Source organism: Xenopus laevis, chromosome 9_10S, assembly GCF_017654675.1.
Source record: "Xenopus laevis strain J_2021 chromosome 9_10S, Xenopus_laevis_v10.1, whole genome shotgun sequence".
NCBI lineage: Eukaryota > Metazoa > Chordata > Amphibia > Anura > Pipidae > Xenopus > Xenopus laevis.
Window position 1 is genome coordinate 35,168,840 of NC_054388.1, and position 111,103 is coordinate 35,279,942.

At 42.5% G+C, this 111,103-nt stretch overlaps 3 long non-coding RNA genes across 5 annotated transcripts; all 3 read right to left on the reverse strand.

Annotated features, from left to right (window-relative positions):
- Positions 1-20,069: 20,069 nt before the first annotated feature.
- Positions 20,070-41,515, reverse strand: LOC108705339. 2 transcript variants are annotated; one of them, XR_005964720.1, is made up of 6 exons: positions 41,395-41,515; positions 41,052-41,162; positions 38,561-38,688; positions 31,387-31,505; positions 29,583-29,696; positions 20,070-20,308 (listed from the first exon to the last, which is right to left on the reverse strand). It is a non-coding gene; the product is annotated as an uncharacterized LOC108705339 (long non-coding RNA). The 2 variants fall into 2 exon arrangements; XR_005964719.1 differs by having other exon boundaries at positions 38,444-38,688.
- A 5-nt stretch (positions 41,516-41,520) lies between these two features.
- LOC121399061 lies at positions 41,521-46,201 on the reverse strand. Its single transcript, XR_005964721.1, has 4 exons — positions 46,092-46,201; positions 44,424-44,566; positions 41,646-41,822; positions 41,521-41,552 (listed from the first exon to the last, which is right to left on the reverse strand). It is a non-coding gene; the product is annotated as an uncharacterized LOC121399061 (long non-coding RNA).
- A 16,023-nt stretch (positions 46,202-62,224) lies between these two features.
- On the reverse strand, positions 62,225-90,571 carry LOC121398914. Of its 2 annotated transcripts, XR_005964614.1 has the most exons (9): positions 90,189-90,571; positions 74,309-74,537; positions 69,743-69,913; positions 68,068-68,210; positions 66,806-66,955; positions 65,301-65,477; positions 65,053-65,209; positions 64,709-64,819; positions 62,225-62,349 (listed from the first exon to the last, which is right to left on the reverse strand). It is a non-coding gene; the product is annotated as an uncharacterized LOC121398914 (long non-coding RNA). The 2 variants fall into 2 exon arrangements; XR_005964615.1 differs by lacking the exon at positions 66,806-66,955 and having other exon boundaries at positions 62,228-62,349.
- Positions 90,572-111,103: the final 20,532 nt, after the last annotated feature.

Here is a 111,103-nt window from a genome sequence, read left to right on the forward strand (position 1 = left end):
GCTGGGTTGATTTATATTTGTTCATGGGTACATTGCTAAATGTGAGGCATCTGTGTATATCCCCCCTCTAAACATGACAGTGATTCAACTAGCAGAGTTCCAAGGGTCCCACCCCAGAGCATACTTGCTAGCAATGGGGGATTCTAACACTGTGCTGGATCCAGAGATGGACAGATGGCACAAAGCAGGGAAAACAACTACGGAAACCCCCACAAACTTTCATAACCTGGTGAGCTCCCTGGGGATGGTGGAGGCATATGCACCCTGCAACCCAACAGTTCTCCTGTTTCTCAGCCTCCCACTTAACCATGTCCAGAATAGACATGGCCCTAGTGACTCACAAAACTTTACCCCTACTAAGTCATATTGCCTATGGAGCAAGAGGGGTATCTGATCATTCGCCACTAGTATTTAAATTAGACTTAGCCAGAACCCCACAACCAACAAGATGGTCACTTAAACCTATATGGCTATATCTGTTGGATAACCAAACACAGCTAGAACAGACAATACCAGAATTCTTCCAGCTGAACCAACGGAGTGCAGATCAGCTCACTATTTGGGATACCTTCAAAGCTTATATAAGAGGTATCCTAAATGCAGAGGTTGTGGCTCTCAAAACACAAACTAAAAGGGCGCAAATCCAAATGGAGCAAAAGATGTTATGGAGAGAGAGAAGTGGTGGAGCATTCCACAGATGTATCGATAGAACAACTGAAAATTACACAAGAGCAGTACTCTAAGTTAATGCATGACAGAGCTCAGCATAAGCATTTGTTTTCCAAAGCTAGGGCATTTGAGCAAGGGGAAAGGGCAGGAAAACTACTTGCCTATGTGATCTCTGCGCAAAACCCACCTACTGCAATTACGGCCTTAAAGGCTGCACATGGGGCAATAACCACAGACAGATGAGATCAGGCAGACACTTGTGCAATTTTATTCCTCATTATACTCCTCCCAACTGCCTGAGGCACTAAGTTTTATAGACACCTTCTTAGATAGTATTACACTTCCAGCACTTCTGCTGGAATATAGCCAATTCCTGCGGACATAATGGTGGAGGAAATTACGGAAGCAATTAATTCTTTCCCCAGTAAAGCCGCAGGTGCAGATGGGCTACCCATAGAACTCTACAAGAGAAATTTTAAGGTAATAGCCCCTGAATGCTTATCGGTGTATCAGGCTGCTATGACACAGCAACGGTTGCCAGCTTCGATGTATGAGGCCACTATAGTCCTGATAGGGAAACCAGGGAAACACCCCACACTCCCAGAGTCATACCGACCCATCTCCCTATTGAACGCAGATGTGAAAATACTAGCGACTCCCAGAGTCATAACGACCCATCTCCCTATTGAACGCAGACGTGAAAATACTAGCGAAAGTTCTAGCCCGCAGATTTGGGAAGGTCATTTCCATGTTGGTTAAGCCTGATCAAACAGGGTTCATACCCAACAAAACAACAGCCCACAATATCAGACGGCTATTTATTAATCTGACCAGCAACCAAGGTGGTGGCAGCACTCGACATAACCAAGGCCTTCGATACGGTCGAATGGCCTTACCTATGGAAGATCCTGCAGAGGTTCAACATAGGCCCCCACTTCACTACGTTGGTTGCCTGTTATATGCTGCTCCCTCCGCCTCCATTAGAGTAAATGACAAAGCTTCCAGGTGGGCAGAGTACACGAAAAGATACAACTATATGCTGAGGATATCTTAATATACCTAGGGGACAGGGGGAACTCTCTACAGCAATTGGTTGCAGTCACTCAGAAATTAAGGGAGGTTGCAGGATTAAAGACTAGATTAACTAAATCAGTGCTGTTTCTGGTAGACCCTTTACTCCCGGGGGAAAATCTCGCAGACTGCCCATTCGTAGTGGTAGATAGGTTTACATATCTTGGTGTTACGGTAGCACTGCCCCTGCAGAGATGGGACCTAAATGTCACTACTCTGCTTCAGGTTGTCAGAGAGAAGTGCAGAGCATGGGACAATCTAAGGTAGGACCAGTCGGAAAGATCCAATTGATCAAAATGGTACTAGCCCCAAAAATACTTTACATCCTTTCACAGTCCCCAGTGTGGATTGAAGGCACCTTCTTCACTAAACTACAATCCATTTTCAAAACCTTCATTTGGGGGTAAGGGGAGACCCATACTATCCCTGTCAACGCTGACGAGAAAGGTGGAAAAAGGGGGGGATGGCTCTCCCAGACAGGCAAACATACTACTTGGCTGCCCAAATGGCCCAAACTACCACAATGTTGCAAGACCAAGCCGATAAACCACCATATAAACTGTGGCGAGCCATCACCCCAAAAAGGCCGAACTAATGTCATCAGAGGGGGCAGTGGGAGATTGAGTATAAAAATGAGACCTGACAATCACTAGTAGGGCTGTGACAGTGTAAAGAGTTTGTGAACATGTGAATATGGATCGTCACCTGTCTTTAAAGGCAATTGGTCATGCCAAAAACATCACCCCAAAAAGGCCGAACTAATGTCATCAGAGGGGGCAGTGGGAGATTGAGTATAAAAATGAGACCTGACAATCACTAGTAGGGCTGTGACAGTGTAAAGAGTTTGTGAACATGTGAATATGGATCGTCACCTGTCTTTGAAGGCAATTGGTCATGCCAAAAACATCCAATCCACAGGTCCCAGGGGTTCTGGGCAGACCTGAACAATCACTAGTCCAGAGTTTTACCTTTCACATATGTATTCTGTCTGCCAAACACTAATTGTTGCGATTGCCATTACACTACTCAGGGCTGTCTTTAATTGCGATGGGGACCCTGGGCCAAACAGACTCTGCAGGGCATTCATTTCTTTTAAGTAAAGCTGTCCAAACCATCAGCTGTTGAACTACAATTCTCACAGCCTTGGTAACACGGATATAAATATCACTGTTGGGTGAACTTGCCTTTTAAACCACCAAATAATATGTCTGTCCTGTATGTATTACTCTTTAGTGAAAGGCAAATATTCCCAGAGTGACACTACAGGAAAGTAGCGCAAGATATTTAATGTAAGTCATAGCTGCAGTGATTAAAACCCCACCTGAATAAGTATATATCACAATTTAAATCTATTTATATATTTTTCAGTAATAAAAGAAATTACCTTCCCCCCCCCTGTGACCCCTATTTCAGCTATGGAGGGCAGTCAAGACACTGCACTGTAATGAATCCCATACTTGAAATAATATCTGCGCCGGGGATCATGGGATATAAAACCCTTTAAATGTCTTTTATTGATCTTTGGGGTTTATGGGGGGGGGTGCACAGAACACTTGTCTCAGTGATATCAGATTTAATGAGGAGCTGGGAAGTCCAATTCTATCTATTTTTTTCCCTCTCTTTTACCTGTTGTGATAATTTGCAGGGGTGACAGCACGGAACAGGCATATCCAGTAAATGCAAAGTATCACCAAGAGAGAGAAGGGGGGTATAAATGAACAGCCTTTTCTGTACTGGACAATAGATCCGATGCACAGAAATATCAAACTGTGACAGAAGTTGCAGTTAATTATAAGTGATTCTGATTTAAGACCTGTGTCTCCATCTAGAGGCCGAGTGTGGAATATTCTAAAGATTCTACAGATTTCCCCAGCTGTGTGAGGGTTACATGTCCCTTACTGGAAAGGAATTCAGTTTAGACATTTTGACCACCGTGAAGAATGCTAAAGCTTATTGGTAATTACAGCAAATATCTGTTTAGAACCAGCCAGGGTAAACCGGAAGTCATTTCAAGTCATTTATTTTTTTAAACGCACAGCAAAGGACAATATCCCACATATGCCAAATAATAAGGTTACAACAATTCATGAAGAATTAAATCAAATCACAGAAGAATATGCAGCGGATGTCAGTAATAGTGATGGGCGTATTTGTCACGTTTCGCTTTGACGAAAAATTCTTTGGTGAAAAATTTGTGAAAAATGAATTTAGACGCCCGTGTCAATTTTGATGCTGGTGTTAAAGTCAACGGTTTTGACGCAATCGACTTTTCCGACTGAACTTATTGCACCAGCCTAATGTTTCAGCTTGTCAATGGCAGCAATGATCCAGGACGTTAAACTTGTCACAGGGGGTCACCATCTTGGAAAGTGTCTGTGACACTCACATGCTCAGTGGGCTCTGAGCAGCTGTTGAGAAGCTAAGCTTAGGAGTCGTCAATAATTATCAAGCAAAAAATGAGGTTGACCGGTAATATAAGCTAATGCTAGAAAGCAGATTATTAAATTCTGATGTTATTTGTACTGGTTTCTGTGTTGCCATGTAGTAATTATCTGTATTAATTTCTAACCAGCCTTATATTGAGACATTTATATTCTATATGTACTGTATATTGTGAGTCAGTCACTAAGCTCAGTAAGTGACAGCAGCAAAGAGCATGTGCAGTGAATCAGCAGAAAAGAAGATGGGGAGCTACTGGGGCATCTTTAAAGACACAGATCTTTACTGCTAAAGGGCTGTGGTTGCCTTGGGCTGGTACAGAAGCCCAAAACGTAATGTGCAACGATTCTAGCCTACTTATTTAGTTAAGCTTTAGTTCTCCTTTAATGGCAATGCTGCCCAAAGTGAACAATGCAACCACTAGACATGTCCTGAGTAACAGGCGAGTGCAGCCCAGTGACTGTTTCAGCTGACACTCACTCATGGAGCTGAAGCCACTTTGGACCCCTAAAGACACACTTCAAGGCTTTTTATGTTAAGGAATAAAGCTGCATGTCTGGCACTAGCAGCAGTGGCGTAACTAGATCCCTAAGGGTCCTGGTATGTAAATTTACAACTGGGCACCCCTACCACCCCCGTGCATTGGGCTAGAACACAGCATTACTGACCTAATGTCATAGTAGCAGTTACATTTGGAAACCCCCAGGCCCTGAACATTCTCAATAACAGCTCCCATTCCTGTACTCAAAGGATATAAGCACAGGAGACTGAAATACATTTTTTACTGTGTTAATGGCAAGGGTTTATCAGTGCAGCATTAAAGTGGTGGTTCACCTTTACATTAACTTTAATATGGCGCAGACAGAGATTTTCTGAGAAACTTTGCAATTGTTTTTTATTTCTTTTTTTTTTCAATTGCAGTTTGCGTTATTAGCATTATTATTGTATTCAGCAGCTCTCCAGTTTGCGATTTCAGCAGTCTGGTTGCTATGGTCCAAATTACCCTAGCAACTATGAATTCATATGAATGAAAGACTGGAATATAAATTGCACTGAGCCTGAATGAAAAAGTAGCAATACCAATAAATGTTTAGCCTTACAAGGCATTGTTGTTTAGAGGGGGTCTGTGACCGCCATTTAAAAGCTGTAAAAACTCAGAAGGAGAGAAATAACTCAAAAAATATTAAAAGAAAAAAATGAAGACCAATTGAAAAGTTGGTTAGAATTTACCATTCTATAACATACTAAAAGTGAACCTGAAGGTGAACCACCCATTTAATGTTACACTATGGGGGGCATGTGCAAGGCCTCTCTGCCAGTTACATTACATACACAACCTAAAGCAATAGGTGAATTGGTGCATGACTGGAGGTGCTCACGTTATCTTATTTAAATCCTCATGACTCAACTCTGCATTTAGAAAAGCCTAAGATCCGACCTGCAGTCAAATGCTTTCTATTACCGCAGATTTAGCAGGCAGACAGGGAGACACAACACAGATAAGCACCCATTGCAACAGCACTAAAACAATTCTATTACGGGCAGGTTTATTTAGGGCCCGATTGGCGCAATCAGTCCAATTGGCCTAAGGCCTGCAGAACTGTGATATATTGGGCAACGCTCAATTGAACGGCGCATGTGGAATACATGCAATTACTCTTAAGGGATGTGGGCCCCATTGGGGGTGCAGGGGCACTGACACTGGTGCTGCTGCACCCTGGTAGTTCCGCCACTGCCTAGCAGAGAAGTTAAAGGATCATTGGCACCTGAAACATGCAGAGCATTTATATATAGAATATATATATTTATATCCTTTGCTGGCCAGAAGAATCTCAGTGCAGCAAGCTGGGTATTTGGTTGCTTATAATCGATGAATGCTTAACATGGATTCTGAGAGAGTTCTGTATTTCTAAATTGACATCTAGGGACAGAGGGACACTATTTTTACTATATTATACAAATACACATGGCTGTGTTTACAAGTAGCTCTATATAAATGTATATGCACCTTTCAACGTTCTCTGCTGGGAAATAGCAAAGTGAAATGATTATACAGTGCTGCAGTACCCCCTGCTGCCTGCTTCAGATATGAGGCATTAAGCGTTCAAAAAAAAGGGATTTATACTTACGATAAATTCTTTTCTAGTAGGCCTGAACTGTCAGTGCAGACGTATGGGTTATGTCCAGGTTCACCTCTGGAGGCAGGACAGAAGAATTGGTCTCTTGGCCCCTCCCTCAGAATATATAGGCTGGCTCCACCTCTGTTCCCCAGTTCTGTTGAAAAGCTCGGTGAGGTAATGAGGAGACAGCAAGATATGAAGGAAGGTCAAGAGACAATAGTAGGAATTTTAGGGATAGAGAGACAGAGTAGCAAGTCCTTGCACCCATACTAAAATCAGCCTGGGAGGGACTTACTGCACTGACAGTTCGGGGCTACTAGAAAAGAATTTATCGTAAGTATAAATCCCTTTTTCTCTTGTCGGCCCTCCTGTCAGTGCAGACGTATAGGACGTTCCAAAGCTGTCCCTTATAATTTGGGTGGGTACGACAAGGCCTGATTTTAACCCACAATTTGAATTAAGTAAGCCGCTCTGCTACTGCAGCTTGTAAAACTTTACGGGCAAACACGGCCGGTGTAGAAGCGAAAACATGTAACCGGTAAAACTTAATAAAAGTATTGGGTGAAACCCACGTGGCTGCTCTGCATATTTGCTCTGGAATAGCCAAATTTTGGAGAGCCCAGGAGGTACTCTGTGCCCTAGTCGAGTGAGCAACCACTCAGAATGGTCTTTGTTTTTTGCTGAGAATATAGGCTTGGCTGATTGTCTCTACTAGCCATCTGGCAATAGTTTGTTTGGACATGGCTAAGCCTTTGTGTGTTGGGGAGTAGGAAACCAAAAGAGCATCTGATCGTCTGAAGTGAGACGTTCTTTTCTTGTAGGCCTTAATAGCTCGTACAACATCCAGCTTGTTTAGTTGTTTCTCTTTGGCATTAGCAGGATTAGGACAAAGGGATGGAAGAACAATGTCTTGATTGATATGGAAGGCCGAAACCACTTTTGGAAGAAAACCAGGCACGGTCCTAAGGACTACTTTGTCTGCATGAATGACTAGCCACGGTTCGGTATGTGATAATGCCGCTGTCGCTGACACTCTTTTGGCTGAAGTAATTGCAATCAGGAAAGCGACCTTGAGGGTCAACCACTTTAGGTCACAAGAATGAAGGGGTTCAAAGGGCTGATTGTGAGATCCCATGAAGGTCTAGGACTCCTAAAAGGAGGTCTGAATCTCAAGACCCCTCGAAAAATTGTTGAATATCAGGCTGTTCTGACCATTTAAACTGGAATTGTACTGACAAGGCTGAAATTTGTGCTTTTAATGTGCTTAGAGCCAAACCCTATTCGAAAACCTAAGGCAAGGAAATCCATAATAACCGGTGGCGTGCTATCCTCCCAGTGATGTGAATCTGAACAGCAGGTTATAAAAGTTCTCCAAACTTTGTAGTAGGCCTTGGCTGTGGTCTCCTTATGCGCTCGTAGAAGAATGGCTATTGCCTTTGGGGAGAATCTCCTCTGGGACCACAACTGGGTCTCAAGTGCCAGGCCGTCAAACGCAACATAGGCAGGTTGGAGTAACATAGTAAGTAAGGCTGAAAAAAGACATGTCCATCGAGTTCAACCTTTTTTTTTTGGAATTAACTACCTATCTGCCAGTTTATCCAGAGGAAGGCAAAAAAACAATTTGCCTCAAAGGGGGAAAAATTCCTTCCTGACTCCAAAATGGCAATCGGACTAGTCCCTGGATCAACTTGTACCATGAGCTATTTCCCATAACCCTGTATTCCCTCACTTGCTAAAAAGATATCCAACCCCTTCTTAAAGCTATCTAATTTATCAGCCTGTACAACTGATTCAGGGAGAGAATTCCACATCTTCACTGTAAAAAAATCCTTCCGAATATTTAGGCGGAACCTCTTTTCTTCTAATCGGAATGGGTGACCTTGTGTCAGCTGGAAAGACCTACTGGTAAATAAAGCATTAGAGAGATTCTTATATGATCCCCTATATATTTATACATAGTTATCACATCACCCCTTAAGCACCTCTTCTCCAGAGTGAACATCCCCAATTTGGCCAGTCTTTCCTCATAGCTAAGATTTTCAATACCTTTTACCAGCTTAGTTGCCCTTCTCTGTACCCTCTCTAATACAATAATGTCCTGTTTGAGTGATGGAGACCAAAACTGTACGGCATATTCTAGATGGGGCCTTACAAGTGCTCTATACAGTGGAAGAATGACCCCCTCCTCCCTTGACTCTATGCCCCTTTTAATACAGCTCAAGACCTTATTTGACTTGATGCTGCCGATCCGTATACCAAAGTCTGTTGGCCCAATCTGAGGCAATGAGTATCGTGGTTACTGCTTCCTGTTTGATCTTGGCAATGATCCTGGGAAGGATTGGTAGTGGTGGAAAAGCGTACACCTTTTAAAAAGTCCAAGGGTATCACCAATGCGTCAGTGAACGCTGCTCCCGGGTCTCTGGTTCTGCAGCAGTAGCAGAGAAACCATTCTGTTTCAATGGTTTGAGTAATTGATTTGATTACAGGAAATGACCTAGATTTCTTTTGGTGGACACTCAGGACTCTATCAGCCTTTGAGACTGTCAGAGTCTCATCTTTTATCTCCAAGGTCTCCACCATATACCTAAGGAGTTTTTTGCAAATATCTGGTATGGCAAATGTAGGTTGCTCTGAATCTGATTTACTGTGTGAATCTGAAGTCACTTCACCTGATTCTTGAAGCTTTGAATCATGAAAAGAAATAGCCTCAACATTAGAGGAGGGACCTTCCTCACTGTCCGACAAGGTGTGGGGGGGGGGGTAGTCTAGTGCCTTACGTTTGGTGCTTTGTTGAAGAGGAGTAGTATATGGGAAGGCAGTTTTTATCCACTCTAAAAAGTCTCCAACTTGAGGAGGTAGTTGAGGGGATGCAGTAGACACTGTAGGTATAGCCAGTGGTTCCTGAGACAGGAATTGTTCATTCACTTGTAGTTCCCTTACGGGTGAATTAGCCTCTATATCTAGAGCTTGTGATGACAGTACTGGTGGCTCACAAGGTTTACAGTCGGAGCAATAGGTGGATTCCGACCTTCTAAGAGTATGCCTAAATTTCTTGCACTTCAAAACCTTTGCAGGTCTTTTTACAGACTTTTTTACAGACTTAGCTGTCTGAATATCTCAACTCTCTGAGAGAATCTGATCTTTCCATCCTGAATATTATGGTATCCGTGTACTCACAGTTCAGCTATGTGTGCTTGGCTGTTGTGCGCTTATTAGAACCAGGCTGCAGCTCCGTGGTGCTCCCTGCAGGCAATGATTGAGAACGGAATTAAAATGGCACCGCGTCATCACGTTGCGCTCCGTTTTTTGTGCCAAATACAGGGGACGCACTCATAGGCTGCATTAAAGAAAATGGTGGATTGCGCTCCGCAGCTCTCACTAAGACGAGCGCTGAATAGGCGCTCATTCTCAGCCCTTGCCCTCTGGTATGCGGATGTGGTCGCATAATGTGGGAACCACCGTGCCTTGGTAGACTGTTACTTACATGAAGTGCTACAGGAGTGGATGCCTGTCTCTAGCACTGTAATTGGAGGGCTACGCACATACCTTGGCCTTTAAGGTAGCTATGCATACCTTTCTAAAAAGTAGGAATCTACTTTTAGCTACTCCGCTTGCTGCAAAATGCGGAGAAGCTGGCGTTCTGCATCCTTGGCTCTTCCCAACAGTAGGAGACTACTGAAAGTTACCCCCTCTGCTGCAAAATGCCAGCAAGGAGGGGTTGATGGCAGAAAGCTCTGTGTGTCTGCATGACATCTGAATGAAGCTGACCACTTGCTGCAACTTGCCAGCAAGGAGGGTACAGCTGAGATCAGTGGGAGACAGCTCTGCATGCCTCCATTAGACTTTTGATAAAGAAAAAAAAAAAAAAAAAAGTATAATATATATCTCTGTCCTTCACCTCCAAGGCAGGACAAAAGAACTGGGGAACAGAGGTGGAGCCAGCCTATATATTCTGAGGGAGGGGCCAAGAGACCAATTCTTCTGTCCTGCCTCCAGAGGTGAAACTGGACATAACCCATACGTCTGCACTGACAGGAGGGCCGGCTAGAGAAATCTTAGCCCAACAAACAAATTTAATTTGCTCTCCATTGTAATAACCAATACATGTGCATTCATCTTTATTGCAATTCTCGTAATGAAAGCAAATGTGTGAGTTATTAGTCTGGTAAGAACTTCAACTACATGGGGTGACGGCTCACGTGAACCGATAGCTGATTTTTGAACCAAAAAAAATGCAATTTCCAGCACTGACATGGAGAAGTAAGCGCTGGACTTCACAAGGGTTTTTGGTTGGATTGAAGCTTGCCGACAAAACGCTGGCAAGTCAGATGGAGTTGCATGTGTGAAGATAAAATTAGACTGAATGAAAAGTCGGAGGTAACATTACATACGACGTGACTGTCAGATGTGGACGTAGAAAGCAGCGTCTTTATCCGACATGGACCGTGTAGTTGTTAACTCTGACTTTTCATTCAGTCCAATTATAGCTTTACATGTGTGACTCCATCTGGAGTCCAGCCCTAAAGGGACTGATAGGTAGAAGGAGTGGGACTAAGAGATTAAGTGCAGCCAGAGATTCTCAAACACATTAGCAGATCAGACATAAAGAGCAGACATAATGAATGGGGTTTGCGGCCTCTTTGGCCGCAGCATGTTAAATTTTGGCACGGGGTAGGTGCCATGATTGGGTGGTATCAGAACAAAGGCACATTTATCTCTAACCAGAAAAAAAGGTCATAGGGAAACGAAAGAAAACTGCCTCTGGAGGTAAAGGTGGAGGTAAAGGTTAATTCAGAGGCCAAGTAGATCTTGCATATATAGAAAACAGGCAAGGAAGGGGTAAATACTATGGCATGTAGAGCCCTAATAAGACAATGGAGACTCCAAGTACATGCATGGCCAGTCCAACCCAGTACCCCTCTACCTACACATTGTAACAGAACTGTAAAGTTACATTAACCACGTCTGAATTGCAGCAATAGCCCCTATCCAGGGAATGAAGCCCTGTGCCCCCCAAGCGACTGAAGAGAAAGAGATTTAACGGTGAGTACACAAAATCTCCTTTTCTGTATTGTCTGCTTGGGGGACACAGGGACAATAGGGACATACCAAAGCTGTCCCTTGAGATAGGGTAGGAAGGATAGGCCTATGTGGAAAATACCACCGCCGCTTGAAGTATGACTCACAAGAGTATCAAAATTAAAATTTAAAATAAATGGCTGACACACACACCCCCGAGGCTTTGGTTTTGGAATGCACATGAGGTGCGCATTCCCTTGGTGGAACGCTCCTTGAGTGTAGACAGAGGGGTCCCCTTGCAATGTAAGCCCCTTTTGTACGGCTTGTTTGATCCATCGTGATACAGTAGCTTTGGAAGCTGGTGTGCCTCGATGCCCCCCCCCCCCCCCGTAACCCGAACAGGGTATACAACCTGCTTATGACTTGGATCCTGTGTAGCTAACCTTGAGAGCCCTGACTGGGTCTAGTGAATGCAGTGCCACCTTCTTAGCATTGGAAGGCGATAGACAGAAGGTTGGAATGGTGATGTCCTGATTTAGGTGGAAGGCCGAGAACACCTTGGGGAGAGTGACGGTACTGTTTGCAGTACTACTCTGTCAGAAAGGAATATGAAAAATTGAGAGTCTTCTACGATAAGGTAGTGAGTTCAGGAACTCTCTTTGCTGATTAGATGTCTGTCAGGAAGACAGTTTTTAAAGTGAGAAAACTGCAGCGAGATGAAAATCATGAGTTGAAATGGTGTCTCTTGTTCGCAGCACACAGGAGAGATCCCATGTAGGAGCGGGTGCTCGAATGTGGTGAAGCTATATGAGTTAGTCCCTGAAGGAATGCTCTTACATCTGGTAGATGAACCAGCCGCTTCTGGAAGAAAACTGACAAGGTAGATCCTGTGACTTAAGAAGTCCTAAGGATAACCCCATGGATAGTACTTCCTGTAAGGAGTCTAGAAAGTTGGTAATGCATGGCTTTTCAGAACCCTGGTTCTTCTGAGCACACCACTGTCGGTATGTGTGCCAAACCCTGTAGTAAGCCCTCGCAGAGACAGGTTTGCGGGCTGCTTGCGTACGTCTTAGGATCTGGGTTGAAAGAGCCATGTCGTCAACCTGAGGCTTGATGATTTTGGATGATGGACGGAACCTAGTGAGGGGAGGTCCAGTAGTGGAGGAAGGATCCAGGGATCCTCTACTGAAAGGTTGAGGAGGTCAGAGAACCAAGACTGACGTGGCTTCCTGGGAACTATGAAAATAAGTGTTGTTCTCTTTGTAGCCTTCTGATCGTTCTTGATATAAGAGTAAGAGGAGGGAAGGCGTAGGTGGGCTGAAAGTTCCATTATGGCGTTAGAGCATCTCTGCCTAGGAGTAGGGGATCCAAGTACCTTGCAAAGAAGTTCTGTACTTTCCTATCCTGTCTGGTGGTCATGAGATCCACCTCCCATACTCTCCACATCCTTGATAATTTGATGAAGATGTCTTCCGTCAGTGACCATTCGCCTGAAGTGTAACGACTGTCCGCTTAGGAATTCTGCTTTCCAGTTTTGAAGTCCTGGAATGTATAGACAGACAGTAGGTTTTGATGGTTTTCCGCCCACTGAAAGAAGAAATTGACTTTGTGGAGAGTCGCTCTGCTCCTCCTTGGTGTTTTATGTAGGCTACAGCCGTGGAGCTGTCGGACTGACCTCTTAGTTCCCTTTGCCAGGGCCTTACGCCAAAAATGGATTGCCTCAATTTCTAGCAGGTTGATGGATGTTTGCTCTGTTCCAGGTCCCACCGATCCTGCTGTGCGTCCCTGCAGTACTGCACCCCAACTGGATAGGCTTGCATTTGTTGTCAGTAGGTGCCATTGGGAGCTTCCAAGAGGTTTTCCAAAGGACATGTTGGTTAATCTGGGCCACCGGAGGAGAATACTATATCTAGATGGGAAGTCGAATCATATGAAGAAGCGACTTCAGGCAGATAGGATGTTTCATTGCGGATCATCAAGCTGGTACTGAACAAAAAGAAAAAACTGCTTCAACTGTGGAGATCATGCTCACCAGGACATTCATGCATAACCAGGTGTGTGTTCTGGCTTCTGAAGCAGGGACTTAAGAATTGCAGGCAGTATATCTTATTGTGAGGGAGAAATACCAATATAGTTATTGTGCTGAAGTGCATCCCAAGAGAATTCTTCGATTGACTGGGGATCAAAGAGGACCTGTCCAGGCTGAGGCACTATCCCAGATCTTGTAGAATGGTGACTGTGACCTGAAGGGCCTGTTGAATCTCTGAGGGTGCCTAAATTAACAGGTCGTCCCAGTACAGAGTGATTGAAATGTCTGGGTTTCGAATTACTTCAGTGGCTGCTCCCTTTACATTCTGATGGGAAGGAAGAATAGGTACATGTAGGTACGCAACCTTTATGTCGTGGAAGACCGGGAATTCGCCAGAGGACCTCGTTGCGATGACTGAGTGGACTGACTCCCTCTTGAATTTTCGTGGTCGGATGAACCTTTTCTGTTTCTTGAGGTCTAGGACCGGTCAAAGTGTTCCTCCCTTTTATGGGACTAGAACAGGGTTGAGTACTAGCCCTTGAAGCTTTTTCGAGATGGGACTGGAGCGAGTGGTCAGATTGTGTGGGTAGACAATCCTGCTGAGTAGGGCTTGTCTGTGGTCTTGGGGAAGGGGTTGCGACCTTGCCATGCCAACCTGGTCTTACCTGCCTGTCGGCCTCTTCCTGAGGATGAGTGGGGTGGAGATGGAGCTCTTTTGGTCTTGTTTGTGAGCCCCAAAAAGCTTTCCTCTGCGAAAGGAAGGGCACATATTTGTTTGCTGAAGTAAAGAGCCTTCTCCTCCTGTAGCTTGACTGATAATCTAGTCAAGGTCAATGCCAAACAGTGGTTTTCCCTTAAGTAAGGGCGTAAGTGGATTTCTGCAGACCGAAGTTTGAGTCAGAGAGACCTGCGATCCGTCACCATCCTTGCCAATGCTCGGTATCCAGTGATGCTTCGCAAAAGCCATTGTTTGCCTCCATAATATCTGATGCTCAATGTTATAATTACTGAATCACATCAGGTAGCAACTCTGAGCAGGATCTACTGAACCATGCTGTGTCCAGGCTGGGCGAATTGAGATGCCTGAGACTGAACAACTGGAACGTAGTAACCCGTCCAGCTTCTAGGGATGAGGCATCTGGAACAGGTGCAGATGTGTTCTTAGGAAGGCAAGATACCAGGTAGCCACTGAGGGTGGATTAAATTTTTTTTTTTAGTCTCGAAACGCCCTCGGGCATATCTCATTCTAACTGACAACCCTTAATGTCCGGGAATCTGGGAGCTGAACTCTGAATTCCATGGGCAAACACCCAGCGCTTTAGAGCAAGGCTTGTTTCCTGTGTCTCTTAATTAGACAACTAGATTATGCGGCAAAGTTCTCAGACTCCTGAGGGTAGAACCATAGTAGTTGGCTTACAATTGGCGCAATGGTATCATTATGCCCATAGGGCAAATGTTTTTGGGCTTGTGGCAAACGACAATTTTATTTAGTTAAGATGGCTCCCCTGGGGAAAAGGCCATCACTAGGGGCCATGGCATGGCAATGTTTGTAGGTCAGTGGGACATGCGTGAAAAAAACCTGGTTTGCATTTACCGCATAAAAAATATTGGCGGTAGGTACCTGTGCCCACCGAAAAGCTAGTGACCTCTGCAAGTAGCAGTAACCAAGAAGGCCTGCTCTAGCTGAGCACTGCAGTGGCTATGCACCAGTGGAAGGAAGGGAGCAGGTCCTGTAGTGTCTGTTGCTGATAGCAGCACAAACTATCCTTCTGTCCGCCCGTGTGTGCTCGATTTGATGAACGCTGGCTCTGACTGCACTATGTGTGCATTAGTCAGTGTCCCAGAGGCTTCAGACCTATTTCCAAAATGGCTGCGGTGTGCAGGGGGCGCGCCGCTGTTCGTGTGAGAACAGGGTGCGTGACAGTAGAGAATGGCACTGCTAGGTGAGACTGAGTTGCGCAAGTAACAAACCTTCTCCCCTTGTGTCTAAGCCGTTGTGTTGTTTCCTACACCTTCCAGCTGTACTTGCTGTTCCCACCGGCTTCCAGTGCAAGACACGAGAGGCTTCACTGGTTCACTGAAGCGGAGCAGTGGGAGGAAAAATGGCACCACATGAGAGGAGTCACTAGTTCACTGAGGGGAAAAGAGCAGTGAGAGGAATATGTCGCCAATTTTGAATGACCCGACTCGGAAAGGAGGAGAAGGGTATTAACACAAAATCAGGTGGTGAAATCCCATCTGCTTTTAAACACCTGATATAAATCTCTAATTAAACAGACATCTGTGTGGCCGCCCCAGCTGGAACTAATATAAAGGCCAGTATATGGGGTATATGAGAGGGAGTCTTTTAGGCTCAAAATGTGATTGCTGCCAAGAAAATGGGACATTTGGGGAGCTATCTGGGGCCCCAGGCTGGGCACTTAAAAGCAGGAATGACCTTGGGTATGGGCTCAGATAAAGGAACCCTGCAGCCAAACAAGACATTAGAATCTTTGTGATTGCATGTTTAAAGGGAATATAAACCCAAATATAAACTTGTAAAATGTACCCAGAGTGCTCATCTGGAAAGTTTTGACAAAGCTTTGATGTAAGATATAATTATGTTTGTCTTTGATTCTTGAACCAAAAGACTTCTGATTATACAAAAGGCTTTAAAGGCACCATAGATTATATTCATTTATATTTAAAGGTCCTTATATTTGCAAACAAATCCTACATCATACAGCACGTGCTCCCTTGCTCTAAGGTGCACTGTATGTATAATGAGAGTTTTAATACAGCCACAAGATAAAATGCAGCACATGCGAATGTAAACAACTCTGTGGTCTTTACAAAAAGAAAATCCAATGTGCAACTATATTTGGTGCAATGTGTCATGTTCTTTTATCCACACAATGCAACCGTTTCCCCAAAATAGCAGTATAATTGTGCTCACTGACTTTATCTTTTTGGAAAAGGCCATGGGCTGTTGGGGGTGGTGGAGGTTTAATTCATAAGAAAAAGAGTTGATTATTAATAAGGTTGGATTTTAAATAATGGAGCTCCTTAGTCCCTAAGGACAGGCCTCTATACATGTAGAGGTAATAACATTGGAAAGGGGAAATCTAAATGTTCATGCTGTACATAGGATATTGAACATTGAAATTAAGGGGACTAATGATAAAGCACAATTTGTTTTTATAGCTCCTCCTTAAAGGGGTTTATTAGAGGCTAATATAAAGGAAAACATCAGGATGCCTGTGTTAAGAATCACCAAGGAGTTTGCTGACCATATCAAGGCCATTATTAACCTTATCTTTCCTACAAGGGGCACATTATTTTCATATTATATGAGACACGTAGCACAACTGAGATCACTTTAATTGATAGCATCACTAATCAACATTTATAGATACATGTTACAGGTCATTTTGGAGTACAGGTATGGGACCCGTTATCCAGGAACCTGTTATGCAGAAAACTTTGAATTATGTAAAGGCCTTCTCCCATAGACTCAAAGTTATCCAAATAATCCAAATTTTTAAAAATGATTTCCTTTTTTCTCTATAATAAAAAAACAGTACCTTGTACTTGATCACAGTTAAGATATTAGTCCTTATTGGAAGCAAAGTCAGCTTATTGGGTTTATGTAATGTTTACATGATTTTCTAGTAGACTTGAGGTATGAAGATCCAAATAATGGAAAGATCTGTTAGCTGGAACACCCCAGGTCCCTAGCATTCTGGATAACAGGTCCCATACCTATAGTAAAAAGAAATATTTATTGTCAGAATTCAAAATTAGCCAGACACTTATTTGAAGAATTGGATCCCTTTGCCCCTTGCTGGTATGGCTATATATTTTAGTATGTAGAAGAGTTTATTCCTTAGTGTGATGATGCCAAATAGAGCTTTGCTACTGTTTTTGAACTACATATCCCAGAATTCTGTTCCAACCATCACATTTGAATTAATTTTTCAGGATGAACAAAATGGCCATACCCTTCGTTTAACAATTCTAACCATAATACCATCAGTATTAGTTTATCTAGTTAATTATTTATCCATATTATCAATTACATTTATTCTTACCATAGACACTTATTATTACAACTCATTTTATCCTAATCAGGGCCTGAACTAGGGGTAGGCAGAGTAAGCACGTGCCTAGGGCGCAAAGCTGGAGGGGTGCCAGGCACGCACCTTCTCTGCCTCTGCTATCCCCTAGTTCGGTCCCTGCTCTGGCCGATGTGCACGTTTGCGCGAAAAACGTATGTATGTATTTTTTCGCGCATGTGCACTTGTATCTCTTCGCGCATGCGCACTCGCGTATTGGGCGCTTTGCGGGCCAGGCTGCCTAGGGCGCCTGCCCGCGTTGGCCCGGCACGGTTCCTTATTGTCTATACTTTACTTTTAAAGTACATTTTTATTACTAGCCTGTTTATCTAATGCTACTACTATCATATCAACTATGCCATCCTTATTAACTTTAATCTTATTGACCTATTCCATTTATGAATATATTCTATGGTCCTATCTATTTATTCTCTTGCTAGTGACAATTTTATTTATTATCCTATCTATTATTCTCATTTTATTTTATGTTATCTTATTTTGGCTGTCATTTTTGTATTATTATCTTATATTTAAATATTTATAGTTACATATTTATTCTACTGTACAATTTTTTTAAAATAATGTTATGTTTTAACATATCTAGTGTCTTTGTTATCTTTAATTAATCCAGAGGTGCTATAGATAACATACATTGTCGCTTGTAGCTCCATTTCTTCAGCAAATGGTAGGGACATAAATGAAAGCTTCACAGGACTGAAGATGGAGGTACTGATCACACTGCAGATGGAGATAATGGTTGAGCTGCTGATGATATGGTCTGATATAGATCTGGTAGGAAGTGCTGGAATTTGAGCTGAAGGTAGTGCCAGGTGTTTGAAGCACATGGTGGTAAGGTTTCATGTATAATGTTATGACATAGTTAAAAAGGGTTAAAAAAGAACAAAGTCCATCAAGTTCAACCCCTCCAAATGAAAACCCAGCATCCATACACACACCCCTCCCTACTTCCACATAAATTATATATACCTATACCTATACTAACTATAGAGTTTTGTATCACAATAGCCTTTGAATTATATTATGCCTGTACAAGAAATCATCCAAGCCACCGTAAAGGCATTAACTGAATCAGCCAACACAACATCACCCGGCAGTGCATTCCACAACCTCACTGTCCTCACTGTAAAGAACCACCTACGTTGCCTCAAATAAAAGATCTTTTCTTCTAGTCGGAAGGGGAGGCCTCTGGTACGGTGATCCTCTTTATGGGTAAAAAGGTCCCCTGCTATTTGTCTATAATATCCTCTAATGTACTTGTAAAGTGTAATCATGTCCCCCTCACAAGCACCCTTTTTCCAGAGAAAACCTTGACAGTCTACCCAATGGTCTTCCAACCCTCTAACCAGTTTAGTTGCACTTAGTCTCTGCACTCTCTCCAGCTCATTTATATCCCCCTTAAGGACTGGAGTCCAAAACTGCACTGCATACTCCAGATGAGCCCTCACCAGGGACCTATAAAGAAGCAAAATTATGTTTTCATCCCTTGAGTTAATGCCCTTTTTTATGCAAGACAGAACTTTATTTGCTTAAGTGGCCACAGAATGACACTGCCCAGAATTAGACAACTTAACTACAAAAAACCCCTAGATCCTTCTTATTTAAGGAAACTCCCAACACTCTGCCGTTTAGTGTATAACTTGTATTTATATTATTTTTGCCAAAGTGCATAACCTTGCATTGATCAACATTGAACCTCATTTTCCAGTTTGCTGCCCAGTTTCCCAACATAGACAAATCACTCTGCAAACTGGCAGCATCCTGCATGGAACCTATAGTTCTGCACAGTTTAGTATCATCTGCAAAAATAGAAACAGTATTTTTAATGCCCACCTCCAGGTCATGATGACGAAGGATGGTCCTGCTTGCTGTTGCTCATACAGGAAAATTCCTGAAGACTTTCGATGACATCTGAATCAATGTTGAGATTCAGTTCTTTTAATATTGAGTGACTGTCATGGATTCTAGTGCTGATACCAAAAGAACAACATTCCTTTTTGTTGGATTGTAACGTTTTAATCAGAATGCTGTGCGCCCAATTCCACATGTTAAGGCCCAGGTTGCACCTGAGCAGAGTAGGTCTTGATTCAAAGCCACAGGTGACAATGGGGGGGGTAGTAATAACACATAATGTAATCTGAGGAAGAAAAGGGGAAGAGTGCTGAACCAAAAGGTTAAATGGAGCTACATTGAGGGGCAGATTTATCAAGGGTCGAATTTCAAAGTGGTAAATACTTCAAAATTCAACTGTCGAATTGAAATACTTTGACTTCGAATATTGAAGTCGAAGGATTTTTCATTGAATTTCACAATCCTGCAATCGAAGTAAAATCATTTGAACCAAAGATTGAATCCTTTGAATCAAATGATTTTACTTCGACTTTAAAAAACGTAGAAGAATGCTCTAGAAGGTCCCCATAGGCTAACATAGCACTTCGGCAGCTTTCATTTGGCGAAGTAATGAAGAGACAGTACTTCAATTATCGAATGGTCGAAAATTTTACTTCGATTCGAAGTATCCAAAAAATTACTTTGAAATTCAAACTTTTTGAACTTCAAAAATTCCCTCGAATCCACTTCGACCCTTGATAAATCTGCCCCTAAATAACTTTAAAAAAGGGTTGGATACCTTTTTAGCAAGGGAGAAAATAACTCTAAATAAAAAATCAATTCAGAGAATGGTCACATTGCCACCTTTAATGTCAGGAAGGGATTTATCTCCTCCTCTAAGGTGAATTGGAGAGGCTTCAGGTGGGCTCATCGTCTTCATCACCAAGCAGTTAGGCAGGTTTTAGTTAGTAGAAAAGGGACACGTCAAGTTTTCAGCCTCTCTTATTTGACAGAAGAACCTATACAAAGAAAAAAAAAAAGAAAACCGTAAACACCGACAACTAAGTATTGCTGTTTACATGAAGGAACTGTGCCAAGCCAACCATTTAGCCTGTTTAGCAACTGTTCTACCAATGTCATTACTGTAGGTATGTTACTGTGATTCTTATGGCATATGACTACATGATTTACATGTAAATACACTTAGCCCTGCTGTCTGGTGAAGGCCATTTATTTGAGAGGCCCAGTTCGGAGGAACCAAATTAATGTCTTAATGTCTTTCTGTTGCAGGAGATACAACCCTTGGGATCACTGTTCGCTATCCTTACAGGAGTACAGGGGGGTGGGTTTCCCCTATATTTAAACAACGAATACACCAATTGGACTGCTCCCAGTTTACCCCTCCTGCACTGCTCCGTGTATTCCTTGCTTGGTGCTCTGGCTGCAGCGTCCCCACCGCTTGTCACACACCAAACCAAAGGAAAGACGACACTCTATTCAAGGATAAGACAGGTTTATTACAGACCCCACAGGGATCTCAAGCCCTACGCGTTTCGAGACTCAATCCCTTAATCATAGGCATCATATTTCCCCTATATTTGCCTTCTGGGCACTGGAGTTAGGGCAGACTTCCTACTAAATGTACAGTTTCTTTTGCGCTCTCTTTTTAATTTGTATGAAGAAGAAGAAAAGCAAGCAATAAATTACATCTGCTTTGTTGTGTGTACTTGTGTAATTACCTGCATAGACACAGTATTAGAGAACATTGGGGGTGAACATCAAGCAAAGTCCGGGGGGCAAAAGGCACCTTGATGCAGGCGTCAAATGCACAAACGTCCTAAGAGTCCCCTGGAATCCCTTATCATGTGAAAAGTGAAGGAAAATGATTATGCAGAGGTGCCCGATCAGTACACCCCCACCCACTGTTGATAGGGCAGGGTCCAAAGAAAATAAATAGGATTTTGGTCTCTTGGGAAATACCTCACCCTGTTTATGAAGGAGTTTTCACCCTGGCCTTGGGTCAGTAATGGGGATTAGTAATGGGGATTAGTGCTTGGGATAAAGCACACAAGAGAGGGGAATATGGCACTTTATTAGTACATGTATGAGCCCTCTTATCCAGTATGCTTGGAACCTGGGGTTTTCTGGAAAATGGGTCTTTCCATAATTTGGATCTTCAGATCTTTAGTCTACTACAAAATCATGTAAACACTAAGGGGCACATTTTCTAAGGGTCGAATATTGAGGGTTAATAAACCCTCGAATTTGAATTCGTAGGATTTACCGCAAATCCTACGATCAAACGATCTAAGGAAAAAACGTTCAATCGAACGATTCAAAGGATTTTAATTGATTGAAGGATATTCCTTCGATCAAAAAAACCTTAGAAAACTGATGGGGAAGGTCCCAAATAGGCTAACATTGTAGCTCGGTAGGTTTAAAGAGGCGAAATATGTAGTCAAAGTTTTTTTTAAAGAGACAGTACTTCGACTATCAAATGGTCAAATAGTCGAACGATTTTTAGTTTGAATCGTTCGAGTCGAAGTCATAGTCGAAGGTTGTAGTAGCCTATTCGATGGTCGAAGTATCCAAAAAAAAACTTTGAAATTCAACATTTTTTTACTTTGAATCCTTCACTCGAGCTTAGTAAATGTGCCCCCAAATAAACCCAATAGGCTGGTTCTGCTTCCAATAATGATTAATTATATCTTAGTTTGGCTCAAGTACAAGGTACTGTTTTAATACAGAGAAAAAGGAATTAATTTTAAAATTTGGATTAATTGATTCCAATGGAGTCTATAGGAGACGGCATTTCTGTAATCCGGAGCTTTATGGATCTGGAAACCGGATCATGGGGGCAACCATTCAAAGGAGAAAAGGCTCAAGTTACACAGCAGATAAGCTCTGTAGAACTTAATGGTATCTGTTATCCATTATTTATCCTGTGCCATATAGCCTTTTTTTTCAATTTCCGCCATTGCTACACAGCAGCTTGTTTATATGAACTATAGTAGCGTTTCTAGAGCAAACACAGCAGTTTTACCAGTGCAGGGCAACAGTATATGATATTTTCATTAAAACCCTTTCATTTTATGGTGTTACTGTTCCTTTAAGGACACTTTTGGTGTAGTACAACTCTCAAGCACTTTTTCCATTGAAAGGGAACACAAAGTCCCTACAAGGTAATCCCCTGTGGGCTCCCCCTGGGCCACTAATAGCCAAACTACTGAATATGTGAGACCAGAATAAGAACTTGAAGTTGTAAGTTTTGGTATGATGTAGAGTGTGATATTCAGAGACAATTTGCATTGGTTTTCATTTTTTATTATTTGTGGTTTTAAGTTAGTTTTTTATTAAGCAGCTCTTCAGTTTGTAATTTCAGCAATCTGATTGCCAGGATCCACATTACCCTAGCAACCATGCAGTGATTTGTAAAAGAACCTGGAATATGAATAGAAGAAGCCTGATTAGAAAGATGAGTAATAAAAAGTAGCAAAAACAATACATTTGTCACCTTACAGAGCATTTGTTTTATATGGCATCAGTGATCCCGATTTGAAAGCTGAAATTATCAAAATAATGAAGAAATGATCAAATGCTCAATGTGACCAGACGCATGGAGTAGAGCTCCTCTCTCAGGGCCGCTATAATTCTGTTTTTACAGGGCACTTAACATTGCTACAACGGCTGCAGCTGCACCTGCAGCAGCAACCTCAGAAAATCCTTATGGGGCAGAATAAAAGCCCAGAAACGGGCCTCCTCTGCAGCAGGGCGGCTGGATAAATTTGCACGTGAGGAAAATAAAGATGGCGACCGCAACTCTGCTAGCAGGCCTCCCTCTCCTCCCTCCCCACAACAGGCATCTGAACCCACGTTGCAGGAGATACTGCAGGAGATCAGAGAGTCAAAGGAAACATGCACTAGCTTAATAAGTGCTAAGACCGATGAAATAAAAACTCGACCTGTCTATAATTAAACAGGATCTACAAAACCTCAGGGAGCGTATTGCCGCAGCTGAGCAGCGCATAGGAGACCTGGAGGATACATGCGGCCCACTACCTCAGCACATCCAGGAACTACAACGTATGTCAGCAACAACATGTGGATTGTGGGATTTCCGAAGAGAACTAAAGGGACAAGCCGGAGCACTTCATAGAGGACTGGCTGGCTGCAACCTTTGACCGGGTGAACCTTTCCTCCACCTTTGCTGTAGAAAGAGCACACCTGATCCCAACAAGACCTGGGCCACCGGGGGCACCCCCTCGGTCGTTCATTGCCAGGCTCCTAATCGCCATATACAGAGACACCATCCTCTCCTTGGCATATAACCTGGCGGCCTTAAAGCATCAAGGAGCAACCAGCTCAATCTATGCTGATTATTCTGCAGAGGTACAGAAGCAGAGGGCCAAATTTCTGGAGGTGAAGAAGAGGCTACGGTCCGCAAAGATGATCTATGCTATGTTGTATCCAGCGAGATTGAGAATCACTCTGAATGGAGCAGCACCTTTTTTGTGTCCCCGCAGGAGGCGAGCAACTGGATGGAGGCGCATAACATTCCGGCACTACAGTAATATCCTACCATGGCATCCTTGGGGCCATGAGGTAACTATGTTTTCAATACAGTATCCCCAGCCTGTACTTTATCCTAACCCAATGGTGCTCTGAACAGTTGTATCCAATTGCCCCACAGTTTTTTCTTCATGGAGATGCCAACTAATAGCTGTCCATATGTCTTGTCCCAAGCAGGCCAATCACGACGAGGCCACCTTTCCCCTATTTGGGCCCTGCACACTTCCCACAACTGGCCCTGAAGAGAGGAGTCTTACCCCACCGAGACTACCTGTTCACAGTCCACAGATGGGACCTGGTATTAGCGCCACACCTACACAATTGTTGGTTAATTCTGGGATTAATTCTACCCCCAGGTGGGACTGGCTATGGGACACTGAAAAAGCCAATGCAGTGTTACGTTTTGTGGGAAGTTCAATGGTTTAAGTTACTGCTCGAGATCTGATTTTTCTTCCTTGAATTATACTTGTCATACGTTGCAATAAGTTGAAATGTGAGGGGTCTCAACTACCCCATTAAAAGGAGGCTGGTCCTGGACTATCTGAAGCAAAAGAATGTTAAGATAGCTTTCCTGCAAGAAACCCACTTGATTGGAGGAAAAACCTTAGCATTAAAAAAGCCGTGGGTGGGTTTACCACTCTACCCACTCCTGTTATTTCTCAGGTGTTTCCACTCTAATCCAGTCAGTGCCAGGGCCTGCCCCCCTCTAGTTACGGTACTTCTCTAATCCAAGACAGTCCCTTTTGTGATGGAAAGTATTGAGACGGATATTAAGGGAAGGTATATTTTCATACATTGATTCATCAATAATGTGGAACTAATCCGTGCGAATATATATGTCCCTCCCCCATTTAAGGAGGATTGCCTAATTAAGCTAACGCAGAGTATGGCCAGATATCCACATGCGAAGGTAATTGCAATGGGAAAACAAAATGGTAAAGCCAGATCAAACGGTGCACAGGGGTGACAAAGGCCTTCAGCGAATCCTAGAAGGGATGGAACTGGTAGAAGCTTGGAGGCATCTTCACCTTAAAACTAAACAGTACTCCTGTTTTTCACAATCGCATACGTCTTTGTCTAGAATCGACTAAGCCCTGGTGGACAGCCCAACCTTGCCATTAATTACAAAAGCACAGTATCTCTCCAGGGGGATTTCTGACCATGCACCCTTAGAAATAGTCCTCCAACTGGAGTGTGTGGTTCGAAAACCAAGATGGTCTTTGAACCTGGTCTGGCTAAAAATATTAGACAATGAAACCACACTAGATGCTACTATACACGACTTCTTTAACATTAACTTTGGGACCGCAGAAACCCTCACAGTCTGGGATGCCTTTATAAGAGGCCATCTAGGGGCAGAGATATCTGCATTTAAAAAGCAAGGCAAGTTGCCCTCCACCCTACAGGGAATAACCTTAATACTCTTAATATTAAAACAGCAAGAGTACAATCAGTATATGACCCAAAAGGCTCAAAGGCACCAGTTGTTTACTAAGGCCCAAATATATGAACAAGGGGAAAGAGCTGGAAAAATGTTGGCTCACTTAGCAAAACAGAATTCATCCCCATCTGCAATTTCGGCACTGCAGGACATGTCAGGCAATACCATCACTCATGTTGAGGGCATTAAACAAACACTGGTGCAATTTTATACAGACCTTTACTCCTCGAAGCTGCAAAAACCGCTTTCTGAGATTGACAACTTTCTAGACAGTATGAACACCCCTAAACTGACTCCCCAATATAGGGTTTTTCTGGATGAAACATCACAGTAGCTGAAATTGTAATGGCAATTGAGTCCTTCCCTAATGGTAAGGCTCCAGGGGCAGATGAGATTCCCATAGATGTATACAAAAGGCATGTAAAAACCCTGTCACCGCATCTCCTGGAAACCTTTAACGCAGCACTGGAAGGTGAGGCTGCCGGGCTCAATGTATGAAACAGCGATAGCCTTGCTGCCAAAGTCAGGAAAGGACCAGAAGCTGTGTGAGTCATATAGACCCATCTCCCTCCTCACAGCAGATGTCAAAATTCTGGCCAAAATACCTGCCAAGTGACTTAGTAAAGTAATCACCATGCTAATGAACCCTGACCAAACTGGATTTATTCCAGGCAAAACAGTAGCACTCAATATTAGACGGCTATTCCTGAATCTCACAGCCAACCATGATAACCGGGTTCAAAGGGCTATAGCATCCCTGGATAAAGCTAAAGCCTTTGACACCGTCGAGTGGCCATATTTATGGAAAACTCTCACTCATTTTGGCATAGGCCCAATCTATCAAAAAACTGGTTCAACTACTTTACCACTCCCCCAAGCCTCGTTGAGAATGAACCTTAACTTGACAACCCCTTTTAAGCTTGCGAGGGGGACCAGACAGGGCTCTCCTCTGTCCCCCCCCCATTCACCCAAGCAGTTAGGCAAGCAACTAGCATAGTGGGTTTCAATATCCGAGGCTTAGAGGAAAGATCCAACTCTATGCGGACGATACTCTTGTGTACGAAGGAGATAGGGGGCCATCTCTAACAGCACTGCTGGATATAACCCAAAACTTTGGGGAAATATCTGGCCTGAAAGTTAGCCCTTCCAAATCGGTGTTGTTCCTACTAGACCCCCCTGGACATGACTGGGTACCAGCTATCTGTAGGCTGCAGGTTGTGGACAAATTCACCTACCTAGGGGTGAGGTAACAAAGGACCATAGCCAATACCTCAAACACAATGTAGACAATCAAATCAGCTGTTTAAGAGAAAAAAAATTTAATTTGGAAAAGCTTACCAATGGTGCCGGTAGGAAAGATACAGCTGAAAAAATGTTTGTCATGCCTAAACTGCTTTATCCGTTGTGGAATTCCCTGGTATGGGTCTCAGCTAAAACTTTTGTGATAATTGACACAACACTGAGAAGCTTTATATGGGACAGTCCAGGTCTAGGCTAAGTCTCCAGACGCTTATGAGACTTAAAAATAAAGGAGGATTAGCCCTGCCTAATATGTTATACTATTTCTTAGCAGCGCAATTTACACATGTTGCTGTAACACTACAACCAACCCCCTACCCCCACTATATAAATTATGGGCTGTAGTGGCAAATACCCCAAACCTCCCGTGGGTTGCAGTTATTGGAACTAAGACAAAAGATGCAAACCTAATCCTCACCACTCAACTGAGAGCGCTGCGAAAGGCTCATTCACTAATGAACTTCTCCCACATGGTCCCACAAACTCCTCTATGGCACAATGCCCAATTCCCCCAAATCGGAAAAATTCAACCACCAAACTGTTGGATTACCCTAGGGATTACACCTATATCGGATATATGGGTGGACAACTCCCCAAAAACATATACTGAGCTCAAGGCACAATATAACTTGCCGAGATCACAATGGCTGGTGTATATGCAAGTCAGGAGTGCAATAAAACAACGGGACAGAAGCAAACCTATCAGGTTAGCTCCATCAATACTACTGGAGAATCTAGTGAAACCTAAGGCAGAAAGGTGTGTTGTCCAACCTGTATAGGAGGCTAGTAAAATCCAATACAGCCAGCAACATCAAGAGTAGAGAGGACTGGGAAAATGACCTGGGGTATATAACGGACACCCAATGGGCTGAGGCAATACAGGCTCCTACACATATATCCATTAGTTATAGAGACAGAATACTACAATTATATATGGTTCACAGGGCATATCTCACCAGAGAGAAGTTAAATAAGATGTACCCCAGTGTATCACCAACATGTCTTAGATGTGGGGCTCTAAAAGCCGATCTGTTGCACATAGGGTTGCCACCTTTTCTAGGAAAAAAATACCGGCCTTCATATATATTAGGGACAGCACCCTACAGGAGGCTTGTGGCTAAAGCTCTATTTCATGCCAGGCGCCTAATAACTAGCAATTGGAAAAACGGCTCAACCACAGCTGTCACAGAGTGGCATTGGGCAGTTACAGACTCCATTAACAAAGAGAGAATTGTCCTAGTTAGGAAAGGGTTAATTGATGAAGGGTGGGAGAGCTGGCAAACCTGGCAGGACACGGCTCTATATAATGCACAATCCAGCTCTGTCTGTAGGCAGCACCCCAATACACAACACCTGGCACCCCCCCCATTTCCTTGTATTGTTACATTTTCATATTATGGGGGGAGCAGAATGCCGCTGTATATATACTGTGTGCCCCCATAGGGAATGGTGTAAGGATATCCAAGGGAAATACATTCTTTGACCCCCCCAGGGTTCCATCAGATTGCCCAGAAAAAGGTGTCCTACGTCTGTGGGTGACGTACCCCATTGTCGGCTTGCCCAGTGCTAAAACCCTGTACCAGATGCAGGCAGAGTGGATCCCCTGGGTGCAGCTGGTCAATGAGTAGCATGGCGTCACCTGCACCGTGCCTTGGTAAGCTGGGTGGGATTCTGTCAGCTCTGCAGCGCAGAAAGCTGCTCATGGCCTCTGGGCTAGAGTGAAAGCCAGCAGGGCCTTAGTGGGTTTGCTCTCAGTTCTATGAAGGGATGAGACCTCTTCTCCCCCTAGGTATATCACAAAGACCAAGTTCACTTTGGGTCCCACAGAAGTTCTTTGAGGAACACAACTACTTTGGGCTGGAGAGGTCGGACGTGATCATGTTTGAGCAGAGGATGCTGCCGAGCTCCCTCCCAGTGCGGGTTGACTAGCGCTAACTGGGGTATTTTTTTTTAAACAAAAATTACTGTTATCCCCAACCGGAATGCAGGCTCTATTAGCTCGCACCTTTTGTAGGAGATAACATTTTTACCTAACAGGTGCCCTTTAACTCCAGCACTGTAATATCCCTCAGGCAGTGACCTTGGGTGATTATCACAAGAAACTGTAGTTAAGAAACAGTTGTGGGACTATAAAATGGGCATCTCTGATAGATATATAAATATATATATCCATATAGAAAGCTGAAGCACACTGGGATGTCAAAATAAAACTTACTTTATTGGATCGACGTTTTGGTCCGCACAGGGACCTTTATCAAGACTCTATCTTGATAAAGGTCCCTGTGCGGACCAAAACATCGATACAATCAATTAAGTTTTATTTTGACAAATCCCAGTGTGCTTCAGCTTTCTATATGGATATACATTTTTTTCTCTGAATAGCACCTGGGCCCTTCCTCTAGTAAGTGTGTGCCACAGCCTTTATATATAATATATCTATATATATATCTATATATCTATATCTATATCTATATATATATATATCTATATATATATATATATATATATATATATCTATATATATATATACTGTTTCTCATAGTTACCAAATAACTATATAAGCTCTGCATTCTACCCAAAGCTATGGAATGGGGGTGCCTTAAGGCTTTGGGTATGTTGGTGTGATTAAGGTTTTGGTTCTTATTCATCCAGCAACCTCAATGGGAGGCAGAAACATACAACTGGGTGAAAACAGCATGAAGCTTTATTCACCAGTAGATCCTTCCAGAAGATTTAAGGGATCCATTCAGATTAGAAAGGGAGTTCCATCTTAAAGTAAAAAAAAAATAGCTTATTAAAGTGTGAAGTTATGGGATTCTCTCTCCCTGAAGCAGCTGTTCTGGCACATATTAGGCAGCTTCAAGAAAGGGTTGATTGACTTTTAGCAATGGGAGAAATACAAGGTTCAGATGGGGGTTTCACCTTCCTCTAGATCAGCCAGCAGGTAGGTAGGTATCATTTAGACAAAGAGACTGAATACTTACCTGCATCAAGAAACCGAAAAATGAAATTGGATGGTTGCTGTTTATTTCTAGACGTCAGTCTCAGTTCTTGATTAATCGTCTTCTTTGTCGCCGAGGATTATTGGGAAAATATGACTTTTTATGGAGACAATAAAACAGAGAAAAGACACTCATGAGCTGGACCCTGAATAGAATATAAAGCAGTTCCCTTTTTGCATCTCTCCCAAATTGTACTGCGCAACTGAACATGTTTGCTTCCATATAAATAACCAGAAATAACCAGTAACAGGTTTAATAGAATGAAGAAGCAGATTGGCAGAGTCCCTGCCACCTCAAGAGGCCCAGGAGAATAGCGGGCCAAAGGGAGTGAACCTCTAACAAAATAAGCTTAAGTATAGAACTGAATCATAATCCTTGCTCTGTGGATCATTTTAGTGGAAAAAATCCTTCCTATAGACATTGCCTTTTCTATTAATAACATTGGCATCAAATACCAACTTTATACTCCATAGCATTCCTCCAATAAACCCAACATACTGGCTCAAAAATACAAACTCTCATGAGAGCATGGGTTGGCTGGGCCCATAACGCTCTCACTCTTCAGGGGCATCACTATCCCCCAACCATATGAGGAAAAGGTTTTACAAATCCTGTCAGACCAACTGACACATTACACATTGTCCCTGGATCAACTTGTACTATGAGCTATCTTCCATAACCCTGTATTCCCTCACTTGCTAAAAAGCCATCCAACCCCTTCTTAAAGCTATCTAATGTATCAGCCTGTACCACTGATTCAGGGAGAGAATTCCACATCTTCACAGCTCTAACTGTAAAAACCCCTTCCGAATATTAAGGCGGAAACTCCTCTCTTCTAATCTGAATGGGTGACCTTGCACCACCTACTGGTATATAAAGCATTATAGTCATTATTATATGATCCCCTATATATATATATATATATATATATATATATATATATATATATATATATATATATATATATATATATATATATATATATACATAGTTATATCACCCCTTAAGTGAAGATCCCCAATTTGGCCATTCTCTCCTCATAGCTACGATTTTACATACCAGCTTAGTTGCCCTTCTGTACCCTCTCTAATTCAATAATATCCCGTTTGAGAACTGCAGATAAAAACTATACGGCAAATTCTAGATAGGACCTCACCAGTGCTCTATACAGTGGAAGAATAACTCCCTCCTCCTCCTGCAAAGCTATGCCCTTGCGTGCTCATAAGCAAGACAAGACTCTAGAGGAGAATGTGATATGGTGGCATTTACCTGCATATGTGGTTATAAAACAAAATGAGCAGGTAAATGAAAGACAGTGAGAGATTTATGTTTGTGGCATGCAGCTGGTATGTTCCCATGAGGACAACAGCTCCTTATATATATTCTAGCTCAAGGATATAGGATATACATGGAGCCATAAGGCTAAATCAGACATAAGCAACATGTGACCCACTTGGATATCCGTGAATTCCCAATATGTCCCCAAATGCCTATTACAAATAGTAAGATACAGAAAGCTGTAGTTCCCCATCTGGTCAGCCATAGGTTGCCCATCCCTACTTTACTCCAGCACAGCTCTAATAGAAGGTAACAGCTCCGTAATTTCACTACTCGCAAATCACATTTTTCCTCTTGGGGGTGCCCTCTGCCATACCTGCAACCAGAGTGAACTCTCATTTAATGGGCCAGTGTGTTTTTCCACCATCAACTGCCAACCATTAGCAATGGGAGAAATACAAGGTTCAGGTAGGTAGGTATGATTTAGGCAAAGAGGCTGAATACTTACCTGCATCAAGATACCCAAAAAATGAAATTGGACGGTTGCTGTTTATTTCTAGACGTCAGTCTCAGTTCTTGATTAATCGTCTTCTTTATCGCCGAGGATTATGGGGAATATTTGACTTTCTTTGGAGACAATAAACATAGAAAAGACACTCATGAGCTGGACGCTGAATAGAATATAAAGCAGTTCCCTTTCTGTATCGCTCCCACATTGTACTGCGCTACTGAACATGTTTGCTTCCTTATAAATAACCAGAAATAATCAGTAACAGGTTTAATAGAATAAAAAAGTCGATTGGCAGAGACCCTGCCACCTCAAGAGGCCCAGGAGAATAGCGGGCCAAAGGGAGTGAACCTCTAACAAAATAAGATTAAGTATAAAACTGAATCATAATCCTTGCTCTGTGGATCATTTTGGTGGAAAAAATCCTTCCTATAGACATTGCCTTTTCTATTAATAACATTGGCATCAAATACCAACTTTACAGGCCAGGTGGCAGCACCAGATACAGAACTGCCAATTGGCTGCAAGCTTCCAGGGACACTGCACCATGCAAAGCCTATTAAAGCCACTGCCTGGTTGCTAGGGAGAGAGACCTTAGAAACCAGAGAACTATTAAAGTGAAATGAAGATCTGTAGTCAACTAAAAAATTATTTTCCCAATAGAATACTTCTATCTGCCTCAGTGATCTTATAGCTGTGTCTCACTGACCATTGCTAAACTACAATTCCCAGAATTCTTTATAATAACCAGTAGCTGAGGTGTAGCTCATTTCACGACTGGCAGGCCACCAGAGGAGATCTCAGCAAGGCCATCATGAGTAGGAATGGGGGAAGTCCAATCAGGGACCCCATGAGATATGATGGTGGCCTTGGTTCTGTGTCACATGTAGCTCACTTGTTATTGGCTGATACAGAACCACCCTCTTTGCCATTACCCCAAAGCTGTATGCTACTGGCAGGGGGGTTAATAGGGGAAACAGACCCTCGGGAGTCCCAGGAGAAAAGAGGGCCCAGTGTACATCCCATCAGGCCCGGTCTTAGGCCGATTGAGCGCAATTGGGCCCCGTGAGACCCATCATGAGACCGTTGCCACCATCTGTAATACTACATTACAGCTCCGACTCTGAGTGAGTCTCTGAACAGGCGTCAGACTCGGCTCCTCCTGGAGCTGAATATTAACTCCCTCCAATCCAATTTGAAAGGCAAGCCAACAATTTAAAGGTATATGGCACTGGGATAAAAAGCCTCTAATCTCCCAGACATCACTGTTTCTCCTTTGCACTAATTCTGTGTGATATCTCACCCTGGGGTCACATGCACAGATTGCCTACTACTGCCCTGTAGCCTATATATGTGTGTGTATATGTGTGTGTGTATATGTGTGTGTGTGTGTATATATGTGTGTGTATGTGTGTGTGTGTGTGTATATGTGTGTGTGTATAAATGTGTGTGTGTGTGTTTATATATATATGTGTGTGTGTGTGTTTATATATATGTGTGTGTATATATATATATGTGTGTGTGTGTATATGTGTTTGTGTGTGTGTATATATATATGTGTATAAATGTGTGTGTGTGTGTGTGTGTGTGTGTGTGTGTGTGTATGTATATATATATATATGTGTGTATATATATATATATATATATATATATATATATATATATATATATATATATGCAACGGAAGGCTAGGGCACACACATAAGGAGTTACATACCTGGGTGCAATACAGAGATGCAATATTCACTCAAGAAAGATGCTGCTGCACACCAGGGTTTATTGTGAAAAAGTTAGTCCTTTATTTGATCGACGTTTCGGTCCTCACCTTGGACCTTTATCAAGATACATCAACAGACAAGTGAAAATAATTTATAGACTCACCCACCATACACCCACCACCAAGCCACGCCCCTGTTGCAGGTGTGTGTGATAATCATTAAGTGAACCTTCAATCAACTGACATGTGATTTCCAAAAAGTTTTTTTTAGGGCTGTAAGAAAATACAAAATACACATTATTATATAAATATTTTAAAGTGCTACCTATAAAACCAATAAAATGTTAAAAAACATTTAAAGCATGTCATATAAATGTTAAAACCAAACGCGGTGGCAAAAAATATATCCTATTAAAAAAGGCTAAGACACAAGACTTAAGTTACATAATAATTTAGAAGCCTGTTGCTACTATCTATTATCAAGAAAGGGAGAAAAAGAGCAGTATTCATTTAATCCTCTTGGGGCCACAGTATCCAATGTTTTTATCCAATAAACTTCTTTTTGTAGTAACATACGGTCCCAGTCACCACCCCTACTTGGTTCAGGCACTAAATCAATGCCCATAAATCTCAAAGTGGGCAAATCTATGGCCTTTCAACAAAAAGTGTTTAGATAGGGGAAGGTCTGAGTTACCCAACTCAAATGCTCTTTTGATAGAGGACCTGTGATTTCCCATTCTTTCTCTTAAAGTGTTCTGGGTTTTACCAACATAGGTCAAACCGCAGGGGCAAGATATAATATAAATGACATGTGTGGTGAATACTGCTCTTTTTCTCCCTTTCTTGATAATAGATAGTAGCAACAGGCTTCTAAATTATTATGTAACTTAAGTCTTGTGTCTTAGCCTTTTTTAATAGGTAGCACTTTAAAATATTTATATAATAATGTGTATTTTGTATTTTCTTACAGCCCTAAAAAAAAACTTTTTGGAAATCACATGTCAGTTGATTGAAGGTTCACTTAATGATTATCACACACACCTGCAACAGGGGCGTGGCTTGGTGGTGGGTGTATGGTGGGTGAGTCTATAAATTATTTTCACTTGTCTGTTGATGTATCTTGATAAAGGTCCAAGGTGAGGACCGAAACGTCGATCAAATAAAGGACTAACTTTTTCACAATAAACCCTGGTGTGCAGCAGCATCTTTCTTGAGTATATATATATATATATATATATATATATATACACACACATATATATATATATATATATATATATATATATATATATATATATATATATATATATATATTATACACATATACATATATATATAATGAATATTTAAATATTTACAGCCAATGTGGAAAAGCAAACCATTCCCTAAGCCACTCATACCTCACTTCTCCATAGAAAACCCCAAAATAAGCACCAGGAAAGGCTGTGGGCATTAAGGGCCACATAAAGTACACTATAAAGCAGAGATTTTTTTAAACTTAAATGCACACAACATTAGATATGCAAAAGAAAAAATGGCAGTAAATTGCCCTCATATAGTTCCAGAGCCATTATCCCACTGCTACTATAGGCACCATCTCTCCCTACTATACCTGCTATCCCACAGTCACACTCCCTTCCCAGAGACTATTATCCCACTGTTACTATAGGCACCATCTCTCCCTACTATACCTGATATCCCACAGTCACACTCCCTTCCCAGAGACTATTATCCCACTGTTACTATAGGCACCATCTCTCCCTACTATACCTGCTATCCCACAGTCACACTTCCTTCCCAGAGACTATTATCCCACTGTTACTATAGGCACCATCTCTCCCTACTAAAATTTTCAAAAGGCTCGGGACCTGTGGTTTTCTAGATAACAGATCTTTCTGTAATTTGGATCATCATACATAAAGTCTACTAGAAAATGTTACTGGCTCTGCCAAAGTTGCCCCAATTGCGCCCCGCATTTGTTAAGATCGGCCCTACATCCCATCAAATACCAACAGCCCTAAATATAGACATGAGAGTGCACTGAGGGAAACTGGGGGCCAGTGACTCTGAGAATCAAAATGCAAAAATGCAGTGGCTGCAAATCTAATCCCAGTCTCTAGCCATGTGATCACAGCTGCATATAAACTGGAAACCTGCAAACTTCCAAGGATACTATGTCTAGCTATGACTATTAAAGCCATTCCCTGGTTGCTATGAGGTGAGAGCCTTAGCAACATGAAGCCTATTACAAGTAAAACATACAGAGCTGTCAAATAAAAAATCTAATCCCTAATAGAATACTTCTGACTAACTTGGTGATGATACTTGTAGTTGTCCAGCCATTGCCAGACTACAAGTCCCAGCATTCCCTGTGACAAGCAGTAGCTGAGTTGTAGTTCAGTTAACATCTGGTGGGTCACCAGACAGAGGAGATCTAAGCAGGACAACCATCAGTGGAGATTGGGGAGTCTAGTCAGGGGCCCCATGAGTTTTCATGATGGCCCTGCTTCTAAAGCTGCTTAGGTTTGGGGTTGATTCTGTTTCATTAAGCACAAGTTTGACTGGTCACATGTCACATATGTACCTGAGCAAGTGATTGGCTGCCAGTGACTGGGGTGCCATGACTTAGCTCAGTATGACATCACTCTCAGGGAAGCTCTGATTGGATGAAAGTTGCCAGGGAAGTTAACTTGAGGGCTCAGGTATGGATGGCAGTTATTTCCGTTCAGGATTCAGAGGTAAGTGGAACTACTACAGAATCTGGGGGGGGGAGATGACATATTACAAAAGGAGAATTAGGGATGGTTTGCCCCAAATGATTTATGGAAGCTTAGGGGAGTGAGGACAAACCACCCAAAACTACCCCTGGTACCAAAGCTCTCAAATTGACCCCCATTGCCTGCTATTGTATGTATGCCTGCCTGTGTATGGCCAACATAAGAATCCCAATCACAACAATTCATTGCTATGTCAATCACCCACACCCAAAAAGGGTTTTTAGCTATTACTCTGTAAAGTCCCCCCTACATGTCCATTTGGTAACCAGGATCACCCACACTTGGGTGGCAGGGGTGTCCAGGGTCCTTGATTGCACCAACCTTTTGTATCTCTCCTAATCAGCTTCATTCTATTAAATCTGCTACTGATTTGTGTGACTGGTTATTTATAGAGGGGCAAGCATATTCAGTAGTGCAGTACAATTGGGAAAAATAGTGAAAGGGAAAACCCAGTATATACAGATATATATGGCAGAGAGGGCTCAGCTCACAACTTCTCCTCTCTATTTTTCTCTCCCCATAAAGCGATTTGCGATTTTTCGAGATTTTTTAGAGTTTTTCATTGAATTGTCAACGACTTGAAGACCATTTTTTTAATTTTACATCAAAGGCAGAAGGATAACTACAACTTGCCCAACCCATTGAGGATCATCTGGAGGAAGGTAAAGATCCTGCATTTCCCTTCTGTAAAATGTTTTACAAAGTAGATGAGGCTGAAAAAAGACACACGTCCATCAAGCTTAACCTTTTTGTGTAACTGCTAGCAAAACCTCACTGACCCTAAAGCTAAACCTGTGCTTCTCTAGATACAGCTGAACTACAATTCCCAGCATCCCCTATGAGTTGTAACTCTAAGGCAATGTGTATTTCATGTTCCTTGTATATTTATTGATACTTTTGAACTTTTATTAAGCCTCTCTTTAGTTATAAATGTCAACTGTGACTTGACGTCTAGGGTCCCACTCATCCTACCAACTGTCAAAAGCAACTGTTAAAAGCAACTGTCACTAGCATCAGCACTAGTGTGGATGATACAGTAGAACCCCCACTTTAAATGCTCTGATTTCAAGTTTTCCCTTATTTTACATTGTTATTTTGTGGTCCCACCTGTATTTTATGCCTAATACATTTCCCTGATTTTACATACTTTTTTTCTGGTCCCCTGAAAAATGTAAAAGGGGGTTCTACTGTATATTAGAAAGGGCTGCAATAGAAACAAAAGTAGCAAATGTCAGAAGAAACAAATGCCTAGCATTAGGAATTATTGTGTTATGGTGCAGGAGCACGAATCATAGCACAGCTGGTTATGGGAAGCAGGCACATTGGGTACATGCAGCGATCTCTACATTAATAGGACAAATGAATCTCAATGCATGATGGGATCTGTAGTCTTATCACAAGCCAGCCCAGATCATGACATTATACAATACAATTCTAACTACCTTTTCTTGGCAGCATTATTCCCCCCTATAATATGTGTAAGGTATCACTCTTGGCTGTAGACATTGCCATGTTGCTCAATATAGTTTTAGATCCAGACATTATTCAATATTCCCAAACATTTGTGAGCCAGGGGCTTAGAGACCCCAGGGCAGGACTTAGCTTTCTACAATTCCAGGGGTAAACCTGCAGCAAATAAGCACATACCCCAAATAACACTAGCTGGCCATGTTACATAGTTAGTTAGGTGTACATAGTTAAATCGGGTTGAAAAAAGACAAAATCCATCAAGTTCAACCCCTCCAAATGAAAACCCAGCATCCATACATTCACCCCTCCCTACTTTTAATTAAATTCTATATACCCATACCTATACTAACTATAGAGTTTAGTATCACAATAGCCTTTGATATTATGTCTGTCCAAAAAATCATCCAAGCCATTCTTAAAGGCATTAACTGAATCAGCCATCACAACATCACCCGGCAGTGCATTCCACAACCTCACTATCCTGACTGTAAAGAACCCCCTACGTTGCTTCAAATGAAAGTTCTTTTCTTCTAGTCTAAAGGGGTGGCCTCTGGTAAAGTGATCCACTTTATGGGTAAAAAGGTCCCCTGCTATTTGTCTATAATGTCCTCTAATGTACTTGTAAAGTGTAATCATGTCCCCTCGCAAGCGCCTTTTTTCCAGAGAAAACAACCCCAACCTTGACAGTCTACCCTCATAATTTAAGTCTTCCGTCCCTCTAACCAATTTAGTTGCACTTAGTCTCTGCACTCTCTCCAGCTCATTTATATCCCTCTTAAGGGATATAAATGTATCTAATGTAGGTGGCATTATTACAATGTGTAATTATAAATGAGAATAAGGAAAAATTTAAACAGGAAAAAGGAAGAGTTGAAATGTTTTGTTTGGCCACTCAAAGACTTTTGCAGCTGCTGTTTAGTTGCTATAGTTTAATTACCATAACAACCACACACCAGTTTGGAAATAAAATTAGTACATGAATAGAAAATAATGGGCTGAAAATAAATAATACTAGTACTTGGTTTAAACCAATGGGGATAAGAAGTGTGAAGATGTCATAAAATGACTACTTTGCCCATATCAACTTCCCTACCTGCTCAGATGTGTAGCAGTGAGGTTACAGAGAGGTGCTTGTCTTGAGCTTGTAGTTTACCAGCAGCTACAAACAGTTGTATTCTTTATCTCCACTGAAGCAGCCACTTACACCAACCTTTTTTTTCTCATACAGGAGCGTCAAGATGGGTGCCGGACATTCTAACATCTTGCGTCGGCACCGGCATTCTGAGGTAAGGCAGATGGAAATATCAAGCTGACGCTTCATGCCTGACGATTAGAGACCTTACCAACAGATAGAAAAGAAAATTCCTCAGATTATAAGAAATATTTCATAAACCCATTTGACAAACAGTTTTCTGATGTTCATGACAAATATCATGTTTCATAGTAAGTTAGGTTGAAAAAAGACACACATCCATCAAGTTCAACCTTTTGACTTTTTTCGCCAGTTGATCCAGAGGAAGGCAAAAAACCCCATTTGAAGCCTCTTCAATTTGCCTCAGAGGGGGAAAAACATTCCTTCCTGACACCAAAATGGCGATTGGTCTAGTTCCTGGAACTATGGCTATCTTCCATAACCCTGTATTCATTCACTTGCTAAAAAGCCATCCAACTCCTTCTTAAAGAAGGAAAGTCTAAAATAAAATAAAGCTTTAATTACTGGCCATAAAATATAAATATTATTACCAGCAAGCATTTCTTCATTCCGTTTTTCATTCATTCTTGCGCTGTAATCGTTTTTCAAATAAGTGGCGAGCTGCACAGAAACGGATGTCTTTGCTCCAGTCCATAAATCCTTCTAATCAGGGCACACGCATGCGCAATCCGTCTAAGAGTGGCCCTGCGCAATCGCACTATGATCTCCTGTCTTCCCGAGAAGAGATGACGTTTAGGTCACGTGATCTGCCCATTCGTCATCCCTAAACTCTCTCTACCTGCATTTACTCCACCTTGATTGATGTTCCCCTTTGCCTGGTAACAAAGGGAAGCTTTGAAGCGAGCACAGGAACAGAGGACACGCAAATATACCCAGCGTTCGGGTCTGTAAAACATATTGTGGCACTTACAGGCTTATTCAAAGAATGTGCACTATAGATGCGACACCAATGCTTATCACTGTGTAGCGACATATGCGTGCTTGTTTGGTTACACCACAGGGTCACGGAAGAAGTGCATCCGCACTAGAGACAAAGCGCAGGGAGGCAATTTGACAATGGAAGTTTACACTATAGAAAAATTTTGGAATGGAAGTGCACAAAACTGTAAAGCCATTGCAATTCTCAATGCGGCGTTTCAGGAGGGGGGATAATGGCAAAGAGAAAGAGGGAGGTTATTTTTTTTAACTTTCCTTCTCCTTTAAAGCTATCTAATGTCAGCCTGTACCACTGATTCAGGGAGAGAATTCAACTGTAAAAAAAAAACATTCCAAACCAATAGGAGGAAACTTTTTTCTTCTAATTGGAATGGGTGACAGGCACTTAACCATTGTTTATTAATTGTTTCCCATTCTCTATAGACTGTCAACATCAAACAGTCTCTTGATGCTTGTGAGCCCCAGGTAGGTGTCTCTCTTTCAGAAATGAAGGAGGAGTTGGTGAGAGTCATCCAGAAGGAGATGAAGATGGCAGCAGGGGCCGAAAATCTGTACCATGCCACCAAGGACAGAAAGACCAGAGCCCTGATGAAGGAGCTGAGGAAGAGCAGTGAGAAGAGGCTGAAAGCCCTTTACTCCTCTCTCCTCAAGCTCAATGAGGAGATAGTTCGGAGGGAAGCAGAGCATGTTCCAGGTGAGTCACAACAGGCTCTAGCCTCTTTTCTATTGGCATTATATGGGGTAACGTGTGTCATCCCATCCACTACCCCTTCATGGGAAATTAAAGTAAGCCCCACAGAACTATAGATGAATTGTATGGCTTTTGCATGTACTTTTCAAACAACTGATTATTAATAGCATCTTACCAAATCAAGAAACATCCTTAAGCCTTAGGTTCAAGAAAGTTTTTATATTTGAAAATTCATTCACTATGTTTATTTACTGTCTCTTTAGATGCAGCAGTGGAGACTGCTAGTGACACTGGTGTTAAACCTCCTAGCAGAAGAGGTCAGCGCAGAAGAGGTCAGCGCAGAAGAGGTTCAGGTCGTTTCAGAACCTGCCAGTGATTCTTTCCAAGTGAGTATTTTATACTGATGCCATTCATTTCTTGGCCAGAACATAAACATTGCTTTTATCATATCCATGTGATTGCCACATTCATTCATTGCACAATTGTCCTTGGTTTGCAGCATCATCATGACGAATCCACTGAAGAACCAGTGCCAGAGGTAGACGAGGTACCCGAAGAGCCATCGGAGAGGTGAGGATATTGTGGAGTTTATTAGAGACCAGATTAAATCCCTACCCTATACTATCATCAAATAAAATCTTCACAATAACAGGATTATTCTTCTGATTAAAGTAAAGTATTAGATTGGCACAGAAGAGGATAGATGGTAATATGCACCTGCACTTTGGCTGGGAGATTACACAATACATAATTCAATAGCACAAAGCACCTATGAATTATGGCTATGGGGTGCTGTGCTATTGAGGATTATGGAGAATGAATCGGCTAAGGGTAAATAGAAACGCAAAATAACAAACTTACTTTTCCTTATAGTGAGATATCTGTGGATGAAGAAAACATCAGCCCAACTCCACCTGATGCAGCAGAAGGATGTCCACTGGCAGTGACAAAGGACCCACAGTAAGATGCAACCTGCACATGATGATTATTATGACTATTAACATTTCATTTGAAATAAAAATGAGTTTCATGTTGGGTATTTCTTTTTCAGAGCTTTGCAGTTGACCAACTACAGACTGCAAGACTTCAACCAACGTGGTTTCCTAGGCGAGGGCGGATTTGCCAAGGTAATATTAAACTTAATCCATATTAGGATGACTATTGGCACATGCAAGAACAGTGGCTAAACAGTTAGTTCTGTTACCTTGCAATGCTGGGGCAAGTATGGATCGATTCTTGCAGCTCTCTGAAAGGGGTATGGATGTTCTGCATGTATCTTCCTGCATTTCCTGAGATTCTCTCTTATTCCAGGTTCTCCTTGTTGAACACGGCGGCAACCAAAAGATCCTATGCCCTGAAAATCTTGAAAAAGGGAGAGCATCACCTCCTCAAGGGGCATTGAAAGGTCAGTTTATGGAAATGATCATTTTAGCATGGTTGGCTTTTGTTACTTACCCATGTCCCTTGTTCTGACAATGAATGCTTTTAATATTCAGGATCTTGCTAGAGAAACGGGTTGCTTTCGCCGTTGCTGACCACCCTTTCGTTGTGGATATCCACGCCACGTTCCAGTCAGAATACCATCTATTCTTTCTGATGGAGTACGTTGCTGGCGGCTGCTTAAAGAGCTACCTGCAGAGGGAAGGTGCATTTGAACAACCAAGAGCTATGTAAGTACAAATTAAACCTTTACCTAGAGTCATGCGGGTGCCATTCATACAGTAAGTAAGTAGTATACAGGGTCTGGCTCCTTGTTATCTGACAAAGGCAAGAGGATGTAAGAAAACATCATTATTTGGAAATATATAACATATTGTATTTAAGCGGAGCTGCATGCAAGAACATACCATGATAGTAAGTGGGTCTCTTGACTTACAGCGAGCCAGTAATATTTAGACAGGAGATACACTACACTAACAAATATATGACTATGTATTCAATAAACCTAATGATGGGATTCTCCTTTGCAGGTTCTATGCTGCTTGCACGCTGATGGCCATTTCATATTTACATGAAAATGACATCATACACCGGTAAGTATATTTATTATTTTCATGTACATGAAACATTTTGCAATATAAAATGTAAGGGAGCATTACTGCTAAACATATCAGACAAAGAACAGAAGCCAATATTAATATCCCCTGTAGGAGCATGACCACAAGAGCAGAGAACTTCAGCCTTGTGCTTTTAAAAAGGCCATGATCTACTTAGTGACTTATAATATCCTTATATTTTACATAATTAATTGTTATTATTCACGTTACATCACTAATATTTCCCCTTTTGTCACAGTGTCCCAGATATGTTGTACTTTGCTAACTTTTGCTGTTGTTTTACCACAGAGATCTCAAGCCAGGAAAACCTACTTTTAGACAGCAGCGGATATGTTAAACTGGCTGATTTTGGGCTGAGCAAAGACGGGTAAGGATTCTCATAAACTAACAAATCAAAAGGTTCAGTTTCACATAATGTTATTGAGGTTCATGAAGTGACTGACATTTGTAGTTTCATATTATGAGAAAGTGAGAGTGAACTTTTTCCTACTAAGTTATACTTTAGCAGAGCAGATTAAAGGAGGAAAGAAAAGGTGGAAATCACTGAGGGTGCCAAACTGTTAGGCATATCCCCCATTGATTAGTATCACTTAATGTTCAGTTTGTTTGCTGAGCATGCAGGTCAGGATGAAAAGAAAGCTGAACAGTTACTGTATGTGTCTAATATGGCCCAGCAACTAGTGGCCAACTGGCTAAAAGTTAGAGAGAGACGCAACATAGTGATTTGTGTTCTGGCTGTGTACCTTAGACATCGGTTTACTCAGCTATTATGGATTACATTTTTTGGCTGACTATATTGAAAACTTTTTTTCACAGACAATATTTTACCCAGTTTCATTATCAAACTAAACATTATTAAACTGAGTCGATACAGATAAATAAGCCCCAATGTCATCCGTTTACTTACAATAACTGTTTTTTTTCAGAATTGGCTATGAAGGGGCGGAAACAAGTAGCCTGAAAGGATCTTTTGGCTAGCATGGCACCAGAAGTCCTCGCCAGGGAGCCATACTCAAGATCTGTCGACTGGTGGTCTCTGGGGCATGTAATATACGAAATGCTAGTTGGGGAGGTAAGTAGAAACCTTAATAACTGGACGGAATAGGCAACTGTTTATTAACTTAATAACATCAAGAATTAGCTATATTAGTCACATATGGCACAGAGCAATAAGTTGTTTGTGTGGCAGCATTTTTGCATTGATTGCATTTGTAGGGAATATAAATGGTATGCTAAAATATGCCCACTACAATCTAACCTTACAAACCCCTTTAATGTATGTAGCAAACAGGTTTTGAAGCCTTCTTAGCCACTTACAACTGATTAGTTTCTATAAACTATTGTAACAGTAGAACTTTCTTATGTTCCACATTGTAGAAACCAATGCTGAGACCATCTACTGGTTTAGTCGTCCCGAAGTTCCTGGCAGCGGATGCCGTCAACTTAATATCAGGGGTAAGTTACTCAGTAAGTTAAGGGCGCAAGCTGTGGTCCAACCAGTAATTCATGAACAGGTAGCACTATCCTTGCATCCCTTAAATCATTTCCTTTCAATTTGTGCAGTCTAACTGTGTATTAGCCTTTTATAGCCATTAACTGTCACACAGCGCTGCAACAGAGATTATCTGCTAATGTTTCTAAGGTCATTCTCTTCTTTGTAGCTCTTACAGCGGGACCCACTGAAGCGGCTGGGCTCAAGTGAAAGAAGATGCATGTGATGTTATGCATCATTATTTCTTTCGAGTAAGTTCATCTTTCAGTCAACTTTTGGTAGCTACAGAAATGAACTAAGGGTAAGGCCACACGTGGAGATTCGGCACTGAGGCAACTTTTGGGCGACTATTGAAAACGCAATCGCCGTGTGGCATTTAGCGCAGGCGACTTTTCATTGTAGCCTATAGGGAAACCCGCTGAGGCAGTTCGGGGAGATAGTCGCTCAAAAGACGAGGGAATTAGTAGCCAGGAGAAAAAATCTCGCGGAATCTCCTCGTGTGGACTAGCCCTAAAGGTACAGATGAACTCCCAATGTTTATATGCTAATCAAACATATTTTAAATAAAATAAAAGTTTAAGTATGCTAAGTAACAATTAATAATAAATGTTTTTATATTGTCTATTAACCAGAGCATTGACTGGATGGCTTTGCTAGAGAGAAGAATGCAGCCCCCGTTCATACCTGAGGATGTTAGACTTTCCGAGGATAAAGATCAACATCTAGTTCTAACTCCTCCCTCCGAGGGTTCCTTGGCCATGGAAAAGGAGATTGCGGAAGCCTTTAGGGACTTCGATTATACCGCAATGTAGAGCTCCAGGATCAACCTGCAATGCCAAAATCACCAGCGTGAGATCTTGATTATTTTTCCTTCCTTCCTCTGCAGTAGGACCGGCGGTGCCCCCCACTTGCACCACAGCTCAACCAGCAGTGCCCCTCCTCCTTCCACCTCCACCAGCGGTGCCCCTCCTCCTTCCACCACAGCTCCACCAGAGTTGAACCTCCTTTTACCACCATAGCTCCCCCAGCGGTGCTCCCCTACTTCAAACTAAAATATGGTATCATAAACAGGAGCGCACTTAAGCCACTCGGTAGACACAGCATTCCTTTTCACTCCATCCCTCAGTGTGCAGACGCCGGGGTCTGTGGGCTGCCTGGGGTTTAATGGAATGGAATAGAATGCAGCATTCACCAAGCAGCTTAATGATGCTCATGTGTATGCTACCATATTGCTTTCTATATCTTATCCTTCCTCCATAATACCACCAGCGGTGACCATCCCCTTTCAATAATAGTTAGACCAGAGTTGCCTTCCCTTTCCATATAAAATATGGTATCATGAACTGGAACACCATTAAGCCACTCGGTAGACACTACATTACTTTTCACTCCATCCCTCAGTGTGCAGACGCCGGGGTCTGTGGGCTGCCTGGGTGAAATGGAATGGAATAGAATGCAGCATTCACCAAGCAGCTTAATGATGCTCATGTGTATGCTGCCATATTGCTTTGTATTTTTTTTCCTTCCACCCTAATACCACCACCGGTGACCTCCCCCCTTAAATCAGTTACACCAGCTTTGCCTACCCTTTCCATATAAAATATGGTTTCATAGACAGAAGCCCCCTTAAGCCACTCGGTAGACCCTGCATTCTTTTTCACTCCATCCCTTGTGCAGACGCCGGGGTCTGTGAGCGCCTGAGGTTTAATGGAATGGAATAGAATGCAGCATTCACCAAGCAGCTTAATGACGCTCATGTGTATGCTGCCATATTGCTTTCTATTCTTATCCTTCCACCATACCACCAGCGGTGACCCCCCCCTTTAAATCAGTTACACCAGCGGTGCCTTCCCTTTCCATATAAAATATGGTTTCATAGACAGAAGTCCCCTTAAGCCACTCGGTAGACCCTGCATTCTTTTTCACTCCATCACTCAGACTGTAGAAGCCGGGTCTGCAGGCTGTGTGATTTCCAAAGGAATGGAACAGAATGCAGAGTTCACCAGCAGCCTAAAAGGTGCTCATGTGTATGTTGCCATATTCCTTTCTGTTTCCCTTACCCTTATTTTCCTTAATTATATATGACGCGTTGATCCTGGGAGCAAATCCGATTGCCCTTAAGGAGTCAGGAAGGAATTTTTCCTCTAGTTTCTCAGAGGTTTTTTGCCTTCCTCAGGATCAAAAAGCGTAGTTTTTCATTTTTATCAATAATAAATAAATTATTACATATTTAATTAACTTCCATGTCGCTGTGTGTATCTTTATTCCTGGTATTGGTCTGTCTATTTTACTAGAGAGGGGGAGGGAGTAAAAAAATGGCTTGCAATAAAGAAACACTGAAAGGTTCAGTACCTGTGAGTGACACCAGTCCTACTGCAGGTACGGCTGCTCCACCAAGCATTATCACACTGGGCCGGAGAGTTTGTTTATAATATGTATTCTTTGCATTCTCCCACCATTCATCATCATGGTATGAGGCTGAATGCTCAGTGCACCTGCTGGTACATCCACGCATCAAAAAGCTGGAGAAGAGAAGAAAAATAATTAATAAAATAAACTCAGGGTTTAGTAACACTTGAATGTATCACAGTAAGAGTAAAACCTATAAAAGCACAAGACAAAATTATGAATGTATTTAAGGCCCTAAGATATCTAATTGTGAAATGTTGCAGCCGTATTCAGAATAAAGAATGGATCCCACTCTCCCTTTCATAGCTGGTCAGGTATTCATATTGTGGGGTTCACAGCGACCAGGCAGAGAAACATTTACTGATTTGTTCTTAGGATTTGTGTAATGCTTCAATGTCTGATAGGGGATGCTCAGGTTTTTGGCAGGCGTCTACTCTACCACCAGCCCCTTCTCCCATAACCTACCTTTTTTGGCCAGCTCACCATGTCACATGCAGGGTTTGAAAGTCGTGGTTGGAAAGAATGGGTAGAGTTCAAAACAAATAGCTGTCATAGGAGACTTTGTAAACACGAAAGGTGTGCAGTATGTGTTTTACGTTAAACTGCTTCTACTTGTTGGTATTGAGTCTGTGTTTGCACCTTGGCTGGCCTGTGCCCGACGAGAGTGAAGTAGGCACTAGGTTTAAGGAAAGAGGAAAGCCCGTATCCTCAGCTCTCTTTACCCAAAGAAGGTCCTGAGCCAATTTTCCTTCACTTCAGTAGGCATACAGTACTTTGAATGAGCTCTAGCAGAGCTTGAGTGATACACTGTTTCTGTACCTTTAAGAGGTGGTTCCTGAGGTACACAGGGTATAGATAGCTACATTGACCAATCACCTTTAATAGCAGGGAGAAGCGGGCTAGACCAGGTGAGCATACCCTGAACTATATAGCGTGTAATCCAAATGGAAGAGTGCGCTGGGATGAGCGCCCCTGTGAAGTGAACTGGTAGCTGAAGCAGAAGTTCCCAGCTGGCCCCAAGTGAGGCAGCCCCAGGATGAAAGTGAAGAAGCACTACTTCAATGAGTGGCCTCTGAAAAATGCGCTTGTTGCAGCTGGCACTGTATAAAGTGGTTATAGACTGCATTATTACATTGATCTACAACTATATAACACACACGTTTTGAAGCCTGGGCTAGTTAGTGACCATAAAAGCACCCAGTGGTCTCTAATTACCCTTTAATGTTTGGGAGGATGTTCATACAATATAATGTAGATTTTGGAAGCAGTCACAACAGCAGGATAACTGCAATTAAGCTTTTACTGTGCATCCACAGGACATGTTTCGGGCTCACAGGCCCTTTTTCAAGCTTAATAACAGTCATCCTGCTGTTGTCAGTGCTTCCCAAATCTACATTATAGTTACTAGTTCTGTGCCCCTATAGCTACATCTCTGATTAAGACCATAAAAAGAAACACAGAGGTGTTTGAAACACTGATCTTTCTGCACACAAGTAATACAGCGTGAAGGAGAAAACACATGAAAATATGGGTGGATACTAAGTTTGGGGTAAGAAATTGAGGCTTTTGAAACACCCTTCCTAAACTGCCCCAAAATCCTATTTTTATCTACAATAGTTTTGATACATACAATCTGTTTTGCATATGTGATCTATGAAAGCATTAATTTTGTGCTTATTTGAATTTGTACTTATCGGTTGGGGCTGCCACGTGGCTTCCCTTAGGCAATACTTTAGAGCAGTGCTGTCCAACTGATATGGTACAGAGGGCCGGAATTTTTCTAATCTACATAGTGGAGGGCCGATAATGGAAGCCAATGTTAGCCACTCCCTGTTTTTAGACCATACCTACTTTAAACCACACTCATTTTACTGCAAGACCATGTCCACATTAATAGCACACCAAAAAAAGCAGATGGTTAGTGCTCACTGCAGGGATCAGGGCCAGAACTAGGGGTAGGCAGCTCTCTAGGACAGGTACATAATACTTGCTGCTTGCTGGCACAGGAACAGATTGGGGGCAATATGATGGCTGCTGAAGGGCTGTATGATGGATGGCTGCTTAGCTTGAGGCTACAAGTATGGGGGGCAGTATAATGGATGGCTACTAGCACAGGTATGGGGGGCAGTATGATGGATGGCTACTGGCACAGGTACAGGGGGGCTTTATTATGGATGGCTGCTGGGCTTGCTGGTACAGGTACAAGGCACAGTAATATAACTGAAAAAGTATTGCACATTTTCTTGCTTTCTTTATTTAAAAACCATCATTGTAAGGAGGTAAATGGTAATGCAGGACAGGGGTGGGCACTGATTGAAGCTCTTGCCTAGGGTGCCAAACTACCTGGCCCGGCACCAGCAGGGATGCCACTCATATGGGAACAAAGTTAAGTCCTATTAAGACCTACCCTTAAATCCATATGCTCCCCTTCCCCTGTGTATAATACAGTTCTCCAGCATATGATTAAACACCTTAGGGGCCCCTAACAATAATTTTCAAATGCTAACAAACCCCCAGAACAAATACCAGGCTTATGTTCCATTGGGATCATAGGTCAGGCAGAGTATGGCAAACACAGGGTGCAAAGAGCCGGCAAGTATGACACACACAGGGAGCATAGGGAAGCAGAACAGAGCAGGAGACAGGAAAATCAAGACCACTCAAGATGTACTACATACAGTGACAGTGCTGGCTGCACCATTGCATTCTGAATAAAGTGTAAACAGTGAACAATGTGGGCAGTTTTCAGTCTGGGTCTCAGGTGTGAATAGTACAGGTCTACAGAGGGTTTACACTGATTAGTGATTATGCCACTTCTGTGATGGTTCCTGGATGGTCTCTGGCACCCTGTATATATCCAATGTATTGTAAGTATGGAATCATTCACGACAGCAGGTTAACTGCAATTAGGCTGTTTATTATGTCACCACCATGTGGTGACATAATAAACAGCCTAATGCAGTAACCTGCTGTCGTGAATGGTACTCAACAATACATTGAATAGTACAGTTTTAGGGGAGTGAACACTAGAGGTGTCACAATTTGTGAACAATAAAAGGGGATCACAGGTGTGAACAATACAGGGGATTAGTCTGAATTTGATGTTTAAACAATGCAGGGCCAGTTAATCTCTGTAGTGATACCTTTTAAATCTTGCAATGGTAAACAGACACAGCAGGCAGACTTTGATGTGGAGGGCCATTTAAATGGGGGTCGCAGGCCGCCAGTTGGACAGCCCTGCTATAGAGGGATATGACTTATGCTGGGCGTATATATGGGAAGTTAAAGGAGACATATAACATAACTGAAAATCACATCCCCCAAATCTTGTAGGTAATAGTGAATACTATATTCAGTGGCGTAACTAGATATTACTGGGCCCACAGCAAATTATTTTAAGGCCCCCAAAATGTTTAGAGGTTGACTTGTTTTACCATCATTTATTGAAACTGTATATGAATTAGGGCCTTACGGTGCCGCTGTATCTCCAGGGTCTGCTCCTCTGTAGTGAGGCCTCTTTATCGGAGCTTCCTATAGATCATCACTGTTAGTGAAGTCCGGGTCGACAAAAAAGCAGACCCACATCCGTCCACTCATAACCCGCACCTGTCCTCTCACAACCGCGCATCCGATCCGAACCTTCTGGCACTTTAATTTAAAGTTATACAGGAACAAACCCAAACCTGCACATCCTGGCCTTCTGATTCTTAAATGCCCGGTGCTCAATGATGGAGAGATCGGCGCCCTCACAATAAAGAATGTAAGAAATTTTACTGGCACATGTGACAAATGCAAGTAGGGCCAAGCCCTTGCGGTTTATGGGTAGCACCTTTGTTAAGCATGCTTGGATTTGTCAACCCATTCCTAACAGTACCTAAAACTCACACGACTTCAATGTGGCCAACAAATAGTCCAAATCTAAACCCTGTATAAAGTGCTAGGGTTTGTCCAGACAGAATCCCAGAGTTGGTGCATCCTTGTTTAAAAAGGACAACTTTAAAGGCTCTGTCCCATAGACCCTCTCTGGTGTGTTCCATATAAGCAGCAGACATCCCAAGGGCCGCCATTAAAAATCAAGGGGCCCAGTTCAACAAAAAATTTCTGGGGCCCCTGAGCCACGCCCACCTCACAAACCCCACCCCACAGTTAAAAGACCACACAGACATCAGTGCTAAAATGCTAAACTCCCCACACACAAGTTATAAAAAGCCATTGATAGTAAGGGTCCCCCTATACAAAAAAAAAAATTTGGGGTAAGGGACCCACATTTAAAAAAAAAAAAAAACATTTGCGGGTGGGATTGGTGGTCAGGTCCCCCCATAAATTAAAAATAAATGTTGGCACCAGGGCCCTTCTTGCAAGTTTAAAAAAAAAAAAAAAACCGGGGGCCCCAGAGAATATTTTAAAAAAAAAACTAACATGGTGGCAGGGCCCTGTAGAGTATTAAATAATACATTGGTGGCTAGGGCTTTAAAAGAAATTAAACACATACATTGGTGTCCAATAGAACTGAACTCATGGCTTCGGGACCTCCAAGTTTGGCTCTTTAGTGACTTTGGGACTTTCCGCTGCTTCAGGACTTCAAGTTCAGCTCTTTCGTGACTTCGAGTCTCTTCACGGCTTCTGTAGTTCAGCTCTTTTTGTGACTTCGGCAATTGGGGACTTGTTTTTCGGTGGTTCAGTTTTTCTCGCTACCCAATGATAGGGCCAGCGACACACTGCTGTTGAAAAAGGGAAAGCAAATTGAGTGGTTGCATTAACGAGTTCCATGGATGGATTGGGCCGTATAGATGTCCTGCCATATTTTGATGCACTCTATGTGATAAAGAGATATCCATTAGCCAAGGCCTTAATAAATAGCACCACACATTTGGTACCTACCACTGGCCATAGAAAAAGGCTTAGTACTGTGATAATGGGTGGACAAAACATATGGCAATTTGGCCAAACCTACAGATGGGTAACTGCACTGGTCTGAAGGGAAGATAAAGAATAACAGATTACAAAGACAAGGAGAGCTAGATGTTTCCCAATTGGCCAATCCTCCAGCACATAGTGTTTCATATTTGTTCCAGCTCAGATTTTTCATTTTGGAAAGGGATAAACTAGCGGATGAGTCATTTGGGCAACTACACCTTTATGATGGCTGGTAATTTATTGACATGTATGCAAAACCTGGGATGCCATATATAAACAGTTTAAATGTGGCATAGTGGGGGGGGGCGTGGCCAGCAGCCGATGTGAGGAGACGCACTTGCTGAACGCTCCATTGCCCAGGCCTATACCTTGTAAATACTGCATTATACCAGAGCAGCCACGGACCGGTATTGCGACCAGAGAGCCCCTCTACCACAGCGATCAATAATGAGGCAAAACCGGGCTCAGAAACGAGCTTCAGAAGCAGCTAACCGGTTTTGATCGTTATGCAAGGGGGAGTTGGGACGTCCAAGATGGTGACGAGCCTGAAGAAGCAGCGCAGCATGGAGCGTGCTCCTGGTTACCATCGGCAGCAGAACCAACCATGCAGGACCTGTTACTCAAGATCCGAGCATCTAAGGAGGCATTGTACCGCACTCATTCCCTCAAAAACTGAAGAGATAAAGCTGGACCTGTCAATAATAAAGCAGGACATGCAGAAACTGCGCAAGCCGAATATACCCGGCGCGGTCCAGGATCTGCGCCAAGCTCTCATGGAGTCTCAGCATAAGGCGGACAACTTAGAGAATAGGCTGAGTAGGAACAACCTCAGATTTGTGGGGTTCCCGGAACACGAGGAGGGCACTGCTCTGGAAAACTTGAGGAGTGGCTGAAAGAGTACTGGGGACGCCTAACCTGGCCACCACATTCACCATAGAACGGGCCCATAAAATTCCCTCCAGGCCCACGCCCCTGGGGGGTCCAGCCAGGACGCTTATTGCCAAGCTGTTAAAATGCCAAAGACAGGGACAGCATCCTAAAGCTAGCCTGCAACAAAGGCCCACTTAGGTACCCAAGCACATACTATATCAATCTATGCTGACTTCTCAACTAAGGTACAAAAGCAGTGGGCTAAGTTTTTTGAAGCCAAAAGGCGACTCCAGGAGGCCAAGCTTGAATACGCCATGACTGATGGTCATAGCTGATGGCAGAACCCTCTTCTTCACCAGCCCACAAGAGATAAACAAACTGGCTAGATGGCAGGAAGTAGGGGACAAGGCGAAGCAGCATACCCTCCCCGTGACAACCCCACATAAGGTGATACTCTGAAAGAAAATGACTGGAAGACCTATTGGAAAGCCGCTGGAGAATACCAATGATCAGCTTTTCAGGCTTGCTGGGCAGGAACCGACCCCTAAGTCTGACTATAACCCGTTCCAGGCAGAAGGCAGCCTATGCTATGGATTACAAAACTTGACTACCCCAGTTTGATGGCACCATTGGATTACAAGTTTGGTTTATTTTACTGATCTTTCAATTTTGGGCACCAAAGTTGATCTAGAACATTGGACTGTAATGCTAGACTAATAAGGTGGACTATACCATTGGCCTACAACACTGGACTCTAGCATGGGCTGAATGTACAGGACTGGGACACGGGGCTGCGGAAACGGAAAATACCGGGAGTTAGGCATGTTGTAGCCAAGCTGATGTTGGGAGATCGATCCACCCCAGCATGAATTGAAGGGGCAAGCATATATGATGGGTGTACCAGATTAACTAAATTAGGTAGATGGGGGGGGGGGAGAAGGAAACCAGGATGGAACAAAAAAATAAATAATAACAGCAACAAAGCACTTACATTTATATATATATATATATATATATATACAGTGGTGTGAAAAAACTATTTGCCCCCTTCCTGATTTCTTATTCTTTTGCATGTTTGTCACACAAAATGTTTCTGATCATCAAACACATTAACTATTAGTCAAAGATAACACAAGTAAACACAAAATGCAGTTTTTAAATGAGGGTTTTATTATTTAGGGTGAAAAGAAATCCAAACCTGTGTGAAAAAGTAATTGCCCCCTGAACCTAATAACTGGTTGGACCACCCTTAGCAGCAATAACTGCAATCAAGCGTTTGCGATAACTTGCAACGAGTCTTTTACAGCGCTCTGGAGGAATTTTGGCCCACTCATCTTTGCAGAATTGTTTTTCTTCAAGCCATTCAGAGGTGGATTTGCTGGTCGTGTTTTGGGTCATGTTCCTGCTGCAGCACCCAAGATTCGCTTCAGCTTGAGTTTGACGAACAGATGGCCAGGATTTTTGGATAACCAGTTAGAATTCATTTGGTTCCAAATCTATCAACAGCAATCTTCCAGGTCCTGAAGCAGCAAAAACCAACCCAGACCATCACACTACCACCCACCATATTTTTACTGTTGCGTATTGATGTTCTTTTTCTGAAATTGCTGTAGTTACTTTTTACGCCAGATTGGTAACGGGACGCAACACCTTCCAAAAAGTTCAACTTTTGGTCTCGTCGGTCCACAAGCGTAATTTTTCCAAAAGTCTTGCAATCATTGAGATTGTTTTTTAGCAAAATTGGAGAAAGAGCCTTATGTTTCTTTTTGCCTTAAAAAGTGGTTTGCCGCCTTGGAAATCTGCCATGCAGGCCGTTTTTTGGCCCAGTCTCTTTCTTATGGTGGAAGTCGTGAACACTGACCTTAATGAGGCAAGTGAGGCCTGCAGTTCTTTAGATGTTGTCCTGGGGCTTTTGTGGCCTCTCGGATGAGTTGGGTCTCTGCCGCTCTTGGGGTAATTTTGGTTAGGCCGGCCAACTCCTGGGAAGGTTCACCACTGTTTCCATGTTTTTTGCCATTTGTGGATAATGGCTCTCACTGTGGTTTTGCGGAGTCCCAAAGCTTTTAGAAATGGCTTTATAACCTTTGAAAATTGAACTCAGGTGGTGAATAAACCACAGTTTAAGTTATTTTTTTACAAGGGGGCAATCTCACACAGGGCCCATGTAGATTTTGGAGTTTTTTTCTCCCTTAATTAACGTTAAACCTTCATTTAAAAACTGCATTTTTGTGTTTCAATTTATTGTTATTCTTTGACTAAATAGTTAACAGCTTTTGATGAAGCAGAAACATTTTAAGTGTGACAAACATGCAAACAGAATAAGAAATCAGGAAGTGGGGCAAAATAGTTTTCACACCACTGTATAGGATTCTTGTAAAAGGGAAAAAACGCCAAGCTGGTGTGCTACCAGGAAACCCACCTAGATCTTATCCATCAAAAAACCATGGGTGGGGCTAGCACCTACCATGCCACTCACACAAACCCCACTCCTCAGGGGTAGCAATACTTATTAGCAAAGAACATTCCCCTTTCAAACCGCTGGATGTACTATGGAGCCGACTGGGTTTATTTCTATTTTGTTTCATGGGACATTGCTAAATGTTGAGGCATCTGGTGTACATTCCCCACTCCGTATAAAACATGGACAGTGATCAACTAGCGGCAGAGTTTCCGAGGGTCCCACCCCAGAGCTACTTGCTAGCAATGGGGGGATTCTAACACTGTGCTTGGATCCAGAAGATGACAGATGGGCACAAAGCAGGGAAAACAACTACGGAAAACCCCCACAAACTTTCAATAAACCTGGTGAGCTCCCTGGGGATTGTTGGAGGCATATGCAACCCTGCCAACCCAACAGTTCTCAGGTTTCTCAGCCTCCCCACTTAACCATGTCCAGAATAGACATGGACCTAGTGACTCACAAAACGATTACCCCTACTAAGTCATATTGTCTATGGAGCAAGCAGGTTGTATCTGATTCATTCGCCACTATGTTGTTTTTAAAATTAGGACTTAGCCAGAACCCCACAACCATCAAGATGCTCACTTTAAGACTCGTCAGCGTCAGTCTCAGTTCTTGATTATCGTCTTTTTATGCCGGAGGATATGGGGGAATATTTTGACTTTCTTGATACAATAAACATAGAAAAGGACACTCATTGAGCTGCGACGCTGAATTAGTTAATTATAAAGCAGTCCCTTTCTGTATCGCATCCCACATTGTACTGCGCTAGCTGAACATGTTGCTTCCTTATAAATAACCAGATAATAATCAGTAACAGGTTTAATAGAATAAAAAAGTCGATTTGGCAGAGACCCTGCCACCTCAAGAGGGGCCCAGGAGAATTAGCGGGCCAACAGGAGTGAACTCTAACAAAATTAAGATTAAGTATAAAAACTGATCATAATCCTTTGCTCTGTGGATCATTTTGGTGGAAAAAAAATCCTTCCTATAACATTGCCTTTTCTGATTAATAACTTGCATCAAATTACCAACTTTACAGGTCCACGGTTGGCAGCACCAGATACAGGAACTGCCAATTTGGCTGCAAGCTTCCAGGGACACTGCACCATGCAAAGCCTATTAAAGCCACTGCCGGTTGCTAGGGAGAGAGACCTTAGAAACCAGAGAACTATTAAAGTTGAAATTGAAGATCTGTAGTCAACTAAAAATTATTTTCCCAATAGAAATACTTTCTATCTGCCTCAGTGATCTTATAAGCTGTGCTCACTGACCATTGCTAAACTACAATTCCCAGAATTCTTATAATAACCAGTAGCTGAGTGTAGCTCATTTTCACGAACGGCAGGCCACCAGAGACCGACTCTCAGCAAGCGCCACATGAGTAGGAATGGGGAAGTCCAATCAGGGACCCCTCATGAGATATGATGGTGGCCTTGGTTCTGTGTCACATGTAGCTCACTTGTATTGGCTGATACCAGAACCCACCTCTTTGCCATTACCCCAAAGCCTGTATGGGCTACTGGCAGGGGTTAATAGGGGAAACAGACCCTCGGGAGTCCCAGGAGAAAAGAGGGCCAGTTGTAACCATTCAGGCCCGGTCTTAGGCCGATTTGAGCGCCAATTGGGCCCTAGGACCCATCATGAGACCCGTTTTCCACCATCTGCTTCAATACTACATTACAGCTCCGGACTCTGAGTGAGTCTCTGAACAAGGCGTCATACCTCGGCTCCTCCTGGAGCTGAATATTTAACTCCCTCCAATCCAATTTTGAAAGGCAAGCCAACAATTTAAAGTATATTGGCAACTGGGTACAAAAGCTCTAATCTCCCAGACATTCACTGTTTCTCCTTTGCACTAATTCTGGTTATATCTCACCCTGGGGTCACATGCACAGATTGCCTACTACTGCCCTGGTAGCCTATATATTGTGTGTGTATTATGTCGTGTTGTGTATATGTGTGTGTGTGTGTTATATGTGGTAGTGTGTGTGTGTTGTTATATGTGGATGTGTGTATAATGTGTGTGGTGTGTTTATATATATATGTTGTGTGTGTGTGTTATAATTATATGTGTGGTGTATATATATATATGTGTGGTGTGTATATGTGGTTTGTGTGTGGTATAAAATGTGTAATAAATGTGTGTGTGTGTGTGTTTGTTGTGTGTGTGGTGTGTATGTTACCTATATAGTATGATGGTTGTATATATATATATATATATATATATATATATATATATATATATATATATATGCAACGGAAGCTAGGGCACACACATAAGGAAGTTACATACCTGGGTGCAATACAGAATGCAATTATTCACTCAAGAAAGATGCTGCTGCACAAACCAGCGGTTTATTGTGAAAAAGTTAGTCCTTTATTTTGATACGACGTTTCGGTCCTCACCTTGGACCTTTATTTCAAGACCTACATTCAACAGACAAGTGAAAATTAATTTATAGACTCACCCACCATACACCCACCACTCAAGCCACGCCCCTGTTGCAGGTTGTGTGTGATAATCATTAAGTGAACCTTCAAATCAACTGACATGCTGATTCAAAAGTTTTTTTTAGGGCTGTAAGAAATACAAAAATACACATTATTATTATAAATATTTTAACAGTGCTACCTATAAAACCAATAAAATTGTTAAAACATTTAAAGATGTCATATAAATTGTTAAAACCAACATTACCGGTGGCAAAAATATATCTATTAAAAAAAGGCTAAGACACAAGACTTTAAGTTACTAATAATTTAGAAGCCTGTATGCTACTATCTTCATTATCAAGAAAGGAGAAAAAGAGCAGTATTCATTTTAATCCTCTTGGGGCCACAGTATCCAATGTTTTTATCCAATTAAACTTTCTTTTTTGTAAGACATACGGTCCCAGTCCACCACCCCTACTTGGCTTTCAGGCACTAATCAATGCCCATTAAATCTCAAAGTGGTGGCCATCTACTTGGCCTTTCAACCAAAAAAGTGTTTAGATAGGGGAAGGTCTGAGTTACCCAACTCAAATGCCTTTTGATAGAGGACCTGTGATTTCCCATTCGTTCTTTCTTAAAGTTTCTGGGTTTTACCAACATCAGGGTCAAAACCGCAGGGGCAAGATATAATATAAATGACATGTTGTGTGAATACTGCTCTTTTTTCTCCCTTCTGGATAATATGATAGTAGCAACAGGCTTTCTGAAATTTATTATGTAACTTAAGTCTTGGTCTTAGCCTTTTAATAGGGTAGCACTTTAAAAATTTATATCAAATAATGCTTGTATTTTGTATTTTCTTAACAGCACCTTTGAAAAAAAAATTTTTGGAAATCACATGGTCAGTTGATTGAAGGTTCACTTAATGATTATCACACACACCTGCCAACAGAGGCGCGGGCTTGGTGGTGGGTGTATGGTGGGTGAGTCTATACAATTATTTTCCACTGTGGTCTGTTGATGCTATTCTTGATAAAGCGTCCAGGTGGAGTAGGACCGAAACGTCGATTCAAATTAAGAGCGACTAACTTTTTTTTCACAATAAACCCTCGGTGTGCAGCAGCATCTTTCTGAGGTATATATATATATATATTATATATATATATATACACACACATATATATATTATTATATTATTATATATATATATATATATAGTATATATATATATATATAATATATACACATAGTACATATATATATTAATGATATATTTAAATATTTACAGCCAATGTGGAACAAGCCAAACCATTCCCTAAGCCAACTCATACCTCACTTACCTCCATAGAAAACCCCAAAATAAGCACCAGGAAAGGCTGTGGGCATTTAAGGGCCACATAAAGTACACTATAAAGCAGAGATTTTTTTAAACTTGTAAATGCACACAACATTTTAGATATATGCAAAAGAAAAAAATGCCAGTAAATTGGCCCTCACTAAGTTCCAGAGCCATTACTGCCCACTGCTAACTATAGGCCACCCATCTCTCCTACTATACCTGCTACCCACAGTCACACTCCCTCCAGAAAGACTATTTTCCCACTGTTTACTATAGCACCATCTCTCCCTTACTACCTGATATCCCACAGTCACACTCCCTTCCCAGAGACTATTATCCCACTGTTACTATAGGCACCATCTCTCCCTACTATACCTGCTATCCCACAGTCACACTTCCTTCCCAGAGACTATTATCCCCTGTTACTATAGGCACCATCTCTCCCTACTAAAATTTTTCAAAAGGCTCGGGACCTGTGGTTTTCTAGATAACAGATCTTTCTGTAATTTGGATCATCATACATAAAGTCTACTAGAAAATGTTACTGGCTCTGCCAAAGTTGCCCCAATTGCGCCCCGCATTTGTTAAGATCGGCCCTACATCCCATCAAATACCAACAGCCCTAAATATAGACATGAGAGTGCACTGAGGGAAACTGGGGGCCAGTGACTCTGAGAATCAAAATGCAAAATGCAGTGGCTGCAAGTCTAATCCCAGTCTCTAGCCATGTGATCACAGCTGCATATAAACTGGAAACCTGCAAACTTCCAAGGATACTATGTCTAGCTATGACTATTAAAGCCATTCCCTGGTTGCTATGAGGTGAGAGCCTAGCAACATGAAGCCTATTACAAGTAAAACATACAGAGCTGTCAAATAAAAAATCTAATCCCTAATAGAATACTTCTGACTAACTTGGTGATGATACTTGTAGTTGTCCAGCCATTGCCAGACTACAAGTCCAGCATTCCCTGTGACAAGCAGTAGCTGAGTTGTAGTTCAGTTAACATCTGGTGGGTCACCAGACAGAGGAGATCTAAGCAGGACAACCATCAGTGGAGATTGGGGAGTCTAGTCAGGGGCCCATGAGTTTTGATGATGGCCCTGGTTCTAAAGCTGCTTAGGTTTGGGGTTGATTCTGTTTCATTAAGCACAAGTTTGACTGGTCACATGTCACATATGTACCTGAGCAAGTGATTGGCTGCCAGTGACTGGGGTGCCATGACTTAGCTCAGTATGACATCACTCTCAGGGAAGCTCTGATTGGATGAAAGTTGCCAGGGAAGTTAACTTGAGGGCTCAGGTATGGATGGCAGTTATTTCCGTTCAGGATTCAGAGGTAAGTGGAACTACTACAGAATCTGGGGGGGGAGATGACATATTACAAAAGGAGAATTAGGGATGGTTTGCCCCAAATGATTTATGGAAGCTTAGGGAGTGAGGACAAACCACCCAAAACTACCCCTGGTACCAAAGCTCTCAAAATTGACCCCCATTGCCTGCTATTGTATGTATGCCTGCCTGTGTATGGCCAACATAAGAATCCCAATCACAACAATTCATTGCTATGTCAATCACCCACACCAAAAAGGGTTTTTAGCTATTACTCTGTAAAGTCCCCCCTACATGTGCATTTGGTAACCAGGATCACCCACACTTGGGTGGCAGGGGTGTCCAGGGTCCTTGATTGCACCAACCTTTTGTATCTCTCCTAATCAGCTTCATTCTATTAAATCTGCTACTGATTTGTGTGACTGGTTATTTATAGAGGGGCAAGCATATTCAGTAGTGCAGTACAATTGGGAAAAATAGTGAAAGGGAAAACCCAGTATATACAGATATATATGGCAGAGGGCTCAGCTCACAACTTCTCCTCTCTATTTTTCTCTCCCCATAAAGCGATTTGCGATTTTTCGAGATTTTTTAGAGTTTTTCATTGTTTGAATTGCGAACGAAGAAGACCATTTTTTTTAATTTACATCAAAGGCAGAAGGATAACTACAACTTGCCCAACCCATTGAGGATCATCTGGAGGAAGGTAAGGATCCTGCATTTCCCTTCTCTGTAAAATGTTTTACAAAGTAGATGAGGCTGAAAAAAGACACACGTCCATCAAGCTCAACCTTTTTTGTGTAACTGCTAGCAAAACCTCACTGACCCTAAGCTAAACCTGTGCTTCTCTAGATACAGCTGAACTACAATTCCCAGCATCCCCTATGAGTTGTAACTCTAAGGCAATGTGTATTTCATGTTCCTTGTAATTTTATACTTTTTACTTTTATTAAGCCTCTCTTTAGTTAAATGTCAACTGTGACTTGACGTCTAGGGTCCCACTCATCCTACCAACTGTCAAAAGCAACTGTTAAAAGGCAACTGTCACTAGCATCAGCACTAGTGTGGATGATACAGTAGAACCCCCACTTTAAATGCTCTGATTCAAGTTTTCCCTTATTTTACATTGTTATTTTGTGGTCCCACCTGTATTTTATGCCCTAATACATTTCCCTGATTTTACATACTTTTTTCTGGTCCCCTGAAAAAATGTAAAAGGGGGTTCTACTGTATATTAGAAAGGGCTGCAATAGAAACAAAAGTAGCAAATGTCAGAAGAAACAAATGCCTAGCATTAGGAATTATTGTGTTATGGTGCAGGAGCACGAATCATAGCACAGCTGGTTATGGGAAGCAGGCACATTGGGTACATGCAGCGATCTCTACATTAATAGGACAAATGAATCTCAATGCATGATGGGATCTGTAGTCTTATCACAAGCCAGCCCAGATCATGACATTATACAATACAATTCTAACTACCTTTTCTTGGCAGCATTATTCCCCCCTATATATGGTGTAAGGTATCACTTCTTGGCTGTAGACATTGCCATGTTGCTCAATATATTTTAGATCCAGACATTATTCAATATTCCCAAACATTTGTGAGCCAGGGGCTTAGAGACCCCAGGGCAGGACTTAGCTTTCTACAATTCCAGGGGTAAACCTGCAGCAAATAAGCACATACCCCAAATAACACTAGCTGGCCATGTTACATAGTTAGTTAGGTGTACATAGTTAAATCGGGTTGAAAAAGACAAAATCCATCAAGTCAACCCCCTCCAAATGAAAACCCAGCATCCATACATTCACCCCTCCCCTACTTTTAATTAAATTCTATATACCCATACCTATACTAACTATAGAGTTTAGTATCACAATAGCCTTTGATATTATGTCTGTCCAAAAAATCATCCAAGCCATTCTTAAAGGCATTAACTGAATCAGCCATCACAACATCACCCGGCAGTGCATTCCACAACCTCACTATCCTGACTGTAAAGAACCCCCTACGTTGCTTCAAATGAAAGTTCTTTTCTTCTAGTCTAAAGGGGTGGCCTCTGGTAAAGTGATCCACTTTATGGGTAAAAAGGTCCCCTGCTATTTGTCTATATAATGTCCTCTAATGTACTTGTAAAGTGTAATCATGTCCCCTCGCAAGCGCCTTTTTTCCAGAGAAAACAACCCCAACCTTGACAGTCTACCCTCATAATTTAAGTCTTCCGTCCCTCTAACCAATTTAGTTGCACTTAGTCTCTGCACTCTCTCCAGCTCATTTATATCCCTCTTAAGGGATATAAATGTATCTAATGTAGGTGGCATTATTACAATGTGTAATTATAAATGAGAATAAGGAAAAATTTAAACAGGAAAAAGGAAGAGTTGAAATGTTTTGTTTGGCCACTCAAAGACTTTTGCAGCTGCTGTTTAGTTGCTATAGTTTAATTACCATAACAACCACACACCAGTTTGGAAATAAAATTAGTACATGAATAGAAAATAATGGGCTGAAAATAAATAATACTAGTACTGGTTTAAACCAATGGGGATAAGAAGTGTGAAGATGTCATAAAATGACTACTTTGCCCATATCAACTTCCTACCTGCTCAGATGTGTAGCAGTGAGGTTACAGAGAGGTGCTTGTCTTGAGCTTGTAGTTACCAGCAGCTACAAACAGTTGTATTCTTTATCTCCACTGAAGCAGCCACTTACACCAACCTTTTTTTCTCATACAGGAGCGTCAAGATGGGTGCCGGACATTCTAACATCTTGCGTCGGCACCGGCATTCTGAGGTAAGGCAGATGGAAATATCAAGCTGACGCTTCATGCCTGACGATTAGAGACCTTACCAACAGATAGAAAAGAAAATTCCTCAGATTATAAGAAATATTTCATAAACCCATTGACAAACAGTTTCTGATGTTCATGACAAATATCATGTTTCATAGTAAGTTAGGTTGAAAAAAGACACACATCCATCAAGTTCAACCTTTTGACTTTTTTCGCCAGTTGATCCAGAGGAAGGCAAAAAACCCCATTTGAAGCCTCTTCAATTTGCCTCAGAGGGGGAAAACATTCCTTCCTGACACCAAAATGGCGATTGGTCTAGTTCCTGGAACTATGGCTATCTTCCATAACCCTGTATTCATTCACTTGCTAAAAAGCCATCCAACTCCTTCTTAAAGAAGGAAAGTCTAAAATAAAATAAGCTTTAATTACTGGCCATAAAATATAAATATTATTACCAGCAAGCATTTCTTCATTCCGTTTTTCATTCATTCTTGCGCTTGTAATCGTTTTTCAAATATAGTGGCGAGCTGCACAGAAACGGATGTCTTTGCTCCAGTCCATAAATCCTTCTAATCAGGGCACACGCATGCGCAATCCGTCTAAGAGTGGCCCTGCGCAATCGCACTATGATCTCCTGTCTTCCCGAGAAGAGATGACGTTTAGGTCACGTGATCTGCCCATTCGTCATCCCTAAACTCTCTCTACCTGCATTTACTCCACCTTGATTGATGTTCCCCTTTGCCTGGTAACAAAGGGAAGCTTTGAAGCGAGCACAGGAACAGAGGACACGCAAATATACCCAGCGTTCGGGTCTGTAAAACATATTGTGGCACTTACAGGCTTATTCAAAGAATGTGCACTATAGATGCGACACCAATGCTTATCACTGTGTAGCGACATATGCGTGCTTGTTTGGTTACACCACAGGGTCACGGGAAGAAGTGCATCCGCACTAGAGACAAAGCGCAGGGAGGCAATTTGACAATGGAAGTTTACACTATAGAAAAATTTTGGAATGGAAGTGCACAAAACTGTAAAGCCATTGCAATTCTCAATGCGGCGTTTCAGGAGGGGGATAATGGCAAAGAGAAAGAGGGAGGTTATTTTTTTAACTTTCCTTCTCCTTTAAAGCTATCTAATGTCAGCCTGTACCACTGATTCAGGGAGAGAATTCAACTGTAAAAAAAAAACATTCCAAACCAATAGGAGGAAACTTTTTTCTTCTAATTGGAATGGGTGACAGGCACTTAACCATTGTTTATTAATTGTTTCCCATTCTCTATAGACTGTCAACATCAAACAGTCTCTTGATGCTTGTGAGCCCCAGGTAGGTGTCTCTCTTTCAGAAATGAAGGAGGAGTTGGTGAGAGTCATCCAGAAGGAGATGAAGATGGCAGCAGGGGCCGAAAATCTGTACCATGCCACCAAGGACAGAAAGACCAGAGCCCTGATGAAGGAGCTGAGGAAGAGCAGTGAGAAGAGGCTGAAAGCCCTTTACTCCTCTCTCCTCAAGCTCAATGAGGAGATAGTTCGGAGGGAAGCAGAGCATGTTCCAGGTGAGTCACAACAGGCTCTAGCCTCTTTTCTATTGGCATTATATGGGGTAACGTGTGTCATCCCATCCACTACCCCTTCATGGGAAATTAAAGTAAGCCCCACAGAACTATAGATGAATTGTATGGCTTTTGCATGTACTTTTCAAACAACTGATTATTAATAGCATCTTACCAAATCAAGAAACATCCTTAAGCCTTAGGTTCAAGAAAGTTTTTATATTTGAAAATTCATTCACTATGTTTATTTACTGTCTCTTTAGATGCAGCAGTGGAGACTGCTAGTGACACTGGTGTAAACCTCCTAGCAGAAGAGGTCAGCGCAGAAGAGGTCAGCGCAGAAGAGGTTCAGGTCGTTTCAGAACCTGCCAGTGATTCTTTCCAAGTGAGTATTTTATACTGATGCCATTCATTTCTTGGCCAGAACATAAACATTGCTTTTATCATATCCATGTGATGCCACATTCATTCATTGCACAATTGTCCCTTGTTTGCAGCATCATCATGACGAATCCACTGAAGAACCAGTGCCAGAGGTAGACGAGGTACCCGAAGAGCCATCGGAGAGGTGAGGATATTGTGGAGTTTATTAGAGACCAGATTAAATCCCTACCCTATACTATCATCAAATAAAATCTTCACAATAACAGGATTATTCTTCTGATTAAAGTAAAGTATTAGATTGGCACAGAAGAGGATAGATGGTAATATGCACCTGCACTTTGGCTGGGAGATTACACAATACATAATTCAATAGCACAAAGCCACCTATGAATTATGGCTATGGGGTGCTGTGCTATTGAGGATTATGGAGAATGAATCGGCTAAGGGTAAATAGAAACGCAAAATAACAAACTTACTTTTCCTTATAGTGAGATATCTGTGGATGAAGAAAACATCAGCCCAACTCCACCTGATGCAGCAGAAGGATGTCCACTGGCAGTGACAAAGGACCCACAGTAAGATGCAACCTGCACATGATGATTATTATGACTATTAACATTTCATTTGAAATAAAAATGAGTTTCATGTTGGGTATTTCTTTTTCAGAGCTTTGCAGTTGACCAACTACAGACTGCAAGACTTCAACCAACGTGGTTTCCTAGGCGAGGGCGGATTTGCCAAGGTAATATTAAACTTAATCCATAATTAGGATGACTATTGGCACATGCAAGAACAGTGGCTAAACAGTTAGTTCTGTTACCTTGCAATGCTGGGGCAAGTATGGATCGATTCTTGCAGCTCTCTGAAAGGGGTATGGATGTTCTGCATGTATCTTCCTGCATTTCCTGAGATTCTCTCTTATTCCAGGTTCTCCTTGTTGAACACGCGGCAACCAAAAGATCCTATGCCCTGAAAATCTTGAAAAAGGAGAGCATCACCTCCTCAAGGGGCATTGAAAGGTCAGTTTATGGAAATGATCATTTTAGCATGGTTGGCTTTGTTACTTACCCATGTCCCTTGTTCTGACAATGAATGCTTTTAATATTCAGGATCTTGCTAGAGAAACGGGTTGCTTTCGCCGTTGCTGACCACCCTTTCGTTGTGGATATCCACGCCACGTTCCAGTCAGAATACCATCTATTCTTTCTGATGGAGTACGTTGCTGGCGGCTGCTTAAAGAGCTACCTGCAGAGGGAAGGTGCATTTGAACAACCAAGAGCTATGTAAGTACAAATTAACCTTTACCTAGAGTCATGCGGGTGCCATTCATACAGTAAGTAAGTAGTATACAGGGTCTGGCTCCTTGTTTATCTGACAAAGGCAAGAGGATGTAAGAAAACATCATTATTTGGAAATATATAACATATTTATTTAAGCGGAGCTGCATGCAGAACATACCATGATAGTAAGTGGGTCTCTTGACTTACAGCGAGCCAGTAATATTTAGACAGAGATACACTACACTAACAAATATATGACTATGTATTCAATAACCTAATGATGGGATTCTCTTTGCAGGTTCTATGCTGCTTGCACGCTGATGGCCATTTCATATTTACATGAAAATGACATCATACACCGGTAAGTATATTTATTATTTTCATGTACATGAAACATTTTGCAATATAAAATGTAAGGGAGCATTACTGCTAAACATATCAGACAAAAGAACAGAAGCCAATATTAATATCCCCTGTAGAGCATGACCACAAGAGCAAGAGAACTTCAGCCTTGTGCTTTTAAAAGGCCATGGATCTACTTAGTGACTTATAATATCCTTATATTTTACATAATTAATTGTATTATTCACGTTACATCACTAATTATTTCCCCTTTTGTCACAGTGTCCCAGATATGTTGTACTTTGCTAACTTTTGCTGTTGTTTTACCACAGAGATCTCAAGCCGGAAAACCTACTTTTAGACAGCAGCGGATATGTTAAACTGGCTGATTTTGGGCTGAGCAAAGACGGTAAGGATTCTCATAAACTAACAAATCAAAAGGTTCAGTTTCACATAATGTTATTGAGGTTCATGAAGTGACTGACATTTGTAGTTTCATATTATGAGAAAGTGAGAGTGAACTTTTCCTACTAAGTTATACTTTAGCAGAGCAGATTAAAGGAGGAAAGAAAAGGTGAAATCACTGGAGGGTGCCAACTGTTAGGCATATCCCCCATTGATTAGTATCACTTAATGTTCAGTTTGTTTGCTGAGCATGCAGGTCAGGATGAAAAGAAAGCTGAACAGTTACTGTATGTGTCTAATATGGCCCAGCAACTAGTGGCCAACTGGCTAAAAGGTTAGAGAGAGACGCAACATAGTGATTTGTGTTCTGGCTGTTACCTTAGACATCGGTTTACTCCAGCTATTATGGATTACATTTTTTGGCTGACTATATTGAAAACTTTTTTTTCACAGACAATATTTTACCCAGTTTCATTATCAAACTAAACATTATTAAACTGAGTCGATACAGATAAATAAGCCCCAAATGATCATCCGTTTACTTACAATAACTGTTTTTTTTCAGGAATTGGCTATGAAGGGCGAACAAGTAGCCTGAAAGGATCTTTTGGCTACATGGCACCAGAAGTCCTCGCCAGGGAGCCATACTCAAGATCTGTCGACTGGTGGTCTCTGGGCATTGTAATATACGAAATGCTAGTTGGGGAGGTAAGTAGAAACCTTAATAACTGGACGGAATAGGCAACTGTTTATTAACTTAATAACATCAAGAATTAGCTATATTAGTCACATATGGCCACAGAGCAATAAGTTGTTTGTGTGGCAGCATTTTTGCATTGATTGCATTTGTAGGGAATATAAATGGTATGCTAAAATATGCCCACTACAATCTAACCTTACAAACCCCTTTAATGTATGTAGCAACAGGTTTTGAAGCCTTCTTAGCCACTTACAACTGATTAGTTCTATAAACTATTGTAACAGAGAACTTTCTTATGTTCCACATTGTAGAAACCAATGCTGAGACCATCTACTGGTTTAGTCGTCCCGAAGTTCCTGGCAGCGGATGCCGTCAACTTAATATCAGGGGTAAGTTACTCAGTAAGTTAAGGGCGCAAGCTGTGGTCCAACCAGTAATTCATGAACAGGTAGCACTATCCTTGCATCCCTTAAATCATTTCCTTTCAATTTGTGCAGTCTAACTGTGTATTAGCCTTTATAGCCATTAACTGTCACACAGCGCTGCAACAGAGATTATCTGCTAATGTTTCTAAGGTCATTCTCTTTCTTTGTAGCTCTTACAGCGGGACCCACTGAAGCGGCTGGGCTCAAGTGAAGAAGATGCATGTGATGTTATGCATCATTATTTCTTTCGAGTAAGTTCATCTTTCAGTCAACTTTTGGTAGCTACAGAAATGAACTAAGGGTAAGGCCACACGTGGAGATTCGGCACTGAGGCAACTTTGGGCGACTATTGAAAACGCAATCGCCGCGTGTGCATTAGCGCAGGCGACTTTTCATTGTAGCCTATGGGGAAACCCGCTGAGGCAGTTCGGGGAGATAGTCGCTCAAAAGACGAGGGGATAAGTCGCCAGCTGAAAAAATCTTGCGGAATCTCCTCGTGTGGACTAGCCCTAAAGGTACAGATGAACTCCCAATGTTTATATGCTAATCAAACATATTTTAAATAAAATAAAAGTTTAAGTATGCTAAGTAACAATTAATAATAAATGTTTTTATATTGTCTATTAACCAGAGCATTGACTGGATGGCTTTGCTAGAGAGAAGAATGCAGCCCCCGTTCATACCTGAGGATGTTAGACTTTCCGAGGATAAAGATCAACATCTAGTTCTAACTCCTCCCTCCGAGGGTTCCTTGGCCATGGAAAAGGAGATTGCGGAAGCCTTTAGGGACTTCGATTATACCGCAATGTAGAGCTCCAGGATCAACCTGCAATGCCAAAATCACCAGCGTGAGATCTTGATTCATATTTCCCTTCCTTCCTCTGCAGTAGGACCGGCGATGCCCCCCACTTGCACCACAGCTCAACCAGCAGTGCCCCTCCTCCTTCCACCTCCACCAGCGGTGCCCCATCTCCTTCCACCACAGCTCCACCAGAGTTGAACCTCCTTTTACCACCATAGCTCCCCCAGCGGTGCTCCCCTACTTCAAACTAAAATATGGTATCATAAACAGGAGCGCACTTAAGCTACTCGGTAGACACAGCATTCCTTTTCACTCCATCCCTCAGTGTGCAGACGCCGGGGTCTGTGGGCTGCCTGGGGTTTAATGGAATGGAATAGAATGCAGCATTCACCAAGCAGCTTAATGATGCTCATGTGTATGCTACCATATTGCTTTCTATATCTTATCCTTCCTCCATAACACCACCAGCGGTGACCATCCCCTTTCAATAATAGTTAGACCAGAGTTGCCTTCCCTTTCCATATAAAATATGGTATCATGAACTGGAACACCCTTAAGCCACTCGGTAGACACTACATTAATTTTCACTCCATCCCTCAGTGTGCAGACGCCGGGGTCTGTGGGCTGCCTGGGGTTAAATGGAATGGAATAGAATGCAGCATTCACCAAGCAGCTTAATGATGCTCATGTGTATGCTGCCATAATGCTTTGTATTTTTTTTCCTTCCACCCTAATACCACCACCGGTGACCTCCCCCCTTAAATCAGTTACACCAGCTTTGCCTACCCTTTCCATATAAAATATGGTTTCATAGACAGAAGCCCCCTTAAGCCACTCGGTAGACCCTGCATTCTTTTTCACTCCATCCCTGTGTGCAGACGCCGGGGTCTGTGAGCGCCTGAGGTTTAATGGAATGGAATAGAATGCAGCATTCACCAAGCAGCTTAATTACACTCATGTGTATGCTGCCATATTGCTTTCTATTCTTATCCTTCCACCATACCACCAGCGGTGACCCCCCCCTTTAAATCAGTTACACCAGCAGTGCCTTCCCTTTCCATATAAAATATGGTTTCATAGACAGAAGTCCCCTTAAGCCACTCGGTAGACCCTGCATTCTTTTTCACTCCATCACTCAGACTGTAGAAGCCGGGTCTGCAGGCTGTGTGATTTCCAAAGGAATGGAACAGAATGCAGAGTTCACCCAGCAGTCTAAAAGGTGCTCATGTCTATGTTGCCATATTCCTTTCTGTTTCCCTTACCCTTATTTTCCTTGATTATATATGACGCGTTGATCCTGGGAGCAAATCCGATTGCCCTTAAGGAGTCAGGAAGGAATTTTTTCCTCTAGTTTCTCAGAGGTTTTTTGCCTTCCTCAGGATCAAAAAGCGTAGTTTTTTCATTTTTATCAATAATAAATAAATTATTACATATTTAATTAACTTCCATGTCGCTGTGTGTATCTTTATTCCTGGTATTGGTCTGTCTATTTTACTAGAGAGGGGGAGGGAGTAAAAAAATGGCTTGCAATAAAGAAACACTGAAAGGTTCAGTACCTGTGAGTGACACCAGTCCTACTGCAGGTACGGCTGCTCCACCAAGCATTATCACACTGGGCCGGAGAGTTTGTTTATAATATGTATTCTTTGCATTCTCCCACCATTCATCATCATGGTATGACGGCTGAATGCTCAGTGCACCTGCTGGTACATCCACGCATCAAAAAGCTGGAGAAGAGAAGAAAAATAATTAATAAAATAAACTCAGGGTTTAGTAACACTTGAATGTATCACAGTAAGAGTAAAACCTTATAAAAGCACAAGACAAAATTATGAATGTATTTAAGGCCCTAAGGATATCTAAATTGTGAAATGTTGCAGCCGTATTCAGAATAAAGAATGGATCCCACTCTCCCTTTCATAGCTGGTCAGGTATTCATATTGTGGGGTTCACAGCGACCAGGCAGAGAAACATTTACTGATTTGTTCTTAGGATTTGTGTAATGCTTCAATGTCTGATAGGGGATGCTAAGGTTTTTGGCAGGCATCTACTCTACCACCAGCCCTTTCTCCCATAACCTACCTTTTTTTGGCCAGCTCACCATATCACATGCAGGGTTTGAAAGTCGTGGTTGGAAAGAATGGGTAGAGTTCAAAACAAATAGCTGTCATAGGAGACTTTGTAAACACGAAAGGTGTGCAGTATGTGTTTTACGTTAAATTGCTTCTACTTGTTGGTATTGAGTCTGTGTTTGCACCTTGGCTGGCCTGTGCCCGACGAGAGTGAAGTAGGCACTAGGTTTAAGGAAAGAGGAAAGCCCGTATCCTCAGCTCTCTTTACCCAAAGAAGGTCCTGAGCCAATTTTCCTTCACTTCAGTAGGCATACAGTACTTTGAATGAGCTCTAGCAGAGCTTGAGTGATACACTGTTTCTGTACCTTTAAGAGGTGGTTCCTGAGGTACACAGGGTATAGATAGCTACATTGACCAATCACCTTTAATAGCAGGGAGAAGCGGGCTAGACCAGGTGAGCATACCCTGAACTATATAGCGTGTAATCCAAATGGAAGAGTGCGCTGGGATGAGCGCCCCTGTGAAGTGAACTGGTAGCTGAAGCAGAAGTTCCCAGCTGGCCCCAAGTGAGGCAGCCCCAGGATGAAAGTGAAGAAGCACTACTTCAATGAGTGGCCTCTGAAAATGCGCTTGTTGCAGCTGGCACTGTATAAAGTGGTTATAGACTGCATTATTACATTGATCTACAACTATATAACACACACGTTTTGAAGCCTGGGCTAGTTAGTGACCATAAAAGCACCCAGTGGTCTCTAATTACCCTTTAATGTTTGGGAGGATGTTCATACAATATAATGTAGATTTTGGAAGCAGTCACAACAGCAGGATAACTGCAATTAAGCTTTTACTGTGCATCCACAGGACATGTTTCGGGCTCACAGGCCCTTTTTCAAGCTTAATAACAGTCATCCTGCTGTTGTCAGTGCTTCCCAAATCTACATTATAGTTACTAGTTCTGTGCCCCTATAGCTACATCTCTGATTAAGACCATAAAAAGAAACACAGAGGTGTTTGAAACACTGATCTTTCTGCACACAAGTAATACAGCGTGAAGGAAAAAACACATGAAAATAAGGGTGGATACTAAGTTTGGGGTAAGAAATTGAGGCTTTTGAAACACCCTTCCTAAACTGCCCCAAAATCCTTTTTTTATCTACAATAGTTTTGATACATACAATCTGTTTTGCATATGTGATCTATGAAAGCATTAATTTTGTGCTTATTTGAATTTGTACTTATCGGTTGGGGCTGCCACGTGGCTTCCCTTAGGCAATACTTTAGAGCAGTGCTGTCCAACTGATATGGTACAGAGGGCCGGAATTTTTCTAATCTACATAGTGGAGGGCCGATAATGGAAGCCAATGTTAGCCACTCCCTGTTTTTAGACCATACCTACTTTAAACCACACTCATTTTACTGCAAGACCATGTCCACATTAATAGCACACCAAAAAAGCAGATGGTTAGTGCTCACTGCAGGGATCAGGGCCAGAACTAGGCGTAGGCAGCTCTCTAGGACAGGTACATAAATACTTGCTGCTGCTGGCACAGGAACAGATTGGGGGCAATATGATGGCTGCTGAAGGGCTGTATGATGGATGGCTGCTTAGCTTGCAGGGTACAAGTATGGGGGGGCAGTATAATGGATGGCTACTAGCACAGGTATGGGGGGCAGTATGATGGATGGCTACTGGCACAGGTACAGGGGGGCTTTATTATGGATGGCTGCTGGGCTTGCTGGTACAGGTACAAGGCACAGTAATATAACTGAAAAAGTATTGCACATTTTCTTGCTTTCTTTATTTAAAAACCATCATTGTAAGGAGGTAAATGGTAATGCAGGACAGGGGTGGGCACTGATTGAAGCTCTTGCCTAGGGTGCCAAACTACCTTGGCCCGGCACCAGCAGGGATGCCACTCATATGGGAAGAAAGTTAAGTCCTATTAAGACCTACCCTTAAATCCATATGCCTCCCCTTCCCCTGTGTATAATACAGTTCTCCAGCATATGATTAAACACCTTAGGGGCCCCTAACAATAATTTTCAAATGCTAACAAACCCCCAGAACAAATACCAGGCTTATGTTCCATTGGGATCATAGGTCAGGCAGAGTATGGCAAACACAGGGTGCAAAGAGCCGGCAAGTATGACACACACAGGGAGCATAGGGAAGGCAGAACAGAGCAGGAGACAGGAAAATCAAGACCACTCTAAGATGTACTACATACAGTGACAGTGCTGGTGCACCATTAGCATTCTGAATAAAGTGTAAACAGGTGAACAATGTGGGCAGTTTCAGTCTGGGTCTCAGGTGTGAATAGTACAGGTCTATAACAGAGGGTTTTACACTGATTAGTGATTATGCCTTACTTCTTGTGATGGTTCCCTGGATGCTCCGTCTCTGGCACCCTGTATATATCCAATGTATTGTGAAGTATGGGAATCATTCACGACAGCAGGTTAACTGCAATTAGGCTGTTTATTATGTCACCACCATGTGGTGACATAATAAACAGCCTAATTGCAGTTAACCTGCTGTCGTGAATGATTCCCATACTTCACAATACATTGAATAGTACAGGTTTTAGGGGAGTGAACACTAGAGGTGTCACAAATTTGAACAATAAAGGGGGATCACAGGTGTGAACAATACAGGGGATTAGTCTGAATTTGATGTTTAAACAATGCAGGGCCAGTTAATCTCTGTAGTGATACCTTTTAAATCTTGCAAATGGTAAACAGACACAGCAGGCAGACTTTGATGTGGAGGGCCATTTAAATGGGGGTCGCAGGCCGCCAGTTGGACAGCCCTGCTATAGAGGGATATGACTTATGCTGGGCGTATATATGGGAAGTTAAAGGAGACATATAACATAACTGAAAATCACATCCCCCAAATCTTGTAGGTAATAGTGAATACTATATTCAGTGGCGTAACTAGATATTACTGGGCCCCACAGCAAATTATTTTTAAGGCCCCCAAAATGTTTAGAGGTTGACTTGTTTTACCATCATTTATTGAAACTGTATATGAATTAGGGCCTTACGGTGCCGCTGTATCTCCAGGGTCTGCTTCCTCTGTAGTGAGGCCTCTTTATCGGAGCTTCATATAGATCATCACTGTTAGTGAAGTCCGGGTCGACAAAAAGCAGACCCACATCCGTCCACTCATAACCCGCACCTGTCCTCTCACAACCCGCATCCGATCCGAGCCTTCTGGCACTTTAATTTAAAGTTATACAGGAACAAACCCAAACATGCACATCCTGGCCTTCTGATTCTTAAATGCCCGGTGCTCAATGATGGAGAGATCGGCGCCCTCACAATAAAGAATGTAAGAAATTTTACTGGCACATGTGACAAATGCAAGTAGGGCCAAGCCCTTGCGGTTTATGGGTAGCACCTTTGTTAAGCATGCTTGGATTTGTCAACCCATTCCAAACAGTACCTAAAACTCACACGACTTCAATGTGGCCAACAAATAGTCCAAATCTAAACCCTGTATAAAGTGCTAGGGTTTGTCCAGACAGAATCCTAGAGTTGGTGCATCCTTGTTTAAAAAGGACAACTTTAAAGGCTCTGTCCCATAGACCCTCTCTGGTGTGTTCCATATAAGCAGCAAACATCCCAAGGGCCGCCATTAAAAATCAAGGGGCCCAGTTCAACAAAAAATTTCTGGGGCCCCTGAGCCACGCCCACCTCACAAACCCCACCCCACAGTTAAAAGACCACACAGACATCAGTGCTAAAATGCTAAACTCCCCCACACACAAGTTATAAAAAGCCATTGATAGTAAGGGTCCCCCTATAAAAAAAAAATTGGTGCAAGGGACCCACATAAAAGCTTTTTAAAAAATCATTGGTGGTCAGGTCCCCCCATAAATTAAAAATAAATGTTGGCACCAGGGCCCTTCTTGCAAGTTTAAAAAAAAAAAAAACCGGGGGCCCCAGAGAATATTTTAAAAAAAAAACTAACATTGGTGGCAGGGCCCTGTAGAGTATTAAATAATACATTGGTGGCTAGGGCTTTAAAAGAAATTAAACACATACATTGGTGTCCAATAGAACTGAACTCGTGGCTTCGGGACCTCCAAGTTTGGCTCTTTAGTGACTTTGGGACTTTCCTCTGCTTCAGGACTTCAAGTTCAGCTCTTTCGTGACTTCGAGTCTCTTCACGGCTTCTGTAGTTCAGCTCTTTTTGTGACTTCGGCAATTGGGGACTTGTTTTTCGGTGGTTCAGTTTTTCTCGCTACCCAATGATAGGGCCAGCGACACACTGCTGTTGAAAAAGGGAAAGCAAATTGAGTGGTTGCATTAACGAGTTCCATGGATGGATTGGGCCGTATAGATGTCCTGCCATATTTTGATGCACTCTATGTGATAAAGAGATATCCATTAGCCAAGGCCTTAATAAATAGCACCAACATTTGGTACCTACCACTGGCCATAGAAAAGGCTTAGTACTGTGATAATGGGTGGACAAACATATGGCAATTTGGCCAAACCTACAGATGGGTAACTGCACTGGTCTGAAGGGAAGATAAAGAATAACAGATTACAAAGACAAGGGAGAGCTAGATGTTTCCCAATTGGCCAATCCTCCAGCACATAGTGTTCATATTTGTTCCAGCTCAGATTTTTCATTTTGGAAAGGGATAAACTAGCGGATGAGTCATTTGGGCAACTACACCTTTATGATGGCTGGTAATTTATTGACATGTATGCAAAACCTGGGATGCCATATATAAACAGTTTAAATGTGGCATAGTGGGTGGGGGCGTGGCCAGCAGCCGATGTGAGGAGACGCACTTGCTGAACGCTCCATTGCCCAGGCCTATACCCTTGTAAATACTGCATTATACCAGAGCAGCCACGGACCGGTATTGCGACCAGAGAGCCCCTCTACCACAGCGATCAATAATGAGGCAAAACCGGGCTCAGAAACGAGCTTCAGAAGCAGCTAACCGGTTTGATCGTTATGCAAGGGGGAGTTGGGACGTCCAAGATGGTGACGAGCCTGAAGAAGCAGCGCAGCATGGAGCGTGCTCCTGGTTACCATCGGCAGCAGAACCAACCATGCAGGACCTGTTACTCAAGTTCCGAGCATCTAAGGAGGCATGTACCGCACTCATTCCCTCAAAAACTGAAGAGATAAAGCTGGACCTGTCAATAATAAAGCAGGACATGCAGAAACTGCGCAAGCCGAATATACCCGGCGCGGTCCAGGATCTGCGCCAAGCTCTCATGGAGTCTCAGCATAAGGCGGACAACTTAGAGAATAGACTGAGTAGGAACAACCTCAGATTTGTGGGGTTCCCGGAACACGAGGAGGGCACTGCTCTGGAAAACTTGAGGAGTGGCTGAAAGAGGTACTGGGGACGCCTAACCTGGCCACCACATTCACCATAGAACGGGCCCATAAAATTCCCTCCAGGCCCACGCCCCTGGGGGGTCCACCCAGGACGCTTATTGCCAAGCTGTTAAATGCCAAAGACATGGACAGCATCCTAAAGCTAGCCTGCAACAAAGGCCCACTTAGGTACCAAGCACATACTATATCAATCTATGCTGACTTCTCAACTAAGGTACAAAAGCAGTGGGCTAAGTTTTTTGAAGCCAAAAGACGACTCCAGGAGGCCAAGCTTGAATACGCCATGACTGATGGTCATAGCTGATGGCAGAACCCTCTTCTTCACCAGCCCACAAGAGATAAACAACTGGCTAGATGGCAGGAAGTAGGGGACAAGGCGAAGCAGCATACCCTCCCCGTGACAACCCCACATAAGGTGATACTCTGAAAGAAAATGACTGGAAGACCTATTGGAAAGCCGCTGGAGAATACCAATGATCAGCTTTTCAGGCTTGCTGGGGCAGGAACCGACCCCTAAGTCTGACTATAACCCGTTCCAGGCAGAAGGCAGCCTATGCTATGGATTACAAAACTTGACTACCCCAGATTGATGGCACCATTGGATTACAAGTTTGGTTTATTTTACTGATCTTCAATTTTGGGCACCAAAGTTGATCTAGAACATTGGACTGTAATGCTAGACTAATAAGGTGGACTATACCATTGGCCTACAACACTGGACTCTAGCATGGGCTGAATGTACAGGACTGGGACACGGGGCTGCGGAAACGGAAAATACCGGGAGTTAGGCATGTTGTAGCCAAGCTGATGTTGGGAGATCGATCCACCCCAGCATGAATTGAAGGGGCAAGCATATATGAAGGGTGTACCAGATTAACTAAATTAGGTAGATGGGGGGGGGAGAAGGAAACCAGGATGGAACAAAAAAAATAAATAATAACAGCAACAAAGCACTTACATTTATATATATATATATATATATATATACAGTGGTGTGAAAAACTATTTGCCCCCTTCCTGATTTCTTATTCTTTTGCATGTTTGTCACACAAAATGTTTCTGATCATCAAACACATTTAACTATTAGTCAAAGATAACACAAGTAAACACAAAATGCAGTTTTTAAATGAGGGTTTTTATTATTTAGGGTGAAAAGAAATCCAAACCTGTGTGAAAAAGTAATTGCCCCCTGAACCTAATAACTGGTTGGACCACCCTTAGCAGCAATAACTGCAATCAAGCGTTTGCGATAACTTGCAACGAGTCTTTTACAGCGCTCTGGAGGAATTTTGGCCCACTCATCTTTGCAGAATTGTTTTTCTTCAGCCATTCAGAGGTGGATTTGCTGGTGTGTTTTGGGTCATTGTCCTGCTGCAGCACCCAAGATCGCTTCAGCTTGAGTTGACGAACAGATGGCCAGGATTTTTTGGTAGACAGTAGAATTCATGGTTCCATCTATCACAGCAAGTCTTCCAGGTCCTGAAGCAGCAAAACAACCCCAGACCATCACACTACCACCACCATATTTTACTGTTGGTATGATGTTCTTTTTCTGAAATGCTGTGTTACTTTTACGCCAGATGTAACGGGACGCACACCTTCCAAAAAGTTCAACTTTTGTCTCGTCGGTCCACAAGGTATTTTCCCAAAAGTCTTGGCAATCATTGAGATGTTTTTTAGCAAAATTGAGAAGAGCCTTAATGTTCTTTTTGCTTAAAAGTGGTTTGCGCCTTGGAAATCTGCCATGCAGGCCGTTTTTGCCCAGTCTCTTTCTTATGGTGGAGTCGTGAACACTGACCTTAATTGAGGCAAGTGAGGCCTGCAGTTCTTTAGATGTTGTCCTGGGGTCTTTTGTGGCCTCTCGGATGAGTTGTCTCTGCCGCTCTTGGGGTAATTTTGGTAGGCCGGCCACTCCTGGGAAGGTTCACCACTGTTCCATGTTTTTGCCATTTGTGGATAATGGCTCTCACTGTGGTTTGCTGGAGTCCCAAAGCTTTAGAAATGGCTTTATAACCTTTGAAATTGAACTCAGGTGTGATAAACCACAGTTAAGTTATTTTTTAACAAGGGGGGCAATCACTTTTTCACACAGGCCCATGTAGATTTGGAGTTTTTTTTCTCCCTTAATAACGTAAACCTTCATTTAAAAACTGCATTTTGTGTTCAATTATGTTATCTTTGACTAATAGTTAACAGTTTTTGATGAGCAGAAACATTTAAGTGTGACAAACATGCAAAAGAATAAGAAATCAGGAAGGGGGCAAATAGTTTTTCACACCACTGTATATGGATTCTGTAAAAAGGGAAAACGCCAAGCTGGTGTGCCTACAGGAAACCCACCTAGATCTTATCCATCAAAAAACCATGGGTGGGCTAGCACTACCATGCCACTCACACAACCCACTCCTCAGGGGTAGCAATACTTATAGCAAAGACAGTCCCCTTTCAACCGCTGGATGTACCTATGGAGCCGCTGGGTTTATTTCTATTTGTTCATGGGTACATTGCTAAATGTGAGGCATCTGTGTACATCCCCACTCCGTATAAACATGACAGTGACTCAACTAGCAGAGTTCCGAGGGTCCCACCCCAGAGCATACTTGCTAGCAATGGGGGATTCTAACACTGTGCTGGATCCAGAGATGGACAGATGGCACAAAGCAGGGAAAACAACTACGGAAACCCCCACAAACTTTCATAACCTGGTGAGCTCCCTGGGGATGTTGGAGGCATATGCACCCTGCAACCCAACAGTTCTCAGGTTTCTCAGCCTCCCACTTAACCATGTCCAGAATAGACATGGACCTAGTGACTCACAAAACGTTACCCCTACTAAGTCATATTGTCTATGGAGCAAGAGGGGTATCTGATCATTCGCCACTAGTTTTAAAATTAGACTTAGCCAGAACCCCACAACCATCAAGATGGTCACTTAACCCTATATGGCTATATCTGTTGGATAACCAAACACAGCTAGAACAGACGATAGCAGAATAGCAGAGTGCACATGGGGCAATAACCACAGATGAGATCAGGCAGACACTTATGCAATTTTATTCCTCATTATACTCTATACACACTGTATATACACTATACTGAGGCACACCTTCTTAGATAGTATTACACTTCTAGCACTTCCGCTGGAATATAGCCAATTCCTGGATGCGGACATAATGGTGGAGGAAATTACGGAAGCAATTAATTCCTTCCCCAGTAAAGCAGCAGGTGCAGATGGGCTACCCATAGAAATCTACAAGAGACATATTAAGGTAATAGCCCCTGAAAGCTTATCGGTGTATCAGGCTGCTACGACACAGCAACGGTTGCCAGCTTTGATGTATGAGGCCACTAGAGTCCTGATAGGGAAACCAGGGAAAGACCCCACACTCCCAGAGTCATACCGACCCATCTCCCTATTGAACGCAGATGTGAAAATTCTAGCGACTCCCAGAGTCATACCGAACCATCTCCCTATTGAACGCAGATGTGAAAATACTAGCGAACGTTCTAGCCCGCAGATTGGGGAAGGTCATTTCCATGTTGATTAATCCTGATCAAACAGGGTTCATACCCAACAAAACAACAGCCCACAATATCAGTTGGCTATTTATTAATCTGACCCTAAAAACGGATGGGCCAGCAACCAAGGCGGTGGCGGCACTCGACATAACCAAGGCCTTCGATACAGTCGAATGGCCTTACCTATGGCAGACCCTGCAGAGGTTCAACATAGGGCCCCACTTCACTACGTTGGTTGCCTGTTATATGCTGCTCCCTCCGCCTCCATTAGAGTAAATGACGGGGCTTCCAGGTGGGCGGAGTACACGAAAAGATTATGCTGATGATACCTTAATATACCTAGGGGACAGGGGGAACTCTCTACAGCAATTGGTTGCAGTCACTCAGAAATTCAGGGAGGTGGAGGGATTAAAGACTAGATTAACTAAATCAGTGCTGTTTCTTGTAGACCCTTTACTCCCAGGGGACTGCAGACTGCCCATTTGAGGTGGTGGATAGGTTTACATATCTTGGTGTTACGGTAGCACTGCCCCTTCAGATACCTGGACCTAAATGTCACTACTCTGCTTCAAATGGTCAGAGAGAAGTGCAGAGCATGGGACAATCTAAGGTAGGACCAGTCGGAAAGATCCAATTGATCAAAATGGTCCTAGCCCAAAAAATACTTTACATCCTTTGGCAGGCCCCAGTGTGGATCGAAGGCATCTTCTTTACTAAACTACAATCCATTTTCAAAACCTTCATTTGGGGGTCAACGCTGACGGGAAAGGTGGGAAAGGGGGGATGGCTCTCCCAGACAGGCAAACATATTACTTGGCTGCCCAGCTGGCCCAAACTATCACAATGTTGCAAGACTAAGCAGATCAACCACCATATAAGCTGTGGCGAGCCATCACCCCAAAAATGCCGGAACTAATGTCATCAGAGGGGGCAGTGGGAGAGTGAGTATAAAAATGAGACCTGCCAATCACTAGTAGGGCTGTGACAGTGTAAAGAGTTTGTGAACATGTGAATATGGATCGTCACCTGTCTTTGAAGGCAATTGGTCATGCCAAAACCATCCAATCCGCAGGTCCCCAGGGGTTCTGGGCAGACCTGCACAATCACTAGTCTAGAGTTTTAGCTTTCATATATGTATTCTAGTCTTTAGTCTGCCAAACACTAATTTTTGCGATTGCCATTACACTACTGAGGGCTGTCTTTAATTGCGATGGGGCCCCTGGGCCAACATTCATTTGTTTTAGGTAAAGCTGTCCAATCCATCAGCTGTTGAACTACAATTCTCACAGCCTTGGTAACACGGATATAAAATATCACTGTTGGGTGAACTTGCCTTTTAAACCACCAAATAAAATGTCTGTCCTGTATCTACAGTATTTTTCTTTAGTGAAAGGCAAATATTCCCAGAGTGACACTACAGGAAAGTAGCGCAAGATATTTAATGTAAGTCACAGCTGCAGTGATTAAAACCCCACCTGAATAAGTATATATCACTATTTAAATCTATTTAAATCTTTTTCAGTAATAAAATTTAAAATTACCCCCCTGTGACCCCATTTCAGCTATGGAGGGCAGTCAGACACTGCACTGTAATGAATCCCATACTTGAAATAATATCTGCGCCGGGGATCATGGGATATAAAACCCTTTAAATGTCTTTTATTGATCCCGTTTCGCTTTGCAGAAAAATTCAAGTAAAATGAATTTCAACGCCCATGTCAATTTTGATTCCCGCGTCAATTCGGATGCTCGTGTCAATTTTGACACCGGTGTTAAAGTCAATGGGCAGCCAAATAATTTTGAGGAGCGCCGGTTTTGACGCAATCGACTTTTCCGACATATGAATTTATTCGCCCATCACTAGTCAGTAACAGCAATCTTACACACAACAGCCACATATAAACCTATACATCTCTATAAACTGTTCCTATTGATGTCAATAAATAGAATTTGTTATTAGTGATGTTACTAGTGTCACATGACTGTATATTGCATTGCCAGAGGTTTATATTGGGCCTTTGTGTATTTAAAATGACAGGGTTTGTTATAAATCTCAGTCCATTCATGGAGATGAAATGTAATATCCTTATCATTTACAATGCATGGATGACAGTGGGGGTAAAACACACCTAGGCATGAGAATAGGAGAACGTTGTTCTGGTTTAAACTGAGGATACAGTTGATTGCTAACCTTAAAGGAGAACTAAACCTTAAAAATGAATGTGTCTAAAAATGACATTTTATATACTGAACTTATTGCACCAGCCTAACGTTTCAGCTTGTCAATAGCAGCAATGATCCAGGACTTCAAACTTGTCACAGGGGGTCACCATCTTGGAAAGTGTCTGTGACACTCACATGCTCAGTGGGCTCTGAGCAGCTGTTGAGAAGCTAAGCTTAGGGGTCGTCGCAAATTATCAGCAAAAATTGAGGTTGACCGGTAATATAAGCTGATGCCAGAAAGCTGATTATTAATTTCTGATGTTAGTTGCACTGGTTTCTGTGCTGCCATGTAGTAATTATCTGTATTAATTACTAACCAGCCTTATTTTGTGACATTTAGATTCTATATGTATTGTTTATTGTGAGTCTGTCCCTAAGCTCAGTAAGTGACAGCAGCACAGAGCATGTGCAGTGAATCAGCAGAAAAGAAGATGGGGAGCTACGGGGGCGTCTTTGGAGACACAGATCTTGAACTGCTAAAGGGCTGTGGTTGCCTTGGGCTGGTACAGAAGCCCAAAACATAATGTGCAATGATTCTAGCCTACTTATTTAGTTAAGCTTTAGTTCTCCTTTAATGGCAATGCTGCCCAAAGTGAACAATGCAACCACTAGACATGTCCTGAGCAACAGGCGAGTGCAGCCCAGTGACTGTTTCAGCTGATACTCACTCATGGAGCTGCAGCCACTTTGGACCCCTAAAGACACACTTTAAGGCTTTTTATGTTAAGGAATAAAGCTGCATGTCTGGCACTAGCAGCAGTGGCGTAACTAGACCCCTAAGGGCCCTGGTATGTAAATTTACAAATGGGCACCCCTACCACCCCTCGCGACCCCCGTGCATTGGGCTAGAACACAGCATTACTGACCTAATGTCATAGTAGCAGTTAAATTTGGAAACCCCCAGGCCCTGAACATTCTCAATAACAGCTCCCATTCCTGTACTCAAAGGATATAAGCACAGGAGTCTGAAATACATTTTTTACTGTGTTAATGGCAAGGGTTACTCAGTGCAGCATTAAAGTGGTGGTTCACCTTTACATTAACTTTAATATGGCGCAGACAGAGATTTTCCGAGAAAACTCTGGTTGCTATGGTCCAAATTACCCTAGCAACTATAAATTCATTCGAGTGAAAGACTGGAAGATAAATTGCAGTGAGCCTGAATGAAAAAGTAGCAATACCAATAAATGTATAGCCTTACAAGGCATTGTTGTTTAGAGGTGGTCTGTGACCCCCATTTGAAAGCTGTAAAAACTCAGAAGGCGAGAAATACCTCAAAAAATATTAAAGGAAAAAAATGAAGACCAATTGAAAAGTTGGTTAGAATTTACCATTCTATAACATACTAAAAGTGAACCTGAAGGTGAACCACCCATTTAATGTTATAATATGGGGGACATGTGCAAGGCATCTCTGCCAGTTACATTACATACACAACCTAAAGCAATAGGTGAATTGGTGCATGACTGTAGGTGCTCACGTTATCTTATTGAAATCCTCATGACTCAACTCTGCATTTAGAAAAGCCTACGATCCGACCTGCAGTCAAATGCTTTCTATTACTGCAGATTTAGCAGGCAGACAGGGAGACACAACACAGATAAGCACCTATTGCAACAGCACTAAAAGAATTCTATTACGGGCAGGTTTATTTATGTAATGACGTGACATTTGGCCCCTGTAATGATGAAGGATCATTAATTAGAAATCGCTGCTCTTTTTTTAAGAACGGAGGGAATGGGTGCAGGAGAAAAAGCAAACCTCACAGAAAGAAATAAAGTGAAGGCGATGCAATCAGAGAGAAGGTGCGGGAGGGCCACCAGGGGCACAGGGTCCGATTGGACGCAATCAGTCCAATCGGACTAAGGCCTGCAGAACTGTGATATCATGGGCAACGCTCTATTGAACGGAGCACATGAATACATGCAATTACTTAATGGATGTGGGCCCCAATATATGCAATTACTTAAGGGATGCGGGCCCCATTGGTTCCGCCACTGCTTAGCAGAGACGTTAAAGGATCATTGGCACCTGAAACATGCAGAGCATTTATATATAGAATATATATATATTTATATCCTTTGCTGGGCAGAAGAATCTCAGAGCAGCAGGCTGGGTATTTGGTTGCTTATAATCGATGAATGCTTAACATGGATTCAGAGAGTTCTGTATTTCTAAATTGACATAAGAAAATCTAGGGACAGAGGGATAGTATTTTTACTGTATTATACAAATGTACATTGCTGTGTTTACAAGTAGCTCTATATAAAAAGTTATCTGTACATATGCCCCTTTCAACTTTCTCTGCTGGGAAATAGCAAAGTAAAATGATTATACAGTAGTGCAGTGCCCCCTGCTGCCTGCTTCAGATATGAGGCATTAAGCGTTCAAAAAATCTTAGCCCAACATCAACATCTTAGCCCATATCCAACCTGCTTATGACTTGGATCCTGTGTAGCTAACCTTGAGAGCCCTGACTGGGTCTAGTGAATGTAGTGCCACCTTCTTAGCATTGGAAGGCGATAGACAGAAGGTTGGAATGGTGATGTCCTGATTTAGGTGGAAGGTCGATAACTACTTGGGGAGAATGACGGTACTGTTTGCAGTACTACTTTAAGAAAAATACCTGTGCGGCGGGGTTGGCCGCCGAGCCATCGGCGGGGACGCCCGCCGCATGGTCCTTAGCGCCGGCGCCATGTTGTTTTCTAAGGCGCGCTCGGCGCACCTCTTAAAGGTGCAGGCACTCTGGCGTGTTTGCGCCAGCACCATTTGGCGCACGTTTGGCGTGAATTTTGAAAGCTATTTAAGGGCCATTCAGTGTACAGCCCAGTGTACCCCCAGAACTTGTTCTAGTGGTTTTCCTGAGCCTTGTGCGTCTGTTCTGATCTGATTATCTGTGTTTGACTCTGCCTGTATCCTGACCCTTGCCTGCCTACGACAACGCTCCTGCTTAACCCCTTGATTGACTACCCGGTTTTGACCTTTGCCTGTTTGAACGATTCTGATATCCGCCTGCCTCGACCCAGCCTGTCTGACCATCCTTCTGCCTAATCCTTTGTACCGTGACCTTCGGCCCAAAAGGACTCTGCTTCCAGCCGTGCCCCTTTGCCAGCCAGAACATCTCGCCTTGTACCCCTCATTAAGTCCAGGTGGCACCCAAGTAAGCTGAGGGCTCCTCCCGAAGCCCAATGGTGGTCACACTACTGGTGAAGCAGAGACCAGGGTGCTTGGCACTTGTTCTGGTATTGGGTGCCGGCCGTGACTACTACTCTGTCAGAAAGGAATATGAAAAATTGAGAGTCTTGAACGATAAGGTAGTGAGTTCAGGAACTCTCTTTGCTGATTAGATGTCTGTCAGGAAGACAGTCAAAGTGAGAAAACTGCAGCGAGATGAAAATCATGAGTTGAAATAGTGTCTCTTGTTCGCAGCACAAAGGAGAGATCCCATGTAGAAGCGGGTGCTCGAATGTGGTGAAGTTATATGAGTTAGTCCCTGAAGGAATGCTCTTACATCTGGTAGATTAACCAGCCGCTTCTGGAAGAAAACTGACAATGTAGAACCTGTGACTTAAGAAGTCCTAAGTTTAACCCGACGGGTAGGACTTCCTGTAAGGAGTCTAGAAAGTTGGTAATGCATGGCTTTTCAGAACCCTGGTTCTTCTGAGCACACCACTGTTGGTATGTGTGCCAAACCCTGTAGTAAGCCATTGCAGAGACAGGTTTGCGGGCTGCTCGCATTACTTCAACCACTGCATCGGACAACCCTTACGTCTTAGGATCTGTGATTAAAGAGCCATGTCGTCAACCTGAGGCTTTATGATTTTGGATGATGGACGGAACCTAGTGAGGGGAGGTCCAGTAGTGGAGGAAGGATCCAGGGATCCACTACTGAGAGGTTGAGGAGGTCCGAAAACCACAGACTGACATGGCTACCTGGGAACTATGAAAATAAGTGTTGTTCTCTTTGTAGCCTTCTGATCGTTCTGGAGATAAGAGTAAGAGGAGGGAAGGCGTAGGTGGGCTGAAAGTTCCAGTCTGGCGTTAGAGCATCTGTGCCTAGGAGTAGGGGATCCCAGTACCTTGCAAAAAAGTTCTGTACTTTCCTATCCTGTCTGGTGGTCATGAGATCCACCTCCCATACTCTCCGCATCCTTGATAATTTGATGAAGATGTATTCCATCAGTGACCATTGGCCTCGAGTGTAATCAGGTTGATAGATAGTTTGCTCTGTTCCAGGTCCCACCGATCCTGCTGTGTGTCCCTGCAGAACTGCGCCCCAACTGGATAGGCTTGCATCTTTTGTCAGTAGGTGCCATTGGGAGCTTCCAAGAGGTTTTCCAAAGGACATGTTGGTTCATCAGGGCCACCGGAGGAGAATACTATATCTAGCTGGGAAGTTGAATCATATGAAGAAGCGTTGAGTTTACAGGCAGATAGGATGTTTCATTGCGGATCATCAAGCTGGTACTGAACAAAAAGAAAAAACTGCTTCAACTATGGAGATCATGCTCCAAAGGCCATTCATGCATAACCAGGTGTGTTTTCTGGCTTCTGAAGCAGAGACTTAATGATTGCAAACAGTATATCTTCTCGTGAGGGAGAACTACCCATATAGTTATTGTGCTGAAGTGCATCAAGAGAGAATTCTTTGATTGACTGGGGATCAAAGAGGACTTGTCCCGGCTGAGGCACCACCCCAGATCTTGTAGAATGAAGGGCCTGTTGAATCTCTGAGGGTGCCTTAATTAACAGGACAACCCAGTACAGAGTGATTGAAATGTCTGGGTTTCGAATTACTTCAGTGGCTGCTCCCTTTACATTCGAGAACACTAAGATTTTCTGATGGGAAGGAAGAATAGGTACATGTAGGTACACAACCTTTATGTCGAGGAAGACCGGGAAATCAGCAGATGACCTCGTTGTGATGACTGAGTGGACTGACTCCCTCTTGAATTTTCATGGTCAGATGAACCTGTCCAGTTCCTTGAGGTCTAGGACCGGTCAAAGCATTCCTCCCTTTTAAGGGACTAGAACAGGTTTGAGTAGTAGCCCTTGATGTGTTTTCGAGATGGGACTGGAGCGAGTGGTCAGATTGTGTGGGTAGACAATCCTGCTGAGGAGGGCTTGTCTGCGGTCTTGAGGAAGGGTTTGCGACCTTGCCAAGCCAACCTGGTCTTATCTGCCTGCCGGCCTCTTCCCGAGGATGAGTGGGGTGGTCAGGTCCAAACAGTAGTTTTCCCTTAAGTATGGGCAGAAGTTTGAGTCAGAGAGATCTGCGATCCGTCACCACCCTTGCCGATGCTAGGATTATACTTTGGGTGGTATCCAGTGATGCTTCACAAAAGCCATTGTTTTCCTCCATAATATGTGATGCTCAATGTTATAATTACTGAATTACATCAGGTAGCAACTCTGAGCAGGATCTACTGAAGCCTATGATTAAGGGAAGGTGTTCCCAAAACGCGTAAGGCCTATGTATTTCTACAGTACCCAGCAATAAAAACCTGTTTTTACCAGAGTGCCGTCCTCCTGTTCGTGTATCTATTGTTAGCAGTGGGGGCGCTGCGGACTGAGCACCCGGCACTACGGGAGAGCAGCCAAGTGGTGGTGAGTTGAAGCGGTCCTAATTGGTTTCGTGGAGTCTACTGAACCATGCTGTGTCCAGGCTGGGCCTGAGACTAAACAACTGGAATGTAGTAACCCATCCAGCTTCTTGTCCGTAGCATCCTAGGGATGAGGCATCTGGAACCGGTGGAGCTGTGTTCTTAGGAAGGCGGGATACCGGGTAGCCACTGAGGGTGGATTAAACCACATTGCTAATGTTTTTTTTTTAGCCTCAAAACACCCTCGGGCATATCTCATTCTAAATGACAACCCTGAAGGTCCAGGAATCTGGAAGCTGAACTCTGAACTCCATGGGCAAACACCCAGCGCTTTAGCCGCAAGGCTTGTTTGCTGTGTCTCTTAATTAGACAACTAGATTATGCAGCAGAGTTCTCAGACTCCTGAGGGTAGAATGTATCTAGAAGATAGCCTTAGGGAATCTATTGTCTCTAAACATGTGGCATGGATTCCTCCTCCCTCTTGTCACCGAGTGACACTACTCCTTCTAAGAGAGTGGTGTCTGACGGAGGAAGGAACTGATTACTGAAAAAAACACCATCACTCTCTTCGTCAGAGGGGGGCCTCCAATTTCGTGGCTTGCCCCTTGTAGGAGTTTAATTCTTTTACTCTTCGCCTCCTTGTGCTAGGTGATCAGGAGTGGCCTGTACATCAGAGAGTAATATGTCTGTGGGTGCTGTCCCTGTACCCACCATAGTAGTTGGCTTACAATTAGTGCAATGGTATTCTTATGCCCATAGGACAAAAGTTTTTGGGCTTGTGGCAAACGACAATTTTATTTAGTTAAGACGGCTCCCTTGGGGAAAAGGCCATCACTAGGGGCCATGGCATGGCAATGTTTGTAGGTCAGTGGGACATGCGTGAAAAAAACCTGGTTTGCATTTACCGCATAAAAAATATTGGCGGTAGGTACCTGTTCCCACCGAATAGCTAGTGACCTCTGGAAGTAGCAGTAACCAAGAAGGCCTGCTCTAGCTAAGCACTGCAGTGGCAATGCGCCAGTGGAAGGAAAGGAGCAGGTTTTTCCTGTAGTGTCTGTTGCTGATAGCAGCACAAAATACCCTTCTGTCCGCCCCTGTGTGCTCGATTTGATGAACGCTGGCTCTGACTGAACTATGTGTGCATTAGACAGTGCCCCGGAGGCTTCAGACCTATTTCTAAAATGGCCACCGTGTGTAGGGGACACGCCGCTGTTCGCGTGAGAACAAGGTGCGTAACAGTAGAGAATGGCACTGCTAGGTGAGACTGAGTTGCGCAAGTAACAAACCTTCTCCCCTAGTGTCTAAGCCGGTGTTGTTTCCTACACCTTTCGGCTGTATTTGCCGTTCCCCCCGGGCTCCCAGTGCAAGTCACGAGAGGTGTTAGTAGTTCACTGAAGGGAGTGGAGCAGTGGGAGGAAAGATGGCGTGAAAAGCGAATAGCACAAGTAACAAACCTTCTCCCCTTGTGTCTAAGCTGGTGTTGTTTCCTACACCTTCCGGCTGTACTTGCTGTTCCCACTGGCTCCCAGTGCAAGACATGAGAGGCTTCACTGGTTCACTGAAGCGGAGCAGTGGGAGGAAAAATGGCGCCAATTTTGAATGACCTGACTCGGAAAGGTGGAGAAGGGTATTCTTAGGAGAGGGGAACCTCGGGTGTAGAGAAGTGTCAATACTCACGTGTTCCCCGACCGCTCTCCTCTGTCATCCGGCCAGCTTCCTCTCCACTTGAGGGGGAAGGAGGTTGTGTTTAAGCTGGATAGTCACAAAAACACAATTGGACCCCGGAGACAGATCCCCTGGGGGATGCCAGTGTGGATCCTCTACTCAGTGTAAAGGTCCTGGGCATCCCCTGTTGTCAATATATTGACAAAATTTAAACATTAGAAAAACAATAAAAATGAGTTTAGATGAAACGTCCTAACCTCCTGAGGACACAACACAAACTGGCCTGGGCTCCGCTTGCTGGGGGGATGTAGCCAGTGGGGGAGGAGCTAAATCTATTCTTTTTTTATTGTTGTGTCCTCCTCCTAGTTGCATCAGCTATACCCCATTGTCCCTGTGTCCCCCAAGCAGACAATAGAGAAATAAGATTATAAGCAGCACTTACTGGAACAATCTCTATAGAGCAGGTGCACTGTAATCCCTTTTCCACAAGTGAAACCATTTCTATAACATAGGGCAGCGCTCCATAACTGTCCAGAGTTGTGGGAGAATTAGTGAAGCTCAAACAGGTGAGATTTTAAAGAATTGGTAGGGACACAGGCCTGTTTGAATAAACATCTGAATATCCCAGAAGCTGTGCAGAAATTGAATCATTCACTGTAAAGCTGCATTCATTTTCTGTAGGCTTCTCTTAATAACATCTAGGATTAAACACAATAAATACCTTTTCTTTGCGTGACCTCTGGTGGTTGTTTTGTAGAAGACACTTTACTACATTTTCCATTATTTTTTCTTAAGATATAATTATGTTTGTCTTGGATTCTTGAACCAAAATCCTTCTGATTATACAAAAGGCTTTAATAATCTGTCCTCACTGTAAAGAACAACCTAAGTTGCCTCAAATAAAAGCTCTTTTCTTCTAGTCGGAAGGGGTGGCTTCTATTGCGGTGATAATCTATATGGGTAAAAAGGTCCCCTGTTATTTGTCTATAATGTCCTCTAATGTACTTGTAAAGTGTAATCATGTCCCCCTCACAAGCGCCTTTTTCCAGAGAAAACCTTGACAGTCTACCCTCATAATTTAAGTCTTCCATCCCGCTAACCAGTTTAGTTGCACTTAGTCTCTGCACTCTCTCTCCAGCTCATTTATATCCCTCTTAAGGACTGGAATCCAAAACTGCACTGCATACTCCAGATGAGCCCTCACCAGGGACCTATTAAGAGGCAAAATTATGTTTTCATCCCTTGAGTTAATGCCCTTTTTTATGCAAGACAGAACTTTATTTGCTTTAGTGGCCACAGAATGACACTGCCCAGAATTAGACAACTTATCTACAAAAACCCCTAGATCTTTCTTATTTAAGGAAACTCCCAACACTCTGCCGTTTAGTGTAGTATAACTTGTATTTATATTATTTTTGCCAAAGTGGATAACCTTGCATTGATCAACATTGAACCTCATTTTCTAACTGGCAGCATCCTGCATAGAACCTATAGTTCTGCACAGTTTAGTATCATCTGCAAAAATAGAAACAGTATTTTTAATGCCCACCTCCAGGTCATGATGACGAAGGATGGTCCTGCTTGCTGTTGCTCATACAGGAAAATTCCTGAAGACTTTCGATGACATCTGAATCAATGTTGAGATTAAGTTCCTTTAAGATTGAGTAACTGTCATGGATTCTAGTGCTGATACCAAAAGAACAGCATTCCTTTTTGTTGGATTGTAACGTTTTAATCAGAATGCTGTGCGCCCAATTCAACGTGTAAAGATTCAAAGCCACAGGTGACAATGGGGGGGGGGGGGTAGTAATAACACATAATGTAATCTGAGGAAGAAAAGGGGAAGAGTGCTGAACCAAAAGGTTAAATGGAGCTACATTGAGGGGCAGATTTATCCAGGGTCGAATTTCGAAGTGGTAAATACTTCAGAATTCAACCATCGAATTGAAATATTCGAATATCAAAGTCGAAGGATTTTGAACCTGCGATCGAAGCAAAATCGTTCGATCGAAAGATTAAATCCTTTGAATCAAATGATTTTACTTTGACTTTAAAAAACGTAGAAAAATGCTCTAGAAGGTCCCCATAGGCTAACATAGCACTTCGGCAGCTTTTATTTGGCAAAGTATTTAAGAGATAGTACTTCAATTATCAAATGGTCGAACAATTTTACTTCGATTCGAAGTAGCCTATTCGATGGTCTAAGTATCCAAAAAATTACTTCAAAATTCAAACTTTTTGAACCTCAAAAATTCCCTCGAATCAACTTCGACCCTTGATAAATCTGCCCCTAAATAACTTTAAAAAGGGGTTGGATACCTTTTTAGCAAGGGAGAAAATAACTCTAAATAAAAAATCAATTCAGGGAATGGTCACATTGCCACCTTTAATGTCAGGAAGGGATTTATCTCCTCCTCTAAGGTGAATTGGAGAGGCTTCAGGTGGGCTCATCGTCTTCATCACCAAGCAGTTAGGCAGGTTTTAGTTAGTAGAAAAGGGACACGTCAAGTTTTCAGCCTCTCTTATTTGACAGAAGAACCTATACAAAGAAAAAAAAAAGAAAACCGTAAACACCGACAACTAAGTATTGCTGTTTACATGAAAGAACTGTGCCAAGCCAACCATTTAGCCTGTTTGGCAACTGTTCTACCAATGTCACTACTGTAAGTCTGTTACTGTGATTCTTATGGCATATGACTACATGATTTACATGTAAATACACTTAGCCCTGCTGTCTGGTGAAGGCCATTTATTTGAGAGGCCCAGTTTGGAGGAACCAAATTAACGTCTTAAAGTCTTTCTGTTGCAGGAGATACAACCCTTGGAATCACTGTTCGCTATCCTTACAGGAGTATAGGGGGGTGGGAGCAGAATAAAATGAATATGGGTTTCCCCTATATTTAAACAACGAATACACCAATTAGACCGCTCCCAGTTTACCCCTCCTGCACTGCTCCGTGTATTCCTTGCTGGGTGCTCTGGCTGCAGCGTCCCCACCGCTTGTCACACACCAAACCAAAGGAAAGATGGCACTCTATTCAAGGATAAGACAGGTTTATTCAGACCCCACAGGGATCTCAAGCCCTACGCGTTTCGGGACTCAATCCCTTAATCATAGGCATCATATTTCCCCTATATTTGCCTTCTGGGCACTGGAGTTGGGGCAGACTTCCTACTAAAATGTACAGTTTCTTTTGTGCTCTATTTTTAATTTGTATGTACTTTGTACTAACAGAAGAAAAGCAAAAAATTACATCTGCTTTGTTGTGTGTACTTGTGCAATTACCTGCATAGACACAGTATTAGAGAACATTGGGGGTGAACATCAAGCAAATTCCGGGGGCCAAAAGGCACCTTGATGCAGGCGTCAAATGCGCAAACGTCCTAAGAGTCCCATGGAATCCCTTATACTGTGAAAAGAGAAGGAAAATGATTATGCAGAGGTGCCCGATCAGTACACCCCCACCCACTGTTGATAGGGCAGGGTCCAAAGAATATAAATAGGATTTTGGTCACTTGGGAAATACCTCACCCTGTTTATGAACGAGAGTTTTCACCCAGGCCTTGGGCAAGGCAAGAGTTCTTAAAAAAACGGTAATAGGGATTAGCGCCTGGGATAAAGCACACAAGAGAGGGGAATATGGCACTTTATTAGTACATGTATGGGCCCTCTTATCCAGTATGCTTGGAACCTGGGGTTTTCTGGAAAATGGGTCTTTCCATAATTTGGATCTTCAGATCTTTAGTCTATTAGAAAATCATGTAAACACTAAGGGGCACATTTACGAAGGGTCGGATATCGAGGGTTAATAAACCCTCGAATTCGACCCTCGAATTTGAATTCGTAGGATTTACCGCAAATCCTACGATCCAACGATCTAAGGAGAAATCGTTCAATCGAACGATAAAATCCTTCAAATCGAATGATTCGAAGGATTTTAATCGACCGATCGAAGGATTTTCCTTCGATCAAAAAAACCTTAGAAAACTGATGGGGAAGGTCCCAAATAGGCTAACATTGTAGCTCGGTGGCGAAGTATGTAGTCAAAGTTTTTTTTAAAGAGACAGTATTTAGACTATCGAATGGTCAAATAGTCGACGATTTTTAGTTTGAATCGTTCGAATCGAAGGTTTTAGTAGCCTATTCAATGGTCGAATTCCTCAAAAAAAAAAAGACTTCGAAATTCAAAATTTTTTTTACTTTGAATCCTTCAATCGAGCTTAGTAAATGTGCCCCCAAATAAACCCAATAGGCTGGTTCTGCTTCCAATAATGATTAATTATATCTTAATTTGGCTCAAGTACAAGGTACTGTTTTAATACAGAGAAAAAGGAATTTGTTTTAAAAAATTTGGATTATTTGATTCCAATGGAGTCTGTGGGAGACTGCATTTCCGTAATCCAGAGCTTTATGGATAATGGGTTTTTGGGTTTCCAGATAACGGATCATGGGGGCAGCCATTCAAAGGAGAAAATGCTCAAATTACACAGCAGATAAGCTCTGTAGAACACAATGGTATCTGTAATCCATTATTTATCCTGTGCCATAGAGCCTTTTTTTCAATTTCCGACATTGCTACACAGCAGCTTGTTTATATGAACTATAGTAGTGTTTCTAGAGCAAACGCAGCAGTTTTACCAGTGCAGGGCAACACTACATGATATTTTCATTAAAACACTTTCATTTTTTGGTGTTACTGTTCCTTTAAGGACACTTTTGGTGTAGTACAACTCTCAAGCACTTTTTCCATTGAAAGGGAACACAGAGTCCCTACAAGGTAATCCCCTGTGGGCTCCCCCTGGGCCACTAATATGTTATAGTGAGTGTGATATTCAGAGACAATTTGCATTGGTTTTCATTTTTTATTATTTGTGGTTTTAAGTTAGTTTTTTATTAAGCAGCTCTCCAGTTTGTAATTTCAGCAATCTGATTGCTAGGATCCACATTACCCTAGCAACCATGCAGTGATTTGAATAAGAACCTGGAATATGAATAGAAGAAGCCTGAATAGAAAGATGAGTAATTAAAAAGTAGCAATAACAATACATTTGACGCCTTACAGAGCATTTGTTTTATATGGGGTCAGTGTTCCCGATTTGAAATTAGCAAAATAATAAAGAAATGATCAAATGCACGATGTGAGCAGACGCATGGAGTAGAGCTCCTCTCTCAGGGCGGCAATAATTCTGTTTTTACAGGGCACTTAACATTGGTACAACGGCTGCAGAAGAGCTGGACCCGCAGCGGCTACCTCAGAGAATCCTTATGGGGCAGAATAGAGCCCGGAAACGGGCCTCCTCTACTGCAGGGTGGCTGGATAAATTTGCATGTGAGGAAAATCAAGATGGCGACCGCAACTCTGCTAGCAGGCCTCCCTCTCCTCCCTCCCCACAACAGGCATCTGAACCCACGTTGCAGGAGATACTGCAGGAGATCAGGGAGTCAAAGGAAACATGCACTAGCTTAATAAGTGCTTAGACCGATGAAATAAAAACTCGACCTGTCTATAATTAAACAGGATCTAAAAAACCAGAGGGAGCGTACCGCCGCAGCTGAGCAGCGCATAGGAGACCTGGAGGATACATGCGGCCCACTACCTCAGCACATCCAGGAACTACAACATATGGCAGCAACAACCTGTGGATTGTGGGCTTTCTGGAGAGAACGAAAGGAGACAAGCCGGAGCACTTCATAGAGGACTGGCTGGCTGCAACCTTTGACCGGGTCAAACCTTTCCTCCACCTTTGCTGTAGAAAGAGCACACCTGATCCCAACAAGACCTGGGCCACCGGGGGCACCCCCTCGGTCGTTCATTGCGAGGCTCCTAAACGCCAGAGACAGAGACACCATTCTCTCCTTGGCACGTAACCTGGCGGCATTAAAGCATCAAGGAGCAACCAGCTCAATCTATGCTGATTATTCTGCAGTGGTACAGAAGCAGAGGGCCACATTTCTGGAGTTGAAGAAGAGGCTACGGTCCGCAAAGATGATCTATGTTATGTTGTATCCAGCGAGATTGAGAATCACTCTGAATGGAGCAGCACCTTTTTTGTGTCCCCGCAGGAGGCGAGCAACTGGATGGAGGCGCATAACATTCCGGCACTACAGTAATATCCTACCATGGCATCCTTGGGGCCATGAGGTAACTATGTTTTCAATACAGTATCCCCAGCCTGTACTTTATCCTAACCCAATGGTGCTCCGAACAGTTGTATCCAATTGCCCCACAGTTTTTTCTTCATGGAGATGCCAACTAATAGCTGTCCATATGTCTTGTCCCAAGCAGGCCAATCACGACGAGGCCACCTTTCCCCTATTTGGGCCCTGCACACTTCCCACAACTGGCCCTGAAGAGAGGAGTCTTACCCCACCGAGACTACCTGTTCACAGTCCACAGATGGGACCTGGTATTAGCGCCACACCTACACAATTGTTGGTTAATTCTGGGATTAATTCTACCCCCAGGTGGGACTGGCTATGGGACACTGAAAAAGCCAATGCAGTGTTACGTTTTGTGGGAAGTTCAATGGTTTAAGTTACTGCTCAAGATGTGATTTTTCTTCCTTGAATTATACTTGTCATACGTTGCAATTAGTTGCAATGTGAGGGGTCTCAACTACCCCATTAAAAGGAGGCTGGTCCTGGACTATCTGAAGCAAAAGAATGTTAAGATAGCTTTCCTGCAAGAAACCCACTTGATTGGAGGAAAAACCTTAGCATTAAAAAAGCCGTGGGTGGGTCTACCACTCTACCCACTCCTGTTATTTCTCAGGTGTTTCCACTCTAATCCAGTGCCAGGGCCTGCCCCCCTCTAGTTACGGTACTTCTCTAATCCAAGACAGTCCCTTTTGTGATGGAAAGTAATTTGACGGATATTAAGGGAAGGTATATTTTCATACATTGATTCATCAATAATGTGGAACTAATCCTTGCGAATATATATGTCCCTCCCCCATTTAAGGAGGATTGCCTAATTAAGCTAACGCAGAGTATGGCCAGATATCCACATGCGAAGGTAATTGCAATGGGAGAACAAAATGGTAAAGCCAGATCAAACGGTGCACAGGGGTGACAAAGGCCTTCAGCGAATCCTAGAAGGGATGGAACTGGTAGAAGCTTGGAGGCATCTTCACCTTAAAACTAAACAGTACTCCTGTTTTTCACAATCGCATACGTTTTTGTCTAGAATCGACTAAGCCCTGGTGGACAGCCCAACCTTGCCATTAATTACAAAAGCACAGTATCTCTCCAGGGGGATTTCTGACCATGCACCCTTAGAAATAGTCCTCCAACTGGAGTGTGTGGTTCGAAAACCAAGATGGTCTTTGAACCCGGTCTGGCTAAAAATATTAGACAATGAAACCACACTAGATGCTACTATACACTACTTCTTTAACATTAACTTTGGGACCGCAGACACCCTCACAGTCTGGGATGCCTTTATAAGAGGCCATCTAGGGGCAGAGATATCTGCATTTAAAAAGCAAGGCAAGTTGCCCTCCACCCTACAGGGAATAACCTTAATACTCTTAATATTAAAACAGCAAGAGTACAATCAGTATATGACCCAAAAGGCTCAAAGGCACCAGCTGTTTACTAAGGCCCAAATATATGAACAAGGGGAAAGAGCTGGAAAATGCTGGCTCACTTAACAAAACAGAATTCATCCCCACCTGCAATTTCGGCGCTGCAGGACATGTCAGGCAATACCATCACTCATGTTGAGGGCATTAAACAAACACTGGTGCAATTTTATACAGACCTTTACTCCTCGAAGCTGCAAAAACCGCTTTCTGAGATTGACAACTTTCTAGACAGTATGAACACCCCTAAACTGACTCCACAATATAGGGTTTTTCTGGATGAAACATCACAGTAGCTGAAATTGTAATGGAAATTGAGTCCTTCCCTAATGGTTAGGCTCCAGGGGCAGATGGGATTCCCATAGATGTATACAAAAGGCATGTAAAAACCCTGTCACCGCATCTCCTGGAAACCTTTAATGCAGCACTGGAAGGTGAGGTTGCCGGGCTCAATGTATAAAACAGCGATAGCCTTGCTGCCAAAGTCAGGAAAGGACCAGAAGCTGTGTGAGTCATATAGACCCATCTCCCTCCTCACAGCACATGTCAAAATTCTGGCCAAAATACCTGCCAAGTGACTTAGTAAAGTAATCACCATGCTAATGAACCCTGACCAAACCGGATTTATTCCAGGCAAAACAGTAGCACTCAATACTAGACGGCTATTCCTGAATCTCACAGCCAACCATGATAACCGGGTTCAAAGGGCTATAGCATCCCTGGATAAAGCTAAAGCCTTTGACACCGTCGAGTGGCCATATTTATGGAAAACTCTCACTCATTTTGGCATAGGCCCAATCTATCAAAAAACTGGTTCAACTACTTTACCACTCCCCCAAGCCTCGTTGAGAATGAACCTTAACTTGACAACCCCTTTTAAGCTTGCGAGGGGGACCAGACAGGGCTCTCCTCTGTCCCCCCCCCATTCACCCAAGCAGTTAGGCAAGCAACTAGCATAGTGGGTTTCAATATCCGAGGCTTAGAGGAAAGATCCAACTCTATGCGGACGATACTCTTGTGTACCAAGGAGATAGGGGGCCATCTCTAACAGCACTGCTGGATATAACCCAAAACTTTGGGGAAATAACTGGCCTGAAAGTTAGCCCTTCCAAATCGGTGTTGTTCCTACTAGACCCCCCTGGACATGACTGGGTACCAGCTATCTGTAGGCTGCAGGTTGTGGACAAATTCACCTACCTAGGGGTGAGGTAACAAAGGACCATAGCCAATACCTCAAACACAATGTAGACAATCAAATCAGCTGGTTAAGAGAAAAAAAAAATAAAATTTGGAAAAGCTTACCAATGGTGCCGGTAGGAAAGATACAGCTGAAAAAATGTTTGTCATGCCTAAACTGCTTTATCCGTTGTGGAATTCCCTGGTATGGGTCTCAGCTAAAACTTTTGTGATAATTGACACAAAACTGAGAAGCTTTATATGGGACAGTCCAGGTCTAGGCTAAGTCTCCAGACGCTTATGAGACTTAAAAATGAAGGAGGATTAGCCCTGCCTAATATGTTATATTATTTCTTAGCAGCGCAACTTACACATGTAGCTGTAACACTACAACCAACCCCCTACCCCCACTATATAAATTATGGGCTGTAGTGGCAAATACCCCAAACCTCCCGTGGGATGCAGTTATTGGAACTAAGACAAAAGATGCAAACCTAATCCTCACCACTCAACTGAGAGCACTGCGAAAGGCTCATTCAGTAATGAACTTCTCCCACATGGTCCCACAAACTCCTCTATGGCACAATGCCCAATTCCCCCAAATTGAAAAAATTCAACCACCAAACTGTTGGATTACCCTAGGGATTACACCTATATCGGATATATGGGTGGACAACTCCCCAAAAACATATACTGAGCTCAAGGCACAATATAACTTGCCGAGGTCACAATGGCTGGTGTATATGCAAGTCAGGAATGCAATAAAACAACGGGACAGAAGCTCCATCACTACTACTGGAGAATCTAGTGAAACCTAAGGCAGAAAGGTGTGTTATCCAACCTGTATAGGAGGTTAGTAAAATCCGATACAGCCAGCAACATCAAGAGTAGAGAGGACTGGGAAAATGACCTGGGGTATATAACGGACACCCAATGGGCTGAGGCAATACAGGCTCCTACACATATATCCATTAGTTATAAAGACAGAATACTACAATTATATATGGTTCACAGGGCATAGCTCACCAGAGAGAAGTTAAATAAGATGTACCCCAGTGTATCACCAACATGTCTTAGATGTGGGGCTCTAAAAGCCGATCTGTTGCACATAGGGTTGCCACCTTTTCTAGGAAAAAAATACAGGCCTTCATATATATTAGGGACAGCACCCTAAAGGAGGCTTGTGGCTAAAGCTCTATTTCATGCCAGGCGCCTAATAACTAGCAATTGGAAAAACGGCTCAACCATAGCTGTCACAGAGTGGCATTGGGCAGTTACAGACTCCATTAACAAAGAGAGAATTGTCCTAGTTAGGAAAGGGTTAATTGATGAAGGGTGGGAGAGCTGGCAAACCTGGCAGGACACGGCTCTATATAATGCACAATCCAGCTCTGTCTGTAGGCAGCACCCCAATACACAACACCTGGCACCCCCCCATTTCCTTGTATTGTTACATTTTCATATTATGGGGGGAGCAGAAGGCCGCTGTATATATACTGTGTGCCCCCATAGGGAATGCTGTAAGGATATCCAAGGGAAATACATTCTTTGACCCCCCCAGGGTTCCATCAGATTGCCCAGAAAAAGGTGTCCTACGTCTGTGGGTGACGTACCCCATTGTCGGCTTGCCCAGTGCTAAAACCCTGTACCAGATGCAGGCAGAGTGGATCCCCTGGGTGCAGCTGGTCAATGAGTAGCATGGCGTCACCTGCACCGTGCCTTGGTAAGCTGGGTGGGATTCTGTCAGCTCTGCAGCGCAGAAAGCTGCTCATGGCCTCTGGGCTAGAGTGAAAGCCAGCAGGGCCTTAGTGGGTTTGCTCTCAGTTCTATGAAGGGATGAGACCTCTTCTCCCCCTAGGTATATCACGAAGACCAAGTTCACTTTGGGTCCCACAGAAGTTCTTTGAGGAACACAACTACTTTGGGCTGGAGAGGTCGGACGTGATCATGTTTGAGCAGAGGATGCTGCCAAGCTCCCTCCCAGTGCGGGTTGACTAGCGCTAACGGGGGTATTTTTTTTTAAACAAAAATTACTGTTATCCCCAACCGGAATGCAGGCTCTATTAGCTCGCACCTTTTGTAGGAGATAACATTTTTACCTAACAGGTGCCCTTTAACTCCAGCACTGTAATATCCATCAGGCAGTGACCTTGGGTGATTATCACAAGAAACTGTAGTTAAGAAACAGTTGTGGGACTATAAAATGGGCATCTCTGATAGATATATAAATATATATATCCATATAGAAAGCTGAAGCACACTGGGATTTATCAAAATAAAACTTACTTTATTGGATCGACGTTTCGGTCCGCACAGGGACCTTTATCAAGACTCTATATATATCTATATATATCTATATATATATATATATATATATATATCTATATATATATATATATATATATATCTATATATATATATATATATATATATATATATATCTATATATATATCTCTATATCTATATCTATATCTATATCTATATCTATATCTATATCTATATCTATATATATATATACTGTTTCTCATAGTTACCAAATAACTATATGAGCTCTGCATTCTACCCAAAGCTAGGGGAATGGGGGTGCCTTAAGGCTTTGGGTATGTTGGTGTGATTAAGGTTTTGGTTCTTGTTAATCCAGCAACCTCAATGGGAGGCAGAAACATACAACTGGGTGAAAACAGCATGAAGCTTTATTCACCAGTAGATCCTTCCAGAAGATTTAAGGGATCCATTCAGATTAGAAAGGGAGTTCCATCTTAAAGTAAGAAAATAGCTTATTAAAGTGTGAATTTATGGGATTCTCTCTCCCTGAAGCAGCTGTTCTGGCACATATTAGGCAGCTTCAAGAAAGGGTTGATTGACTTTTAGCAATGGGAGAAATACAAGGTTCAGATGGGGGTTTCACCTTCCTCTAGATCAGCCAGCAGGTAGGTAGGTATCATTTAGACAAAGAGACTGAATACTTACCTGCATCAAGAAACCGAAAAATGAAATTGGATGGTTGCTGTTTATTTCTAGACGTCAGTCTCAGTTCTTGATTAATCGTCTTCTTTGTCGCCGAGGATTATTGGGAAAATATGACTTTTATGGAGACAATAAAACAGAGAAAAGACACTCATGAGCTGGACCCTGAATAGAATATAAAGCAGTTCCCTTTTTGCATCTCTCCCAAATTGTACTGCGCAACTGAACATGTTTGCTTCCATATAAATAACCAGAAATAACCAGTAACAGGTTTAATAGAATGAAGAAGCAGATTGGCAGAGTCCCTGCCACCTCAAGAGGCCCAGGAGAATAGCGGGCCAAAGGGAGTGAACCTCTAACAAAATAAGCTTAAGTATAGAACTGAATCATAATCCTTGCTCTGTGGATCATTTTAGTGGAAAAAATCCTTCCTATAGACATTGCCTTTTCTATTAATAACATTGGCATCAAATACCAACTTTATACTCCATAGCATTCCTCCAATAAACCCAACATACTGGCTCAAAAATACAAACTCTCATGAGAGCATGGGTTGGCTGGGCCCATAACGCTCTCACTCTTCAGGGGCATCACTATCCCCCAACCATATGAGGAAAAGGTTTTACAAATCCTGTCAGACCAACTGACACATTACACATTGTCCCTGGATCAACTTGTACTATGAGCTATCTTCCATAACCCTGTATTCCCTCACTTGCTAAAAAGCCATCCAACCCCTTCTTAAAGCTATCTAATGTATCAGCCTGTACCACTGATTCAGGGAGAGAATTCCACATCTTCACAGCTCTAACTGTAAAAACCCCTTCCGAATATTAAGGCGGAAACTCCTCTCTTCTAATCTGAATGGGTGACCTTGCACCACCTACTGGTATATAAAGCATTATAGTCATTATTATATGATCCCCTTTATATATATATATATATATATATATATATATATATATATATATATATATATATATATATATATATATATATATATATATATATATATATATATATATATATATATATACATACATAGTTATATCACCCCTTAAGTGAAGATCCCCAATTTGGCCATTCTCTCCTCATAGCTACGATTTTACATACCAGCTTAGTTGCCCTTCTGTACCCTCTCTAATTCAATAATATCCCGTTTGAGAACTGCAGATAAAAACTATACGGCAAATTCTAGATAGGACCTTACCAGTGCTCTATACAGTGGAAGAATAACTCACTCCTCCTCCTGCAAATCTATGCCCTTGCCCTTGCGTGCTCATAAGCAAGACAAGACTCTAGAGGAGAATGTGATACGGTGGCATTTACCTGCATATGTGGTTATAAAACAAATTGAGCAGGTAAATGAAAAACAGTGAGATTTTTATGTTTGTGGCATGCAGCTGGTATGTTCCCATGAGGACAACAGCTCCTTATATATATTCTAGCTCAAGGATATAGGATATACAGTGGTGTGAAAAACTATTTGCCCCCTTCCTGATTTCTTATTCTTTTGCATGTTTGTCACACTTAAATGTTTCTGCTCATCAAAAACCGTTAACTATTAGTCAAAGATAACATAATTGAACACAAAATGCAGTTTTTAAATGAAGGTTTACGTTATTAAGGGAGAAAAAAACCTCCAAATCTACATGGGCCTGTGTGAAAAAGTGATTGCCCCCCTTGTTAAAAAATAACTTAACTGTGGTTTATCACACCTGAGTTCAATTTCAAAGGTTATAAAGCCATTTCTAAAGCTTTGGGACTCCAGCAAACCACAGTGAGAGCCATTATCCACAAATGGCAAAAACATGGAACAGTGGTGAACCTTCCCAGGAGTGGCCGGCCGACCAAAATTACCCCAAGAGCGCAGAGACAACTCATCCGAGAGGCCACAAAAGACCCCAGGACAACATCTAAAGAACTGCAGGCCTCACTTGCCTCAATTAAGGTCAGTGTTCACGACTCCACCATAAGAAAGAGACTGGGCAAAAACGGCCTGCATGGCAGATTTCCAAGGCGCAAACCACTTTTAAGCAAAAAGAACATTAAGGCTCTTCTCAATTTTGCTAAAAAACATCTCAATGATTGCCAAGACTTTTGGGAAAATACCTTGTGGACCGACGAGACAAAAGTTGAACTTTTTGGAAGGTGTGCGTCCCGTTACATCTGGCGTAAAAGTAACAGCATTTCAGAAAAAGAACATCATACCAACAGTAAAATATGGTGGTGGTAGTGTGATGGTCTGGGGTTGTTTTGCTGCTTCAGGACCTGGAAGACTTGCTGTGATAGATGGAACCATGAATTCTACTGTCTACCAAAAAATCCTGGCCATCTGTTCGTCAACTCAAGCTGAAGTGATCTTGGGTGCTGCAGCAGGACAATGACCCAAAACACACCAGCAAATCCACCTCTGAATGGCTGAAGAAAAACAATTCTGCAAAGATGAGTGGGCCAAAATTCCTCCAGAGCGCTGTAAAAGACTCGTTGCAAGTTATCGCAAACGCTTGATTGCAGTTATTGCTGCTAAGGGTGGTCCAACCAGTTATTAGGTTCAGGGGGCAATTACTTTTTCACACAGGTTTGGATTTCTTTTCTCCCTAAATAATAAAAACCCTCATTTAAAAACTGCATTTTGTGTTTACTTGTGTTATCTTTGACTAATAGTTAAATGTGTTTGATGATCAGAAACATTTTGTGTGACAAACATGCAAAAGAATAAGAAATCAGGAAGGGGGCAAATAGTTTTTCACACCACTGTACATGGAGCCATAAGGCTAAATCAGGCATAAGCAACATGTGACCCACTTGGATATCCGTGAATTCCCAATATGTCCCGAAATGCCTATTACAAATAGTAAGATACAGAAAGCTATAGTTCCCCATCTGGTCAGCCATAGGTTGCCCATCCCTACTTTACTCCAGCACAGCTTTAATAGAAGGTAACAGCTCCGTAATTTCACTACTCGCAAATCACATTTTTCCTCTTGGGGGTGCCCTCTGCCATACCTGCAACCAGAGTGAACTCTCATTTAATGGGCCAGTGTGTTTTTCCACCATCAACTGCCGACCATTAGCAATGGGAGAAATACAAGGTTCAGGTAGGTAGGTATGATTTAGACAAAGAGGCTGAATACTTACCTGCATCAAGATACCCAAAAAATGAAATTGGACGGTTGCTGTTTATTTCTAGACGTCAGTCTCAGTTCTTGATTAATCGTCTTCTTTATCGCCGAGGATTATGGGGAATATTTGACTTTCTATGGAGACAATAAACATAGAAAAGACACTCATGAGCTGGACGCTGAATAGAATATAAAGCAGTTCCCTTTCTGTATCGCTCCCACATTGTACTGCGCTACTGAACATGTTTGCTTCCTTATTAACCAGAAATAATCAGTAACAGGTTTAATAGAATAAAAAAGTTGATTGGCAGAGACCCTGCCACCTCAAGAGGCCCAGGAGAATAGCGGGCCAAAGGGAGTAAACCTCTAACAAAATAAGATTAAGTATAGAACTGAATCATAATCCTTGCTCTGTGGATCATTTTGGTGGAAAAATCCTTCCTATAGACATTGCCTTTTCTATTAATAACATTGGCATCAAATACCAACTTTACAGGCCAGGTGGCAGCACCAGATACAGAACTGCCAATTGGCTGCAAGCTTCCAGGGACACTGCACCGTGCAAAGCCTATTAAAGCCACTGCCTGGTTGCTAGGGAGAGAGAACTTAGAAACCAGAGAACTATTAAAGTGAAATGAAGATCTGTAGTCAACTAAAAAAATATTTTCCCAATAGAATACTTCTATCTGCCTCAGTGATCTTATAGCTGTGTCTCACTGGCCATTGCTAAACTACAATTCCCAGAATTCTTTATAGTAACCAGTAGCTGAGGTGTAGCTCATTTCACAACTGGCAGGCCACCAGAGGAGATCTCAGCAAGGCCATCATGAGTAGGAATGGGGGAAGTCCAATCAGGGACCCCATGAGATATGATGGTGGCCTTGGTTCTGTGTCACATGTAGCTCACTTGTTATTGGCTGATACAGAACCACCCTCTTTGCCATTACCCCAAAGCTGTATGCTACTGGCAGGGGGGTTAATAGGGGAAACAGACCCTCGGGAGTCCCAGGAGAAAAGAGGGCCCAGTGTACATCCCATCAGGCCCGGTCTTAGGCCGATTGAGAGCAATTGGGCCCCGTGAGACCCATCATGAGACCGTAGCCACCACCTGTAATACTACATTACAGCTCCGACTCTGAGTGAATCTCTGAACAGGCGTCAGAATCGGCTCCTCCTGGAGCTGAATATTAAAACCCTCCAATCCAATTTGAAAGGCAAGCCAACAATTTAAAGGTACATATATATATACACATATACATATACATATACATATACATATATATATATATATATATATATAGATATATATAGATATAGATATAGATATATATAATGAATATTTACAGCCAATGTGGAAAAGCAAACCATTCCCTAAGCCACTCATACCTCCCTTCTTCATAGAAAACCCCAAGATAAGCACCAGGAAAGGCTGTGGGCATTAAGGGCCACATAAAGTACTCTATAAAGCAGAGATTTTTTTAAACTTAAATGCAAACAACATTAGATATGCAAAAGAAAAAATGGCAGTAAATTGCCCTCATATAGTTCCAGAGACTATTATCCCACTGTTACTATAGGCACCATCTCTCACTACTATACCTGCTATCCCACAGTCACACTTCCTTCCCAGAGACTATTATCCCACTGTTACTATAGGCACCATCTCTCCCTACTATACCTGCTATCCCACAGCCACAGTCCCTTCCCAGAGACTATTATCCCACTGTTACTATAGGCACCATCTCTCCCTACTATACCTGCTATCCCACAGCCACAGTCCCTTCCCAGAGACTATTATCCCACTGTTACTATAGGCACCATCTCTCCCTACTAAAATTTTCAAAAGGCTCGGGACCTGTGGTTTTCTAGATAACAGATCTTTCTGTAATTTGGATCATCATACATAAAGTCTACTAGAAAATGTTACTGACTCTGCCAAAGTTGCCCCAATTGCGCCCCGCATTTGTTAAGATCGGCCCTACATCCCATCAAATACCAACAGCCCTAAATATAGACATGAGAGTGCACTGAGGGAAACTGGGGGCCAGTGACTGAGAATCAAAATGCAAAAATGCAGTGGCTGCAAGTCTAATCCCAGTCTCTAGCCATGTGATCACAGCTGCATATAAACTGGAAACCTGCAAACTTCCAAGGATACTATGTCTAGCTATGACTATTAAAGCCATTCCCTGGTTGCTATGAGGTGAGAGCCTTAGCAACATGAAGCCTATTACAAGTAAAACATACAGAGCTGTCAAATAAAAAATCTAATCCCTAATAGAATACTTCTGACTAACTTGGTGATGATACTTGTAGTTGTCGAGCCATTGCCGGACTACAAGTCCCAGCATTCCCTGTGACAAGCAGAAGCTGAGTTGTAGTTCAGTTAACATCTGGTGGGTCACCAGACAGAGGAGATCTAAGCAGGACAACCATCAGTGGAGATTGGGGAGTCTAGTCAGGGGCCCCATGAGTTTTGATGATGGCCCTGGTTCTAAAGCTGCTTAGGTTTGGGGTTGATTCTGTTTCATTAAGCACAAGTTTGACTGGTCACATGTCACATATGTACCTGAGCAAGTGATTGGCTGCCAGTGACTGGGGTGCCATGACTTAGCTCAGTATGACATCACTCTCAGGGAAGCTCTGATTGGATGAAAGTTGCCAGGGAAGTTAACTTGAGGGCTCAGGTATGGATGGCAGTTATTTCCGTTCAGGATTCAGAGGTAAGTGGAACTACTACAGAATCTGGGGGGGAGATGACATATTACAAAAGGAGAATTAGGGATGGTTTGCCCCAAATGATTTATGGAAGCTTAGGGGAGTGAGGATAAACCACCCAAAACTACCCCTGGTACCAAAGCTCTCAAAATTGACCCCCATTGCCTGCTATTGTATGTATGCCTGCCTGTGTATGGCCAACATAAGAATCCCAATCACAACAATTCATTTCTATGTCAATCACCCACACCCAAAAAGGGTTTTTAGCTATTACTCTGTAAAGTCCCCCCTACATGTGCATTTGGTAACCAGGATCACCCACACTTGGGTGGCAGGGGTGTCCAGGGTCCTTGATTGCACCAACCTTTTGTATCTCTCCTAATCAGCTTCATTCTATTAAATCTGCTACTGATTTGTGTGACTGGTTATTTATAGAGGGGCAAGCATATTCAGTAGTGCAGTACAATTGGGAAAAATAGTGAAAGGGAAAACCCAGTATATACAGATATATATGGCAGAGAGGGCTCAGCTCACAACTTCTCCTCTCTATTTTTCTCTCCCCATAAAGCGATTTGCGATTTTTCGAGATTTTTTAGAGTTTTTCATTGAATTGTCAGCGACTTGAAGAAGACCATTTTTTTAATTTTTACATCAAAGGCAGAAGGATAACTACAACTTGCCCAACCCATTGAGGATCATCTGGAGGAAGGTAAGGATCCTGCATTTCCCTTCTGTAAAATGTTTTACAAAGTAGATGAGGCTGAAAAAAGACACACGTCCATCAAGCTCAACCTTTTTGTGTAGCTGCTAGCAAAACCTCACTGACCCTAAAGCTAAACCTGTGCTTCTCTAGATACAGCTGAACTACAATTCCCAGCATCCCCTATGAGTTGTAACTCTAAGGCAATGTGTATTTCATGTTCCTTGTATATTTATTGCTACTTTTATTAAGCCTCTCTTTAGTAATAAATGTCAACTGTGACTTGACGTCTAGGCTCCCACTCATCCTACCAACTGTCAAAAGCAACTGTTAAAAGCAACTGTCACTAGCGTCAGCACTAGTGTGGATGATACAGTAGAACCCCCACTTTAAATGCTCTGATTTCAAGTTTTCCCTTATTTTACATTGTTATTTTGTGGTCCCACCTGTATTTTATGCCTAATACATTTCCCTGATTTTACATACTTTTTTTCTGGTCCCCTGAAAAATGTAAAAGGGGGTTCTACTGTATATTAGAAAGGGCTGCAATAGAAACAAAAGTAGCAAATGTCAGAAGAAACAAATGCCTAGCATTAGGAATTATTGTGTTATGGTGCAGGAGCACGAATCATAGCACAGCTGGTTATGGGAAGCAGGCACATTTAGTACATGCAGCGATCTCTACATTAATAGGACAAATGAATCTCAATGCATGATGGGATCTGTAGTCTTATCACAAGCCAGCCCAGATCATGACATTATACAATACAATTCTAACTACCTTTTCTTGGCAGCATTATTTCCCCCTATAATATGTGTAAGGTATCACTCTTGGCTGTAGACATTGCCATGTTGCTCAATATAGTTTTAGATCCAGACATTATTCAATATTCCCAAACATTTGTGAGCCAGGGGCTTAGAGACCCCAGGGCAGGACTTAGCTTTCTACAATTCCAGGGGTAAACCTGCAGCAAATAAGCACATACCCCAAATAACACTAGCTGGCCATGTTACATAGTTACATAGTTACATAGTTAGTTACGTGTACATAGTTAAATCGGGTTGAAAAAAGACAAAGTCCATCAAGTTCAACCCCTCCAAATGAAAAGCCAGCATCCATACATTCACACCTCCCTACTTTTAATTAAATTCTATATACCCATACCTATACTAACTATAGAGTTTAGTATCACAATAGCCTTTGATATTATGTCTGTCCAAAAAATCATCCAAGCCATTCTTAAAAGGCATTAACTGAATCAGCCATCACAACATCACCCGGCAGTGCATTCCACAACCTCACTGTCCTGACTGTGAAGAACCCCCTACGTTGCTTCAAATGAAAGTTCTTTTCTTCTAGTCTAAAGGGGTGGCCTCTGGTACGGGGATCCACTTTATGGGTAAAAAGGTCCCCTGTTATTTGTCTATAATGTCCTCTAATGTACTTGTAAAGTGTAATCATGTCCCCTCGCAAGCGCCTTTTTTCCAGAGAAAACAACCCCAACCTTGACAGTCTACCCTCATAATTTAAGTCTTCCATCCCTCTAACCAATTTAGTTGCACTTAGTCTCTGCACTCTCTCCAGCTCATTTATATCCCTCTTAAGGGATATAAATGTATATAATGTAGGTGGCATTATTACAATGTGTAATTATAAATGAGAATAAGGAAAAATTTAAACAGGAAAAAGGAAGAGTTGAAATGTTTTGTTTGGCCACTCAAAGACTTTTGCAGCTGCTGTTTAGTTGCTATAGTTTAATTACCATAACAACCACACACCAGTTTGGAAATAAAATTAGTACATGAATAGATGGGCTGAAAATAAATAATACTAGTACTGGTTTAAACCAATGGGGATAAGAAGTGTGAAAATGTCATAAAATGACTACTTTGCCCATATCAACTTCCTACCTGCTCAGATGTGTAGCAGTGAGGTTACAGAGAGGTGCTTGTCTTGAGCTTGTAGTTTACCAGCAGCTACAAACAGTTGTATTCTTTATCTCCACTGAAGCAGCCACTTACACCAACCTTTTTTTTCTCATACAGGAGCGTCAAGATGGGTGCCGGACATTCTAACATCTTGCGTCGGCACCGGCATTCTGAGGTAAGGCAGATGGAAATATCAAGCTGTCGCTTCATGCCTGACGATTAGAGACCTTACCAACAGATAGAAAAGAAAATTCCTCAGATTATAAGAAATATTTCATAAACCCATTTGACAAACAGTTTTCTGATGTTCATGACAAATATCATGTTTCATAGTAAGTTAGGTTGAAAAAAGACACACATCCATCAAGTTCAACCTTTTGACTTTTTTGCCAGTTGATCCAGAGGAAGGCAAAAAAACCCATTTGAAGCCTCTTCAATTTGCCTCAAAGGGGGAAAAACATTCCTTCCTGACACCAAAATGGCGATTGGTCTAGTTCCTGTAACTATGGCTATCTTCCATAACCCTGTATTCATTCACTTGCTAAAAAGCCATCCAACTCCTTCTTAAAGAAGGAAAGTCTAAAATAAAATAAAGCTTTAATTACTGGCCATAAAATGTAAATATTATTACCAGCAAGCATTTCTTCATTCCGTTTTTCATTCATTCTTGCGCTGTAATCGTTTTTCAAATAAGTGGCAAGCTGCACAGAAACGGATGTCTTTGCTCCAGTCCATAAATCCTTCTAATCAGGGCACACGCATGCGCAATCCGTCTAAGAGTAGCCCTGCGCAATCGCACTATGATCTCCTGTCTTCCCGAGAAGAGATGACGTTTGGGTCAGGTGATCTGCCCATTCGTCATCCCTAAACTCTCTCTCTCTCTACCTGCATTTACTCCACCTTGATTGATGTTCCCCTTTGCCTGGTAACAAAGGGAAGCTTTGAAGCGAGCACAGGAACAGAGGACACGCAAATATACCCAGCGTTCGGGTCTGTAAAACATATTGTGGCACTTAAAGGCTTATTCAATGTGCACTATAGATGCGACACCAATGCTTATCACTGTGTAGCGACGTATGCGTGCTTGTTTGGTTACACCACAGGGTCACGGAAGAAGCGCATCCGCACTAGAGACAAAGCGCAGGGAGGTAATTTGAAAATGGAAGTTTACACTATAGAAAAATTTTGGAATGGAAGTGCACAAAACTGTAAAGCCATTGCAATTCTCAATGCGGCGTTTCAGGAGGGGGGATAATGGCAAAGAGAGCTATCTAATGTATCTAATGTCAGCCTGTACCACTGATTCAGGGAGAGAATTCAACTGTAAAAAAAAAAAAACCTTCCAAACCATTAGGAGGAAACTCTTTTCTTCTAATTGGAATGGGTGACAAGCACTTAACCATTGTTTCGTAATTGTTTCTCATTCTCTATAGACTGTCGACATCAAACAGTCTCTTGATGCTTGTGAGCCCCAGGTAGGTGCCTCTCTTTCAGAAATGAAGGAGGAGTTGGTGAGAGTCATCCAGAAGGAGATGAAGATGGCAGCAGTGGCCGAAAATCTGTACCATGCCACCAAGGACAGAAAGACCAGAGCCCTGATGAAGGAGCTGAGGAAGAGCAGTGAGAAGAGGCTGAAAGCCCTTTACTCCTCTCTCCTCAAGCTCAATGAGGAGATAGTTCGGAGGGAAGCAGAGCATGTTCCAGGTGAGTCACAACAGGCTCTAGCCTCTTTTCTATTGGCATTATATGGGGTAACGTGTGTCATCCTAACATCCCATCCACTACCCCTTCATGGACATTAAACTAAGCCCCACAGAACTATAGATGAATTGTATGGCTTTTGCGTGTACTTTTCAAACCACTATTAATAGCATCTTACCAAATCAAGAAACATCCTTAAGCCTTAGGTTCAAGAAAGTTTTTATATTAGAAAATTCATTCACTATGTTTATTTACTGTCTCTTTAGATGCAGCAGTGGAGACTGCTAGTGACACTGGTGTAAACCTCCCAGCAGAAGAGGTCAGCGCAGAAGAGGTCAGCGCAGAAGAGGTCAGCGCATCTGAGGTTCAGGTCGTTTCAGAACCTGCCAGTGATTCTTTCCAAGTGAGTATTTTATACTGATGCCATTCATTTCTTGGCCAGAACATAAACATTGCTTTTATCATATCCATGTGATGCCACATTCATTCATTGCACAATTGTCCCTTGTTTGCAGCATCAACATGACGAATCCACTGAAGAACCAGTGCCAGAGGTAGACGAG